Here is a 128,840-nt window from a genome sequence, read left to right on the forward strand (position 1 = left end):
GCCCCCCCCCCCTTGGCTCTTCCTCCTCCCCCGGTTGCTTCCTAGCTGCCCTGCCTTGCAGAGATACAAGGGGGAGGGTGGGGTGGGGGGCTCAGGACGGGGGACTCCCACTCCACCCCAGCCCCCACCCCTCCTTCCGATTTATCGCTTTTCTTTTGCCCGGGAGAGTTTTACATGCCCGCAGTAGCCTGAAAGGTGTGCCGGGCCTGGCGATGAAAGAAGGGGGCAGTGACGTCTCGCCACACTGTCAATCTCCACCACAGGGAAAGGGCGGCTGGTCCTGTCCCACTTTGCAGGGGTGTAAAGAGGGGCTGGCTGGCTTGGCCAAAGAATCAGGGAGTTCCAGACACCCCCCCCCCCAAAAAAAAAACTATGTGCTTCTATTGCTGGTTTTAAAAGACCCCATTTACCTCTTAAATAACAATTGCTTTGCTAGATCCAAACAGGATCCATCTAGCTCTCCCACCCAGTATCCTGTTTCCAACAGTGAACAGTCAGATGCCCTCAGAAACCCATTAGCATGACAAGAAGGCAATAACCACCTCTTCTTGTTTGTCCCCTGCATCTAATATTCCGAGGTTTATTGCCTCTGAACATGGAAGTTCTCTTTTGTGTTCTGTTTATGTCGCAGACTTTTCTTTTTAAAAATAAAACGTGGCTCGTCGCAAAACCGATGGGATGGGCCACCAGCTTCCTTGCCTTTCCGTTTCAGTTGCAGGGGCAGAGTGAGTATGGATTTCGGCCCAGGACCATTCATTTCCGCCAACCCAAACACACAGACAAGGTGCTGCAAGGAACGAGTCCCTGTTGTGTGCGTGCAGATGGGAGTTGTTGACCCAAAGGCCTTATTGGCCCTGCAACAACCCTGTAGATACGTTGGCACGGATTGCAGAAATTTTCCGAATGTTTTTGGCTCATTCGAACGGGGAAAGTGTGCGTTTCTCTGCACATCCCCTCCTCATGGGCTAAAGCATAAAAAGTGTGTTGTTGTTGTTATTTTAAAGGACATTTGAAGATTCACATTAAAAAAAACACAGGTATTTTTCAAACGCAATTTCAAATTTGGAAATTTGCGAACATTTCTCAGTAGAAAAAACTAGAGTGACCATATTTTGGAAACCAAAAAGGAGGACAACATGGCTGCCCCAAGGGGGCGTGCCCACCAACATGTCCAGCCCCCAAAGGGGCGTGTCCACCGACATGCCCAGCCAAACATGGCCTTGGTCAACATTACTTTTACTAAAAAACCCACCACACATACACACACACTGCAAGCAGGCACATGCATCCATTCACTCAAAGCAAGGCTATCAATTGAATGTTTTCTGGACCCCCCCCCCCCGTTTAAATGTCACAAATGAGGCAGCTTGTTTGCACCAAAAAGCCTCATCTGGAATCACCTTAGATAAGAGACACCAACAGGCCATTGCCCTCTTTCCCCCTTCTCCTTCCCAGAGTTCAGCTGCACAAGAATCCATCCAGCAACCCAGCAGAAGCAGAGAGCAGAGGTTATGTGGCAAAGTGCCTGGAGAGCCCATAGGCTGATATTAGTTCAGCAAGTAAGAGCAATGTCACCCTCTAGTGCAAGGATAAAAGACGAGCTGCTCTCATCCACACAGGAAATATGCCCATACAGGAAATGGCATAAAAGACATATGGTCATCATGTCTGGCCACCTCTCTCTCTCTCTCTCTCTCTCTCTCACACACACACACACACACACACACACACACACCTCTGAATGTATCACAAGAGCTAACCTTGCATTTTCTTTTCCTCACACGGAACTACGGTCCGCGCGAGGAAAAACGTAAATGTGTGAAACGGGCGAAGATGCTGGCAGCTGCATACAAAGGCGACCGCTTGGGGCAAACGGGATAGTTTGTAAGCGGCCACTGCTCTTTGCCCGCTTCCTGGCGTTGGGTCCGTCTGACAAGAGAGACAGAGAGGAGGAAACGACAGGTCCTGCCTGGAACCTACTCCCGCCCCCTGCTCACTTGCAACGGTGGCGCCCGGCGGAGCCTCCCACGGGGCCTGGCGGTCCAGCCCAGAGTGGACAAGGTGGGTATCTGGATGTGGGGCCCGGCTAGGTGGAGTTGGAGGCGCTCCGGAGGCGTCCGTGCTGCTGGACGAGGTGCTTCTGCTTCTTCTGGGTGGACTTGACAGCCAGGATGGCCTGGCGGTTGTTGTACTGCACCAGCCGCAGGGTGATCTTGGCATTCCAGCCCTGCTCCTGCGGGCACCGAAAGTCGATCTCCTTGCCCTCGGCCATCATCACCGTGACATCATGGTGGAGACCAAGGAGAGGCCCGGATGTAAGCTTGGCCAGGCCTTAAACCGCGTGTCTCAGGAACGCGCTGTTTAAGGCTTGCGCAAGCTTACATCTGGGTCTCTCCTTGGTCACTGCGGTGACGTCACAGCGGCAACCAAGGAGAGGCCTGAATGTAAGCTTGGGCTAGGCTTAAATCACTTGTTTCCGTGTTTCGGAAACAAGCAGTTTAAGCCCCGCCCACCCCTCCATCTGGGGCTCTCCTTGGTCGACGCAGCAACCAAGGAGAGACCCAGATGGAAGCCTGGAGGGCCTTAAACAGGTGTTGGTTTTTTTGGTTTTTTTTAAGAAGTGGTTTTTCCCAGACAAAACGGGGAAATCACTGATTTCCCTCCAGACACGATTCCCCACCCCCGTCCGGACATGTCTGGTTAAAACCGGACGTGTGGTCACCCTGTTTGCATTTGGGATTGTGAACCGAATACATTTGCGCAATTTGCGGATAAAACCCTGTGAAATTTACATATATCTGAGCAACCCTGTCCAAGGGAAGGCTGCAGCACCCTCTGCTGGGGAAAGCACGAAGCGCAGGCACTTGTACGCACCTCAGCCGGAGTGCCGTTACAGGTAAGGGGTCAGATTAAAGGACAGAGAGAGCGGGGGGGGGGGAAATCTACAGAAATCTGGGAAACCCAAAACAATGGGTGGGTGGAGGGGAGGGGGATGAGCCATGCGAAGTGGGCGTGGCCTTCCGCATCCCTGGAACACTAACATGACATGCAGAGTACGTCCAGTAATATTCACGGTATAACATAACTGCAAAGAAACTGGAGCCCGTTCTCTTTGAAAAGGGACCGAATTCCCTTGGGGCGGGGAGGGAAGACGATGGCTATTTTGTTCAGCCCCTTGGCCGCTTTCTGCTCCACGCTCTCGACACGCGGGGCTGGTTTTGGAGACCGTTTCTTGGCTCCCGAGAGACTGCTGCTGCCGGCTCTAATGCACCACGCCGATGCAGAGTTTTGCTCCATCAGCACCGGGAGGCGGTCCAGGAAAACACTTAGCCCGTTGTCAATGAGGGCTGTTTATGGCTCGGCCTCCCCTGGATGTCTCCAGTTCGAAGGCGAGCCTTTTCATTTGATCAACTGCACCGGGGGAGTGGGAGGGGGAGGGGAGGGGCACACGTCCCTCATCCAGCGCAAATTGGCACGGCCCTCGGAGTCAGAGGCGGCTGCAGGGCGGGCGTCGTGAGTTCCCCACACCGGGGAGAAAACCTGTCCCATCGTTTCTTAAATGGCATTACACAAAAAAAGGTGGATTTGTTTTTGACCCAGCCGCCGTGTGGCCGGAGCGTCGCAGCAGCCGGAGGAGACTGTGCAGATGGCTTGAGGAGTAAAATCTGACCGTTGCGGTGGAACGGCCCGGGGGGATACTGGCCCCTTGCCCCAGGGGACTGCAGAATAATCCGGTGAGGGATTCTCCTCCGCAGTTGGGCTCTGTTTCAAAGCGGCTTCATCCCAGCGGGAAAGAAAAAAGACAGACTGCAAGAGGGGCGTCCGGTCCTCATGGCCTGGATTTAAGAAGGATCCCCCAATCACCTGTGCCGACAACCCCCCTCGCCCAAAAGTCTGTCCGGGTGGAGGACACCCATGGGAAGCCGTCCGGAAGTTCAGAGGCAGCCTGGCAGGTGAGGAAGGGGAGGCAGATAGATCTGACGGATGGACAGGGGCAGGCAGGGTCTTCTCAGCGGTAGGTTGAAATGGGAGCTGTACCCGACTGTGAGTTTCTGCCCCAAGGAGCTTCCAAATTTGGAGAGGGAAACATGGCAAGCAGATGTAGGGAAAGAGACGTCTGGGTTATTTCGATTAGGCTGAGGCAGGGTGTTGCACGGGGCACATCCAACTCACCTGCAGTCTCGGTCCGACCCTCTGGGTCTTCTCAGGTGGCCTCGCCCCCTAACTTTGGTCCCGCCCCTTTCCCTCCTGGCCTGCTTTTCTGCCAGTTTTCCCCCTCCATTCTAAAAGGTTAAAAGGCTTCTCCTAAGACCATACGAACTTTAAAGCTATAATATGCTGATATATTTTATGGGTCAGGCGACTCCAAAGCTGAATTCAGCCTGCCGTTGGAAAGAGTTTCAACACCTAAGGCATTAAGGTGGGCGCATAGGAAGAGAAAAAGACGGCGCACCATACAGGAAGAAGGGGCAGCAAGCGGTTATGGGCGGAGCTATGAGAGCAACGGATGCATTTCTATGGCTGAGTTCGGACGACACGCCAATCAATGGTCGTTTCCCATTCTGTTCCTATTGCCCCTCTGCTCCCCCAGTTGGTTAGCGTGCCGTCCGAACTCAGCCTATATTTTTGGAAGTGGTTTTTATAGTTGCTGTCTCAGCAGCATTGCTTCGTCGTGGGTTGTTTACGCTTGCTTTTAGCGCAGGCTGTCGTGGCTGCCTTCGTATCGGCGGTGAGGCGTGTATGTATAAAAATCTTTTAGCAAGCAAACAAAACACACTTCTGAGTAGGCGAGGGTCATAGAGACGGGCCCTTCTGGCCCAGATCCGGGGTTTGTGAATGTGCGAAAGTTTTACAGTTCGGAGCCTGTGCATTTAACTGATGGATAGAGAGCGGGATGTGGATTGAGCTAGGTGGCCCTGGGTTCGAATTAAGGGCTAGTTTGGATCAGAGTTGGGGAATCTTAAAAAACACACCAATACCTTTAAGATGCAAACTTATGCATGTTTAGATAAGAAAAAGTCCCCGGTTGTAGGACTTTCTTTCCTGTCTAAACATGTGTGGGATTTTTCCCTTAATGTGTTTTATTATGTGTGTGTTTTCGTGAGTTTTATTTTCACTTTTATTATGTGCATCGCTCCTAGAGCTCTGTGTACTGTGCAACTCATAAATCGAATAAATGAAATGCACAAATCTTTAGGTAGAAAAGAAATCAAAGCAACTGAGGGTAAAGTTGATAAAAGTATGGCGGGTGAGGAAATCTTTCATTTAGGGGTTCTCACATTTCCCCCCTTCCCTTGGAGTGGAAGAATGTTTCTTCCCCTCCCCTCACAAACTCCCATAAACTTAGGGAACTCCCTTCCACAGGATAGAAGGTTACCAGCTGAGGAAGATTGAAGGAGATTTAGAACTACACACCCCATCAGCCACAGCCATGGGTTATGGGAGTTGTAGTCCTCAATATCTAGAGGGCCGCCAGGGTTGAGGGAAGAAGGCCGGACGAGGCCTGAGGGCTGCGATCCGACCCGTTACACGGGGGTAAGCCTCATGTAACAGGTGGGCTCTGCCGCGGAGGCGGGCGGGTCTTCCTTGCGAGGAAACCCGCGTCGGCGCTGTTCTCCGCACGTGTATTACTCGCAGTAAGACCCTGGCCCCCAGGCGCGAAGAAAGCCTCCGGGCAGGTACGCGCTGCCTCGGATCGCGGCCCTGCCGGGCGTCCTTAGCAGCCAGCCCCGCCTGCCGGGCCGAGGAAGGCGGATCCTTGCAGCCGGGGAGAGGGCCGCCCCGCCCCGCCCCGCCGCCGCGCCAAGAGCGGAAGCGCCCCGAGGCCGAGCGCGGCCGGAAAGTTTTCAATTTCGGGGGTGGGTTTTTGGGCGCACGGCCGCGGACCCCCCCTCCTCCCCGGCACCGTTTTGGGGCTCGGTTCCCCCCTCCCTAGCCTTGGGAGGCCCCGATCCGAGCCCCCCGGGCCCCCCCGCCCCTCCAGCCAGCCATGGGGGACCCGGAGGAGGGCGAGGCGCCGGCGGCGGACTTCGAGCGGCACTGGCGGCGCGAATTCCCGGGAGGCGCGGCGCCGCCGCCGCCGCCGCTGCGCCTGGACTCGGTGGGAGCCATGGAGCAGGAGCTGGGCCGGTGCCGGCGGACCCTGCAGCGGCTCCAGCGGGCCCTGGCCGAGGAGAAGTTCAAAGTGGTCTACTTGGAGGCGGCGCTGGAGCGGCGGAGAGGAAGCGGCGCGGGGGACGGAGACGGGCAGCGCTCGGGCCCCGGCGCGCCCAGGGCGCCCATGGAGACGCCCGGGGCGCCCGGACCTGCCCCGGCGCCCGAGCGTGTCGCGCCCCCGCCCCGCGGCTCCTCGGGAGGGCTCCGGCTCCTGCCTGCTCCCGGCTCCGGGCTGGCTCCCCCGCCGCCCCCTCGGGGCTGGAGGCGGCCCCGGGTCCCTCGGGACCTCCCCGACGGCTGGAGGTCGCCCGAGCCCGAGCGCCGGCGGCCGGAGTCTCCCGGCTGCAGCAGCGACCCCAACACAGGAGGAGGAGGAGGAGGAGGAGAAAGAAACAGCGACTGGAGTTGCAACAGCTCCGACCACGAGGATGCCTCGTCAGTAGGTAGGTGCCGGGGCAGAACGAGGAGGTGGGGTTCAGCGCTCCCACATCCCCCCCCGTTTCCCAAATGCTGAGAGAAAGAGCTGGGTTCTTGTCTTTTGATTGGCAGCGCTTTGGGGTAGACTGCTCCTAGAGGTGGAGGCTCCATTGAACCGGCGTTATAATCAATTAAGGGCGCAATCCTAGGCATGTTTCGACGGGGTGGGGGGAAATCCCTACAACTCTGGGGGATGCTGGGAATTGCTGGGCGTTGTAGGACTTCTTTTTTTTTTTTTGGTCTTAAAATGCCTGGGATTGCACCTTTAAAGTATTTTCTTAACCCCAGTCCTCAGCCCCCAAATCCCCCTGGAGCAGCTTGCGAACAGTTTGCAAAAGAGGACGGCCCCTGCCCGGCAGGGCTTGATATCAAAAAAGGCACGACATGCAAGGAAAAAGGCACAGGGAGGGTAGAGGGGAAAAACATGATGACGAGATTATGCATAGCCTCGGTCCCTTAAAAAGTCATCCGAGCGAGGAGCTGTCCCCATGCCTCGTGCCAGTGAGTGATGCCTTATGCCGCCACCACTCATGACTGCCAGGCTATTCTCATTCCCTGCTCTTTCAGCTATTTATTTATTTATTACATTTTTATGAAGCCTAATAGCTGAAGCTCTCTGGGCGGTTCACAATTCCGACCCCCCTGAAGTTTTAAAACTGGAGATGCCAGTTGTTTAACCTAGTCCTCTAAACTTCAGTCATCTTTTCCCATGTGTTGTGGGGTGGCCAGTGCTTCCTTTTACCCTGATCTTCCTACCAATTGTTTTATCTTAATAATGTTTTACATTTCTGTACCACCCCGAAGCTGAAACTCTCTGGGCAGTCCGCAGCGGTTAAAACCGTAAAATGCCACTTACGATACAGTAAGCGTCAAATAAAAACAATACCCGAAATGTAACCCAACAGCAAGGCATCGATTTCAAACGCATCTTGCAGATGGGCCGTTCCACTGCCTCAGGCCGCAGATTTTTGGTGTCAGACAGAAGGCATATTTGGTCCATCTGTTCACACAGTAGCCAAGCAGCTGTCAACCAGGGACCCACAAGCAGGACACGGTGCAACAGCACCCTCCCGCCCATGTTCCCCAGCAACTGGTGCACACGGGCTTACTGCCTCGGATCCTGGAGGTCGCACACAGCCATCAGGGCTAGTAGCCACGGATCGCCTTCTCCTCCAGGAATTGATCCAACCCCCTTTTAAAGTCATCCACATTGATGGCCTGAATCTCCTGCCGTTCCACTTCGTGGGTTGACCCTGCAAGTCCAGGAGGAACCACTGGAACCGCTCGGATGATCCTCTTGCTCCCCTCCGTTTTATCCGAGGAAGGTTGGGCTGAGGATCCGTGACTGGCCCAAAGTCGCCCCAGTGAGCTCCACGACCAAAACAGGGACTCGAACCCGCATCTTCCAAATCCCAGTCCAACGCTCTAACCACTACACCACACTGATTGTATTTTTTTTACTGCTGGGCAGAGGAGGTGGTCTCAGGTACCCTAATGGGCCTGGATGCTAAGGGGACTGGATCTGCCTGTGTATCCTGGAGGTTTGGATGAATTGTGTGTGTGTGAGGAGGGGGGGGTAGGAATAGTTTCCTTTGAACTAACCACCCCATAATTTTGCAAATCTCTCTCATGCCTTCCTGGTTAAATGTCTCTTTCCTTATGGCACCCTCCCACAAACTTGTGTGGTCTAGATGTGTTGGATGACAATTCCCATCATTCCCTGGAAGTGATGGGAGTTGTAGTCCAACACATCTGGACCGCACCCAGCCAATGAAGGCTACCTCCTGGCGAGAGGTTATTTTCGCAGGTGACCACCCCAAGAAATGCCTTTTGTCCTGTTTAATGTCGGCCCACAAACGGTTGTTTGCCCTCTCAATTTAGAAGCCCCGCCCCCTTAATCCAGTTTGTGCGTCTTAAGATATTTTGTCCTACAACTCCCATCATCCATCACCATTGGCTATGCTGGCTGGGGCTGATGGGCCTTGTATTTATTTCTCCATTTGTGATATTTATATGCCACGAAATATAATAAAATCCCTAACCTAAATGTAATAAAATCCCTAATAAAATCACATTTAAAATACAATATTAAAAATGCCACCTTAAAACAATTCTGGTTTCGATAAAAGCCCTGCAAGGAGCGGAAAGACGGAGCGGCATGATGAATTCAGTTCCAGACCAAGGAAAGCCTGAGGAACCAAAACATCTGGTAGGCCTCATGTCACCGAACTCTGCTCTATTCTCAGAGGGTTGGGGGAAGATTAGAGCCCCCTCTGCACATGCTCAGAGACACCTTTGGCTCCTGTTTCTTGAGACATTTCCGGCACGCGGCCCTGGGCAATGGAGATGCAGTTTTGACACCCTGGTAAGCCTTTGGACAGAGTTGGGATCCTTTGGCATGAGACGCTCGTGGCTGAGCGAGAGTTCACCTCTCGGGGCTAAATTAACCCTGATAATAAGATGGGCTTCCCAGGCCCTGGGATCGATTCCGTTGGTTCGGCACCGTCTGCTGCATAGCCACTGCTGCTTCGCCTGGGGTCCCGGGGGAGCCTTTGAAGCTGACGGAGCCCAAGAGTTCCTGGAGCAATGGGCGCGCGTCCAGTTTGGACCGGCGAGGTTTCGCCTTAAAAATAAAATAAATTTGAATGGGTGGCCTTGGGCTGGGCGAAGAGTTTTACGACTTTCTTGGTTGCAAGGGGAGCAAAGTCTCCAATAGATCACGCCCGTGCGCCTTCCAAGGTCAGCCTCCAGCTGAGGATTTCTCCACCACCTTGTTAAGATTTCCCGGCTTTTGTTCCCGCAGTTATTTGGCTAATATAACTTCCCCCTGTTTGTGAGGTTCTTTCGTCTGCTGTGACGGTCTCCACATTTGTGGTTTTGTCCTTAACAATTTAATGCTGGGTTTTGTGATTGTTTTGCCTGCTCCCTCACCACCACAGGAGGATAGGATTTGGTTGTGGTTATTTATTTATTTATTTATTTATTATTATTATTATTATTATTATTATTATTATTATTATTATTATTATTTAGTCTACTTTAGGACTGGGATTTCCAAAGTTTAGGTGTATGCAGAAGATGTGTCTGATTCATGGATATGTGTTTGTCTGCTGAGGAGTTTGTAGCATTGAGGGGCTTCGTGTGTGTGTGTGAAGAAACAGCAGCAGCAGCAAATAAAACCTGGCTGTTGCCATGTCAAGGCAGCCCACTCACGGATTCAGCAGCCAGTTGCCAGGTTGACACATGCGTGCACATGACTGGATTTCTCTGCTCTTATTGTCCTGCCTGTGCATGTTAGCAGCGGCCCATTCACACATGCAAGCGGGGATACTAAATAACGGGAAAAGACACATGTGAACCTGCAATTTTAGGGTCGAAACAAACGTTTTTGCCTAGGATCCTCCTAATATTTTTTTAAAAATAAATACATCTTTATTTGTGTGTAGGGCAGGAGATTGGGTGCTTCTACCTTCGGCTAGGGAGAACACATTAGATGAGGGATGACCAAATCTTGGAAGCCATAAAGACTAGCAACTTAATTTTCACGTCGCCTCTTGACCAGTTTTTGAGCTTCTGCAGGTGTCTGGGACGCTGTGGCTTGCGACTGTTGGGCCCTCCGACAGCTCCCATCATCCTGCGCCATTGGCTGTGTTTGGCCGGGGATGATGGGGCCTGGAGGCCAAAAAAGTGGAAGGCTGCAAATGGCCCCGCCGCTCCCAATCCCAGCAGAACTCTGTGTAAACTCAACGGACGGGAGCCCGTCTCCCCCGGAGCTCTGCAGACAACGGTTCCTTTGTGGAGTGAGCGTGTTTACCCAAAGGCCTCTTTCGCGCTGCCCGATTCCCGCTGGTGCTGTCAGCTGTGTGTTTGAGGAGGGCGGTTTCTGCTGAAGCGGTTGACCTGTGTCTTAAATCTTTATGCTTCCGCGTGACTCCTGCCTCCTTTCTGTGTCTCCTTGCCTCCCTCCCTTTCTCTTTTTAATTAGCTGAAAGCCCTCTTGGCAGGGCCGTTTCCTGCTGTAATTCAAAACCCAGATCCGCTGCAGCTTCTGTAGAATCTCCCAGGAGCTCAGCAGCTTCCCTGGCTTTCGTGAGTGGGGTCTCACGTGCGTGGGTGCAAATGCGCCGGCTCCAGGCTGCGCAATAAGCTGTTCCCAAATCCTGGCACCCGTGGCTCTTTACATGTTGGGTGCTGAACGGCACAGCTCCGACGGCCACTTCGATGCAATTTTAAAATCATTTTGGGCTTTAAAGATAAGAACTGGCGCTTTGGGTGGGGTTCCGGAAATGGTGCGGGTGTAAAAATAACACCCCAATGTGCTCTGGACGGTGTTCTAATCCCGTCTCCCTGGGCAGCATTCTTGCTGCAGCATTGGGGCCCAGCTGGAGTTCCCGAACAGTCTTTGAGGGCAGCCCTGAGTGAAACAGGCTGCAGTAGTCCAGCCTGGACGTGACGGCAAGGGTCGTGCAACAGTGGCCAGATTTGCCACACCCGCCCAATCTGCCCTGTGGGGTTAGAGGTGAGGATGACCGGCCCACGATCGCCCAGTGAGCTTCGTGTCTTGAGGCAGGATTTGAACCCGGACCTTTGCTGTTTTCTGTGAAGAAGTGTAAAATGCCTGCTTCCCCGCTCCAGCTGGGCACAGGAGGACTAAATTATGTACATCCTGTTCTGGAGCCTTTCCCGGTATCTGGTGCTCTCTGTATGTCATTCCACATGTGTTGCGCTGTGGCACAGGGGCCATGTTCCAACACATCTGGAGGCTTTGAGAAAAACTGGGAAGCAGCCAAAATAGATCCAGAGAGAAAGAACTATTATCCAGGTACTGGATTCTTCTTTAAGAAGCCCAGCATGTTTCGGCCTGATATTATTTGGGCCTTTGCTCAGGGGCTATAAAAAGAGACAATCCGTTGGTTTGATCATTCTTATACTTTTTCTTCTTCCAGTGGAGGCTGATGGCTCCGAGGTCAGTGGGGTGGCGAATCTGCTCCAAGTTTCAGTCGGAACCAGTCAGAACTCCAAAGGAGTTGGAGAGCTCTGTTAGAGTTCTGACTGGTTCTGGCTGAAACCCAGAGTGGATTCGCTGCCCTGCTGACCTCGGAGAGATTCTTTAAGAGTTCTGACTGGTTCTGAATGAAACCTGGAGTGGATTTATCACCCCACTGACCTCGGAGCCACCAGCCTGCATTGTTTTCTTATTCAGCACTTTTCTCAGTTGCTATAAGAAGGGACAATACATTTAATATTTATTATTCTTATTATAATTCTTATTTTATTTTTGCATTTCTGTCTCGCCTCTTTTGCTTTTGCAAGGCGGCTTACACTGTCCTCCTCTTCCTCTCCATGTCATCCTCACAACGACCCTGTGAGGTAGGTCGGGCTGAGAGGCAGGGACAGGCCTAAGATCACCCCGTGAGCCTCATGGCTGAGTGGGGATTTGAACTCAGATCCCCGGCACCCCGGTACAACTCCCCACGACACCTGTAGAGAAAGATACAAAAGTGCCATAAAATCATACGTTGCGACAGTTGCCTAAGGAATACTTTCAATTCTTAAAGAGCCTTCAGAGAATGCTGCTGCCCTGACTCATACGTTTGCAGATAAAATCATGGTTGATGCATTAGACAGCTTTCAATAGGGTTTATCAGACTCCTACACAGGTGTTAATCATAACTCGAGAGTAATTTTTATAGTATATATTATAGTATTTTTATATTTGATGTTGTTCCCTGCCTCGATCCAGAGGAAGAGGTGGGTAAGAAATAAATATATTATTATTATTTGTTATTAAATGTCAGGGCTGTTCGAGGCGGTTTCATCCAACAGCGTTTGTTGAAAAGAGTTACGTGTTACAAGCCCCCGGTAGCCAAAACAGCATCACCCACGGCAAGCGAGTGGCTTCGATAGGCTTTGCGGAACCTCAAGGTTTGCAGATGTACCCAAAACATTTCGAGGGGGGAAACACACACACATAAGTAAATGGGGGGAAATAAATCCCTCAAACAGCCCCGTGGCTGCAGAATATTGACCAACTGTTGCACAGGGGAAAAACAGAATGGAATATTGCAGAAGTGGGCATGGCTGGCCGGGACCTTGAACAAGAGCGCTCCGCTCTGCAAACGTTTCTTGCAGGTGCTGCTCTTGTTGTCTGTGGGAGTCATTCAAAGCAGCTTGCAAAATAAAAGAAAAACCCCAAAAAAGGCAAGCAATGAAACAATTTAAAATTGTTCCCTAAGGAGGTTCGCTTGGCACCTACATTACATGCTTTTAGACACCAGGTGAAGACCTTTTTATTCTCCCAGCATTTTAGCAGTCTATAAATAAATTTTAACTTGGCGTTTTAAATTTGTAATTCTGCATTGCTGCTGTTTTTATCTGGTTGAGCTTTTATATTGTATTTATATTATGGTTTTATACTGTCGTTTTATACTTTGAATGGTTTTAATTTTTGTGAACTGCCCAGCGAGCTCCAGCTATTGGGCGGTATAGAAATGCAATAAATAAATAAATAAATAAATGATAAAATGCATGCGTGGCGTTGTGCCTGTAATGGTCGATTTGATTCATTTGCGAGGGTCTGAGGCTTTGGGGGCAAGACCCGTCCGTTTAGGGAACGCACGGCCGAACGAGTCAATGTTTGTTCAACCGGAAACGGAGCCCGCTGCGGTCGGTTTACAGAGAGGAGGGATAGAGGTGGTCCGTGGGTGGCTGGCAGTTTTATCTCCCGTGGTGCAGGAGGCGGGCGAGGAAACGGCAAGCCGATAGCTTTGGAGATTTCACCCTGCCAGGAAAGCCGCAGTGACCATTTCCTGAGCCGGTGTTGCTATTTATTCCCGGAATCTGAACTTTCTGTTTTCACCCGCTTGTGATTTTGAGCCTGTAAAAGTGGACTGGGGGTGGGGAAGGGGGCTCCTCGGGTCACACCAAAGATTCTAGGGGGCGAGCGGGGTGGGTTGCACTCCTGCCATGCTTGTGAGTTTTTAGCTGACCCCTGTCGGAGGCAGGAAACTGGGCCAGGTGCACTTTTTTATTCAAATGCTCAAAAGCCATTTATTTATGACCTTAAATTTTGGGCAGTATATTTTTTTCACCACGGGGGGGGGGGGGGCGCATTGATACAATTTGGGGCTGGGGGTGGTGGGGGGGGAAAGATTGCCATCCATGGAAAAAGTTGAACCAGAGCTTGTAAATGTTAAACAAAAGCTGCAAATTTGCTTGTTCCTCTCTACCATGCGGTCTGCTGGCTACCTCTACAGTTCTGCTGACATTTCCGCCATTGCGAAGCCCTGTGCTCCCTGTGCATGATGGGAGTTGTAGTCCATCACATCTGGAGGTTGACTAGTGGGGAAAGAATGTGTAAGTCTAGACAATGTAAGAAAACAAGGCCCTGCTTTAGGCAATGCAGCAGAGTGAATGTTTAGAAGAGGCACTCCCTGCAAGAAGCAAGCTAGTACATCAGGGGAGAGCAGCCTGAAGAAGCATATTTTTTTATATAACTTGCAGGGAGTTGCATGACAGAACGTTAAAAAAAAAAACCGCACACACACTGGTCTGAAGTGTATAGTCTGTGCTGCCACGTTAGAGCTATACCATCCCATTGTGCTGTAGAGCAAGTCTATGTAACTTCAATAATAACTGTTAAGATTTTTTGTAAAAAAACAAACAAACATATTAAGTCCTTGATGATTGCTTGCATTTGTGCTTCTCGACCAGAATACTGGTATCAGGTTTCTTCATTATTGCACAGTGGCATGTGTGTTTGTGTGTGTGTCAGAATCATGTCATCATGTTGTGACTGGAAAAGCACGTGGTTAGACAGAAAAAAAGTCCTACGTTCTTATGCATGTTTGGATAGAAAAATGTCCTACAATCCTATGCATGTTTAGACCAGAAAATGTCCTACAATCCTATGCATGTTTAGATAGGAAAAAACCCCACACGCACACAACTCCCAATATTCCCCAGCAAGTTGTAGGACTTTTTTCTCTCTAAACATGCTTAGCATTGTGCCCTAAACCTCTTGGGGCAAAGAGTTGTGATGTGCTTAAAGATATCCGAAACATTTTCTCCTAGGGATTTTTGGGAAATTTGGAAGAAAACGATTCTCCCTTGAAATTTTCCTCCCCTCCTTCCCTCCCTCCCTCTCCCCACCCCCACCCTTCAGATCTTGAAATGTGCTTACATAAAGAGTTGCGGACACTGGTGGCCCCCTATGAAGAATAATGCCCTCCTCTATCCCCGTAAGGACTGTCTTTAACCCACCCCCCCACCCCCGGAATCAAACTGAAAATTTGGTGAATCCCCCTTTTGCAGCAGTTGCCTTTGGGACTAGCCCGGAGTTGTTCCCAAAGCTGGAAAGAGAACCATAGAGATGTTCTTTCCTCCCTCTCCTGGCATGAGATTGCTGAGGGAGGCAGCTTGGCTCCTGCCAGCAGTGTTGTTTGTTCATGGAGGTACATCCCACCGGAGCACCATTTGCACCCAGGGCGTACCTCCAGGGCCACCTTTTCCGTGAATCTCTGGTAACGTCGCCCCAGGGATGAGCTGGCTGCACCTTTTCTGCCGAAGCAAGCAGCCGCTGTGTCTGTTTTGTGCGTGCCTGCGTGATGCTTGAGCAGTTCAGTAGGAAAAAAAGAGTCACCAGCTGGCAGAAGCTACCTGGCCTTGGCTCCAGGGTGCGAGCTGGGCCCTCCAGGTAAATACGGCCCTTGGTTTTGTAGCCAAAGTGAGCCCTTCTTTAGCATAGACCCACTGAAATGACTGGGATACAAGTTCAATTAAGATTGGGTACAGCCCCATTTTTTCTCTCTCCAACGTGCGCCGGGAAAGCCGGAGCGCACGCTCCCGTGGTGCCGGTTTGCTTTCTGTATCAGCACAAAAAGATAGCAGGCGAGACAGGATTTTAGGTAACCTAGGCATGGTTTTAAAACCAATTAACAGAGCAACAGAGTTCTATCAATGGCTTCTAGTCATGAAGAACCTCCCAGATCAGGAGCACTCTATCTTTGAATAATACTTGCTGAATAGGCACAGAGGGGCGGCGGACAAATTAACCCTCCCTAGGGGTGATTTATTGCCAGGCCCAAATACGTACTCTTGCAGAGATATCACAGGAAAACGCCCCTGTGGATGTTGTATTTGGGACTCCTTGTTTTAATACCTTGCGGCACGTAATTTGGGACTTCCTGTGTTAGAGGTGATAAGGAACAGCCTGCTCTATTTACATCTTGCTCCATTTACATCTTGCTGGATGAACTTCTCTGTGTGCATGAGTTCGTAATTTCAGGAAATGTAGGTTTTTCCATGCGCCGGGATGCATAGGACCTGGACTAAAAAACCCTCTTTTTCGCTCTAGATCTCTTTCCTTCCGGATCTATGTTGAAGCATCTTCTCTGGGCGGATGGCACATACCAGTTGCACATCTTTCAGGAAACCATGGCCTAACGCGCCTCTGACAGATGTCCGTGCGGTTTTCTAGCCACGGCGCCCCTCAGGAGGAAGCGAGAACATGTGCTCCTAGAAAAACCTCACCTGAGCCGTTATGCGCTCAGCAGTTTAAGGGGAAACAATGGTGCAGTTTTATGCCCCGGAATGTGCTGGATTCTGCGATCGGTATGTGTCATGTGAAATAAACAAATTTGCATCATTCTTCTTCTTCTTGCAGGATTCATTCTGCTTTTTAACCCATTTCCCATAATTTATTCTGGTTTTCCTGGCAGGCCAGGTCAGGAGGTGCTCCGAAAGCTGCATTCCCAAACCACAGGAAAACATTGATCAGCCACTTTTCAGAAGGGGCCTCGGACATTTCTCCTCTTCTTCCTCCATGAGGACTAGGAACTTGCTTGTTTCTAGGAGAAAGAAAGGGGAGATGTTTAAGAAATTTGTCTCCTGTCCCCCTGTGGAATCGTAGTCCATAATTTCATATTGTTAGCCACCTTAAGCGCTGTTCCATGGAGAGGTGCGGTACAAATTTGCTTATGGAAATAAAGTAAATCAGTAAAGTAACCTCTCTCTTCCTTGCTTACTCCCTGAACAAGATAGGTCATGTCAACCTACATAAGGCTTTAGCTCTCTGCTGTGACAACATCCTCCTGTTGTCCTAGTGGGAGAGAACTCTAGTATCCAAGGCACTACCCTTACCACAAAGTTTATAGACATGATTGTGCTGCAATTGATGGATCTCATGTATATAGGGGAGGGAGGCTGTGCTCAGGATTATCCCCTTCAAGCTTTGTGGGTTGTTGCCAATGATGTTTTTGTTTTAGGAATATGGAGAACCGCATTACATCTGTGTTGCATCTGCAAGGGCTTTGCTGCTGAGATACAGTCCCTCCCTGGTTGTTTTTGAACCTTCTGGAGGTCTTGGCTCTGGGAAGCACAACATGTCTAGGACTGCAACTCCCATCACGCCCAAAGGCCATGCTGCCTGGGGATGATGGGACTTGCAGTCCAACACCCCTGGCAGGCACAAGGTTAGGGGTAGTTGCTGTAGCTCTGAGGCCAATGCAGGCTTTCAGGTTCCACCACGCTCCTCGTTGGGCTTACAAAACCAATGACGGATGTGCTGCGGGGCGCATGCAAAACCCTCCCGGGATCATTTTGGGGGTCAGGCCAGCTTGCAAGAGGAAAGTCCATAGGTGGGGAAAAGGAATGGCGAGGTTAAAAAAACAAGAGTTCTAAAATTGGCTCAGAGCCAGGCTTAAACACAGGGGGAACCCTTTTGTCCGCTGTGTGACTGGCAGAACTTCAACCGGCGAAGCGCGTCCTCCTTCAGCCGCAGCTTCCGGCCACCTGTCTAAAGCCTTGCACCGATCCCGTTGAACCACAAGGTGGCGCCCGGGAGCGCACGAACTCTGCGCTTGGAGGTGGCAGGCCGAGTAAAATTAGCAACGGCGTAAGCGTTTTTCCCTGAACCCGCCTTGTCCTCGGCGGCCTCAGTTTTGGGATTTGCCTTCGTCCCGTCAATGTTTGCTGTGGGGTTTTGAGAAACTGATGAACGGACGCTTTCTCTGTACATTTCCTCCGTTTATTATTATTGTTATTAGATGGGTTGGTTGCCCATCGATTAGCTGTCTTTCTGTGGTGCGGGGACGTTGGCTCGATTTGAACGTCTTCTTCTCCGCTGTTGCTGCAGCGAGTGAAGCTTCACGCCAGACCCCGAAGCCGGTGTCTGAACGCCACTGCGCACAGCTGAAGTAAGAGCGGCCGGCCTTTGAGCATGCATAGAGGGCATTTTGCAGAATAACCAGCAGCGTGATTAGGACCCTGAGTGGACGGGGGGTAGGGGGCCGCTGGGCATCTGAAGGTCTGGCACAGTCTTATAATGTGTCAGACAGAAGGCAGCGGAGGATGCTGGGAATTGAGGCTGGGGCGTTTTGCATGCAAAGCTAGTCCTGCCCCACTGAGATAGGATTCGAACCCGGAGCCTGCTAAGTGCAGCGTTGGCACTCTGCTACTGAGTTGTGGATGGCCTAGCTCAGGAGTCTTGTTGGACTCCCGACTCCCATCTGCCCCAGCCAGTGCTGTCAGGGATGATGGAAATTGTAGTCCAAGAACAGCTGGAGGGTAACCAGTTTCTCCACCACCCCCATGCATGGCTGGCCTAGCAGGAAGGTCTCCCTGTCGCTCATGTACTGGGACGGAGCGCTGAACTTCAAAAATGCCAACACTCTCCCGAAAGTCTTGCCTTCATGGCAGTATGGTGTAGCGGTTAGTGTCAGCTTGCAGGGTTGTTGTGATGATCAGACGGAGAGGACCACATGAGCCATCTTGTGGGGGTGGGGTTGAGGAAAGCCAGGATATAAATGTAATAGTAAATTGAAAATAAAGCTGGGATTTTGTGGTGCAGTGACACAGCTGTCAGAGGGTGAGGGATTTATTTGAGCACTGGCCGAGACCCCTGTGTGCTTATTTTATTTTATTTATTTATTCACAGCTTTACCCCACCCAACCCAGCGCTCCCCAATCTGCAACTCTGAGCATTCCTGACCATTGGCTATGGGGGCTTATGGGAATTGGAGTCCAAGACCATGGGGGGACCATTGCTTCCTTTTGCTCAAAGGGCACAGAGAGCTGTGGATCTGTGGCTAACTTCCTAAGATCCAAGATCCAAAGCTCATGGGGGTGGGGAGGGAACAGACAAGCAGTGGCCCTCGCACCGAATTGGTTGAACTGATTTTTGGTTTAGCGTCTGATGGCGGTCTGGTGAAGGCCGGTCAAGTCCCATTCAGTAAGCAGCATCACGTCACAGTAGGCCAGGTCAGGTTCACCAGCTATAAGGTGGCTAAGTCAAGGCAGAAGCCCTTATAAGCAGAGTGTAGATGAAAACAGCACCTTGGATAGCTCCTACTGGGTCCTGCTGGCTGGCGCTCTCCTCCTAGGACAACAGGAGGATGTTGTCTTAGCAGGGAGCAAAAGCCTTCTATAAGCTCCACCTCTTCTGGAGGAACTGTTAAAGGGTCCTCACCCCATTTTGCCATATTAATCTGGTGAGATGGAGGCAGGTGATGATGGCAGGGCCATGTCCCGTGAATAAGTCACTGGCTGTTCTACTCCCGAGGAAGCAGCCTCTGCTTCGTCCTTTTCAGGGCCTTCTGCTCCGCACTGGAAGGTCCGAGGGTGGGGCAGGGGTTCATGATCACTCCACTGGAGCAGCTTGGGGTGGAATTTGAGCAAGTTCTGGAGTTTCACATGATTTTTCGTTGGGTAAAATGAGAGAAGTGGCAGAATCTCAGGTGAAACGAGGCCTTCCCCATCCTCTGTAACCTCACCCTTTTAAACGGAGGTGTTGGGGACTTTCCGTAGGCAAAGCTGACTCTCCCTGCCAATTTTTTGGGGGGGAGGATGTTCACGGATTCAGCTCCAACCTGCTGAGTGTTTCGTGAGTGATTCAGGGGTGCAGGTACAGGTGGGAACCGGCCCTCCTTGGATCACCTCTTGAGGACAACTGGGGTGGTGGAGGGCTTCTTCCTAGCGCCTTTCTGCATGCAGTCACTGCTAATTCTGGCGCGCACTCCCCCCTCCCTGTTCCCCCCCACCTTATGCTTGTGACTCATCGCCACCCCTCCCCGGTGACTCACTCGGCACTTGGGTGGGTGCATGAGGGAGCGCGCAGAGAGGCTGCCAGCAGGTGCTCGTGTTGTTTTGCGAGGGGGAGACTCCCTCGGGTGGCTGAGCTTGCCAGCCGACAATGTGGCACACAAAGTGGTCTTTTGCCATTCCCCGATGATCAACCGGCTTTCTCATTCCACATCTTTGTCTATGTTTTCCTTCTCCCCCCCCCCTTGCTCCTTCACTGCTTCTATGAGGGGCTTTGAATGTTAATAACCAGCTCTTTGATTCAGGACCGGACTTGGACCGGCAGCCAGTGAAGCTGGAAAAAGACTGCCATAATGTGGACTTGTTGGCCAGTGCCCTGTTAAGAATCTAGCTGCCCTGTCAAAGGCAGCCCCACATAGAAATACCATTGTGGGCACTGGCCGTAAGTAGGGTCAAGATCCAGGTGACTTTAGTACACCAATGAAGGCTGAGTATATCTAAACCTTTCGTTGCTGAGACAACAGCGTTTACTATGCTACTCCTTCTGAACAGCGCCGTTCCCGTTTGACATTAGTCCCTCTGGACAGCTCCCTTTGCCTTGCTCAGATGCCTGGCATGTACCCAGACCTGGCGTGAACTTGTTATTAAAGATCTCATGCAACACGCTGTCCTCAGCCTCAGTTTCCCTTCTGTTGTGCGGGGGTGACAATACCTCGCAATGCCGTTCTTAGGGTTTTGCAGTGAGTGTGTGTGGAATGCCTCGGAATACTCGGGAGGGGAGTGCAGCGTCCGTATGAATTGGTGGGAACACAAAAGAGGGTCTGGACCCCAGCTCCGAACTCCCTGCTGCTTCTTTGGCCGCTTCTTTGTCCTTCCGCCGGCAGGCGAAGGCGTTTTAATTCAGGCCAGCTGGGCCTCATTTTGGGCACTTCTTGGCGCCTCCCTGACTTCGGGGGCAGGGGGGATCCGCCCAAGAAAAGTCGGGTTTCTTAGCATGCCGGTATTGCGCGAGATGTATATTTATTTGCTGATTTTGCTGACTCTCCGGCATACATAGAAAGGTCGAAGCGACGCACAAGGCAACCCGGTCAAAGATCCGAATGAAACGCTGTGTGTTATTGCTGCGCACTGAAGATGCGACAACCGTCTGGGGGGAAAGTCCGCTTCCAGGAGGCACCGCAAACCCTGAAGGGTCGGTGTCTGCCTAATTTGTAGCGGCAGGGAGTTCCGGAGAGTGGGCGCTGTGACACTGAAGGCCCTCTGCCGAGCCATGAGGGACCGGGCCTCTGAAATGGCTTCGGGCTTCGGCTTGCCTGGATGGCGCTGCGTTGAGGATGAAGGGTGGGAGCCACCCCCCCCCCCCTGCCATGCCAGCACAATGCCTTTGGGGTGAACGGGCCGGCAGGACCCAGCGAAGGCGGCCTCTCCACCTGAACGCTTGGCTGGCGCCTTGACGTATTGGGGTTGATGGCTGCCGTTGTTGTCGTCCACGTTTCCTGTGGCTAAATGTAGAATGGGGAAGAGGTGGGGGTGGGGGGCAGGAGAAGGGGGAAGGGAGGGAGGGAGGGAGGGAGGGAGAAGAACGCTTAACTCCTCCTTTCCTGGGATATGGCTGTGCATGTCTGGGCACGGGATATGGGAAGATGCCCTCTGCCACTTCAGAGCATTTAACTATCCCCACAACCTGTTCCTTTTTTATTATTTTGATTGACTGGAGTTGCTTCCAGGAATCGCTCTGCCATTGAGCTTCCCTGGGGGGCGGGGGAATTAAGCAAGTTTCTAGTCCTCATGTTTCTGAATTAATTGGGACACGGGGAACCGCCCAGGAAGCTTCGATTAGGTGGAGGTAGCAAGAAGCCCTTGGATCCAATGCGTAGGTGGGCTCGCAGGCTCCCTTGTCCAGGAGGTCCTCCGTGTTCAGGGAAAGTAGGCCTCATTCTTAACAGTGGCCGCAGGGGCCCAAACCGCCCTGTTTGCAGGACCTCTGGGTCTTTGAGTGGGTGTTTTCATCGGGGTTCCAGCCCCAATTCCCCATTCGCCCCGTGGACGGAGGCGATCAGGTGCAGTTTGGCGCCAGGCTGTTCTGAGGCTTCCGCAGAGGCTGGCGGGCCCTTGAGTTGGGGCCCTTCGTGCTTGTGAATGCCGTGGCCCCAGGGAAACCGGGCCCCGAAATCGCCCGCAACTCTGGAGGTGGGCTCCCTGGCCCCCGCTTGGAAACCCCGGTGCACCCTTGTTTTGGGAAGCGCTCCCTCGTGCGGCTCAGGGAGGATGCCATGTGTCCCCGGGGGTGCATTGCGTTGGGCAGTGCGCTTGGGGGCACACGGGAAGCGCCTAGCCACTGGATGGGGTGTGTGCGTGTGTGTAAAGCCTGGGCAAGTCGTGGCGACCTCTGGGGTGGCCGACGATGTGGCAAGGGGCGCACTGAACATGTATATGTGTGTGTGCGCATGCCTGTCTCTCCCTCCCCGTCTTTGCCCCAGACACCTGCCGCAGGGCACCGAAGGCTGTGCTCACCCCCCCCTCCTCCTCCACGCACGAACAGGGGGCCGTTTCTGTGTCTCCGCCACGGAGGCGGGGATGTGCTCTGGGTGTGCGGGCGTGTGCGTGGCGGGGGAGGATTCGTGCTCCACCATTGGTGGGCAGCGGCTCATGCTTCCCCGAGCACCCTGTGGAAGTAAGTTTCCTTCCTGCCGCCGCCCTCCCCCCACCCCCCGCCCCCTCCATCCATCCATGCACACCCTGGCAAGCTGGGCTGGCGCGCATCGCGGGCACATCGCCCCTCTCGGCTTTCGCGTGGGGGGAACATTTCCCTCCTCCTCCTCCTCCTCCTTCCTTCTTCTCCTGCCTTCCTCTCTCTCTTCTCCTTCTTCTCTGCTACCTGTACTTTCTCAGCTGCTGGGGTGTTAATAATAATAATAATAATTAGTTATTATTATTATTATTTTGTGCCCAGCTTCCAAATTTGCCTCCTTTCGCCCTCGATTCCTGCCCCCTCTCCGTTTCGCCCTCCACCCTTTCCACCCCTCCAGTCTCTCCCTTGCTGCCGCCTTTGTTTTGAGATGTTCTCCGGCTGGAAGGTTTGACAGGGCTGCGCAGCGGCGTCGGCGTCTTCGGAGGATGGAGCCTCTAAGTCAGCACGGCCTGGCCCGCCTCTCCTGGATCGACACCCTCTATAGCAGTACGTGCTTCCTCCTGGATCTCTCTCTTTCGTGTGTGTGTGTGTGTGTGTGTGTTTGGGTGTGGGGTTTGGGGGTATGCGTTCAACGGGGGGGGGGGATTCGAGGAAGGGAATGCCCCCCCCCCCGGTTGGCCAGCCGACGGCCAGCCTTCCGAGGCAATGCCCAGGCAAGGCTGGCATGCCTGAAGATCAGTTGAAATCGGGGTTCCCCCTGTTCTCGGGGTGCATAGCCATCGCCCCCCTCCTAATCCTTCTTACTGTGTATGTATTTATTATTGGTCAGGCTGGGGGAAAGTGTCGGGCAGCGTGAGGCTCCTCAATCTCCGTTTTGGGCGTCTTATGTAAACCTGGTGAGGTTTGGATGGAGCACCGATGGGGCAGCTGTGTGTCCCCGAGTCCAAGGAGGGTGCATTTTTTTTTCCAGGGGTGGGGATAATCCCCTAAAAGAGAATTATTCCCCCCCCCCAAAAAAAAACACGCTGGGCTTAGGTCTCAGCTAAACACCCCCCTGCCTTAAAGTACTGCTTGGATATTTAATCACCCCACCACCCAGGGACACTTGACACCCCAACTTCCTTGGGGACAAGTTCGCTCATGCTGTGATCTAAGGCGAAGTGTGTGTGTGTGTGTTTCGTTCAGAGCAGCAGGCAGGTGTGAGCTGCTTACACAACCAGGCTGAGGTTATCTCTCCCCCCCCCCCGCTCAATATCTCCTCTGAGCTCCATCCACCCTCTCCCACCTCTCCTCTTTGCTTTTTGGGGTGCCCGTCACCCCCCACCCATGATGCATTTGGTGTTGGAAGCTGTCTGCTAGCCTCGGCTGCCCCCCAATAGACTTGTGGGGCAGAAGGCATGATTGCAAACTGCCGATTTTGTCAGAGGAGTCATGCGGATGGAAAGGGAGGGGGGGTGTCTTTGGAGGCCACCCTGCAATTTAATCCTCAGTCTTCAGACATCTCCTAATAATCTTTTTCCTCTTTTTCTTTTTCTTCTTCCTATTATTATTATGATTATTATTGATAAATGTATATGGCAGTTTCTGAGCGTTCAAAGCATTTCACGGCCGCACTCTCTTTAATACTTGCACAACCAACCTGCAAGGTAGGTTAGACCAACTTTTCCCCGGTCCTGCGCCCTCCAGATGTCTGGGACTATAACTCCCATTGTCCCCAGCCAGCGTGGCTGGGTCTGTGTGACAGGAGTGCCAGCCCAGTGCATCTGCCGGGTCGATGGCCATGCCGTCTGCGGGTTGATGGGAAATGTAGTCTGGCAGATGTGGAACACCAGTGGCCATGCTGGCTGGGGTTGATAGGAGATGTAGTCCATCACACCACATTTGGGAAGGCTGCGGTTGGACTGGAACGGGACAGGTGCAGGTTCAAATCCTGCTCAGCCATTAAGCTCACTTGGTGTCTGTAGGCCAGTGTCTCGGCCTACCTCACAGGGGCGTTGTGGGGATAAAATGGGACGGGAGATAAAGCAGCATCTGCCACTCCAAGTTCCTTTAGAGAAAGGTTAAAGAATAAACAAAATTGTGTGCCGTTTATACTGTTGACAGGGCCTCTGAGCATGTGCAGAATGCTCAAGTGGCCGCAAGTGCTAGGAGTTAGCACAGGAGGATTTCTGGTGGTGCGCCATGCTTTACCTTTTCACTAAACTGGACTGGAACCTGCTTCCTTTCACCCCCTCCCCAGTACAGGTTTACAGGTGAGGAATAAGGGTTTGTTATTAATCAAAATATCAAGGCCTTTGACCATTACATTTTCCTAAAAGCTGTACATAGTTTTAATTACTTGTATTGCTTTTACATTTTCTAGTGGTTTTAGCTCGTTCGTTTTTCGCTGTGCCAATTGTTTATTGTTTTGTAGTCTTTGAATGGATTTTATGAGATCCCAGTGACATAGGGCGGGATACAAATGTTTGAATAAATAAAAAATAAATAAAATAAGTATCAGTCCACCTACCAGCTCTGACGACGCATGATTTCGTAAGTGTGCGAAACTCACCTCTGAGAAGATTTTATCATACATTTTTGGGCTGGTTTTGCCTGCTGCGTTCTTGCGCTGGGAAGTATCCCTTTTCAGGAGTTATGGGAGAGCGCAATCTCCTTTTTGTAATTAAACGGGGCACGTTTTAAAAAGCAGGTTACTCCTCGCCAATTTCTGTGCTCATTAAGTCATTATTTTTTTAATTGCCTGCATGCTTCGTCACTTTTGTAGGTTGCAGCCGGAAATTGCAACCGATTTGATTCCTTAGAACTACAAATCCCAGCGTCTCCCAACCAGCTGTGATGGTAGTTGTAATCCAACCCATTGGAGTGCGGTCATCCTGGGGTTGGAAATGATGGGAGTTGCACTCCGGCGTATCTGGAGAAGGCTGCCTTTGAATTATAGAGTTGGAAGGGTCTCGGGAGGTCATTTAGTCCACCCCGCTTTCTACAATGTAGGATGCAGTTACAGTACTCTGACAGCTGTCAAACCTCTGCTTAAATACCTCCCGTGAAGGGGCTCCTGCAGCTTTAATTCCCGCCAGCCCATGAACCAGATTCCAAACTTTTTATTTGGCTTGATCCAGAACCACTCCAAATATGATAATTCGGTTTGCCAGTGTGCTCCCCAAACTTTCTCATTTTAGGGCTTTTTAGTATAGCGCGATCTCCCAAGAAGGGAGGGGAATCTCCCCTCCACAACCGCAACCATCTTTTGAATTCTTGTCCTAGATTACACCTAGAATTGTTAATTCCACTCCGGAACTTAAACTCTCCCCAAACGGTTTGATTTGGTGAACAGACTGGGATGTGGCAGGTGGACTGTTTTAACTTGGATTGCATTATAGGATGGCTCTGTTCAAACGCCCCACCCCAAATACTGCATCACCAGAAAGGGAAATTTCTGTGTGTGTGCATGCACACGCGCAAAGTATCAGGGCTATAGTCATAGTAATAATCTGCAAGAGAGGCCCTTTCTGTTTGCCCACCTGTGGGAGATGTTAGGTGGGTGATCACACAGCGCAGGGCTTTTTCTGCAGTGGCCCGACACCTCTGGAATAAATTGTAGGTCCGCCAGGGCCCATTATTTCAATCTTTTAAAAAGGCCATGAAAACATACTATTTTACTTTGGCCTTCCACAGCTGTTGCTGTTTTTATTGCTATTTTGCTATTTTCGTTGTGTTTTTATTGCTTTTGAAGACCATGTTGGTTTTTATTACGTGTTTTATTATTATTCGCTGCCTTGGGAGGGCTCCTACCTTGTAAGGCAGTCAAGAAATATTTTTAATAATGATGATGATGATGATGATGATAATAATGAGCAATGGCTAAACCAGAAGGAACATTCGGAGTTCAGTTGCAAGTTTGGCTCTGTGTTTCTTATCCACCAGCGCAAGTAAGGAAAAACTCAAGGTAGCGTTATTTTCATTATCAGTCCTCGGGGGAAAATACACACACCTCCGTACAAATTCACTAGGTGTAACACACTTCTTCTTGAGCCTAAACTCAGATATATTTTCGCCTGGATCCTTATTAAAGAAGGGGAAAAAAAGGTTGGGGGAAACAGTCAATATTCCCAATAACCGTTTCTCAGAACACTCAAGAACGATGTTCCGGAGAAAATGCCCAAAAATGTCCTTGTGAGAAAGCAAGAGGGCATAACATTAAATCTTAATTCTGCAAAAGCATTCCTGCTTTAGTGGAAGGAAAGCAAAACAATCCAAAATACTGATTTTTCTGATTTTTGTGTGTGTGTAAGTGTGTGTGTGTTTTAAACATAAATAAATAATTCCTCTCACCCATTAGGGCATCGTGTGGCCCTCCAGATGTTTTGGACTACAGTTCCCATGGTCCTAAAAAAAAAAGAAAGGTGCTAAAAATGATGGTGAAGTTGATGGTGATATGTGTGGGCTTCTGTTTGCCTTTGGTGTGAACTTCTCCTTTCTAAAGTGAAAACTTTATTTAGACAGTTTTTTTTTAAAAAAAAAGTCCTATATGCCAGGATGGCAGAAAAATCAAACAAAAACGAAGCTTGTAAAATCCTATATCCCCCCCCCCCCGCCCCCAATGTATAAAAATAGCAACCATTAAAAGCCCAGTGAAAAATCTCAGCTGGCATTTTAGACTCTTGGCCATAGTTGCATAACAAATGGCTCTCAGTTTTTGTTTTAAAGTGAAGGTCAGAAAAAATAAAGCCCTACAACTCTTGACAGTTCCAGCCAGTAGTGCTGGAAGATGCGTTATGCATCTTGTAGGAGTTTTTTCCTGTCTAAACATGCATAGGATTGTAGGATGTTTCCTGTCTAAACATGCATAGGATTGTAGGATGTTTTTCTGTCTAAACATGCATAGGATTGTAGGATGTTTTTTCTGTCTAAACATGCATAGGATTGTAGGATGTTTCCTGTCTAAACATGCATAGGATTGTAGGATGTTTTTCTGTCTAAACATGCATAGGATTGTAGGATGTTTTTCTGTCTAAACATGCATAGGATTGCTCCTTTAGTCACTTGTGGCCACTGCATTGTTAGAGTAGAGAAACAGCACAGAGGTAGCCTGTCCCCCGCCCTACACACACATTAATAACTCTTATTGAATATTAATATTTAATAACTCATAACCTTAAATGAATATTATTAACATCTTACGGGAGGGGAAAGTTCCCCCGGGGCCCTCTAGAGGGCAGAAGAATTTTTCCTTGACTCTTTGCCAACTACCCGAAAGACCGAAGAAAATATTTCATAATGTTTTCATATTTCTATTTGGGCTGGGCATCTCCCAGAGAGAGAGAGAAGTTTCAAAAAGACCAATCAATAGTCTGCAAGGACCTGATCATGCATCTTCCAGGTGATTTCCATAGTCCCTACTGACCATAATGTGGAGTCAGCTTGAAAAGGGTCTACAAATGCAGATGTCTACAAATGCAGGGTCTTTATTTAGAGGCTTTTCTAGAAAGAAGGTGGTGGCAGAGGTGTGGAAAAGTCAGCCTCATTACACCTCTCTTTTTATTGTGATCATGTGGACCAGAAACTTAACTCTTAAAAAAGTCTTTGTGTTGTGATCATGAGGACCAGAAACGTAAGTCTTCAAAACAAAGACAATATAAGCAGGGGAGATTCCCCAGGAATGCTGCATCGTAATCAGCAACCAATGGACTAAACATGCGTACACGTATGTGAACATACGTACGTGGCAGAGGGAGAGATTCCTTCTTAGCTGGAGCCGAGTTCCATTTTGCTTCCAGAAAGCTGTGATGTTTTGATGCTGAATATCCCCTGCCCCTCCCCGCAAAGTTCTTTGCAATGACTTGGGCCAATATTGGTCCTACTTGGACCAACGAGATGTTATTGGATAGAGTTAAAGCACCAGGTTTGAGAAGGCTGCAAACTTACCACAGGCCTTTCACATCCCTCGCAGGAGAGTCGTTTGCCAGGAATGTTTACTAACAGATCCTGCATTGAGCAGGGGTTGGGATAGATGACCTTTGGGGATACCTCTGACTTTTCTATGATTTCGCGCTCCGTTTTTCAAGAAGTCTCCAGAGAAGCATGATATTCCTGCGCTCCTAGAGACCCATTGAACATCGGCAGTTTCCTTTGGCCCCGGCCTGTTGCCGTGGAGCTGTGCTTGGCCGCCAGCCCCTGGGAATGTCCTGCTCGGAAGCATTTACGTGCGCTGAGAGCCGTAGCTCGCCAGCGGTCTTGTCCTCCGTGTTTTATTGGAAAGGATTGTTTTATATTCTCTCTCCCCCACCTTTCACCACTGCTTCTCTCCGGAGCTGGGAGTAGCGCCTCCGAAACTGGACTCTGGAGAACTGAAACCTGGTGGCGGTAAAGTTGTCAGAATTGGAGGAGCAGAGTAATGCACAAAAACCCAGGTGTGTGTGTGTGTGTGTGTGTGTGTGTGTGTGTGTGTGTACATACAGTGTGCCCAGGGGTGACAAAGGGCCAACGGCTGGCAGCGACCAGATTTTTTCATCAACCGAGACGCTGACGTCATTTCTTTATTTCTTTGGTACCTTTCTAATCCGCCCAGTAGCTTGTGTTCTCCGGGCGGATTCCCGCCAGTTAAGAAACCAAGCTGCCATTTTAAAACACAGTTTAAAAAACACGCAGTGCGATTTGAAAATTCGCAAACGACTATATGTAAAGCAAAACGATAAACAGGACAGGGATCGATCAAAGAATAACCTTACGACTAGGCCTTGAAAATTGCCTGGGAGAAAAGGCGTTGGTCTGGCACCAAAACAATAACAACGTTGGTGCCAGGCGAACCTCTTTGGGGAGTTTATTCCGGAAGTTGGGTGCCACCGCTGAGAAGGCCCTTTCTCTTGCTTAACTACCACCTGTCTATCTGGCTGGCTGGGGAAAGCTGGAAGTTGTAGGTCTTTTTTTTTTCCTATCTAAACATACATAGGATTGTTCTCTAAGAGTTAAGCTTGCCTAGGATTATGCCCTGAACAGGTAAACTCCCAGAATCCCCCAGAAGTGCCTGCTCTTGCTTGTATTGGTTTCTCCTTGATCTCAGGTGGGAAAAGGGTGTTTGCTACCACCCGCCACCTGATCCTTTTAACTGGAGATGCCAGAGGTCTGAGAGGAAGTGGATCAGGAGCATGTCAAGGCGAGGGTAGGAGTGGAATCAGTTTCCCTCGAAAAATTGGCCTTCCTTTCTTTGAGGGAGCTTCGCCTATCGGACGGGATGGAAACGTAATAAATAAATAAATTTGAAATGGTTTATTTCTCGCTCCCCGGTGAGCCGACTTTGGGAATCGGTGCTCTCAACTCCACAGATGATGGCGAGAGAGAAATGAGGAATGCGGATTAAAAATGTTCTTGACAGGCAAAGTAAATGGCTTTTGGTCTTGGTGTGTATGATGCCAGGCTGAGGCAGTGCCAGGCATGCCCTGGAGGCCCCGAATCCTGCGTTTCTCAGGAGCCGCTCAGGTTAATTTTTGCTAAGCCAGCTGCAGGGTTGTAAATAGCCGCTCCCCTATGGCGAATCGAAGCTGCTTCCAGACGACTGCTGCTTGAGCAGGGAGGCTGATTGAGAAAGGCCATTGACCTAATTTCAGTTTCTCGCTGTGTCGCAAATGTCTAAAACAATGCACAGGTTCGTGGCTTAGTAACTTTGTGTGTGTGTGTATGTCTTTAAAAGACTGGCCTATGGTTTGCCAACACCCATCTCTCTTGGTAATGAGACAAAAAAGCTAGAAACAATTTCGGCACAGGTTCCCCTTTGCCATTTGATCTCGTCTGTGGCTGGCCTTGTTCTTCTTTACTTATACTTTTAAAATTTGCAATTATAACAATAACCGTTCACGCCACCATCTGTCTGTCTATCCGGCCCCTGATTTATCGGGGCACCATTTTAACGGATGAATCCTACCAGTTAACCAGCCCTAGATCCCCAACCCCCAGGATTGCTAATAGTTGGGAAATTGTGGGCCATACTTGGCCCCAATCCGGCAGCTCCTGGCCGCTATTTCGGAAGGTGGGTTCCAGTTTTGGGAGAGTAAAACACCTTCTTGCCTAGTAGGGACGCTCTTGTTGGTGTTTAGCATTCATGTCCTGCTCTGAGCTTTTCTTCTCTCTCTTTCCTAGCCTCGGGCTGCCTTCAGGGAGGGAGGGAGAGTAAAGCCGGATTGACGGCATCCGGGTCAGACTCCATAGCGGAGACGGGTGGGGGGCGGGGAGCTGTTTTGGGGGGGTGAGCAGGAGAAGGGCAAGGCAGACAGCTGGGGGCACGAAGGTTTGTATTCTGGCACTCAGTTGCTGCCTGGGCACAGAAGACACCCATTTTAAAAATATTTGGGTGTCTGTGTTCACTTTCTGAAATCTATTCCCCATGTGCATTTCTCCCCCAAACGATTTACCAGCTGTGTGTCTCTGGCCATGTACAGATTGCCTGTCTGCAGCCAACGGAATCTGAGTGATGCTTTTTTAAAAAACTGGACCTGCGGTAGGGGTTAGCAACTGGTGGTCCATGACCCGAAATCTGTCCCTCTTTTCTCCTGGAGGTATAATTCCTGACTGTCGGCATACTTTATTTAAGCCAGGGAGTGGGCAACTTGCACCCCTACCAATGTTTTGGATTACAAATCCCATTGGGCATATCCAGCATAGTGAAGGAAGATGGGAGTTGAGGGCTAGAGAGTCCTAAGTTGCCCACTCGTGATTTTAGCTCTACAGGCTTAGGCTTGCTTTGGATTGTCTCCTCCTTGGGGCAGGGACTTCCTTATGGCTTTTGTGTACTCCTGCAAAACAATGTGCGTGTCAGAGTGGTTTGTGGATGTATATATACGTCATCAGTCAGGAGATGTGCCATAAAAAGTTGTGGTGCATCGGCATGGCTGACAAGGACTTTGAACTCAGTAGTCAGCCAAGTCAGGCCTTTTTCTGGGATATTATAAGGCAGGTGTCAGCAACATGTGGCATAAACGGCAATGTAAATAAATTTTTACGTCCCAAAAGGTTGTGTTGCTGCTACAGAGTGCTAACCGGGCCAAATTTAGCTTGTTTTGGACTGTTTAGAGCTCTCTTTTGTGCATGTGCATATTAGCTTTAGATTAGGCTTCTGCATTTCTTCGTACTTCTTCAAACGTCTGAGCATGCCGACGTTTCACTCTAGTTCCTCAGTGGCCCTGCGTTGGCTTCCGTAGCTGTTGGCATTCAACACCGGAATCTGCGATTTCTCCCTTTTCCCTTTCTTATTCAAGGTGAGGCACCGCTAGGCGCTTCTTGGCACGGACGTTAGGGGAAGGGTGCGCGCGGGAGGGTGAAACGCCAGCCGACTTAGTCCAGATCCAACGTACAACTTTTCAGCTCTCCTTTTTGTGCTGTCCCCTGAGCGGAAGCAGTTGCCTGGGTTGACGGCTTGAGATGGGGAAGTAGGCGGGAGAGGTGAGTCATTGGCGCGAGAGGGAGGAAAACCCAAACTGCTCTTGTCCTCCGAGAAATGCCTTTTAAGCCACCGTCGTCACGCCAAGGTCCTCTACCTTGTCAGAACTGCGTGACAGGCAGAGATTCAACTGAGGAAGCTTTCCCTGCTTTGCGTTCAAAGGCTTGCTAAAAGCTGCACCTGTTGGAACGCCGACTTAATGGTGCAGGGATAGCACCCTGGAAAAACATTGGCAACCCAAGACCAGAAAATGGCTTGGTTTCTCCCCTAAGGAAACAAAGCCCCTACAGACCCATTTTCATCCACTTGGGGCTGGGTGAAGCGCACCACTTTCTGCATTTTATTTCCATTTCCCCCCCTTTGATCGCTCCAGATCTGGTTTGCAAAAAAATTTAAGATCCTGGCACCTGGGCATCGAGACCAACGCCTCCCCTCTAATCTCTCCCTGCTGTTTGGAAGTCATCTGAAACTTTATCCGAGCAGTGGAAGCCCAAATCTACTCAATTAATAAATAATTATAGCGGCAAACAAAGATAAAAGAAGTGACAAACAGTAAAAACAATTAAAAAACAACCACAGAAAATAAACAAATGCAGCAGCAGCTATTACAAGCCAGGGACGGCTTGCGGAAATGTGGCTAGTAGTGATCGCCTTCTCCTCCATGAATTGACCTAATCCCCTTAGAAATCTGTCCAAGCTGGTGGCTGTCACTTCGTCATGGGCTAGCAAACTCCATAGTTTGCTAGTTTATCTTGGTGTCTTGACAACCTGTAAAGGGCCAGCAACATGGGCCGCTTAGGGCTGATTGATCGAGTTCACAATCTGGCCAATTTCTTTCTTTCTTTTAATATCTATTCATTCTTACATTTATAGCCTGCCTTTTCCTCCTCTTGCAAGGAACCCATGGCGGATTTCATAGTCCTCCTCCTCTCACAACAACCCTGTGAGGTAGGCAAGGCGGAGAGTCGGCGACTGGCCCGAAGTCAGCTGGTGAGGTTTATGGCCCAGTAAGGGCCAGAAACCCAAATCTCTGGAGTCCCAGTCCAACACTCTGGAACCACGCTGTCTCCTCTCCTCCGCTGTGGCTGTCCCTCTCTCAGAGACAGCGCACTGGGGAGACTCCAGCTGAACTAATCTCACCTCTGTCAAAGTTCAGTTATCTGGGCTTGCTGGGAGGAGAGGAAAAGGATGCACCTCCTTCTGCCCCTCTCGGATCTGGTGATGGAGCCAGTGTTGACCCCTGTGGATTGCTGCGCCCCACACCACTCGACACCCCCTCTCGCCGGATCGGGTGACGAGGGTGGGTGGGCGTTTGCGTTGCCCCCCTCCCCGCTGTCAGTGGGTACCTGCGTGGTTCCCAGCTGCAGAAATTGCATGGAGTGGGATGCAGGAGGAGGCGGTTGCCATGGCGACGGCACTAGGCCTCAAGCCAGTAGCAACAGGAGCGATGAGTACGATCGCAGTGGGAAACATAAGGGGCGGGCGGGGTGGTGGTGGAGAGGATGGGTTTTCTTTTGGGGGGGGGGTCCATTATGGAACATCAGAGAGCATTTGTGCAAGCCCCCCCACACACTTTTTTGGGGGTGGGGCAATGATTCCCCTTAGGGCAGGGAGAAGCCCCCTTTGAAGAAATGTAGCACGGGGAACGCTAGGCCCAGATGTGTGCAAGGCCTCAGATGGTCGTTTACACTGAAGCAGACTGTATTCTTCGATGAGTGCATCTCCTCTTAAGCCACTGGTCATTTTTAAAATGTGTTTTTTTTCATTTGGCTAATCATTTTCAAACCCAATGTATATTATTTTTCCCATCCTGCCTCCTCCTCCTCCTCCTCCTCCTCCTGGTGAATAAGGCTCTTGTGAAGTTCACGGGGAGGCAACACAGAGACACGGCTCCCTTTAAAATTCTGCCTTCGTTGCTCAGGTGGTGAAAATATTAGCTGGATCAAAATATTCTACTCCCTTTTTGACATTATGCTGGCAACCCCCCTGCCTCAGTAACCTCTCAATTTCTCCTTTTTCTTCCACCCCCCCCCCCCCACCGCTTTTGATTATTGCTGGGGAAAAGGCCAATAGTTTGGTGTCCTGTGTCACCCTTGTTTTTCCCTCGAGGAAAAAGAATTTGTAATGCAAACTCCCAACCCTCATTTCCCTAGGAGGGCAGGAAAGAGAGCAGAGTTTGACACACTTTACTTTTTTGCATCCTTCACACGTTATATATTTGCATGTGTGCTGGGCTGAAACATACTTTTGAGAGATATACCCGGCTTGTTCCCCAAACTCATACATTATAATCTGGGGGAGATAGAAGAGTTGTGTAGGCGATGCATCCTTTTGCGGGGGTGTTAGCTTAGATTTGTAAAATTATAGAGTTAGAAGGAACTTCAAACGTCAATTGAGTCAGGAAATCCACTGTTGCAGGATCTCAGACTGGTAGCCGCACAAATCCTGCTTTAAAACTTCCTACGAAAGAGTGTCCACCACCATCTGAGGCAGGCTTTTCACTGGCAAACAGCTTGTAATGTCAGGGAGTTCTTCCTAATGTTACATTTCCCCAAGCGCGGGACTGAATGTAGACATTGATGACGTAAAAAGTACCTGGGTGGAAAAGCGGATCATTTCAGATGGCTTAAATAAGTGAGCCAAGCTACTTTCTGCTAGAGGTGGCTGGAGGGGGGTGGGTGAAGGGAGAAAAAGCCAACACCCCAATCCAGAGTTACTACCTAACTTGAATGGAGGGGACGTCTGTACCTCCTCTGCCCGTAAGTGTGGGGATCCTTTAGTGTGTGAATTAGGGCCATGTGTGAATGAGCGGTTGCAGATAAAATGTTGCTGAGCACTTCCTCATATGCTGATTTCAAGCATGAGTGATTTTCAGTGGAATTGGCCCACAGGTTTATTTCTTGATCTTCAAGGGCTGAGCCATCAAAGGTTGTGAAATGCATGTGTGAACCAGCTCTGAAGACATACAACCTAGCTACTCTGCGAAGATCTGTACATGGCATATACATTGTATGGTTCCCTTGTTTTATTACATTTTTGTCCCATCCTTCCTGCCCCCAGCGAGGAGATCAAGGTGGCATAGATAGGGCTTTCCCTAATTTTGTCCTTACGACAATCCTGCGATGTAGGTGAAGGTGAGAAACAGGGTCCGGCTTTGCCACTGGGCAGAGATTTGACTTCGCTGGTTGATGTCCAACCCTCTAACCGCTCCCATCAGCCTTTCCTCCAAGCTGGTGGCTGGGAATGATGGAAATTGTAGTCCAACATGTATGGAGGGCACCAGGTTGGGGAAAAGGCTGCTCTAACTACTCTACCACCTTGTCTTAAACACGTGACTCTTGCTGTTTCTCCTCCTGATGCGTCGCAGTGGTGGGATAAATTATGCCGTTTAAGGTAACCTGGTTCACGCACACCTGAGATTCCAAAATCGGCATGAATCTCCTTGAAGCGTGCACAGGGCCCCGCTCGTACCCCTGCCCCACTTCTAATGTGGGGTGGAGGCACCCTCTCTTCCCCCACGCCCACGGCGCCTCTCTGCAAAGCCGTTCCAGCCATGACCCACGTTTTGGCACGGGCAGCTGGCGCACGCTGTCGAGGGATTCGAGGTGGTGCTCAAGGACGCGTGAATAATTGTGCAAAACTGGGGAAGTGTGTCAAACCGGAGGGGGGGCAGAGAGACAGAGGGGAGGGAGCACACGCTTGACTGGGTGCTCTGTGGGTGGCTGGGCAGCTTTGGGAGATGATGCACTTGCCGGGGAGGGGGTGTTAGAGAGACGGAGGTTTGGCACACGCCCGGCGGTTATCCTCTCTCGCCGCACGCACGACCCGCTGTGTGCTACATTTCTGTCCGAGCCTTTGCAATGTGGGTCACCATAATTTCCCTCCCGGTAAAGTCCCGAGTATGCCTAGCCTCAAGAAGGGAAGATGGGTGAGGCGGAAATGAGAGCACTTTTCGAATCCCTAACAGGGTCCGCAAGTGGTACTCTGTCATCAGGCTTGAGTTTCAGGAAGGCCGACTTCGGTTGGACACCAGGAAAAACATCCCAGCAGTCTGACAATGGATCCAACTGCTTAGGGAGGGGGGTGGGCTCCCCGTCGCTGAAGGTATCCAAGCGGAGACTGGACCGCCGTCTGTCGGGGATACCTGCGCCATGCGGGGAGTTGGTCTTGAGCGCCAACGCGATGAGATTCTGTGGGATGGCTCCTTAATCTCTCTTTTGGCAGCAGGGGACGGGTGGCGGATGATCGGTTTGTGGCTTGTTCCCTTCTTGCAAACCCCTTTACCAGATCTATCTCTGTTCCACCAACATAGGAACAAAGGGAACGGCATTAACCTGGCCTATCTCCCCTAACGTGGCCTACTCCAGGGGTGCTGAGCCTCAGCAACGGGGTCCCGAACCAGTCTCGGGCATTCCCCAGACGGCTCCACATTTCTCCCCTCAATCATTTGGTGGTTGCCCCCCCCCATTTTGGTGGTCTAGGTGCCACGTGGCAAAACATAAAAGAGGGCCACGTTTTTTGTACTCTTCAGTGACGGCTCGGGTTACGGTTCCCCGCATCCGCGCCGCTTCTTCCCAGCAGCCAACCCTTGACAGGGCCTTCCTCTTGATAGATTTCAACTACGGCACGGAGGAGTATGACGCCGAGGGCAACGAGGAGCCCAAAGTCCCGCCCGGCGGCTCGGAGACCATGCCTTACATCGACGAATCGCCCACCATGTCTCCCCAGCTCCGCGCTCGCAGCCCAGAGGGGGGAGACGGCTCTGACGGCATCTCCCCCATGCCTACCGATGGACTGGGTCCTGGGGTAAGTGGCTGTGTTTTTTCGGGTGTGTGTGTGTGTGTTATCCTGAAATAACAAGAATAATAATTTCTTGTTATTTCAGGATAGGAGCAGACATTTGTTCGGTGTACTTCCCAAATTTTGCATTGCCCAAGCTGAAACTCACATTGACCTGGGTTTTGTAGCAAACGACATCCCAAAATAGTATTATCTTAGAAAACAAAGTGTCCCTGCTCAGACAGCACACTAAACCACGATGATTAAGCATATTAAGCTAAACATGACGGCTTAGCGTGTCGTGGGAATCCTTCCTAACCACGGTGGCTACAGAACCATGGTTTCAACACACTCACTGACCATTTGCTGCAAAGAGTTAGCAGCCTAACCAGGGCTTAGTGTAGCGTCTGAACAAACCCCATGTGGGTCAGGCCAAACTGCATTTTAAAAATGCCGGTCTTTGAACACACACACACACTATATATTTAAAAAATCTCAAAAGCTTGAGACGAACTGAATTTAAGATTGAACAAAATGAGAAACTAAGAGAAAGTGAGATTGATAGAGTTTTCTGTCCCCGTTGTTGTTGTGGCAACGTTTATGACTTATTTCCCATTTTATCCTCACCACAACCCTGCGAGATAGGTTAGACCGGGAGAGAAAGACTGGCGTGGGCCACCCAGTGAGTGTAAATTCTGAGTGGGATTTGAACCCAGGCCTTTTCTCTACAAATCTGACATTCTAACCACTAAACCCCACTGGCTCTCTATTACCTATCCTGTGATCTCCTCATAGCAACCCTGCGAGGTAGACCCGTGTTCTTATTCTCCCGAATGTTTGCACGACTGGCAGAGATTTTAAAGGGTTTTGCGCTGAAAATCTTCTTGAGGCCTAACTAGAGATACTGAGCATTGAACCTGGGACTGTCCTACATGTAACGCAAGGACTCTACCACTGTGCTACGGCCTCACCCTTAGCTGCAGTAACAATCGTCCCCTCCCAGTGAGGATTTCCCTTATTCTTTCTTCTCTCTTATAATAACGTAACATTTCTCTAAAGTTCCCATGTAAGCACGCAAACTGATAATTGAATTGTTTTCTTTGTTTACTGTTGAACTAAGGGGGGGGACCCACAAAAACAGAGACTTAAGTGGTATAAAACTTATGAATTTTCCTCCAGTTTAAGGCCACTTTGTTCAATTGGAAGCCATTGTAAATCCAAGGAACTGTGTGTGAGTGAGTTAAAATGTCCTGCGTTTTTGGTAAGAATCACAGGTTTGTGGTTCAGAATCTTGTTTTTGGATCTGTTGTAGTTTCATACAGCATCCCATGTGTTTTTATTTTAACATCCGGTTAAATAAATCACATTAGTGGATGTGCAAGTTACCGGTTGTGTAATGCAATGAGTTTTTGTTCATAACTGTGCTCCTAAACAAAGTGGTTTCTTGGAGATGACTGCAGGTAATGAAATGAGCTGGTTTACATTGGTGTGATCCTGGGTTGCAAATATCTTGTCATGTGGAAATTTGAGCATGGGTGAGAGGCCCAGCTGGGATCGTGGCTGAGTTTAAAACATGGACATGGTTGCTTTTATCTAAAGGTTGTGTCTTGAGGTTGGCACACGCAGAAGAGCGTTCGAAACTTAAAAACGGAAAGCGATCGAGAGGTGAAATTGGCGAGGGAATTGATTCGTGACTGGCTGTGTTACGGGTTGGCACCCATGTCTCGTTACGAGGTGCTATTGGCCAGCGCCTGTGGAGTGTCATCCCCTGGGCTTGCTGGCGGTGTGTGTTTAGACACACAGGGCACAACTTGGGGGAAAGCGTCACGCTGGAATGGCGACGATGCATGTCAGTTTCAGCAGAGCGAGATCCATAAACGATAAAAGGGCTTTAAAAATCTGCTTTCCACGTTGTTCAGTCTGGCTTAGTTTTTCTTCCCCCATCTGGCAGTGTTTCTCCAATCTGTCATGCGGAGAGGTCTTTTTTAGCCTGCCACCTGTGATCCTTAAAAATAATAATAGTAGTAGTAGTAGTAACCTCATCACCTGTTTATGCCTGTTACTATAAAGTCTGTGCCTTAAAAACTCCACATCAGAAGAAATGGATTGCGGCCCACAAAAGCGTAGGCTGTAATAAACTGGTTAATCTTCAAGGTGCCACAGGACTCTTTGTCATTTTTAAACATGTCGACAGACTTGAGTTAGAAGAGAGAAAATGAAAGGATGTGCAAAGATGTTTATTGCTGCACCGAGCCTGTGTTGAGTAAGGGGGGTGGGATTACATGATCTCAGTGACCCTTCCCAACTCTCTGAATTTATGATTCTGCGGTCTCCAGGATGACCAATTTTCCTTGGATCCCTTTAAATAACACACAACTAAACCCTGGAGGTGGTGGCAATTGAAAGTGTGGCTTGTGTTCTCTCCAGCCGAATTAATATGTTTCTCTCCTGGGCTTTACTCTCTTGCAGAGGAGAGGTTTCTTGAGGAAAGCAAGGCGAACGTGATGCATAAGTATTTGTTTACCCTGTTTATTTGCGGGGTGCGGTGGGGGTGAGGACCAAATAATGACACCCACACCCACACCCCACGATCAGGGCTAGTTGCCCTCCCTGGTGGCCATCAGTTGGTCTAGGCACTACTTTTTAATAGCTTCTGGAAGAAAAAATAACTCCCCTCATAGAATCAAAGAATCGTAGAGTTGGAAGGGGCCTCTAAGGCCATCAAGTCCAACCTCCCTGCCCGATGCAGGAATCCACCTTAAAGCATCCCTGACAGATGGCTGTCCAGCTGCCTCTTGAAGGCCTCTAGTGTGGGAGAGCCCACCACCTCCCTAGGTCATGGGTTCCATTGTCGTACTGCTCTAACAGTCAGTGTGTTTTTCCTGCTGTCCAGCCGGAATCTGGCTTCCTGTAACATGAGCCCGTTATTCCGTGTCCTGCACTCTGGGGGATCAAGAAGAGATCCTGGCCCTCCTCTGTGTGACAACCTTACAAGTATTTGAAGAGTGCTATCATGTCTCCCCTCAATCTTCTCTTCTCCAGGCTAAACAGGCCCAGTTCTGTCTGTCTCTCCTCATAGGGCTTTGTTTCCAGACCCCTGATCATCCTCGTTGCCCTCCTCTGAACACGCTCCAGCTTGTCTGTGTCGTTCTTGAAGTGTGGTGCCCAGAATTGGACGCAGGACTCAAGATAAGGCCTGACCAGTGCCAAATAGAGGGGAACCAGTACCTCACGCAATTTGGAAGCTATACTTCTATAAATGCAGCCCAGCTCTCTCCTCCCTGAATCTGATTTACAAATGAACATATCATACAGCGGCTGTTTGGGGTTGGAGACATTGGGGGCACGCGTGAGAGGTTTTTGTTGAAGGGGGGGGCATGGAGAGCACAGCATACACACCCCAGTCCTGATGATAAAAACCCCCACCTTTACCAAGACATAGCTGAAGGGATTTGTGAGTCATAAACCCCTCTGTTGCTCTTTGGACTACTCAAGCTACTGCCCCTGTGCGTTTTTAACGCTTTCCTTCCTGGGTGGAAACCAGTCAACGTGTCAATTCGGCCTCTCCGGTCACTTCCGAACAGCTCTGCTAAATGCGGTGTTCCCCCCCCCCCCCCGCACCCCCATGGCTCTTTCTCTCATTTTGTACTGGCTTCAAGTTTCTAGTCCTCATTGTCCATTTAAAACACAACAATGCTCCACCTTGGTTGTGTCTCTGCCCACGCTCCTTCTTTCTCCCTCTGCTCCCCGCCCCCGCTTCTCCCCCCACCTCCTCCCCCACTCATCCCCCTTTCTCCACCTCCATCCCTTTTCCTTGAGAGCACACTCATGTCAAATGCGGGTTTGCAACACCACGCATGTTTTAAAATTTCTGGATCGGGAACATGGCGTAAATGCAGGAGGGGTTTGCCTGTGGCGGCGGGGGGGGGGGGGAGAGATTGTATTTCTGAGATTTGGGGAGTGCCCCCTTTGGGCTTTGGCCACACCCACCACTGGAACGCGGGCCCCGAGGACTTCTCTGAAATCCGGCCCTTGGCCTGTAACAGGTTAAACACTCCAGGTTTATATTCAAGCAGATTTCTGTTATTGTTAGCGTGGTGTAAAAATGGCACCAGAAGGGATGTGTTGAAGGGGTGTGTGGCTCTTCTGCCTCTCCCCCAGGTAGATTTCTGGATTTCTTGCCCCCTTCCATCTCTCCCACGCAGGAGCAGCTCCCTCGGGATCGGGGCCGGGGGGGGGGTGGAGGGAGGAGGAGGAGAAAGAGCACCAGATGCAAACCTTGTGGTCTTGTGGTTTCTCATTTTCTGTTGTCGAACGGCTGCAAGTGGCCGCAAGTCAGACTCTGACGCCGTTCCTGGGGGCCGTTGGTGCGAATCCCATGTTTTATCTTCCTGCACGACGCCCTCCCCATCTTCTTCTGTGCTAGTTATACACAGATGCTGCTGGGTTTGGCCTCGGAGGTACCGAATATACGTTAAGTGTGTGTGTGTGTGTGTGTGTGTGTGTGTGTGTGTGTGTGTGTGTGTGTGTGTGTTCAGTGCTTTGTTCTTTTGTTTGGGGCTTTGGTAAATGCATATGCAGGCTTCTGAGTTAGGCAGAACTCTTTCTCAGGGCCAGAAGAAGGATTCTGTGTCACCCAAAAGCTTGCCTGTTCTATTTTTGCCTGAACTCTGGAAGAACGGAAGAAGAGTTCTGTGTTGCTCGAAAGCTTGCCTGCTTTTCTGTCAATCTGGGAAAGTATCTCTGCTCGCCTCCTGTGCCAGCATTCCGTACGGCTTTAAAAACTATTTCAGCGTCAAATTCCCAGGTGCCCTGTTGTTTTTCTTTCCACTTTTCCATGTACATGAGGGAGTGCCAGGGGGCGGGGGAGAAGGGGGGTGAGGAGGGGTGTTGCCTGTGCTGTGTGAGTGTGGTGTGCATTTTTGCCAGTTTGTTTTGCCTGGTGTGTGTGTGTGTGTGTGTGTGTGTGTGTGTGAGAGTGTGTGTGTGTGTGTGTGTGTGTGTGTGTGTGTGTGTGTGTGAGAGAGAGAGAGAGAGAGAGAGAGAGAGTAAATGTGTGCATGCAAGTGTGAATGTACGTGTTTGAGAGAGAGAGCAAGAGAGGAGTGTGTGTGTGTGTGTGTGTGTGTGTGTGTGAGAGAGAGAGAGAGAGAGAGAGGTGGGTGGGTGTTCTGCCTGTGAGTACACATTTCTGAGCATCACCACTTTACATTCTATGAAATGAGTATTTTGTGGTGCATGTGGGGGGGGGGCAAACAGGCGATTTAGCATTTCATCCTCTGCCCCCACCTCTGCCTGCACTCAGGTCCTTGGCCTGAGTGACCTGTCTCCGAGCTTCGTCAGTTTCCATTCTGCGAAACGGGTCGGTGCACAAAACTCTGGGTTCAAAAGGGTGTTTGGGGCCCACCACTGCCGTATGCTTTGCATCTTTTGGCCCCTCCAGTTTGCCTCCTGGGAAATGGGTGTTTCTGACTGGCCACAGGTCTGTGGCAGCCATTTTGTGAGAGTGCCCTTGACACTGTCCACAATATAAATGTGCCCACGGACCCCCAGCGGCCTCTGTTTTTTGTAGTTGTTATACCTTCTCCGAGGGAACTCAGGATACCTTTCCACCTGCTGCATCTTCATGGCAACCCTGTAAGTTAGAGAGCACCATGTACATTGATGGTGCTATATAAATAAATAATAATAATAATAATAATAGCAACTGGCTGAAAGACACCGAGTGACCGACATGGCTGTGTGTGTGGATTTGAACCCAGGTCTTCCCGGCCCTAGCCCAGCACTGCACTGCTGCTTTCCCTAACCTGGCTCCAATTGTGTTGGACTACAACTCTCAGCACAGCACGGCCAGCATGGTGGGAACTGAGGTCCAGGACACCTGGAGGGCACCAAGGTGGAGAAGACCCCCCCAGCAGCTCGCCATTTGGACGATGTTACCGTAACGCTTCGTTCCGAAGTGGCCGTTTGAAGTGTTTTCGCGTGGGTTCTTCACATGGGTTCTTCACACGGCCGGGGAAGGCAATGGCAAACCACCCCGCCATAAGGCCTGCCAAGAAAACGTCAGCGAAAGCTGGCGTCCCTCCAAGAGTCAGTAATGACTCAGTGCTTGCACGAGAGGTTCCTTTCTTTCTTCGCAACAGCCCTGCGAGGCGGACCGGCGTCAATAGCCCCCATCTTACAGACGAGTCCAACAAATCTGCCCGCAAGCATGCGTCCCCCTCCCCCCTCCCTTCTCAACCCTGACCCGTTGCCATGCGCAAGGGGTTGTTTCCCCCTGCCCTAGAGGGGGGTGCTTCTGTGGGTCCGACGGCACCGTTCCAGCGCTTCCTCTATGGCTGGGGGGCGGGGGCGAAAACCGGGAGGATCGCGAGTGGATGACGGCGGCCGCATCTGGACGCCCCCCCCAGTGGGATTTCCATGAAGCGCCTCATCTGGACGTACCCTGGTTCCCCCCCCCCCCCCGCGGGTTTGGGCTCCGTCGTCCCCCGTTCCTCCCCCCCCTTCAGCCCTCTGGCAAACGTGGTTCTTCTTTTTGCCCATTTTGCATCTGGCAGCCAATTCCTCTTCCCCTCCCTCCCGCACCACTTCCTCAAAGGAGAGGGCCGCTGGGGGACGGGACACCCCCCCCCGAACACCCACCCACACCCACACCCCCCGCCGCGGTTCCCCCGGTGCCCGGGGCCTTTGCCGGCGCGCCTTCTTCAGAGGTCCGCCCCCCCTCCGAAGGCGGGCCGAGGCTTGGCAGTTTCCTGCCCGCCCCCAGCGGCCAGGGCAGAGGCAGAGCCCGGTGGGTTCCAGAACCGGCGCTCGCTCGGCGGGGACGAGGGAGCAGCCCCGCGTTCGGCCGCCTCTGCCCGCCCCGCCTGCCTCGGGCGCCCGTGCTGGCTCCGCCCGCCCCGGAGCAGGGCGCCCGGCCCGGCCATGGAGCCTTCCCCGGGGCGTGGGCAGTGCCAGGGGGCCGGGCTCCTGCCCGCGCCCTCGGTTTAGGGCCTGCTCCCCGGCGCTGCGGGGCCTCCTGCCAGCCAGGCCATGCGAGAGGAGGACGAAGCCGTCGGCTATCTCGACAAAGTCCTCGAGGAGGAGGAGGAGGCGGAGAGGGCCGGATCGGGGCCCGGCGTGCGCCAGGTGGGCCGGGGAGCGGCTGCGGGAGAGGCGCCTTCGGCGGGGGCGCGTTTGGGACAGGGCCCGGGGCTTGCCGCCTCGCCGGGAAGCCGACCTGGCTGCAGGTGCGGAAGAGGCGAGGGAAGTTTGCGCTGGTTGTCTCTGGGCCCCTGCAGGATGCGGGCCTGTCCCACCCCGCGCCCACCCCCACCCCCGGCTGCAGGGGCGAAAGGGGCGAGGGAAGGTCGTGCCGGTTCTCTCCATCGAGAGAATGACCTGGCCGGAGGGCTGAGCGTTTGCTGGGTGAGGGGTTTCCGCCCCTGCTTTGGGGGGTTGGGGTGAAAGGAGGGTCTGGCTTTTGACTGCCGCACACTCTGGACCCAGAAAAACCCCTAATTAGAAAGGCTGCGCTTCCTTGGTGGGGAAGGGGAATCACTCTGCACATGGGCAGAGGCAGCCTTGCATCTTGGAACGCGCCGCTTTCCTGGGGAACGGGCCAATTCCGGGGCTCGGGCGAGTTTAAAGGCGCTCTCGTCTCCTCCTTGCACCCGCTCTCTCTGTGCAGGTCCGGGGATTTGGGGGCTGCACCCCTGAGTGGGGCTGCCTGGATCTTTGTGCATCTCTCGGGGACTGTGGATGTGTTTTGTGTCTGTTTGTGTGTCAATGTGTGCCTGTGTGTCTTTTGGGGTGTGTGTTTCTGCGTGTTTGTTTCTGTGTGTTGGTGTGTGCCAGTGTGTCTTTCGGGGTTTGTGTGTCTCTCCGTACGCTCCGTGTGTGTGGGTCTTTCTCTGTGTTTCTGCCTCCAGCGAAGCTTCCTCTTCTCTGGGTCTCAGCTTCCCATGTCCGGAATTGAAAGGGTGCCTGCCGGGCGAGGAGGGTGGCCCTCACCGGGGTGCTGGTGCTGGTGGTGATAAGACCGGCTGGGCTGGGGCGGAGGCGGAGGCGGTGTTATTTCTGGGCTGGGTGCCTCTTCCTCTTCCTCTTCCTTGCCGTCTAACACCGACCGGTGCCTCGCAACCCCCCTTTTAACAAATATTTTCCGTCACGGCTTCTTTCCTTCCTCCCCCCGGTAGGATTTGGGGACAGATCCGAATTTTTTTTTCAGTGGGGGGGAACGAGATGCACTCCCTTTGGGCTTCTCCTCTGAGCGCCACACGTTCCAACCCTGCAAAATAAATTCCGTCTAGTTTCAACCCTGCGGAGGCCAGGGCAGCGAGCCCCAGAGCATGGGCCGAGTGCCGTTGTGTTCCTTGCTCGGGAATTGCGGCGTTCTCCTCTGCCCCCTTTGGCCTTAGCGAGTTTAGCTCATGGTTCAGGAAGTCTTGGTGCCTTGGCAGACAAAATAACCACATGACGCGGCCTCCTTTTTCTCGCTCCCAAAATGTGAGGAAAGCTGAGCTCCTTTTGTGTGGGAGAAGGATCCTGGCTTGGCCTTCTCTCCCCCCACCCCCCACCCCGCCGTGGGGGGGAAAGCAAAGAATAAAAATAAACCGGCCAGCTCTGCCCACAGGCTTGCCAGGTCTGGGCCGCTTGCCATGGGGTGGGCATTTCCTGGGATTTACGTGGTTGCCCGGGGGTGGGGCGGGGAGAAGAAGGGGGTTAGATCCGTGGGGTGCCTGGGTGGAAAGTTGACGTGGGACCTTGGAAGGGAAAGTGGGTCGGGCTCCAGCAGGTTCGAAAGAAGACGGGATTGCGTGAGAATTTATGGCAGAGAAAGAAGGAAAGAAAGAAAAGAAAACTTGCATGAAGGCCAAGATGAAGGCCGGAGAGCCCTACGGAGTTTGCCATCTAAATTTAGAAAAGTGTGTGTGTGTGGGGGGGTGGATTTTAAGAGTCAGACTGTTTATTTTTCATATTTATATTGTGCCCTTCCTACAAGGAGGTCAGGGCTGCGGTCATGGGAAGGGAGTCCTTTGGACAACCCTGCGAGGTAGGTGAGGCTGGAAGGAAAGGAGGAGGAGGATTGGAACCCAAGTCTCTGTGCTAGAAGGACATCTTTGGGGGGGGGCATTTGAAGGAACGGAGAGAGAGAAAAGAGGGGGAGGAAGACGTAGGCTTTCTGGGACGGGGCGTCAAGAATGAGGAGCAGCAAAGGGAAAGCGGGCCGGATGTCTTTACAGGATGGGGGCCTTTTGGAGGCTGAGGGATGGCGTCAGCGGGGGTCAAGGGCCCCGTGGGGAGGGATGCGATAGGAAATGAGGGCCAGGAGGCGGCTTTTTAAAGCAAGGGTGTTAAACCTTCTCAGCCCGAGAGCCGGATTCCATTCTAGAGAATCTTCCCCGGGGGGGGGGGGGCTGTGGTCCAGTGGGGGGGACGGGCCAAAAGCTAAAGGGGGTGTGGCCAAAGGAAAAGGGGGTGGGGCCATCAAATAATCGGCAGTCAGGGGAAGCGTGGAGGGCCTGGATTTTGGCCCGTGGGCCTCAGGTTCCACACCCTTGTTTTAAAGGGGCTGGCCGCAGGGCTCTATAAGCCGACAGAGGGATTTGCGGGGAGGGGGGACACAGAACAACAGGAGGTGGGGAATAATTTGGGCGGCAGCATTTGGGAGAGGAGGGAGGCAGAAGAAGTTGAGGTCGTGGATGAGGTATTTTAACTTCTCCTCCCCTCAATTTATTTATTTAATTATTTATAGCATTTATATCCTGCCCTATATCATTAAGATCTCAGAGCGGCGTACAGATAAAAACATACAGTATAAAACAATAAATATGCACAGTTAAAAACAAATTAAACCATGAACCAAGGTAAAACAATATATAATTTAAAAGCAGTAAAAGCAGTTAAAACAATGTGCCAGTGAGTTTAACCCTCAAAGACTTTGTTAAAAAGCCATGTTTTTACTAATTCTCTGCAGCAGCTTCTCCCAACCTGGCAAAGTCCAGCTGCATTTGGTTACAACAACCATCGTCCTCAGCCAGCCACTTCTCAACCATGTTGGCTGGGGATGGTGGGACTTGAAGTCCCACACACCAGGAGGGCGCCAGGTTGAGGGAGGCTGGACCGTCTTGACTATCTAATGTGGAGATAACAGCCGCTGAATATGATAGCAGGTTGTGAGGTTTACCAGGGAAATGGGATATGAAATACTTTGAAAAAAGCACTTTTATTATTGCTGTCTCCACGCATGTTCATTCTGTCCCCCCTTGTAACGTTTTTTGGGGGGGGGGTGCTTAGAGGTTTTTAATGACCAGTCTCGCTGGTTTTAATTAACAGTGCTGTTTTTAGGTGTTTCTTTTTGCTCTGTTTGCAGTTGAGCCTGAGTTGCGAGCGATTAACTTGGGATCCACACCCTTTCCTAACGTTACACCTTCTTCGCCTTTGTAGGGAGACCGGGATGCTGGCAAAGGCGTGGACATGCGTTGGTTGGTGCTCAAAGATTTCCTGATCAGCGAAGAAATGTACATTAACCAGCTGGAAGCACTGTTGCTGGTGAGTAAACCCCGGTACGGGAGAAATAGGGCTGAGGTCAGAGAAAAAACACAAGTCACTGCATTATTGTCCCGTGAAGATGAGACACAGGGGGACCCCGGCGTCTTTGGGTCGGTGGGCACCATTAGAATATTGAGAGAAGGTCGTGGCCACTCTCACAAAATGGCTGCCATAGGGCTGCAGCCAGGGGAGCGTTTGGCCATTCATGAAAGGGCTGCTGCAGCGGGCACACCGCCGGCTACGAAACACTCATTTCCCAGGTGGAGACCTGGTGTGCTCAAAAGAACTTTTAACGTGCCCAAGAACCTAAGTACAAGGCGGACTTGGGAAAGCAACTCTTTTGAATCCAAGTAAAGATGGCAGGGGTGGTGCAGCATGCCAGGCTCCAGTTAAAATGGTTTTTAGAAATAAAATAAAAATTGGGAGTGGCTGGCCGCTTGCGGGGGGGGTGGGTGGGTGGGAGGACAAGAGAAGGGCCCACGGGCACCGTGTTGGAGACCACCGGATATATGTTATATTTTATAGACTGTTTGATCAGTCAACGTTTGGATGATTTTACTGTGCCTGATTGGTTTTTGAACCCGGCTTTGGGATTATTTTATAACGGAAAGTAGGAGACGCAATTTCTACAAGTAAATATTAATTTTATTTATTTATTTATTGTTACATTTATATCCTGTCATTATTCCTCCAAGGAACCTAAGTCGGCATACATAATCCTCCTCTTCCTCTCCATTTTATCCTCACAACAACAACAACCCTGTGAGGTAGTTTAGGCTGAGTGTCTGTGACTGGCCCAAATCACCCAGTGAGCTTCCATGGCCGAGGGGGGACTCGAATCCAGATCTCTCGACTCCCAGTCCAACACTCAAGCCGCTACACCACCCTATTATTATTTATTTAAAATAAACAGTAAATAAATCCCCGGATGGCGGAAAAGAAAAGAGAAGATTGTCGCAGTTAAGGACATAAAAACTGCATTGCCGGTCCGGCATCCTGGTTTTCTGTCCAACCGCACCCACTGGGTCCTCCCAGAAAACTGAAAAACTGGACTCAGAGGGGATCCCTGTCCTCTGTGGTTTGCCGCCCTAAACCTGGTACTTGCAAGTGGACTGCAGTTGAAGAGGGAGGCTCTACTTTTCAAAGTCGAACCGCCTTCAGACCCAAGCTGCCTCCCACCTATCCCTTCTGTCTCCACAGCGGCCCCCAGCTGGGCACCCCTGGGAGATGGACCCATCGCTTGTGTTCCCCAACCTTGCGCCCTCCAGGTGTGTTGGACTGCAATTCCCAGCGTGCCCCAGCCAGCTGGGAGTTGCAGTCCAACATATCTGGTGGACACCAGGCTGCGGACGTCCGCCCATTGCCGTCTCAAGCACCCGACCCTCCCTGCACGTGGAGCTGGCTGTCGTGTTAACTGAACCAGTTGTCTAATTTTTCTTTTCAAGCTCTAAGCTTTCAGGGGTCCTCCAGCTCCACACCTTCAGTAGATCCCCCGCTTTCGGTTCACATCCCTCACAAAAACATCCTCTTCGTAGCCTCATGTTGAAAGCGCCTCTTTTGGGTGCATTTAAAGCGGCCTCTTCCTCTTTTGAGCCTGACGGCCCAGTCAGAACCAGCCAGCCTTGCGCCACAGCTGTGTGGGCCGGCCGGCGGGTGCGTGTCGCTCCTTCCGTATTTCGGGGCGATGGGAAACCGTGGAAATGGGAAATGGCTTTTCCCCCCTTGCAGTGGAGGAAGGGGGGGGGGTACGCGAAACATCTTGACCTCTGTTTTTTCCTTTGGGGATACGTTGGGGATGATTAGAAAAGGAACCGAAAGCAGGGCAGCCAAGGTCATCCTGCCCCTGATACGAATCCACATGGTGCGACCGCACTGGCAAAGCCGTGTGCAAGTTCTGGTTGCAAAAAAGGATATTTTGGAGTGGTGGCGATGGTGGAGGGAAGGGCAGCTGAAGCGATCAAGGGGCAGGAGCGAGGAAAGGGGAAGCCGCATCAGGGGCTGTTGAGCTTAGTGTATAAGGAATTTCAGCATTCCCTGTGCCTGGGGTGGGGGGTGGGGGTGGCGTAGGGCTGCTTCACTCACACACACACACACACGCCTCCTTTTAATTCCTCCGCGCTTACCAGCGCGCAAACTGGAAAGCGCCGGGTTTGAGACGAAATGAAAAGCTCCATCCGCTGCCGGACGGCCAAGTCGTCAGTTCCGGGGCCTTGAGAGAAGACGCGTTCAGGAAGAAACGTTTCTACCCAATCCCCCTCTAACCCAGAGGAGTTGCGTGTTTGAGTGCTTTAGATCCACAATGTTCTGCATGGGGGGCCGGGCGCGGCCAGGCATTTGTGAAACCAACAGGCTGGTTAACAAAACCAGCTCCTGGCTCGGCGGTTGAGCACCTGTTCCGCATGTCGGAGGTTCGATTCCTGCCACCCCCTTTGAAACAGGTTATGGGGGAGCCCCTTCTCTGCTTTGGATGCTGGGGATGACTGTGAATCTTGGGTTAGAGCAAGGGTGTTGAATCTCTTTGGCTCGGGGCCCGCATTCCATTCCAGAGAAGCCCTCGAGGGCTGCATTCCGGCAGTGGGCGGGGCCAAAGGCCAAGGGGCGGGGCTTAACCCCCCTGAATCCCAGCCTATTGTAGCTGCCAGTGACTGTATTAGAGTCATTTCAGCAAAATGGGGCGGGGGGGGGGAACTGCACAAAACCAGGGAAATGATTGGTTGTCGAGGGGAAAGGGGGCGTGACACAGGGGAGGGGCCAACTAGGGAGCCCTGGAGGGGCCAGCCAGCTGAGCATTGTAGTCCAACACATCTGGGGGGCACCAGGTTGGTGAAATGAAACTACTGTCTGTCTCAACGCGAAGCCATTTCCGACATCGGACTAGTGGCTTTTTTAGGCTTCTCTTTGCGAATCCGAGTTATCGAGGGGGCGGGGCTTTGTGGCGGCGCTGTCCTTGACGGCTCCTCCCCTTTATCTCCTCCTCTCTCTCTCTGTGCAGCCTATGAAGCCGCTGAAGGCGACGGCCACCACCTCCCAGCCGGTCCTCACGATCCAGCAGATCGAAACCATCTTCTACAAGATCCAGGACCTCTACGACATGCACAAGGAGTTCTACGACAGCATCTGGCCCCAGGTCCAGAGCTGGGACAGCGGCGTCATCCTCGGCCACCTCTTCCAGAAACTGGTGAGCGTGGCCCGCTCTGCGTCCGCCCCGAGTTTCCTTTCATCTCTTTCCCCGTCTAAGGTTTGCCTCCGCGCGGAAGCGTCTTCAGTGGCCCCGGTTACAGATACAAACGCAAGGGGTCGCCCGGCCCATTTGGAATGTTGAGACGGGGTTGTGGGCACTCTCACAAAATGGCTGCTGTAAGTGGGGAGGGGCTTGGCCTTCCATTAAATGGCTGCCCCAGTCACAAAACTCACCTTTCCCAGAAGGCCTAAACATTGAAGTCAGATCAATTTTTTAATTTTTTTAAACCCGGATATTTTTTAAAACCTTGAACAATAAACTCTAAGAAATGAAATAAAGCAAGCAAGGCCTGCAGGTTACCGCCTTAATCGTGGGATGCGGGGGGAGAGATCCCAAACGTGCAAGCGGAACCGTAGCTTAGCTTGTGGCGTTGCTGCCCCGTGAGACGTTGGTCTTGCCGGGTCGGATATCACCGGGCGCGGACACAGATACAAATCGTGAATTTTTTTGCATCGGGTACTTAACCATGGTTTCGCTTTCCACATGTAACATGTATCTCTGGCTATAAAGAGATTTTAAAAAACCACCTTGTGTTTGCAGGAGTTTGCATCATGACGTGCCCTTGCGAGGAAAAGTGAGCACGTTTGGGGCTTTTACGGTAGAGCAATGGGGCGGCAGGGCAGAATTAAGAAATGCCAGGGCCCTAAGCCGTATGTACCCTAAAAATAAACAGAAAAAGGGTGTATTACATTATAATAGGAGGAGTAATGAAAGCAGCGTTAGAGGGTGCTTGTAATTAAACAGAGTTGGATAATCTTCTCTGAAGATGGGTATGAAAGCACGGATTAAAATAAGTTGATTTGAACTTCTTAAATTGGCTCTAGTTTGCACTTAGAATCCTAGAATAGTAGAGTTGGAAGGGGCCTATAAGGTCATCAAGTCCAACCCCCTGCTCAATGCAGGAATCCACTTATTGACTCCAATACTGAATGTTGCGTTGCCACGCTTTCTCTATATAGGGCAACTCTGCTGTAAGTCACACCACATCTTCAAGTGTATTTAAGCCAAAGCGATTTCATCTTAGTTTTCTCCAACATATTTTGAGGCCCCTTATAACATGAGGCTCTGAGCCGTGGTTTACGTGGATCGTTCTTAAATCCGGCAGTGCAGGCCAGCTACGGCAGGGAAAGGACGTGATAAAACTATACACGGTGTGGAGTGAGTGGTTTTTCTCCCTCTCTCCTCCTCCTATTACTCAGGGTGGCCCAGTAAAACTGGCCCGGGACAGACCAAAAGGAAGACTTTGAACACTGCACTGTTTGTGGAGTTTGCGGCTATGAGGTTTGGGAATGGGGCCGCTTGTTTAGAGGCCCTGAAAGGGGAATTTTGCAAACGTACGGAGGAAGGTGAAATCTGTCCCTGGCTACTAGTCGTGATGGCTGTATATCATCTCTGGTATCGGAGGCAGTATGCTGGGGGTTCGAACCAGAGGGTGTGATTGCGCTCATGCCCTGCTTGCGGACTTTCCCGTTGGGCCACTATGGGCAGGCCTGTGGTTTGATCTGGCGGGGATAGAATTCCCCCCCGCCCCGGCTCATTTCAGTCCTTGGGGAAGTCGTTCTGTGTGAGCTGGAGCCTGACACATTATTTTCTTCCTCTTTCCCCAGCTGCAAAGTTTCGCCTGCGAGGCCAAACCACAAAATAGAGGCCCTCTTTCTTGCGGATGAGATATTTATTAATTAAATGAAACCAGATCAAACAATTATCCGGGTTGGAAAAACACACGTACCCCGCCCTGTTCCTTGTGTGTTCTTCAGCAAGCTCTAAATAGGTTGCCAAAGTTTTGGGAGTGCTGTCGGGGAAGCAGACGGGTTTTTCCAGTCCCGGAGTTACGACCAAACTGCTTTTGCAGTTGTTATACGGAGCTGGAAATCCAGGGTGCATCCCGGGAAGTTGCCGATTTGGGGTTGCCTACAGAATAAAAATTCTCTGCGTCCGCTTGTGCACCCTACGATTCTTCAAGCTGGTTTTCCCAAGCGACTCGCAATTCAACCAGCAGGTTTAGTTAAAAGAAAAGCACACGGCCGAAATATTGAACAAAAGCGTTTTTTTCCAAGATTGCGTCTGTTAAAAGGGAAATCTGTTTTCGTGCGGACGGATTTGCCCCTGCTTGAAGGCATGAAACGGGCGGTTCTCCAGATGTTGTGGGATTGCAATGCCCATCAGCCTTCCCTGTTGGCTATGCTGGTTGGGGCTCATGGGAATTGCAGTCCAATGACATCCAGAAGGCGGCATGTTTCTCACCCCAGCGTAAAATTAGCTCCATGATACCTTATTTTTCAAATATTTCAACACAGTTGTGAGCTTTAACATACCCGGAGTTAGATACATATTTTTATTCTCTTTTGGGGGCAGTTTTTGGCGACACTGTGAACGATCTGCGATGATTGTATTTTAGAAGGGCGCAGCGAAGATGCCCCTGTTTTGTTAACCAGCTCCTCTGTTTTACAAAGGAGGCGAGATCTAAATATTGAAAGCGCCGTCCGTGATCTGTGATGCCCCTGTATGGTTTTCCTCGTGGGGCAAAGGGCAGATGGGCCGGGGCGGTGGTGGAATTAGATCAGTAGGCCTGGGAGGACATTTAGAAATTGGAGCAGGTCACGAACAGAGCGAGTGAAATGGTGGTGCCGGCTCTGGAAATCTGGTCTTTGGCGGCATCATCAAAAGCGCTGGGTGGGTTTAGCTCGAAGAAGTGAAAATTAGGGGGAGACCGGATAGCGGCCTCCAAAGATCGAAAGAGCTACGCGGACCTGCTCTCTCTTGCCCCCAAGGGAAATTGCAGGAACGCAGATTTGGGCTAAACATTAGGTGAAATTTCCTAACCTCGGGCGGTGGTGGGGTTACTCCTCCTCTGGAGGTATTTAAGGCACAGATGGAGCAGCCGTCTGTCAGGAAGGCTGCTTGGAAAAGGGGGTTGGACTGGATGCTCTCTTGAGATCCCTTGCAACTCTGAAAGCCCGCATGGCTGCTTGCAAAAGGGATTAAAAGCGACCTCAAATGGCTCTTTTGGCGCTCAGGATTCCTCCTTGGCCGGTTCCGGAAATGTTTGCTTTTCCTTCGGGTGGATCCGTAGGCTGAAATTCGCCCCCTTTGGGGCAGGTGGCCGGGCGCGTCCAGCGTACATAGGGTTAAAGAGGCCCCGTGGATGACTTTGAACACCCGACAGACTCGCTGTGGGTTTTGTCTCCAAATTGCAGGCCAGTGACAACTTCTGGGTCTCCACCAGCTTCCTCCACCCCCAGCCTGGGGCTTTCCAGTTGTGTGGAAGCCCAGCTGATGGCCGTGCTGGCTGGGGGATGATGGGATTTGTGCTCCAAGTCACCCAGTGAACGCCATGCTGAGGAAAGCTGGCTTAAACAAATGAACTGGATCCCCCTCCCTACCCCCCCCCCCCCCGGCTTTAATGCTTCCTCCTTCCCGCTACAGGCCAGCCAGTTGGGAGTCTACAAGGCTTTTGTGGACAACTACAAAACTGCTCTGGAGACAGCGGAAAAATGCAGCCAAAGCAACAACCAGTTCCACAAAATCTCCGAGGTAAGGACCAATGAGCCGCACGGCTGTGAATCCTGTTCCTCATCCTTCTCTTCCTCTGCTGAGGTCAGAGGCAGGGTACGCGGAATTACCCTGTTTTTTATTTATCTCGCGACAGCCCTGCGAGGCAGGCCAGGGGTAGAGCGATCCACTTGCATGAGGTTCACGGCTGAGTGGCCAAAGTGGCAATGCTGCTAAACCCCATGGCTGTACAGCGTCCGGCCCATGCCCAGCCCTTTTCCGCTTCTGGGGACCGCAATTGGATGGGAATGGATTTGGCTGACCCCTGCCTTTCCGTGCAGTAAACAGAAAGGCTTCTTTCTTCATTTGAAGCATTTCTATCCTTTCCCTCTGCCGAAAAGCCTCCTGGAGCAGTGAATGTGCAATCACAAAAAACAAAGACAGGCCTTGCCTGCAGGCTTATGATTTGAAAAGACACGACACGAAAGGAAAATGGGGCGAGGAGGGAAGAGGAAAAACGACCCACATTACAAATGTGTGCTGCAGTGGTGTATGTGCGCGCGCGGAATGACACGTCCTTTGGCAGGGCTTATGGGCCAGGCTATATACATATGTGTGTCAGCTTCTACTGTAAGCAAGCCTGCATTTTTTTTTAAAAAAAAAAATACTACTACTCCTTGCTGTGGAGCAGAGGGAGAAAGGGAAGCAGAGAGAGAGTTATGCAGAGTGCTAAAACCTCACACACACCCTCCAGACCACGGGGGATGCCCTGCTCCGCTTTCCTCCCATCAGTCGGCTTAATGAATTGATTCCACTCCCCAGGTCCAGGCGCAAGAAGCATCTGGAATTTCAGGTCAAGGATTGGTGCGGGTGGGCGTGGAGGGGACACTGTGCGGGGAGCCAAATCGCGGTAGCCGTTCGTCATGAGCGGCCAGTCGACCCTCCATTTTCAGAGCCGATTTGGCCCCGTGACTCAAGTAGAAGATGCTAAATCGGCTTGTGTTGGTCTCGGGGAGGGCGTGTCTGTCTGGGGGGCTTCTAGACCACGGCTGCAGAACCTAACAGAGCAAGGGCCGAATCCCAGGGGGCCACATTCCAGGATGGCAAAAGGGGCGGGGCCAAAAGGACAAAACGTCCTGGGACGTGGTCGCTGAACGCTCTGACCGCCTTCACTACGACTTAGGAGAGCCATTTCGACCATTGACAAACCTGCACGGAACTGGGAAACAAACCGAAGAACCGGTGGTTTGGGAAGGAAGGGATGGAGCCAGGGAAAAGGGGTGTGGCTTACTGGGGAAACCTGGATTTGGCCTGCCGGTCTGAGGTTTAGCACCCTGGCTTGGCCCTATTAACTAAACAACCCTGCCCTCCGGTTAAATTCTTGGGCCTCGGCCCTTTTTCTCTTGAAATTCTCCCTTCCCCCTAAATCCACAGGTGTGTAGTTGGGCGTGTGCATGTCCTCGGCCCTAGTTTTAGGCCTTTCTCAGCCAGTGGTGATGGGTGTTGTAGTCCGGCGCCCCCTGGAGCACCACAGGTCCCGAACCCCACCATACACACTTTCTGGGGAGCTGGTTTCTTTTAAAAATGTACTCTATTTTCTGGCGTATAAGACTACTTTTTAACCCAGGAAAATCTTCTCAAAAGTTGGGGGTCGTCTTATACTCCCAGTATAAGATGACATTTTAACCCAGGAAAATCTTCTCAAAAGTTGGGGGTCGTCTTATACACCCAGTCGTCTTATACGCTGGAAAATACGGTACTTTTGCTCTGCTTTTATTCTTATTCTCTTTGTCCACCACTCCACAATCCTTGAATGGGGGGTGGTATAGGAATATGGCCAATAAACTAAAAATAAGTCCCCTTGCACTCCGCGGGCCTGACCCGCCCGGCGGGCCGCCCCTTGCCCGCTCGCTAACCTGGCCTCCCCCGGCTCTTTCCCTTTTTGCCAGGAGCTGAAAGTCAAGGGGCCGAAGGATTCGAAGGAGAGCCCGACCTCCGTCACCATGGAAGGTATCGATCCTTTTCTCTTGGTGGGTGTGCGCTCGTGGGGCGGGGGGGCGCCGTGGGGTGGTGCGATCCTTTTGTCTGCCGCTCGCCTGCCCGCCCGCCTGCCGTGACCTTCGCCCAGGAGGAACGGAGCATGGAGCAGAGCCCTTTTGTGTTTCTGGCGGGGAGAGGGGAGGGGGCCATCCCTCTTTCGAATGCTGGCAGCGTCTGACAGCCCCTCACGTGCCCCCTCCCCCTCCTCTGCCTCCCCCCTCCTCTTCCGACCGGCTTTGTCGCTCTCATCACCGGCACCTGCTGGACCGCCAATGAAGCCGGTAGCGATGGCCAAGCCGGGAAGAGGATGCCATGGAGATTTTACTGATCGTCCGTTTTTGCTGTAACTGCACTTACGGTGGGCTTGTGCTTTGATACCCCTGCCTCCTCCCCCCCCCCATTTCTTTTGTTAAAAGCGGGCGGGGGGTGTCGCTCGCTGGGTCTGGGGGCTTCTCGGTTACCCCTCGGTACGGCTCGTAAGCTTCTCATTGTGGGTGCGGTGTATGTGTGGACCCCGTCTTTGTCTTTGCCGGTCCAGCCAAAAAGAAGCCCGGCGGTTTGTTTGCGCGACCCAAACCTCCTCCCCAGCTCCCCCCATCCGGGCTTTCTTCTCCTCCTTCTTTTTTCCGCCAGGCGCTGCAACTTGGTTAATTTCTTTGTTCCTTTGCATCCCAGGTCCCCCCTCTCGTGAAGGATGCTTCGGGTACGGCGGGGGGCGGGGGAGGGACAAATGGGCAACACCTCCAGCAGCGTCAGGGGCCAGTAGGTTAGGGGGAACCCCCCCCCGTGCACCCCACCGGTTTGGCCTTCGCCTCCTGGCAACTTCCCGGCGAAGCCACCCAGTCGGTGCGCTCAGCAGACTCCCCTTCTGTGCAAGGTGTGTGGTGACTTGGGCACTTCGGTCTCCATTACCACCACCCTTCCGCAACCCCCCCTAGATTTATTCATAAACTCGTTAATTGCACGTGGTGATGGGGGCAGGGCGGAAATCCACCGCACCCTTGTCCCCTCAGATGCTTGGGTTATCACCTGGCCATGTCACCATGACGACCAGGTCCCGAGCTTTTGGGGGGTATTCTTTATTGGGGTGCCTAAGCCCCGCTTTCGGCCGTTCTCCGGGTCTCCGTTTAAGGTCTTCTTTATTCTGTCCCTCCCTCTTACCATCGGCGCAACCTTTGGGGGTGCCCACCTCAAAGCAGGTTTGGGGGGACCGTATTATTAAGGGACATCAAATCGTCAATTATTTGGCTTACCTTTTTACCGTCTTGGGGTACTGTTTTTGCCTTGGGTGTCCAAATTTATTGGGGCTGAAGATGTCCCCCCACCCCAGCTCTTGATAACGTCTCTTACCCACACCCTATTTAAATGGGGGGGGGGGTGTTGCGCTCCTCCCATTCCCTAGGGAGACGTTACCGGTGGATCGGGGCTGACGTTTGGAAAACCTGGGTTCGCCTTGTCCCGGCAAATGGCCTCTTTATCACTCCACCTTCACAGTTTGCTCCCCCCCCTCGCTGTTATATTGGGGCTTTTTTTGTGTGGAGAGAGAGAGAGAACTACGAACGCCTGAGATTTCATACACGCCGGTTAGCTGTAGTGCGCCGAGGGGGTGTGGCGTGGATGAATTTCCTCCTTTCAGTCCGCTTCAGAACAAGACTCTGTTTGTTCCCTCTGGATTGGGGAAGTGGTTTTGGAGAGAAGACGGGGAAACGCAGCGTGCCCGTCTGGGCAGGAATCAGAATTCAGCAAAATGCACAACCTTCTTTGGGATAAATGTTCACCCAGCCCTGCTGAATTCTCGCCCCAGGGGGAGGCAGATTTTGCCATACCATTAGAGGGCAACAAATTGTTCATTTCGCTTCTTATTTTTGCCGCACCCATGGGTGCGTGTGCACGCGTGTGTGTTTTCCTCTGCCCCCCAAATACCACGGGCCTTCTCCACCAGATGGGGTTTTTTCACACCCCAAAGGACAGTGTAGCAGGAAAGAAAATCCTCCTTTTTCCTGCCTTTCCCTGGTGCCTTTGGCACACGCCCCTCCTCACGGTGAAAGGAAGACGTCATGTGGAATCCCAGAGAGGTGGCGCCTCCGAGAGAGTCGGAACAATAGTGACTGAACCATGGCCAGCGGGTGACCCCTGGCTCCGCAAAGTAGGGAGGGGATTTTTTTTATTTTATTATTTTTTTACCTTTCAATAATCAAGCAGAAATCTGTGGAAGCCGGGTGTGGGTGTGGGTGTGCGCGCGCGGGTTGCATGTGTATTGAGTGTGTGTCACAGTTTGTGTGTCTATGACATTTGTGCGGTGTGCTTGGAGAATTTTTTGGTGTGTGCGCGTTGTGTATTGTGTTGTATTTTTCGGTGCATGTTGTGTGTTTTGGTGCGTACGTGTGCGTTCTGCATGTGTATGCGTTTTGGTGACTATGTTGTGTGTGTGTCTGTATATGTGTTTTTGTGTTGTGTTGTGCTGTGTGTATGTGCATATTGTGTGTGTTTATCTGTATTGTGTGTTTGTGTTTGTTTTGTGTAGTTAAATGCATGTATTTCAGATTCTGAGTTCAGTTTCAAATGTCTGGTTGGGGGGGTGTTCGAAGACACCCCCCTATCTCTCCCCCCCCATCCCACTTGGATTGGACAAGAGGCCCTCAAAACATGAACGCCAAATGGGGGTGCACAAGAGGCAGGGCGTCAAGATGTCGCTAAAATGCCTAAGAATTTCAGACTGGAGACACAGAGCAGGCAGCAGGGCTCAGTGAACAACTTCTTCTGGGGCCCTGTGTGTGTGTTGAGGCCTCATCCCTTCTTTTTGGGTAGGGGGTCCCCTATGTTTTCCCCCCCCATTCCCTCCATCCCGATGAAAAATGGGAAGACTCATATTCACACCATTGTTATCCTAAAAAGAAGGGGCAAAGGGCAGCTTTTGAGCCCATCTTATAGAGGCGGGGTATGAGATGTGATGGTAGAGGTCCAAAGGTGAAGATAGAGGGGCTCTAATTTTTACAAGAAATTAGGGGGGCATCTTACGCATGTTTAGACGGATAAGCATGTATAGGATTGCAGGACTTATTTCTGTCTAAACATGCATAGGATTGTAGGACTTTTCTGTCTAAACATGCACAGGATTGTAGGACTTTTTTCTGTCTGAACGTGCATAGGCTTGCACCCTAAGTGCTATTGAAATCTGGATTAGCCAGTGTTTAAAACTTGGCAGAGAAAGAAAAATCGATGCCTTTTGTTTCTATATTGGAATACATGCTGTATACATATTAGGGTTAGGGAGGAGCTTGATTTTTGTAAATTGTTTTCAGAATATAAATTATAAAGAGCATCTTTAAAACCAGTCTGAGACTTGTATTGTATCAGTTTCTAACTCTTTCCAGAACCATGATGGGGCTTACGTCTCTCTGAAATGGCCAACTCTGCAGCCATTTTGTGCAGCGCCCAAGAGTTGAGGGGAGTGTACCGGGAGAGGAAAACCAAATGGTTCCCCAAGAACCCTATCCGTGTGCCTCTCACCCGCTGTCTTTCTGTCTCTTCCCCCTTCTAGCGTTGCTGTATAAGCCCATAAATCGGGTGACACGGAGCACTTTTGTGTTACACGTGAGTAGAACTCCATGGCTGACGTGGTTGTGCATGTGTCACGACTTTTGCTGTCAGATGCCTCAGCTCACCCCCCTGCTAAATCCAGACCATCTGTCTTGGGGGGTTGTCTGTGAATGAGAGTATGTGTGCATTTCTTAAACAATAAGCAGGTGTCCTTTTACAATCAAAACCTGTCCATTCAGTCTTTCCCTTTATTTTTATATTTTTTAAAGCATTCTTGATCTGGGAGAGTTCCTACGTTCCAGTTTTTGTTGCTTATAAAGCAGTTAGAATTGCTTGTTGCTATGCAAAAATGGCAAAGTCTAAAGCAGGGGTGGACAACCTGCGGCCCTCGGGCTGATTTCCTGCGGCCCTCGGGCTGATTTCAAAAGTCCTCCACATGCGATCAGTCGCTACTAGTCCTGATGGCTATGTTCCCTTTAAGTATCAGAGGCACTAAGCCTATCTACACGCCAGTTGCTGGGGAACTTGGGCAGGAGGGTGCTGTTGAACCGTGTCCTGCTTGTGGGCATCTCATTGGGGCACTTGGTCGGCCGCCGGGTGAACAGAATGCTGGTCTAGCTTCTAATGTTCTTCTTGTGTTCCTATGGCAAGAGGTATCGGCTCCATCTCTGGCAGTCAGCTGGGCAGGAAGGAAAAGGCAGATAGGGAAGGGGGGGTGGCGGAAGAGAAAAGGAGAGAGCAGCCCCGCCCACTTTTGGCTTGGCTCCACCCACAGCCAGCCTGCAGCCCCCAACAAAAATAAAATAGAAGTAAGGTTGCCCAGTGCTGCTCTCAAGGCCTCCTGCTTCCCTTTTCCTCTAGGACCTGTTGAAGCACACGCCCTCCGACCACCCGGACTACCCGCTGCTCCAGGACGCCCTCCGCATCTCCCAGAACTTCCTTTCCAGCATCAATGAGGACATCGACCCCCGCAGAACGGCAGTCACCACTCCCAAGGGAGAGGTAAGTGAGGGTGAGGTGTATGTGAGCGTGGGGAGAGGAGGCCACTGAGCTCAGCTGGTCCCCGCTGGAAAGACCCTCTTTTGATCACTCAAGATGAGCCCTGTTGGATCGGGCCAAGTTTTTATTTAGCCCAGTCTCTAGTTTCCAACAGTGGACAGCCTCCGAGCAAGAAATGAAAGCAGTAGCCCTTTTCCTCTGTCGTCGGTCCTCAGAGTTCAGGGGTATACTGCCCCCAGGCCGGGAGGTTTCCCTCTAGCTCTCACAGCCTAACAGCTTCTGATATTCCTATTTCAATCAGTAGTTTTTTCGGAATCATCAGAAAGAAGTCATACAACTCCCAACATTTCCAGCACCGCTGGCTGGGGGAATGCTGGGAGTTGTGGGATTTCCCCCCCCCCCCTGTCAAAACATGCATAGGATTGTAGGATTTTCCCTGTCTAACATGCATAGGATTGTAGGACTTTTTTCTGGGTGTTGCACCCTACATCAGCGTAGCTGGGCCAAGCGAGCTGTGTGCGTTTCTGGGGCAGTGTCCTGGGCTGCCTCTCAACCTCCTTGCTTACACACTTCCTCTCTTTCTCTCTCTCTCTCTCTCGCAGACCCGGCAGCTGGTCAAAGACGGCTTCTTGGTGGAACTGGCCGAGGGCTCCCGCAAACTGCGCCACGTGTTCCTCTTCACCGACGTGCTTCTCTGTGCCAAGCTGAAGAAAACAGGAGTGGGGTGAGACAAGGGACTACTTATTTTGTTTGATTTACAAGGGGCTCTGAGGCTGCTCTACAAGAAGGACAAGACACAGTTTAAGATAAGACAAAGCAACTCCTAGCATAATAACAGCAGGCGTGGTAGTGGGATTTGGTGAAATGTTTTTAAACATGTTTAATAAACCTCTTCCATAAATAAATCGGTAGCATAATAATCTTTTGCTAGTCCTCATGGCTGTGAAAACGAGCCGCGCTTGGTGAAATCTCTGCGCTGCTTCATACGTTACATTTTGTCGTTGAGTGTTATTTCCTGAGTATAAACTGCATGCCTACAATTTCATTTAGAAAAGGTGCCCATGTGTATAAATCATGGGTACGGGTGCCCCCAGCATGCACAACAATGCTTGGAGTTGTGGGATTCCCCCCCCCCATCAAAACATGCATAGGATTGTAGGATTTTTTCTGTCTAACTTGCACAGGATTGTAGGACTTTTTCTGGGAGTTACACCCTTAATCGGCAGCACCGAAATAGGCGCCTGTAGGGTGGGTGCGTGGGTTGCCCTGGAATGATGCCCCTGTTTCCTCGCGCAGGAAACACCAGCAATATGACTGCAAGTGGTACCTGCCGCTGGCAGAGCTGGTCTTCCCGTCGCTGGAGGAGTCGGATTCGTGCCCCCATGTCCACGCCATGCCGGACCACGACTTGGAGGACATGAAGATAAAGATTTCCTCGATCAAGAGCGAGGTGCAGAAAGAGGTAAACGTGCAAGGGTTGGGCAGATGCACCTGGCTGGATCGGAGCAAAGGTTCTCCCTTGGCCCAGTATTCTGTTTCCAATGCAGGACAGCCAGATGAGGCCTTTTTGGATTTGTGCCGGTGGTAGCTCGTGCCTCTTATCTGTCTGCATCGTTTCATACTCAGAGGTGCACTACTCCGGCATACTGAGCTAACTTAGTTGCTAACCACTCCGTCCTCTGTGTACGTGTCTAATTCGGCCTTCTCCCTCCAGATGTTTTGGGTGCCCATCTCCCATCATTCCTAGCCAGCACAGCCAATGGCCAGGGATGCTGGGAGTTCTAGTCCAAAACATCCAGAGGGCACCAAGTTGCGGAAACCTGGCTAATCCAATCTGTGCCCATCCTGCTTCCTGTGTCGGGGAGTTCCGCAGCTTAATTCTGTATTTGGTGAAGGTCGAATTTCCATTCGTTTATTCCTCAACCTGTATTCTGGGTTGTCTTTACACGCGAATCAGGTCTGTGAGTGAGACAGCAGCATCTTTAATGCAATCACACTTGACCGATGCAGCGTATGGAGTTTATAGCAGATGGGCTGATAACCGGAATTAGATTTTTAGCAAGCTATTCAAAGCCGATAATCTGTGATTTCATGGAGAATATCTCTCCTAAGGCAAAATCTGGCCTATTAAACTGATTTCATTTATTCATTTGATCGGTTTATAGACCGCTTGGCTATATCTCCAAAGCGAAACGTTCAGTGCTTTGGCATAGTTTTATTTTTGATCTCTGGCAGTTCCAATACGAAACAAATGTCCCGTTTTTTTCTCTGTTAGCTTGTGCCACTTCATAGATATTCCTTTTATGTACAGATATCGGGCTACGTGCCAATCTAACATTCTTCCCTTCGAAATCTTTCAAGTCGTTACCCAATTACTCCTATGATTTATTTATTAATAATACTTATATACCGCCTAATATTACAGAAAAAAATCTCTAAGCGGTTCACATGCGAATATTAAAAATCGCATTTCAATACGCCGTTTAAAACACTTCACTTACAATAACAGTACAAATCACGTTCAAAACACGCAATTGGAAGCAATTTTGAATGATGGTAACCCTGCGGAACAATGCAAGGAGCGGTAAAATGGAGCAGCGTGTGATTAACTGGAATTAATTACCAGCCAGAGAAAGCCTGGGTGAACAAGTGCATTTTCAGGAGGCGTTTGAAGTTCACCACATTTTTCTGCCTCCCAAACTGCATGGGGTGGGGGGAGATTTTCTGGTGGGTTTTTTGCGTTTTTTGCTTAGCGATTCCGGGAAAGTTGTTGCAAAGCAGAGGTTTTGAGCAAGAGCGCAGGAAAATGCCGGAGGGCGGGCGTGCTTGGTTTGTGGGGAGCCCTTTTTGGCCTTTGGGGGGGGGGCGTGAATGCTTTCTTCTCCCATGGATCGACACATATTTGTGTGTGGTTTTCAAAAGATTTTCATGTACGTTTTTCAAGCGGACGGTGCGGACTTCAGCCACAGATTGTGTCCGAATCTGTGCTCGGTTCAGAAGGGGTGAACTGGGTAAATCCTGATCAAAAACGAACTGAAACTAATTTCTCATGCATCCCTAATTTGAAACTGTTAACATCAATGATCACAAAAGCCCCCCCCCGCCCCTGCATTAAGATGACAGTGACACCCATAGGCAAATCAGCTGGTGCATTAAAGAGCTGAGAATAAAGGAAAGTCTTAACCTGACGCCAAGAAGATCGCAGTGTTTGCGGCAGGCAGGCCTCGTTTGGGAGAGCTTCTGTAGTCGGGGCCATCACTGAAAAGGCCTTCTTTCCGGATGCCATCCTCCGAACTTCCCTCGGAAGAGGAATTTGGAAGAGTGCCTCAGAGTTGATCTTAGGGGAGCGGGTAGGTTCATACTGGGAGACGCACTCCATCAGGTATTTCAGTCCTGAGCCGTAGAAAGATTTATAGATTTAAAGGTTTATTTCTCAGTACCTTGATTTGAGCTTGGAAACATATAGGCAGCCGGTGCCAGCATTGGTGAGGATAGGCGAAAAAGAGAGAGAGAATCCCAGAATCCTCTGGTGGTGTCACTACTTGTGTCTAGCTGGTGGACAAATTAATTTCAGCAGCTGCCACGTTTCCTCCTCCTCCTTCTCTCCCTCTCCAGAAGGCCAACAAAGGACAAAGCCGGGCCATGGAACGTTTAAAGAAGAAAATGTTTGACAACGAGTTCTGGCTGCTGCTCAACTCCCCGTCGATCCCCTTCCGGATCCATAACCGCAATGGAAAAGTATGGCTAAATGGCTTCTGGGTAGGGCTGGGGGCGGGGGGCAGGGGGGCAGGAAAGGGAGGCAATGCAGGTTCAGGCAGGGATGGGAAAACGGATATTTGAGGCTGCTCTCAGTGAGCTGACAGGGGTTGCGGAGAGGAGAGGCCGTCAGAAACCGTCTGCCTTCAGGAAGGGATGGGATCACAACAGTCGTTGGGAAAACCCCGTAGTCCCTTGCACCTCCTCTGCTGCTCTCGCTGCCAGGGAAGCAGGAGCTGCTTCGGGTTGGGGGTGGGGGAGGCTTTTGGAGACAGGAGAGGGTGTCGGAGGTGAGGCCGTCCAGCTCACACCCCTCTCCTCCGGGCTGAACGCTCCACTCTTTTTGTTCCTTTCCAGAGCTACCTGTTCCTGTTGTCCTCTGACTACGAGCGCTCAGAGTGGAGGGAGGCCATTCAAAAGCTGCAAAAGAAAGGTAAGGATCTCCGGCAATAACAGCCCCCGGCCTTCTGGGATAGCCTGCTGAGCACCACATCCGGTCTCGTCCAAACGTCCAGTTTGAGAAGGGAAGTAGGGGTCGGCAGCCAGAGGCCCAGGAACCTGCCTCGTGTGGCCCTCTGTCACATCACCCGTTGCCCATGAATGTCAGTCTTTCAATCCCAAAAGAGAAACGGAAGATCAGGGCAGAGGGAAAAACCTACCAATTTTGCACACAAGTTCACAGTATTGTAAGAATAAAATGTATATGCCTGAGAAGTTGGTCCAAAAATGGACTTTTGCCTGTTGTGCAGTTTTAGCCATGTTTTATAAATTATTTTTATACATGTTTTATACCGTTGTATGCATTTTCTGATTACTGTTCCTTGAATGCAAAACTGGCAGGGTTTCCCCACCCCCACCCCCTGATCTGTTATTTGTCTTTGGTTTTGGATTGGTCAGGAAATGGAGTCTTTAAATCCCTTCTTTTGGGGTATTCCGGTTAGTTGCGGGTCCCCCCCCCCCCCCCCCGGACGGCAAAGTCCCAGAGGATTCTAGTTGCTGACACCTACCGGAATCTCTCTCTCTCTGCTGCCCCCTGGTGGCCTTTCTCTGTAGGAGCCTCCAGAGATCTTTGGTCGGCCAAAGATCTCCAGATGCGTCGGACTGCAGCGCCCATCGTTCCGTTGGCCACACTTCCTGGGAATGATGGGAATTGAATCTTCTGTTGAACCCCCTTCTTTTATCTCTTAGATCTCCAGACGTTCGTGCTAAGCTCCGTGGAGCTGCAAGTCCTGACGGGATCCTGCTTCAAGTTACGCACGGTGCACAACATTCCGGTCACCAGCAATAAGGACGGTGAGTGACGTTTTCACCTTCTCCTCTTTTCGGGGGGACCCCGGCCTCGCTGTCTTCCATACAACCATGGGGTGGGGACTGGCCAGTTTTTCTATGGCACTTTCTCCCTGCCCCCACCTCTGAATTAAGACGTGGAAAGATGCTGCGCTCTTATCCCGCCAAAAGGAGCGAATCACCCCGGATCAGCGGCTCGTGCAGAGGTGCGCCAGACGCTTCCGTGGCCAAGTTGGTTTGTCCTTCTGCTGGGGAGGAGGGGAACGGGCTCTGATTTATTAATTTTCCTCTCATCGCCTGTTCTTGCAGGCATCTGGCAATGGAGCGTGTGTGTGGGGGGGAAGCAATTTAGATCTGGCGTTCTGCATGTGGTCTGTGGCTTTTTGGAAACAAAGTCCGCTGCGCTTTTGAATGCAGTCTATTGCTCGTTAGAACAAAGAAATATTTATCTTTGACGTTCGTTGGGGTGGGGGGGTTAGCTCATAGCCGCTTTTCGCTCCCACCATACTGTCTAGGTCTAGAACAGATCTAGAAGAGGTAAAGAACATATTGTCCAGACCTAGAGTTTATGGGCCACCCGAGTGTTTGCGGCTCTTCGGCCACTAGATGGCGCCATGGGTGCAGGGAATGCCCAAGGCATCTCTCTCTCTCTCTCTCTCTCTCTCTCTCTCTGTGTGTGTGTCTTTCTTCTCCTTGCTGTTTTATCGATTGATGAATGAACTAAAAGTAATTTTTAGCCGCTTTCCAGGGCTCACAGAGGGGCCTAGAGGCGAATTCAGAGCCAGCTAGTAGGCATAGCAGCCCCAGTTGCAAGCATAAATACGGCTCTGCTAAGCGGCTTTGCAGACCCAAACCTGTTACAAATTCAACTGAAGACAGCTAAATAGGAACATCGGTAGGAATGTGCATCAATAGGAAAGGAGCTTTACAAAGGTTTGGAGCCACCACCGAGAAGGCCACGTATCTTTGTCCCGCGTGTTATCTCTGAAATTGCTTCTTCCCTGGGTGTTTTCTCCAGAACGAACGTTCATTTGTGAACTTTCAGGGTTGCTGTTTTATTCTGGCAATCTCTAGGCCTTGCCGGTACGCTGTTGCCTTCCGGAGTTTCTCTGTGTTGCTGCTGTTATCCTATCTGTTTTTTCCTCCTTTCGGAGCTAAGTTGTGGCGATGCCTCATTAAAATTGTCGCCTGATTAAAGAGGTCTTAGTGGACTAATTGATTAAACTTGTGGGTGTTTGCTGACGAAAAATAGTCTGTAAAGCGAGAAAGCACACTCCTTTTGTCTTTAGAGGCATCTTAAATGCATCTTAGAAGAGGCTTTCCCTCATAGAGGAGAGAAAAATGGAGGAGTCCCTCTTAAAATACGAGTTGCCACCTGCAGTTTTTAGAAATACTTATATTAAAAAGCTACTGCTTGATTATTTTTGGCAACATTTTAGTCTAATCAAAGTTTTTTTAAAAAATTGATTAAGCATCGCAGCCTACAATATTGAATTGTTGCACTAATGTTGTTCCCGCCTCGATCCAAAGGGAAAGGCGGGTAATAAATAAATATATTATTATTATTATTATTATTATTATTACCAAAGATGCAATTGCATTGTGGTGTAGTGGTTAGAGCATTGGATTAGGATGCAGGAGATCTGGGTTCTAGTCCTTGCTTGGCCATGAAACTCAGTGGGTGACTTTGGGCCAGTCACTGACTCTCAGCCTGACCTACCTCACAGGGTTGTTGTTGTGAGGATAAAAAGGGTCATGTAAAGCACATTGGGTTCCTTGCTGGAGGGGAAAAAAGGCAGAGTATAAATGTAATAAGAATATTTTTTTAATATTCAGTGTTTTTTAATATTTTTAATATTTAATAATATTTTTATATAAATATAAATATATTTAATAATATTTTTAATATTCAGTGTTGAGTAGGAAAGCCCTGTTGAGGTTTCTTCCTGCTGCCTTTAATTAGTAATTTCCTGGCTCTTTCCCCACCCACAACCCCGCCAGGAACCATTGGCCCTTTAATTAAGTGTTTCCTCTCTGCAGCCTGAGCAGAGCCTTGTACAAGGTCTGAGCCTTGTAATTTCGTTTTATTTTCCTGTGAAGACAATACACAAATGCATTTAAAAATAAAAATAGAAAAAAAATGATCTAACAGCATCCTGTCTGGTGGGTCCTTTTTCACAGATGACGAATCTCCAGGAATGTACGGCTTTTTGCACGTTATCGTCCACTCCGCGAAGGGCTTCCAGCAGTCTGCCAGTAAGTGCTACCTCCGTGTGTGCATTTTTCTGTATTTTTTGACACAGCTCCTTTGCACCAACCCGACTGTGCCAACTGCAGGTCGGCTTCTCCCTGCCTTAGACACCCCCCCCCCTAAAATGTCCCGAGATTTTGCTTTCCCCATTGGATAGCAGTCTCAATATCAGAGCCGTCGAACGGCGGGGCGTACGCCGAGCCCGCCTGCAATCCGACTCACCCGGTGTGTGTGGGTGTTTGGCAAGAGGCGAGATTCATATGCTGGACTTCGGTTCCGCTTCGGAGTAGCAGCTTCGTGGTGGGCGGTGCCTGAAGGCAAAAGGGGCGTGGCCCAAAATAAAGGAGGGGGCAATATCGGCGTATTGTAGCTCAGAAGCTCTTTCTGCCGGTAATTTAGCCTTCGGAGGGGCATTTGAGAAAGAAAAAACCCACCACCACCAGGGGGAACGGAGGAGGTGTGTGGACAGTTGAGGACGCGCAGAAGTCCAGTTGCAAGCATGACGCTCCTGACTGAAGTGGCGTTCCGGTCCCAGCGTGAGATGCAGGGAGCGGCCTTGACCCCCCCTCCCCTTCCTCACGCTTCCCTCCGCCCCTGTTCTCAGACCTCTACTGCACCCTGGAAGTCGACTCCTTTGGCTACTTCGTCAGCAAAGCCAAGACCCGCGTCTTCCGAGACACGACGGAGCCCCAGTGGAACGAGGTAAGCCAGACCTCCGGGGGGGGGGGGGGTTGTCGGGGTGGGGTGGGGAGATGGCGGCCAGGACCACAACCCTGGCATTTTCTGCCCGCTCCTGGAACATGAGGAGCATCTGAGCCTACACAGAGTGCCTTTCCCCCTACGCCTCTGAATAAATACAGCTGCGTTGCGATTCTGCCTTATTCCCGGCCAACGTCCTCACAGCTTGTTGCTCCTCTGTCAATCCCGATCCAGCTATTATGGCATTAATGATGACACACACACACACACCCCACTGCCCCTTTGGCTGGAAATAGGGTTGTGTTATTTTTTATTTTTTGTTTGAGGCAGGTAGTAAGCCATGTGAGAGACGCCTCACGTACGTGTGGGTTTCTTTCAGCTTGCACTTGCTTCGAAGTTGGGTTTGGCAGGGAGTGCAGCAATCTGCAATGCCCGTTCAGTCTTCATGAGAAAACCTTTGGCGCCTTTTTAGCCTTCATGTGAAAACCTGCAACGCCTGTGTAGCCTTAGTGGGAAAACCTGCAGCACCTGTTCAGTCCCCAGAGGAGAAAGTGAAATCCATGTGCATGGGCTATGGAGAGCAAATGTTTTCCAAACTTCCTTTGACTCTCTGAAAAACAAACAAACTATTTTCCATCCTTCCGGACTGCTGAATTCCCTTAGCGCCGTCAGTGTTGGCTTCGTTCCATCTGGATTACTCTTGGATTCCATGTTTATTTTGTTTATTCAAGGAGTTAAATCCCCCCTCCAGAACGGAGATGCTCTGAGAGGCTGACAAAAATCTCTTTCAAAACGGCATAAAACCACAGGCCGAGGTGAAGAATTCAAATGCTTATATTGATAAAAAAAGGACCTGTGAAAAGCTGTAACGGGCGAGCAAGAGGAGTGGCAGAGGGACACAGAGATTTCCTGACGAGAAGCATTTCCAAACGATATATTGAACGCCCCTGCAAAGTAGAGGCAGCGTAGTGTAGAAGTTAGAGCGTCGTACTGGGAATCTGGAGATCTGGGTTCAAGTCCCCGCTCAGCCCTGGAAGCTCAGGGGGCAACTTTGGGCCAGTCACTGCCTCTCAGCCCTGGCCTGCCTTGCAGGGTTGTTGTTGTGAGGGTAAAATGGAGAGGAGGAGGAAGGTTGCGTGGGCCACTGTGAGTTCCTGAAGGGGGGGGGGAGAAAATCAGGGGGAAAAGCAGAATCCCCTTTTTCCTACCCAAAAATCCTGGGGAGGGGGGTAATGCAAGGATTTTTATTTTTATTTCAGTACTGCCACCAGACTTTTTTTGGGGTTTTCTCCCCCAAGTCTTCGTGTCTTTTAGTAGCTGGATAACTTAACTTCATGTGACAGGGAGTTCCACACACTGGGCAACGCTATGGTAGGCTCCCCCAAGCTGGAGGTGTCAGACTACAACTCCCATAAACCCCAGCCAGCTCGGCTGGCTGGGGTTTATGGGAGTTGTAGTCTGACACCTCTGGATGGTTGGAGGCAACACGGTACATTGGAAAAAGGCCCTCTTTGGGGGGGGGTGTCAAATAGAGTCCCTAAAGTGGTACAGTCCTACCCGGCCTTGTCTCTTGAACCATTCTATTCTATTCTCACCTCTTCCCACCCAGCAGCCCCCGTATTGAAACACCCCCCTCCCGGCGATCCTGGGTCTTTACTCACTCACCCTCCCCTGGCCTCGTTGTCTCTCCGCAGGAATTTGAGATTGAGCTAGAGGGCTCCCAGTCGCTGCGCATCCTGTGCTACGAGAAATGCTACGACAAGAGCAAGCTGAACAAAGACAACAACGAGATCGTGGACCGGATCGTTGGCAAAGGGCAGGTCCAGGTACGGCGTCGGGGGAGTCGGAGCCGGGCAGAACCGGGCAGGGGAGCCTTTCTGGGGCTATACCGCTTTGGCCGGAGGTTGTGTTTTTGGGAACGCTTCCCCCACATTGCAGCTTCTTGTAGGTAGAAATCTTGTATGTAGAAAGCTAGCATTGCATCGCCTTGTATTTAGAAAGCTAGCACTGTTTGCGGAAAGCTTGTATGTAGGAAACTAGCACTGTATCTCCTTGTATTGAGAAAGCTAGCACTGCAAGTTGTAGCGTAGGTAGAAAGCTAGCATTACGACTACTTGTACCTGTAAAGCTTGCATGTAGAAAGCTAGCACTGCATCTCCTTGAATCTAGAAAGTTAGCACTGCAACTCCTTGTATTGAGAAAGCTAGCGCTGTAGGTTGTTGTGTAGATAGAAAACTAGCATTGCGACTACTTGTACCTGAAAAGCTTGTATGTAGAAAGCTAGCACTGCATCTCCTTGTATTTAGAAAGCTAGCACTGCAACTCCTTGTATCGAGAAAGCTAGCACTGCAGGTTGTTGTGTAGGTAGAAAGCTGGCATTGTGACTACTTGTACCTGAAAAGCTTGTATGTAGAAAGCTAGCACTGCATCTCCTTGTATTTAGAAAGCTAGCACTGCAACTCCTTGTATCGAGAAAGCCAGTACTGCAATTTCTTGTGTATGTAGAAAGCTAGCACTGGAAAACCCTTGCTCACCTCGCCTTCCCCACGGAACTCCACCCGTGGCAGGTAGTTTGAAGCGGCAGAGCCGGAGAAGGTCTGAACGGGTGAGGCCCCCGGTCTCTCAGTTGGAGTTTGCCACACCTGGGCCGTGTGTATGATGGTGGCACCATGAATTATTCAGGAGAAGGGGCGCGAGAGGGCGGCGCGAACGCCATCCCCAGGGAGCGCGTCACCCGCTCCGTAGCGTGAGGCCTGCGTTTCGTTTTGTCTTCTCGGCAGACGCCTTTTCCCCCTTTGCGACACTGAGGACTACTGCCTTGTTTCTCTTCTAAAAGTGAACTCCCCCCCCCCCCCCAGAAAGCTGCCCACCTCAGGACAAGAGCGCTGATGGGGAGATCCCTTCCCTCACTCTTGCTACGATCAAGGACACTTGTCTGGGACACCGTGTTCACGCGATTCGGTCCCAAGCTTCCGCTCGGCGTCTCGCCCGTTCAGCCTGTGTGCTCCCGGGGGCCCCGTGGCTGGCGGTGCCGTGTCCTTTGGGCCCCTCCGGCAGGTTCCCCGTGGGTGGCGTTTTTTTACCCTTCCAACCGGCTGCAGCTCTGTCGGGGCTTTTATCTTTCCTTCATTTTTTGTCCCTGGCCCATCTGGACTTCCGCAGGCTCTGCGGGTGGATATCCAGTTCCCGATCAGAGGCGCGCGTCGTCTTCAGCACGCAGGTCTTGGCGTCCGCACGGAACAGACCTGCCGCCGAAATCTGGCTCGGGGGCGACTTCGAATCGCCCGAGGAAGGGTTTACACTTGGAAAACCAGGGTGTGCTTAGGCTGCTCCCTTCCTCTTCCTGTCGGCCACGCAGAGTTCACCCCTAGTCCGACGCACCAGGCGGGCTCACTCTTCGGTGCAGAGAAATAGGCTCTTGACGCCTTTCAGCCCACACCGCCTCCGGTTTTAGAGAGCCGAGCGGGGGGCGCAGAAGGGCTCTTCACCCGAGGGCCGAATTCCACCTCGGGGACGAAGGGGAAAGGATCCAGGGCCCAAATACCAGCCTATTGTACCTCCGAGCTCTTTCTGCCGGGCCCTGAGCCTTAAGAGATGCATTTTCAACCTTTTAAAAAAGAGAGAAAACTGCCCGAAAGCTCAGAACTCCCCCGCGGTTAGGAGGGAGGCCCTGGGATTTTGACTTCAGCTTCTAGGCCCCGGGAGTAACTACGATGTAACTCACATCTCTGTCTCCTTAGGCTCCTTTTTGGGTTTTTTTTTTTTTTTTAGTGAGCATCTCCGGTCCCTTTCTTCAGCCGACTTCATCCCACTGTTGCTCCAGCAACAGTTGCTAAGACGACGGTTGGGTTTCTGCTCTGATTGGGCAGGGAGGATCCAGTACCTTCGTGTGCATGCTGGCGTACCCGATGCAGAGCGCCAACAGGTTATTTGAGACACCCGCTGCTGCTTTCACGTTCAGGGGAAGGAGGCCATCTTGTTGTCCCGGGGCTCTTGGGTGGGTGGGAATGGTCTCCCTAATCCCCTGCCCCGTTGGCTTTCTCCCCCTAAGCAATTTGTACCTCAATCACATCACCACTGGACTTTTTTCCGTGTGAACAAAGATCCGGTTCAGTTCATTTTATTTATCACATTGATATCCCACCGTTTTTCCTCTTGCAAGGGAACCCAGTGTGGCTTACCTGGGTCTCTTCTTTGCTTTCACCCTCGCAACAGCCCTGCAAGGTAGGCTCAGCTGAGAGGCCGGGACTGGCCTGAAGTGGGACTCGAACCCGCATCTCCCAAGTCCCAGTACAACACTCCAAACCCCAACACTGCACTGGTTAAAAGGATCTATGCAGAGGTGTGTGTGTGTGTGAGAGAGAGAGACAGAGAGAGAGAGAGAGAGAGAGAGAGAGAGAGAGAGAGAGAGAGATTTTCAGCCATCAGGCCACAGGGAAATGAAATGTAGAAAGCGCAGAAAATGCTCGCGGCAGGGGGGATAAGCCAAGGGCCACAAACAGAGGTGGCAGGGGGGCTCCGGCCGGTGGCATTTGGAGGTGCAGGAGGAGGCCATAGAAACATGTCGCCTCTGCCCATGTGCCTGGAAAAGCAAGGGCCACCGGGGCTGGGGTTAGGTCCCGCCCGTTTAACCTCGGGGGCGGCAGGGAAGCCCTGCGGAGACCACAGCTCTTCAGCTGGACTGGCAGCTGCCTCCTAAATGCCACTACCCAGGCGTGTGGGACTACAATTCCCATAATCCCCCAACCAGCATGCCCAGAGGCAGCCTCCGGTGTTCCTGTTCAAATCAGCCCTCCCCTCTGAATCATGTGGACTAGAACCTTAATGAAGGGCCGGGATGCACCCTTCGCATGCGGAAGGGCCAGGTCCAATCCCCGGGATTTCCAGCTCGAAACAGGACCGTGGGGTGGGGTGGGGTGGAGGAGACCCGTTGCTTCCTCCAGCCCTGAGCACCGTCCTCATCAATCCAAACATGCCCCGGAGGTGGCAGAGCCGTTGAACTGAGGTTGCCGTGGGCAAACTCCTGAGCGCTTCTTGGCCTTGCCGGTCCATCCTGAGCTGTGCCATCATCGTCGTCTCGTCCCCATCCCGTGAACCAAACCGCCCTCTGCCCGCCGCCCCCCCAGGTACCTCTGAGCCCCTCCGGCCTGGCTTGGAGACAAGGGTCCTTTTGTCAGGCGGAGAGCGAGAGCGAGCGAGACACTTCTGGCTCCAATTAGGTGAGAGGCGTGTGTGTGTGTGTAGAGGACCCCGAGGTCAGCGGCAGGGTCTCAGCAAGGGTGGGTGAAGCCAGTGTGTCTGTCTCGCCAGGCCGCACGCGAGGTAGAAACTGGAGTATAGAACTGACTTTTAATAGTGTGGTCACTCAGAAGCTTTTTTTTAAAAGCCTAAAACAGCAAACTGGAAAGATGTGCTCTGCAACCCCATGCTTACTTCTGAGGTCTTGCTTCTGTTTACTCAGAAGTAAGTCTCTCTCTGTTCAATGGGGTTTACTCAAAGGGAAGCATGCATCGGAATTTAGTGTGAGTTGGATGTAAATGCAGTTGAAATCAGTGGGATTTACTCTTGAGTAAGGGAACCAGCAGATCTGAGGCTTATGAACTTGACGATGCACAGCTTCGCATGATCAAAGGAATGGAAGATAGATCCTTCACACTTGTGAACTACCAGGAAAATGGGTTTAAGGGGGAGGGGAATAAAAAAATCATAAAAGATCAAGGGATGAACCAATATGATTCAACTTGGCATGCTGAAAGCCCTCCAGAAGAGCTATCACTGTGCTAAGTTTGATCTCTTTAGCTTTAAAACCTACGCAGATGTAAGCATTTTTAAAAATTTCCATTGAAAAAATTCCTTAGAGTCAAGGGATGACCCAGTCTGCTTCAAACTTGGGGTGGCTAAAGCCCTCCATAAGAGCTATCACTGTGCCAATTTTAATCACTTTATCTTTAAAAATGAGGGAGCTGCAGGCAAGGAACATGTATGCTATGTTTTAATGTATTTATTTATTTATTTTTATTTTATTACATTTATATACCGCCCCACAGCTGAAGCTCTCTGGGCGGTTTACAACAATTAAAAATAGTAAACATTAAAAGTATACAAAATTAAAAAAACATAAAAACAGTATAAAAACAACAGTATCCATTTAAAAACAACAGTTCTGGGGTCCATTAAAAACAAACTTAACGTTGTTAAATGCTGTTAAAATGCCTGGGAGAAGAGAAAAGTCTTGACCTGGCGCCGAAAAGATAACAATTTTTTAATGTGTTTTATATTCACTGTTGTTCCCCGCCTCAATCCAAGTGGAGAGGCGGGTAAGAAATATATTATTATTATTATTATTATTATTATTATTATTATTATTAATCATCCACATTCCTTTTAAGGTGAAAATGTACTCCTGGTCATGCCTACTCAGGAGTAAGAACATAGAGTTAAATGGGACCTCCCTCCCTCCCTCCCTCTTCATGGTTGAGTGGAGAACCGCACCGCTCTCCTCCTTGGTTAGTGAGGCCACCCTTAGACACACACGCCCCCCCCCCCCAACGCAGCCACAGCAATACATGGAAGAGAGGAGTGCCCTTATTTCGCAGGGAGGGAAAATAGCCCAGACTTTTCCCATTCCAAAAAGAAGCCAAACATGGAGGGGAAGAGGCGAAATGAGTGCAGGAGGTGGACGACATCGGGTGAGGCATGGCGAGTGTGCAATAAATCGCTGGTGTGATGGAGCGCTCTCTCTCTCGCTCTCTCTCTCTCTCTCTCTCTCTCAGGGCTGTGTCAGAATTTGCACACATTTTATGCCCACGGCAGCTCTTGAAACTTTGGGGTACCATCTCAGGGTGCTTCCAGATGGAGGATTTTACAGCGCCGTCCCCCTGACATCCCTGGACTTTTACAGGGAGAGGGGGTGGGATTTGTTCTTGACTCCAAACTGCCCTGTCTTTTCTTCCCGCAAGCTTTTCCGCCGCTCTCCTCTCTGTGGGGAAAGGCCGGCTCAGGAAACGTTGGCAGAGCTTCGTCGCGCTCACACGCCGTGTCTGATCCGGCGCAGGCAGCGCTGCGTCTTCCCTCCCTGCCCTGTGCCGGTGTGGCAATCCCCCTCTGAGCAGGTCTGTGCCAGACCGGCTGGATTTCGGGAGGAGGGGCAACGCGGCGCTGGAGGAGTTAACCCAGTTGGGAAAGAGAGAGGGAGGGGGGACGGAGCGGGGCGGGACGCAGCGCTGCAGCCCTCGAGGATGCTGAGCGCACAGAAGGAGGAGCGCCTTCTTCCTGCGAGGCTTGGGCAGCGCGTGCACCGCCGCGGGGAACGTCTGAACGCAGCTCCCTCGGAGATGCTCCCCGCTGCATCCCGCTAGCCAAAGGGGGGACCGACCGACCGACCCCTTCTCTGCTGCCTTTCGGGGTCCCCCCGACGGAGGGGAGGGGGGGTCGAGATGACCGAAGTCCTGGTGCAGCCCGACTGTGAGCGGCTGGAGCACTGCTCTTTGGACAGCTTGGAGGAAGCCCCTGAAGGCAAGCGGGCCCCCAACACCGGTGCCAGGCTGTGGGGGAGAGTGCGCAGCAAGCTGCTTCGGCAAAAGGTTGGTGTTTTGGGGGGGTGGGGGGGGCGGTGCCTTCCCTGCACCTCTGTGCTTCCTTGTCACTGTGCGGAGGGCGGAACGCCGGCTACCCGTGCACCTCGCAGCGCCGTGAGCGCGCAGCTACTGTGGCTGCATCTTCTTCTTGGGTTGGCGTGCCCCGCTCCGTGTTTGGAGACGGCGGCGTTGCGCAGCGGGCCGGGAGAGCGTGGCTTTCCCAGGGTGAAACCAAACCCCCAAAGTTCCTTCCTTTTTGTTTACATCTCTCCTCGCCGCCCTGCGGCGCTGCTGCATTTCCCCTCTCCCTCCCTCCCTTCACGGAATGTTTTGGAGGGGTCCGGCTGCTCTGGACAGCCCCCCTCGTAACCCTCCCGCTGTTTCCCCACCCGCTTCACCCCCTGCCTGTGCCCCACTCTGGGCGTCTGGCCCTACAGCAGTTGTAACACACACACCCTGCTGCACAAAACAGCCACAACGCTTCTGTCCTAAGCTCCTCTCGGAATTTGGTTGCGGTCAAAGCAGCGCAGGGGGCATGCAGCTGTTGTGCTTAGTGAGATCTAGCTGCTTGCAGAGTTTGCGGACGAAGAGCCGTTGCGGCATGGGGTGTGTGTGAAGGAGTGCGGAAATACGGTGCCTGGAGAGTTTCAGCACCTGCTAGGAACCAGCAGTAAAGGGGAATCCAGCTCCGGTGGATTCTGAAAGCCAGCCCGCGTTGTTTCTTGGGCCAGGGGACCGTTTGGATGTTCTCTGGGTGCAACAAAGTTGGGCACACCAAAGTTGGGCACTTATCTAAAAAGAGGCCTCTTTTCTCTTGCTTTGTTTCACAGTCCTGCCTGCGTCAGGGCTGACCACAGGCGCTCTGCACATGTTCAGGGGCTGAGAGCCCTCCAATCCCTTCCCAGTTGGCTCGGCTGCCGCTGTGTCGAGTTCAGATTCCCAGCACCTTAGCAGAGAGGAGACCCTGGAGCCGAAAATGTGCGAAGCTTCTGTTTGGTGGCGGTGGTGGTGGTCAGCCTTAGTAAAAGCCGAGGGGGGGGTGTGTCTCTTCTCTGCACCAAACTTTTTCTTCCTTCCAGCTCCGTTTGCTTATTTAATTTGGAGCGCAGCCGCTCGCCTCGCAGGGGTGGGCGTGTTGCAGCCGCTTGTCGTAGCCATGGCACAGATGGAGTCCGTCTCTTCCCTTCCGTGCGTTTTCTCTCTCTCTCTCTCTCTCTCTCTCTCTCTCTCTCTCTCTCGTTCTCTCTTTCTCCTCAGCCTGCTGACATGCAGGGAACATGAGACGGCTTTTTGTGCAAACGTCACCAGAGCTGGCTGGCATGCCAGTTATGTTTTGTCCTTTTGAAGGTGACAACGGGCCGAAAACGCTGCCTCAGGGCTTCCCAAGGACTGACTGCACTGGGCCGGGGACACCCCCAAATCCGCCCCTTAGTTCCCGACCTTGCTGTGATCCTTTAGCCGGCGTTCCTTGACGCCGCGTGTGGGCCTAGGCGAGCGGGCGTTCTGGCGATCTCAAGCCCGTGAACAGGCGAGCTCAACTTTTTGTCGACCAATTGGGTGCCCTAAATGGTGGCCGGTGCCTGCTCGACAGGGTGGCTGAGCACCACCGTGGCCTGCCACAGCTCCCAGGTTCGAGTCCCATCATTCCCGGTGAATGGTCAGGGAGAAGAGACCTCTGCTGCCTGTCGAAACAGGCGATTCTGAGCCAGATGGGCCATTGACTTAAGCGCAATGCAGCTTCCGATGTACCTAATGTGAGAGGGCCTTCTCTGCAGCGGCCCCACGCCTCTGTAATCAGGTGCCACTGGAGGTCCGTCATGCCCCATCATTGCAGGCTTTTAAGATTGCAGGGGAAGCACATTCTGTTGCAGCTTTCCTTGTTGTTTCGGTTGCTGTTTTTCTTGTATTCCTGCTCTTTTCGTTGTGCTCTTAGCGCTCTTAATAGCGTCCCGGTTTTGTGTGTTTTATTCCCGCACGCTGCCTGGGGGTAGGGGTGGGCTTCTGTGTGAAGCCAAAGCTTGCACGTGGCCTGCTGTGGCGATTGAGCTTTATTTGACCTGGTTCGCATGTCATGACAACCCAGAGTATGGGTTGTTGTGAAATCGTGGATTGTTGTGATGTGTGATTGCTCCACTATGGTTTAATGATGGGTGGTTAGCCATGAACAACCCAGAGTTCACAATACAATAACTAACCATAGGTTTGCATCCTGGGTTGCTTGTGGTTAACAGCCTGTAGTTAAACCATAGTGCAGGGTTTGCACAAAATCGCCAACCACAATTCAATGGCAACCTATACTCAACCCATACTCCAGGTTGTCATTACGTGCGAACCAGGTCAGCTGGTTGAGCATGGGTTGTCGCTGACCCATGGGTTGCTGTTTGATGCAAACCCTGCACTATGGATCAATTCTGGGCTGTTAACCACAAACAACCCAGGAAGAGAACGACCGGAAGGCGTGTCTGCTACAGGTTCTCTTGAGAGTCAGAATGAGCTGCCCTCAAAGTGAGCGGAGCTTTCAGGCTGGTGAGTGTGCACCGGGGTCAAGCCTCCCCACTCGGGGAGGAAATAAAATAAAGCAAAACTGAACCTTGGCTCTCGTGGAGTTTGGAAAACTCTGCTGCATCTCCCTTCCTTTTCACTCCTTCCGTTCTTCAGAGGGGCACCGCCCTCCACACCCCCATACCCATTGGGGGGGGGAACAGGGCAAGAGATTTCCTCCCCCCACCTCCACCCGGGGGAGCAGCAATCAAATCGATGGCTTAACAACCTCTATCCTGCTGTTGCTGTGTTGTCTGCCGAGAGAGAACCAGATTGTCCCACTCTCTCCCTGGGTTGGCTCTTGGGCTTTCTGGTCCAGCGAGGGCCGGGCTGCTGTTGCCATGTTAACCGACTGGCAGAGCAGCAAGGGGGATGGAAATCCCCCTGGGGGGGGGCGGCTCAGAGACACACACACCCCCATCCACAGCTGGCTGGGGTGAAGGGCTGCTTGCTTGGAGGGCGTCCACGGGGGATTAATCCGGGCCATCGTGTGCCGTGGAACTGCAGGGCTGCGCAGGGCTGCCCGCTGGGGTGCGCGGTCACCAAGGGCGATCCAGCTGGGCCAAGGTGTCTGTGCCTCGTTGGTACAAGCGCCCCACGAGGTTTTTTGGGGGGGGGGGGCCGCAGCGGTGGCTCAGCATCCTGTGAACGGGCACGCTCGCGGCCTTGAAAGGATATTCCCCGTGTGACCTCACATGTCCGGGAAAGAGCTCGGAAACCTCTCCGGCTGACCACCCCACCCCCGTTCCTTTCTGGAAGCACAGTTGCAGCTTCCCTGGAGCAACAGGTGGCCGCGCTTGCTTGGTCTGGCAGTGTTGGCCCCCGGCCCTCCCGGAGACGCCAAGGAGGCCGCAGCTGCGAGAGCAGCTCCCCTCTCCCTTCTGCCTTGGGCTCCTCTCCGGGGGGGGGGGGATGCAGGCGGCGGCGAGAGCGGGAGGGCGCTTGGGTCCGGCGGCTCTCCTGCTGGCAGCGGCCCTCTCCTGCTTTCGATCGAGGAGGTGGGCTTGACGTATAAACGGCAAATCCTCCCCGGGCCCATATTTAAGATCCCACTCATCCGAACGCTACCTTTGGGATGTTTCCGGAAAGCTCCCAAGCCAGCCGAGATGGGGGTGGGGCCCATTTATTGACCGAGGACTTCGTTTTCCGCTCTTCCTCCGAGGGCAGCACCTGGCGTTCTTCATCGTGGTCTCTGTGCATCACACATATGGGCTCTGCGCAGGGAAACATTGGGGAGTCTTTAAAACACCCCCCTACCATTCCCCCCCTCCCCGCCCCAAATCAGTCCTCTCCTTTCAAAGTCCTTTCTCCACCCCTTTTCCACACCACGGCCAACTTACGGGATTTGCTGCCGGACTCTGTGGCCCTGCCCCTGACTAAAATGGCTTTAAAAGAAGGTTGGGCCGCTGGGAATACCTTTTCAGATGTTACGTGGAACTTCCATGAACAGAGGCAGTCTAGCTCCGAGGCGGTAGACACAGTTGCTGTGCCGGAACCGCCACCTTTGCTCGGGTTCCCCAAGCTTTTGTCCTTACCGCTTCGGGGTCCATGGGCTGAGCTAGCGCTCTTTCACCCCGGCGTCGCGTGGCCGCTCCCAACCGGTGAGGAAGATGAGGTGCTGAGTTCCGGCAAAGCGACCGTTTAAAACCGCCCGTCTTCCCCAGGTGGCTTCTGCAGGGATGTTTTTGTTGCTCTTCTTCTGGTCCTGAATGGCTGCTTCTTTCGGCATCTTTTGCTGGATCTGAGTTCACGGTTGGAGAAGGAGGTCACCCCACCCCCACCCCCTGCCCCAGTGAACTGAAGGTTATTTGGAAGAGGACCAGCTGCACTCAAACCGCCCCCCGCCCCCAGGTCACCTCTGGGACTCAACTGGTTCTGCAGGTTTTTCTGCATTGCTTCAAAAAAACCTAGAGAACCTGTTTGAACACAGGCAGCAAAACGGGAGGAAAGAAGCGTTGTGCTTGTGGTGGGGGGACAAATAGGGAAGCGAAAATCTCCCTCCCCCCCCCCCACTTTCAGTGTCTTGGCCCCTGCTGCAGGCTCAGCATGTGTGGATTTGGGGAAAAAATCTTTCCCTACCCCCTTTCTCAGAGCTTCAGTTCCTTTTTTCCTCTTCTCTCCTCATCCCGTTTCCTGGCTGTCGTGTCTTTTTACCCTATTTCTTCGATTCTAAGACGCACTTTTCCCCCCATATAATCATCTCTAAAAATGGGGTGCATCTTAGAATCGCGGGTGTGTCTTAGGGTTTTTTTCCCTGTTGGTGGTACTGAAATTAGTGTGCATCTTACAATCGATGGCGTCTTACAAGGTAAGTGACTCTGGGAGTCTTTTATTTTTCAGTTGAGAAGCGGCATAAGAATACTTTAAATAAATAAATAATATACATACATTTTAAAACACCGGAAGGACTGCCTTCTCGGGCACAAACCTGCCCAGGTTTTACTGGAGCACCCCCCACCCCCACCCCCGTGAGTCCCTCTGCTTCCTGAGGGTGGAGCGGGCGAGGCACCAGGGCCTTCTTGGCTGTGACTCCCCAGGGAGTCTGACCCGGCGCCAACGGTCTTGCCTTTTTTTCAGTAGCGGCTGCAGACTTCTCTTTAATTGCCCCGTATTTTTTCTTGCTCTGACTTTAGCCTGATGCTTTTATCTGGCTTTGATAGAACCGGGTTTTGCTTTTTCCTTTCACATTGCTGATCTTTACTGAATGTATTTTCGTTTTCATTTTAAACTGACGCTTTATGTTAATATTACCGTAAACTGCTTAGAGAGATTTGATTTGATTTATTACATTTATGGACCGCTCCATAGCCGAAGCTCTCTGGGCGGTTTACAAAAGAGAGCAAGAGAGAGACCTGAAAACAGTATTTCAACAGCTTTAAATAAAGGAGGCCCTGCCTTGCAGGGCTGTCGTGCGGAGCAATCGTGCGAGATTTAGTGAATTGCTTCTTTTGTCCAGCGTTTGAAGAGGAGGTTGAACCATAATAAATGAGGCCAGGTATGATTTATAAGCCGGTTCTGTGCGAAAAGGACGCCTTGCTGGTTGTGTATGAGAAATTAGTTTTTGATCAGGATTTTACCCAGGTCGCACCTTCTGGGCCGAACCCGGACGAAATCCGTGGTTGAAGCATGTGTGCTTCCGATCGTGCAATATGATTTCGATGACACCCCCGCCAAAAATATACGTGCTTGACAGCACGCACACGTTGCAAAACGGGTCTGTTTCAAAACACCGATCACGTAAAAAAAAAAAAAAGTGTACATTTCAAAAAAACAATATGCGCCCGTTTCAAAAATGTGCGCCGCTGATGTGTGCATTTGGAGAAATATCTACGGAAACACCCGCGGATTTTCACGCAGAAGGGGTGGTGGTGAAACAACTCGCGTTCCGGTATGAGCTTTGTGATGGGATTTGGAGAACTTTGCTCACGGTTTGCTGATTCCGAGAGATCTCTCCACCTCGCTCGGCGGCCCCATTGCGGCCCCCTTTGGGCGCGTTTCCCCCTCTCTGTGAGCCAGCCACAAGCCGGGGAGGAAAGCAGTTCCTGACGGACAGGTTTACGGCGCTAACCTGGCTTTAATAAAGCCTTTTTATTCGGGGCTGTGCCCCAAAGCCTTTCCATCTGGTGCTGTGAGGACTTCAAAGCCTGCAGGGCTCGGGGAGGAAACGCAGCCACGGAGTTTGCGGTTGTTTCAAATCAAGTCCAGCGCGACCAGATCGGGTTACAAGAGGGGGGAGGTCGGACCTCTCGTTGCTTCCCTTCTAACAGCCGAGCGGGGCGGGAATCCAACCCAGCCTTGAAAATGATACAGATGTTAGCGGCCCGCTTGCCTGCATGGGCTGCCGTGAAGGCGTTTGTGGCACATCTGCAGCCGGAAGCTTTGGAGAAGCGTAACAGCGCTTCCAGTTTGCAACGCTTTCTTCCTTCTTCCGTGCCTGGTCGCTTGGAGGCAAAAATCCCTCGCCAGAGGTGACTGGCTGTTGGCGGGCCTGTTTTAAGTGGTTTAAAGGCAGCGTGGTGTAGTGTTTAGAGTAGTAGACTTAGGACTGGGTGGACCCAGGTTCAAATCCTCGCCCAGACAGGAAATTCCCTGGATGACGTTGGTTCAATCTACGAGCTGCCACCCTAACCTACCTTGCAGGGTTGTTGAGTCAGACTCAGTGAGGGGACCATTTGCATCATGCTGAGCTCCTTGGAAGGGTGGGCTAAAAATGTGAATAAATACACACGCTATGTGCTAGGTAAGTCGGCAAAATCTTTGTCGAAGGCCAGGTTTCGTTGGTGAACTTTCAAATGAACTGCAATCTTGTCAGGGGATCATAAGGAATGACTGGGGAGGCGGAGGGAATAACCATGTCGTTTTTTTAGCCTGCTAAATTGTAATCCCAACCCCCATCCACCCCGGCCTCCAAAAGGCACCTATCTGAACTGAATAATCAGTCAGTCAGTTCAAAGGCAAAAGATACGTCAACTTGGACATTTCTTTAATCGCTCGACGGCCCTGGCATTTTCCTGTTTTGTTTTACCTAAAGCTGGAGACAAGCTATAATTTTTTAGGCCGGGGGGAGGGGAGGGAGTTGAAAGTGGGTGGGTGGGGGGCTGCACCTCTCTCTCTTGTCGCGCTTCGGAGCGGCTGCCGTGCAGATTTCTTCCTCTGCCACTCCAGAAGGCAGGAATAGAACCAGTGGGCGGAAAGGGCAAGGAAACGGATTTTGGCAAAACATTAGAAGCTTCCTTTAATGGTAAGAGCCGTTTCACAGTAGAACGAAATGCCTAGCGGGAGTTCTCCTTTGCTGGGAGTCTTTCAGCAGAGGCTTGGGTGGCCATCTGCACCAGGGATGCTGTTGTGGCAAGATCCCCGCACCGAGCTGAGGGGTGGACTGGATGACCTCCCAAGACCCTTCCGATCAAAGTAGTTGTGCAGGTTTTCTTGAAATGAAGCAACCTGTGACACCTGTTTAGTCCTAGAGTTGACATTGGGATGTGTGTGTTTGTGCACACGGTGAGCAGCAATTCTTCCTTCAAACGGCCCCCAACTCTCCTGGGGGGGAGGGAACCGATTATCTATCTCCAGGCTCAAATGCAGGGATACCTTTCTTCTTCGTCTTCGTCTCTGTGTGCCATCTGCTACTTTCTTGTCTTCCTCCCCTCTCTGAGACGGGACTCGGATGTGGGAGGAACGTGCCTGGGTGGCGCCTGCTGCCGGCCAGGCTGCTGTGGGGATTGGGGTGCATGTGTGCGTGCGCACGCCTGCTTCTCTCAGCGCTTTGCCACCGCTCATCCCCTCTGAAGTTTCTGCTCAGATCGCTTCTCCCGAGAGAGACCAGGCACCCTGGGGGGAAGACACGGACGCCCTAGAGGAGCCGGCAAAGCATGGGGGTCTCAGTCGGGGAAGCTCACATGGCAGCTGCACGCTGAGCACGCGTGGCACCACCGGCTCCTGAAGACGACCCGGGAAGGGGCAGTTCAGGTTTGAGAATCAGAAAGCCTCGCCTGTCGTCTCTGTGATAGATCAAACATCTCGCTTTTCTGCCCAAGGACACCCAAAACAATGACCTGGTTTGCATGTAACAACAACCCAGAATCCAGGCCATTGTTGAATCATGGCTTGTTGAATCGTGGTTTGTCATTACAAGTGTTCCCGGCACTATGGCTTAAATGTGGGTTAAAGTAGGGGTTGTCGTTGAATCATGCGTTGTTTTTACCTGGGAATGCTGCACTGTGGTTTAAAAATGGGTTGTTAATCACGAACAACCCGACAACAAACCACGGGGTTTCTCCCTCGGTTGTTTGTGGTTAACAACCCAGAATTAAACCATAGTGCAGGGTCTGCAGGTAACGACAAGCCATGATTGAACGATACTTGACTCATTCTCTGAGGTTTTGTTATGTACAAACCAGGTGACTGTACGATTAAAAAAAAATCAGAACGTGTTCAAACTTCTGGATCTGTTCTGTTCTAGACTGTTATTGTTTTTAAAAGGCATCCAACATTGGCAGTGAGTGGGAGAAAACAGCCAGCATAGCCCCAGGCGGGGGGTGGGGGGGAATCTTGAAATTTAAGTGCTTGGGTGAAATAGAAAATGCAACTTATTTATTCTCTATTGTATTTATACTTTAATGCATTTTTACCCTGCTCTGTGGCCAAAAAGGCTCCTGGATTGGCTTACATTTAATCAGTAAAAAAAGACAGTCCCTGCCTCACAGGCTTACAATTTAAAAAGACATGACATGCAAGGAAAACACAGGTAGGGAGGGTAGAGGGGAAAAGCAGCAGGGTTGGTGGAATGGCCCTGCTTCCCGCTCTCATCTCCCTCAGTACAGCCTGCTGGGACGGACTCTGCTTTGTGTCTGGGTGGGCATTCCAGTGGTGGGCGGAGCTGAAGGCAAGAGGGGGCGGAGCCAGAGGCAAAGGGGCTGCGTCAAAATACGATTAAAAAAAAATACGATTAAAAAAAAATCAGAACGTGTTCAAACTTCTGGATCTGTTCTGTTCTAGACTGTTATTGTTTTTAAAAGGCATCCAACATTGGCAGTGAGTGGGAGAAAACAGCCAGCATAGCCCCAGGTGGGTGGGTGGGGGGGAAATCTTGAAATTTAAGTGCTTGGGTGAAATAGAAAATGCAACTTATTTATTCTCTATTGTATTTATACTTTAATGCATTTTTACCCTGCTCTGTGGCCAAAAAGGCTCCTGGATTGGCTTACATTTAATCAGTAAAAAAAGACAGTCCCTGCCTCACAGGCTTACAATTTAAAAAGACATGACATGCAAGGAAAACACGGGTAGGGAGGGTAGAGGGGAAAAGCAGCAAGGTTGGTGGAATGGCCCTGCTTCCCGCTCTCATCTCCCTCAGTACAGCCTGCTGGGACGGACTCTGCGTTGTGTCTGGGTGGGCATTCCAGTGGTGGGCGGAGCTGAAGGCAAGAGGGGGCGGAGCCAGAGGCAAAGGGGCTGCGTCAAAATACAAAAAAAAACCACAACACACACCATCCAATTTTAGCTTAAAGCTCTCACTAAAAGCCTTAGTTAGGAGAGGCATTTCCACAATTAAGAAATGGGGGGGGTGGGGGGGTGGGGGGACACAAAAAACCTGGGAACCCTCTGAACGATCGGTGGATCGTGTCCCCAGGCATGCAGGATTCAGCCCGCGGACCTCCCTCTCCCCGAACCCCTGTGGCATTTGCTCCCAGCTCTGCGTGATGCACCTTTCGGTGGCCACCTAAGAACATACTGTGTGAACGTGGCGAGCCAGCTGCTCCTGCAGAACCAGTCAGGTTGTCGAGATCCATCTCCCGCCCTCTGGTCGGACCGATTAGCCGTGTCCCACAGAGCTTGATCTGCCCTCTGTTCCCTGGGAAAGTCCCCGGGGGCCTCTCCTGGAAAGCGCTCAAAGCGGAGCCGATTCGGGTCCGAGACGGACCCCGCTCCCAGAGCGCGTGACGTGGAGGCCTTCCGGACAGCCGCCCCAGCCGGCTTTCCCAGGAGACGGCAAATAATCCTTGGGGCCGTGTGGAAGACGTGCCCTGTTTTATTTTAGGAATCCGTCTCCAGAAATAGCCCTGATTCATGGGAGGGTGTCTTGGCATATTATGAAACAGATCTGTCTCTCTTTTCTGGACGGGCCTTCGGGCTTGGCTTAGCTTCCCGTGGAGCAAGTGTTGCACCTGCCTGTGAATCCAACCGAGGGCCCACAGTTGCAGCTGAAGGGGTGCTGAGCTGCCCTGGATGGTGGCTGTGGCTTGGCCCCGAAGGGCCCCCCCCCCCGTCTGAACCCCTCGACTGCACGATGCCAGCAGCCAGAAAGCCCTCCGTTCGCAGCACCGGGGCCCAACCTCGGGCTACGTTTCAGTTTGGATGTCACCTAGGATCGTTCCAATGGTTTTACTGTGTTCTCTGTTGCCAGCCTAGACTCAGGGGCCGGGGGGAAGCCAATCAGCGGACCATGAAAGCCTGTAAAAAACAGAATTCTTCTGCCAGGACACATTTTTTGCACATGTCCCCATTTTGCATCACTTAGAATTATTTTTCTTCCCCTATTTGGTCTACTTTCTTTTGCAGTCACAAAGAAATTCAGCCCTCAACCACGATTCAGCCACCCCTCTGGCTTCTGGGACCTTTGCAGGTGTTGCTTCCATGTGCATCTATTTTAGTCCTCAGGACTAGAATCCTACTTTTAAAAAATCTTACTTTAAAAAAAAGAAGAAGAAATAGCTGTGGTTCTCAGCTGAACTCCAAGCTCAGTAGCACATTCTGCCCCCTTTCTTGGGTTCCCGTAGAATTGTGGCACACCGGACACTCTTCGTAAACCTTTGCAGCACGCAGTGTTTGTTTTTGGGGGGGTGGGGGTGGAATTGAAGTCTTGAAATACGTGCAGGTTTGACCTGTCTGGTTGCGTCGGTCCTCTTGCATCGCACACGCACGCAAACACGCTTTGCACCTTTTTGAACCTGTGGGCACACTTGGGAATTTGAGAAACTGCTGTGGGGCGCCACCACAAAATGCCTGATCAATGGATCGCCTGTACCTGTCGCATCTGTGGTTCTGTGTCTTATTCAGCAAAAACATTTGTGTCTGTGGGACACTGCAACGTCTCTTAAATAAAAACTTGTCTAATTCAGCTAATTGCTGGTGGTGCAGTACAGCCAATGCTTCTTTTAAATATACATTTTGGCCATTTCCAGTAGATGCTTCTTTTGGGGAGGAGGTTATTACGCCACTAAATTTTGTGCTGGAACAGCCTTTAATATTCACTAATGTACACGCTGTTTTAAACTGTTTGCCTGCTTCATGGAAATTAACAAACGGTCAGCGGAAATGGATCCGCAGCATCCTTTTGACAGCGAAAAGACTGATCTTGCAACATTGGAAGGATAGGCGCTCACCTCTTCTAATGCAATGGATTGAGGATCTCTCAGCGCTTTCGACATTTGAGCGGGTGGCATTTAGACGCCACCTTCAAAAGGATACTCATTTGGACATCTGGTCCACTGAAGCCTGTGTGGAATTGCTAGAAAGCTGCATTCATTTCATATCTATTTATTGCTGTGGATAATGCAGGATTTCGTTTTTTTATTAAAAACGTTTTACAAGTACCGCTGCTTTACGCTGTCTTATCCAGGGTGGGTCTTTTGGGTCTCATCCTTTCCGGTTCTCTTTTGCAGCTGGATCCCCAGACGGTACAGACCAAGAACTGGCACATGGATGTGATCGAGATGAATGGGGTAAGGAGGAGTGCGTTGCACGCCATCTCCCCGTCCCATGGCGCTGGCCCCCTAGATTCGTTCCTACCTCCTGGCATGCGCTAACTGTCCCCTTCCGGAGCAGCCTCCCAGTCACAGTGTATAATCCCGGCTCTCTCCTTTTCTGCCATCTCCTTTGCAGATCAAAGTGGAGTTTTCGATGAAGTTCACCAGCCGGGACATGAGCCTGAAAAGGACCCCGTCGAAAAAGCAAACGGGAGTCTTTGGTGTCAAAATCAGCGTTGTCACCAAGTACGTTGGGACTGGGTCTGTGGGAGGCCAGCAATGAATATGTGCTGTGGGGGCTGTTCCACTTTGGGAGGACTCACCATGTCGGGGAAACGATTCTTGCAGTGTTGTTTTCTTTATTAGGGGTGATTATACCCTGCTTTTCTCACTCCAGACTGAACCGCTCAAGGGGGCTAACAAATGCATGTGATGTGTGTGTTTTTTTAAAAAAAAGCCATCACAAATGGACACTGGGAAGTGAAAGGGGAGCGGCGGATACAATTTTGAACCAAACCCACAAAAACTGATGATTAATTGGCAAAGGCTAAATAATTTGGCAGAATTATCCGATGTGCAGGTCCAAAACTCTGCCCAAACAAAGGAAGTTTTCAGGCGGTGGTAAAACGCCACCAGGGAAGAAGGGGCTACACGGATCTCCTGAGGCAGGCAGTGCCAAAGGACTCAAATTCAGCTGTGCCTCCAGTGGAGGCAGGAAACATCAAAGGGTCTTGGCGGACAGGCCAGAGTGCTACAGGGGAGGAGAGGGTCCGTTTAAGGTTTGAATGGTGGTAAACCGGCACTTTGAATCGTGCCCAGGAACAGACGGGCAACAGGATTCTCCTGGGTGGCAAGGAAGGTCCTCAGTTCTGTCGGCCCATTTGGGCTCCTAAGCCTCAACCCCCAATGGAGGGCAGGGATTAACCGGGGTTAAGGTCTGGGCCCTAGACCCTGGTTTCGATGCCAAAAGAGGCACGTTTCATTTAACTAGACCCGAGGGTGCCTCTGATCATATACAGAAGGCCTTCCTTATCCCCACCTAAGCATAGCTGAGCCAGCCTGTTGAGAAAGAAAGAGCTGGCGTCTGGTTAGGCTGAGCTGCAACAGCACTTTCTCTCCTTTGTACGGTTTCCACATCAGCGGCTCGGGGCCACTCTTTGAAGGGTAGATCCGACAGGCCTTGCGCTGCGAATGCAAGGAAGAGGCGGGTGGTTTCTGCAAAGCTCTGCCTTCCTTGGGGACCAAGAGTGGTAATTTTGCTCTCTCCCGGTCCGTCTCTCTCTCCCTCTCAATCCTCCCGCTAGGCGCGAGCGATCCAAAGTGCCGTACATCGTGCGCCAGTGCATCGAGGAAGTCGAGAAGCGAGGCATCGATGAAGTGGGCATCTACCGGATCTCGGGGGTGGCCACCGACATCCAGGCCCTGAAAGCTGCCTTTGACTCCAGTGAGTTTTTCGTTCTTGGAAAAGCGTGAGAGCGAGAGAGAGCTCTTGCGTCTTCATCCCTTGCTCATCTCGGAGGGACATGGCTTCACACTTACAAGGAAGGCTTTGTGGGCTCAAAGGCCACCCCAGTACCCTGTCTCCGACAGTGGATGACCAGATGCTTCTGAGATAGCCCCTCTCCTCCTTGTGTTTGCATCTGGTGCTCGGGGGGAGGCCTGCCTCTGAACACGAAGGCGGCATTGGTTATTTCCTGCAATTATTTCTATCCTGGCTCTCAGGATAAAATTCTACCAAGTAAAACACTGCCCATTTATTTAAAAAAACAACACACCCCACGATAATACTATATTAAAAATAAGGGCTCATAAGGATCTGTCCCACAGGGCAGTTGATGGTAGAAAGCTGACAGCTTCATAGCAAATGAAGACTCCTTTAACTTGTCTGGTCCTATTATTATTATTATTATTATTATTATTATTAGCCAGGTCAGCTAGCAGCAATCACCTCATCTTACAGTTTTGAAGCCAGACTGCTGAATGCAAACAAATACGGACCTTGCCAGACCTTGCTCTGATCAAATAGGGCCGTTCTTTGAAGTTGGGGGGGGGGGGGGCGGTCAGAGTTGAATGGCAGCTTTGCCCCAGCTTTGCATAGGGGAAGTCCTGGAGTCGCTCTCCAGTTAAAAGGATCTGGTAGCAAGTCATGGAAAAAGAGAACCGTCTCTGCTGGTGACCTGCCGCCTGGGCCGGAAGAGACGTTACTGGGCAGAGATGGCATTAGCTTGCCTTGGTTCCCAGCCATCGTATTCTTACATCCTATTATTATTAGTATTATTAATTTTAAAACGGCTTGATCTCAACTCTCCCGTAGACAGCAAAGACATCCTGATGATGCTCAGCGACATGGACATCAATGCCATTGCGGGCACCCTGAAGCTGTATTTCCGCGAGCTCCCTGAGCCCCTGCTCACAGACAGGCTCTATCCAGCCTTTATGGAGGGGATCGGTAAGAAACTTTTGAGTATGCGCGTGGTGGCGGAGAGCAGACCAGAGCCACAAGACGGTTCCGTGAAACGGCCCGATGGAATCTACCACCCAACAGGATTCACGGAGGCCTCCGCAAGAGTGAGAGCTCTGTGCCCTGCCAGTATTGCGCGTTTTAAACCCGTCTTTTAATTTTTAAAATCGTTTTACATTGTATTTTTTTCTGCTGGGTTTGTTCTATCAGCTGAACTACTGTTACGGGGCAGCAATGTAAATGCAGTACAGGTGCGCTCTGATCCATGCCTACTCAGAAATTTGCCGCTTCCCAATTTCTGGGTAGGTGTGCATCGCGGTGCACCTGTATTCATATCGCTGCCACATAACAACAGTTCTGTGGGCAGCCGAGGGGACAACCCCAGCGGAAAATGCGTCCCCAAATAGAAGATGTTCTCAGATGGTAAAAAAAACTTTCGGAAAAGAAATTTCCTTCTTCCTTATCTTTCTCCGACTGCGTAGAAGAGAATCCTTCCAAAACTTCTTCTGTCTTAAAATGCTTCAACCCTGTCACCGTCTTAAAATCTGGAGAAGAATTGGAAGGATTCTTTTGGAGACAGGCAAGTGGTTCCTGAAGGAGGTCATTTCTTTTCCGAAATGTGTTGGGCAGAATACAAGTCTTTTCAGGCACCTGAGAACGTTTTGGGACACAGAAGTAAGTCCTTGCAGCTCCCAGCCGGCATGGGGGATGCTGGGAGTTGTAGGACTTATTTCTATGTAGACGTGCTTTGGATTGCCCCGCAAGTAAGTAAATAGAAAGTCCCGGTACAGGCGAGCCAGCTAACAAATCACCTGCCCTCATCTTTGTAGCTCCAAATGTCAGTCGACTTGCACATTTCTAGCCCATTTTTCCACCTCCGAGAGCAGGGGGTTGTCCGGTTTTATTAGAGGGACCCTAGCTCAGTGTTAAAAGCACCTGCTTTGGATGGCATAGGAAAACGGTCCAGGTTCAGCCCACAGCATCTCCGGTTACAATGGACCCCTGCAACAGCCCATTGAGGTAGGCTAAGCGGAGGGCGTGTGATTGGCGCAAGTCAGCCCAGAATCCTCCAAGTGTGGGCTTTGCAGCCTTGTCTACGGTTTGCCAACTCTCTCCACCTCTCCCCTCCAGCTCTTTCGTCTCCAGCCCTCTCTGACCCGTCGGCTAAGGAGAATTGCATGATGCACCTTCTACGTTCCCTCCCCGACCCCAACCTCATCACATTCCTCTTTCTGCTGGAACACTTGAAAAGGTAAGCCTCTCTCCCCCCCCTTGAGAACAGGGGATGCCCTTCCTCGGACAGGACCGGAACGTGGGGACGCGTTAATGAGTATTCCGTTGGTTTTGTTTTATACGTTTTTACCCTGAGTCAGAAAAAAAACAAGCGAACACAGATAGCCGTTCAGGTCCATGAGAAACTATTCAAAATTAGGACCCAGCAAAAGGCCACAAAAATGTGCAAGCTTTCGAGTTCTCCAGCACTCTTAATCAGAAACGGAGACCAGGAAGGTCCCCAGGGCTGCAAGCGAATCGACGAGCTAATGCAAAATGAACAAATGTTGAACTGCCTGGCAGAGCAAAAGTCAGACTTGAGTCCAAACAAAACCAGGGGCGGCAGGATGAAAACCACTGTCTAAATGCGTATCTGAAGCGAGTTCTCAGCCCGGTGTGGGGGCTCTCCAATTCCTGGACGAGGTCTGCCTCTGGTTCTGAGAACAGGTTCTCTACGGCTCGCCAGGGAGCCCTGCTCCCCCCTCAGGGAAACTTTGGGTCACGCAGCAAAGCAAACGGCCTCCATCTGTCCTCCTCCCTTGTGGAGCGGACCAATTGCGTAGCAAGTGCAAGGACTGTTAATTAATCCCATAAGGAAGCGATTACAAACTCCACAGCGGCGTCCCCTGCCTCTCTAGATGCCAAAAGGAGAGAGGGATTAAAGGGGGGGGATGTTGGTTGCTTGGCGGCAGCAGCCCCCACCCCACCCCCTGGCTATTTTCTGAGCTCAAGCCCTCTCCTATCCTCCTCGCTCGGGTCGTGGTCTTCTGCTGAGGACACGGAATCGCTGTAGGAGCTGCGGCTTGGCGGGGTGCCGGGCTGGCCCAAGAACACACCGTGGGGAATTTTGGAATCGGGGCCTGGAATCTTACGTTATTGGCATGTCCCCTCCCCTCTCCCCCAGTTTGTTAAGAACCAAGCTGGGAGGCAGAGAGGTGGGGAGAGGCGGAAAGAAAGGAACAAATCAAGCCGGAGAAAAAGAAGGGGGGTTGGGTGGAGTTTCGTCGATGTGGCCTGAAGGAAAATCTATTTGGCTCCTTGCTCTGCCTCTGCGAAGAGGGCACATCCCGTTCCCACATCTGTTCCTCTGGACAGGGCTCAAGCCATGCACAGCTTGTGCTCTTGGGGGCGGGGAGGGGGAAGCGGCTGCAGCACAGCTGTCTCCTAACATGGCAATATTTGGGTGCCGGTTTCCACAGCGATGGCTGGCCCCGGCCCAAGCGTGGCCAGCAGCAGTTTCCGGGAGAAGGTGTGCTGGGGGGCGGGGAGTTTTGGAGGGTTTCCAGAGCCAGGACTTTGGGCAGGAGGGGGGCAAGACGGGGATTGCGGGAGAAAGGGACGGTGCCACGTCAAGGCGGGGATTTGGAGCTGGGAGGAGGTTTGCGCCGTGATTGCTTTCTGCAGAAGGGAGACAAATGGAGCTGGGGAGAGGCGAGGAATCCCGTCCTTTCCTCTGACTTCGAAGATACGTGCCAAAGCTGTTTGAAACGGTCCCACTCTTCTTTTGCAGAGTCGCCGAGAAGGAGCCCGTCAATAAAATGTCTCTGCACAACCTGGCCACCGTGTTTGGCCCAACGCTGTTGAGGCCGTCTGAGGAGAGCAAAGGACACCTGAGTTTGGCCTCAGACATCTGGTCCCACGACGTCATGGCCCAGGTACGGGGCAGGGAGGAGAAAGCAAAGAGGACACTTGAGGGCGGGAATGGTGCCCAGGTCAAGAAAGCGCCCTCTGCTGGGTAAAGGTTCAAGCATCACCTTGCAGCCGCAAAACAAGAGCGCATTTAGAACTCGGACCCTCCCAGCACAAAGACAGACATTAACGTTTAAAGAGTAGTCACAAGTCCACACACACACCTATTCGATCGCTTTAAGCTGTAGGGAACATTTTAAACTGCTTTAGGGTTTGCATAAGGGTTACAGCTTAGTGTTGAAGCACCTCTTTTGCATAGAAACCGTCTCAGGTTCAGGTGCCGGTATTTCCAGGGCATGGAAAGATTTCCCTCTGAAACCCTCGAGAGAACTCAGTGGACCAGTGTGGTCTGACTCCGTACTAGGCAGCTTCTGATGTACCTGTGTTTTGGTGACACTCTGGCACTGGTCAATCAGGTACACTTGAATGCAATAAACCAGGTCTGTTGCTCTCTCTCTCTCTGTGTGTCTTCACCCAAATTCCCCCTGGGATCTCTAATCACAGAGGCTGGTTTACATACAGAGAGAAAGAGTTGCACGCCTCAGCTGGCCTTTGGGCTACAGCTTTGTCCCTGCCCCTTCCCAGGTCGACACGCCTGACTTCCACAAAGACTCTCGGTAAAAGAAACGTCCCGCTCTCATGCCGATCTCTTTCCTTTGTGGCTTTTGCAGGTCCAAGTGCTCCTCTACTACTTGCAACACGCGCCCATCTCTTTTGCCGAGCTCAAACGCAACGCACTCTACTTCTCCACGGATGTGTAACCTCCCCTGGCCCTGCGGCCGAGCAGCGGCCTGCGTTTTCGAAGCGGAGAGATGCAGCATGGATGCCGGGCGGCTCTGGACGCCAGTCCTGCTGAGGACATTGCACCGTCCTGGGACGTACCGTGCCTGTGCCACTTGGACAGTTTTGTACACTCCCCACCCATGCGACCCCCGGCCTTCCCTGCGACCACTGCACTCTTCCTCCTGCACCGTTGCCACGTCTCTCAAACTTCCCGTCTTCAGGAGTCGCTTTTAACGTACGTTTGTCGGACAGCAGAAAGGGAGCGAGCGACGGATGAGGACTGGACGTGCTGCCTCCACGGCCCATCTGCTTCTTTTCAAAAGGTCGTCATCTTCTGGGTTCAACAGAGCTTTACTACAGCCAAGGCCCTCCTCCTCCTCCTCCTCCTCCTCCTCCTCCTCCTCCTCCTCCTCCAGCCTGCCTTCTCCCAGCCTGCAACGCTTGTCCTCTTCCTTGTGGCTTGCATGTACAGTGCTTGCTTGGATTTTCCTGCTTCAAAAGCCTAAAAGAAGCCAAGGGCTCCGTTCCCCCTCGCCTACGCGCTCTGATTTGCCCTGCCTGGCTGTGCAGATGGCGGATCCGGTGGCTGAAACCTTGCGTTCTGTTTCCGGTGCCAGCCAGACAGCCAGCCTGTCTGAAAGAGCTCAGGACAGTGGGCTGAAGGTGGCATCGTCTGGCTGTTTCGTTTTTTTAAAGTCCAGATTCCTTCCCCCCCCCCCCTTTCTTTCTTGCTCATCTGCTGGAGAGCTTTGTCTTGCAATCCCTGCCTGTTGGCTTTGCAGCTGTGCGTACTGGGGAGGTGAAGCCAGGCTTCGCCTCTTAGTTTCGTACTGTAAAGAAATTTTAAAGGTACCCCGACGGCGGCAGAGTGTCAGAGTAGTGACTTTGTTTGCTAGTCTTTAGCCGTGGCTGGATGCAGAATGTGTGTGAGTTTGTGTGTGAGAGAACAATGACCTTATCTCCAGCTCTGTTGTTCCCTCTGGTTTATTTATGGTTAACTTCTCTTGGGACTCATTCAGTCTTATTTCTTACAAAGGAGAGCAGGTCTTACAGTGGCAATGGACCATCCCCCCCCCCCCAAAAAAGAATATTTAGCTGGGAGAGCAGGAGTTCTGGAGCTCCCCCCCACCCACGCCCTGCCAAAGAGGCAGCTGATGCATTTCCTAGCCCCGTCGTGGGTTCTTTCTGCTAGAGTCCAGCTGGAGGGAGTGGGGGGGGGGGTCCCTTCCACAGGGTGTGTGCGTGGAAAAAGGCAGCTTTGCCACATCTCAACCAGCATTGCTTACAGGGTTCAACTAGGAAGGCTCAGGTAGAATGCAAAAGCGCGATTTCAGCCCTGAGAGGCTCCCGCTTCCTCTGTGCGACGGGTCTGAGCAGCCGTGTGGGAAGAGGCAGGCCGCCCGCTCAGACAGTGGCTTCCCAAACCCTTCTCCCAACCTGCTGAAAATCGGCTGAGACAGTAGAGCTGCTGTTTCTGATGGTTTCCTTTCTTATTTTAAAAGCAATTAGCAGACAGAACCAGAGCTCCACCCCCCGGGCATTGGGAGTCTGCAGCGGCCTTTTGCGGGAGGCACTCTTTCCCACCAGCATTGCCACCTTATCCCTTAGCGAGGCTTTGTGTAGATTTCCGCCCACCCCTGTTGCCAAATAGAAAACCAGCCATGAATTTAAGAGGCAGGAGAGCCCGAACCCTTCGCCCTCGGTCCCCTCTGCCGAAGAAGGTGCTTTGACGCTGAGGCCCCCCCCCCTCAAAAATCTCAAGCGGCTTCCGTCGCATTTCCTGCACGGTCAGCGGAGGTGAGGTGACATGGCACAGTTCAGGGACCAGAAATACTTCACATGCCTGGGCACTGGATTGAGTAGCCGGCCAGAGTTGTGTGCGTGTTTATTGACCCTTCCGCACAAAAATCCTTTGTGGATCTGCATCTACCTGTGTGTCTATTGCCGATAGAGACCCCCGGTTCTGAGTGTCTTAACGGTGCAACCCTGGGCATGTTTAGACAGAAAAAAGTCCTTAAGCTCTCAGCGTTCCCCAGCCTGGGCGAAAGCTAGGAGCTGCAGGACTTTCTTCTGTCTAAACACGCCCAGGATTGCACCCTTGTTCTCATACCAACGTAGACAACACCCCCCCCCCGAAAAAAACAACTGCACTTGCTCTTTATTTTTATTTCCTTGCCCTGCCCCCAACAGCAGGGCAGGGGACAACGGGACCTTCAGCTAAACTAGAAACTGCTGACTGATATTTGACTTGTTTATGGATATATATTATATATTTGGTTGTGTTCCGTTGCAGGTTTTTTTTTTCTCTCTCCCTGTAGATGACAAAACTTTAAAATGGATGTAAAAAAATAAATAAAAATGAACGAAGACAACGTTAATAAAATGCAAAGCCGAAACATTTGCACAAATTACTCCAGCGGTGTCGTTGTTTGTGTCCAGATCCGAGGGTCGAAGTCTGTGTTGGAGTAACTGGACAGGCTCATGTGTAGACAGGATTCCACAGTACAGGAATAGTACGGGGGGGGCATAGATGGGTCGTAGAGCATGGACTGGGCCACTAAGGGGGGGGGAGCGCTTCGAAGCTTAATTATTCTTATTGGAAACTGCAAGAATTCTCCTAGGTGACAAGAGCCGTTGCCATAGGAATGCCAAGGCCGGCGGGCGCCTGGGGTGCTTCCGCCCGCCTGCTGGGTGTTGCTTCACAAATCTGCTTCCAAGCCTGTTTTTCTTCCCAGTCTGTAATTCATCCCAGAGCAGGGAACCTAAATACCGACCCAGTTAATAGCAGCTTCTGGTGGCGCTGATCACGACAGCAGCCCCCCTGCTTTCCACGCAGAAGGGTTCAATCCCCAGCGGGGGACAGAGACAGCTCTTCCCTGAAACTCCGGGGAACAGCTGCAAGTCAGAGCAGGCAATACTGGGCTAGGTTGACCTGGTAGGAGGCAGGTCCCTATGAGCCTGCATATGAATATGTTGGTCGACTTCTCTGCTCAGGCTGCACCAAGGTAGCGCAATGCTAACCCCAGATGTGGCAAAGGCCACCAACTCCCGGCAGCTTTGAAAAGGGGATTAGGCAATCAGTGGCTACTGGTCCCGATGGCTATATATTGCCACCAGGATCAAAGCCAGCAGGTATAACAGTGGGAAATCGCTGTTACACTCATGCCCCGCTTGTGGGGCTTTGCACTGGGGAATCTGGGTGGCCGCCGTGTGAACAAAATGCTAGACTAGACCACCCTTTGGGCTCGTCTTATGTTCTCTTAGCTACTTTCAAAAGGAGGAAGTAGAATTGAGGTGAGAAAACGGGGCCCTAAACATTAACAAGTTTTAGCATCCACTTTAGGATTGTGCCTTTAAGCAGTAAAATAAAAAAAAGGACTGCAGCTCCCAGCATGCCCCAGCCAGGGCATGCTGGGAGTTGTAGGTCTTTTTTCTGACTATACACCGTTAAGCTATTACTGGCTTCTAGTTTGTACCCACTACCTGGGGGAAATCCAGCTTCTCGCTCTTCACTTTCTCTAATAGCCCACTTGGGATTTAATACACAACAGACGCACGTATTATACGACTAATGTAAAACCAAACTCCTATGCTAGACTTCCCCAACCTCGCGCCCTCCAACTGTGCTGGGCTGCAATTCCTATCGTGCCCAGCTGTGCCAGCTAGGAATGATAGGGCTTGCAGTCCAACACATCTGGAGGCACCCAGGTGGAGAGATCTGCCCTATGCAAACCGCCTCAGAACATACTCCAGAAACATTCTTTGTAGCATTGACTATCAGCCATACGCAGGTCTGTCGGCAATGGATTTGACTAAGCCGTCTCCGTCAAACTTAAGAAAATCACCCACAAAGCGCTAGCCCCGTGACCTTTGCTGCGCCTGTAGAAGATTGTTCCCGTTTTATTAGTATCAAAACACTTTACAGTGCCTGGAAAAAGTTGTATTTCTGTTTCTCCTGAATCCCAAACTGCAGTAGCAAAGCTACAAGTCCCTCTGTGTGCTGCCGTAACGTTGCAGCAGGTAGAAATCGCCACAGCAAATGCAGCAGGAGGAATGGAGGGCGTCTGTCGTAGTCCTCAGTTACTCCTCTCCCAACAATGTTGGACCAGCGCTTGGCTTGAATTACTCACTTGACTCTGCCCACGGGTTGGATGCCTGCCCATCTCCTTCTAGGACACAGGTCCCGATGCTTTCCGTCTTTCTCCCACGGCTGGCGGTCCAGGAAAAAGGGGCGCTAACTGCGCCTGCTGCAGAGTTTGCGCTAGGAAGTCCTTCCTCACCGCCGGCTGGGGTGGCTACCGTAAGTAATAGTCAATCACCGCAGAGAAAGTGGCAAAGCCCCCACACCCGAGGACACCTGCTTTTAGGCCAGCTGCAAGGCAAAAGGAGACAGCTGTTAGCACAAGGGTGGGTGGGGGGTCAAGCTCCCGTCCTTTAGTCCTTACTGTTGGCTGGAAAGCAAAGGTCACCCAAGCTAGCAGGCTTGTTCCTGGCTCCCGTGCAAAGGGTGTCCCTCCTTCTCATTATTCTGAGGCTTTGAAGGACACATCGGAGGCTGACCGAAACAAGCTCCTAGCTAGAAAAGGGAGCACTTAGCAGAGAAGGCAAGGACCTTTGATGGAGAGGCAGGAGCGGGACCAGGAGGCTACAGCTGTGTTTCCCCCGAAAGAAGTTTAAACCCATCAGGCCCAGCATAACAAGCTTAGAAGCTGTTCAGAGAGTCATTTAATGCTCTTAGGGAAGATCAGCACGCGGGATTTAGGCACTTTAACTTCCCTGCTGGCCCAATACTCTTGTTTTATACAAGTTTTAGATTTTCTTCAGCCAACCAGGCAAGTATCACATCCTCCTCCTCCTCCTCCTCACCCCAATACTGGGACTCAAGGTGGCTTTACAAATTAAAACATGTACAGTTGAAACAGATAAGAGGTACCTTATTTCTTCAATTGTAAGACGCCATCGATTGTAAAACGCACACAAATTTCAGTACCACCAACAGAAAAAAAACACCTAAGACACACCCGTGATTCTAAGACGCACCCCATTTTTAGAGATGTTTATATGGGGGGGAAAGTGTGTCTTAGAATCGAAGAAATAGGGTATACAAAAATCAAAAATATAATTAAACATGCTACAATATTAAAACCTTTAAAAACATGTAAAATATGAATATCTTTTTAAAAAATCCAATATACAAACCATGCATGAACAGAGGTCCAGATTACCCACCAAAGGCCAACCGGAACAAAAAAAGTTTTAGCCTGCCTCCAGAAGCACACCAGGGAGGGAGCCAGTCTAGCTTCCCTGGGAAGAGAGTTCCAGAGCCCCGGGGCAGCCACTGAGAAGGCCCTCTCCTGCTTTCCCACCAGGCAGCACTAGCTACATCCTAACCACTAAGCTCTGAGACCTCAGCAGTGGTTTTCCATCCATGTTCCAGGGGGATGCTGAGCTTCCAAGGGGAAGGATCAGCAACAGGAGGGAAACACTCCTCAAAGAGAGCTTGCCTGATACTACCCAGGCAAGGGCTGGCTGCAGCGTGCAACCCAGCTGCATCCTGGGACATGCCCCAGAATCCTCCGCAAAGCACAAAAGTCCTGTGGCAAACGGAGGGAGGGGCCACAGCTCAGCGGGTACAGCACACACTTTGCAGGCAGAAGGTCCCCCCCACACACACACCGGCAAGCCCCTTCTCTGCCTAAGACCCCAGAGAGGCACTGCTAGGGAGAGGAGGCAATACTGGGATAGACGTACAAGGGTTCGCTCTGGTGGATAAGCAGCTTCCTACACCCAGGGGGATTCCTTGGCAGACAGGTCAGCGTGCAAAGTGCTCCCTGAAGTGACATGCCCGGAAAGCCGCCAGACTAATCTCTACAGCGGTGGCCAAAATTGTGGATGCTTTTTAAAATGTTAATGTTTTGCAACTTTGCATGCTTATAGAAAATGTTCTGTTTCACGAAATTCAAAGGTTTATATATCAATTGAAAGACCTGATTCACGTGATGCAACAATCCTGCTACTTTTCCTGGGTGTCCAATCAACTCTTTTCTTTGGTGCCATTGCACTATGTATGATGTACGTACAAACACTTTTAAACTGAGAAATACTTCAAATATTCACACCATCTCCAATGGCGCTTCAGTTACAGAGCAAACAGCAAAACTGACTTTCCCCAACTTGAAACATGATGTATCGCAGCTACTGCCATGTGATTGGTCCCCAGAACAAGGACTGTGATTGGCCAGCAGGGTTTGCAATTCCAATCCGCTTCTTCACTCAATCACACCTGTGTTTGTTTTTAGACTAAAGTGCACATAACGTTTTTTTGTACTGCAGGTATTTGAATTCTGTTTTTTTGTATTGAATTCAGCATTAAATTCTCTTTCAATTGATATATACACATTTGAATTTCATGAAACAGAGCATTTTCTATAAGCATGCGAAGTTGCAAAACATTAAAATTTCAAAAAAAGTGTCTACAATTTTGGCCACCACTGTATTTCTTCGTTTCATAAATGTGCTTCCCCCATACGGTGCTCAAGGTGGCTAACAAGAGTAAAATACGAGGCGATAATCAAAACATAGAAGCAAGTGAATAAAACATCTATAAAAGAGGCGGACAACTTGAGCAAACTGCAGCGTTGGCCAAAGTCCTGCCTGACTAAAAATTCATTTGCCTGCTGGTAGAAGGCCATCCATGTTGGCTGGGGATGATGGGAGCTGCAGTCCCAACACAACTGGAGGGCACCAGGTTGGGGAAGGTTGTATAAGGCCACAAGGAGAGTTGAGCCCGCCGACTGCTCCCCGGCGACGCTACTCACCTCTAAAGCCAATGGCTCCTCCTGTGATGCACCCGCTCATAACACTGTTTTTCCAGTCGGATTTGCCTCGGTACTGCGAATGTGAGAAACATCATCAGGACCAGCCGTGCAAAGAGGACAAACAGAATTCTAGAAGTGGCGCTGTTATCCTAACATGCTCACGTTTCAGAGGGAGAAATAAATTTGGTGGCCTGAGCGGGCTCTGGAGGGACGGGAAAGGCATTTTTGAGTTTGAAATCGTTTTCATCATTTCATAGGATGTTTTCGTTGCTGTATTTGTTTTGTGAGTCGCCCAAAAAACCTGTCAGGGGGCAGGTGCACATATTTAGTTAATATGGGCGCAATTCTACACGTTTAGCCGGGCGGGGGGGGGGGGGAATGACTGGCTGGGGAATGCCGGGAATTGTTTTCTGTCTAAGCATGCATAGGACTGCGCCATAAATGGATAAAATTCTGGAGTGTTGCTACTTCTAAAGGGGATGGCCACTGAAGCTGCAAGCTCAGAGTATTGGGAGGATTGGGGCAGCTGCTGGTTATCAACACCCTTCACGCAACATATCCGGCCCAAGCAAAGTTGCTAAACGATGGGAGCCCTAACTCTTCGTGGAGGGTCCAGAAGGATTTCAAATGGGAGTTGGAGCATTCCTCCTTTTTTAGCACTCGTTTAACTGGGAAACCTTGGCATTTATGTATCTAGGCATTATTACCCCTAAAAATGTGAGGGGCATGAAGGTCAATGTGCCCAGAATCGAGGCAGATTTAGCCCATGAATCGACACAGGAAACCAGCCGATGAAAATAAACAAAAGCCACTTACGGACTCCACCAGGCATTCGGTACAGGAAAACATGGCGCCCACGATGGCGAAGTTCTTGGCATAGGACATCCCTCTTTGCCCCATGTCTTTCAAGACCTCTTTGGCTGTCGGGGTGCGGTACGGATCCTTGGGGTCGAAGCCCACGTTGGTGTCGATGCCGGCTGTGAACACGCCGAAGGCACCCCCCAGCACAAATCCTGTCAAGAAAGGGGGGGGGAGGGGAGCCAGCAAGGTGAATATAACTGTGACCAGACTCAAATTTCCTTCTGGAAACTTTGTGAACCGCACAGAGAGCTCCGGCTATTGGGCGGTATAGAAATGTAATAAATAAATAAATAAATAAATAAACAAACTTTTATTTCTCAAGCGTTTTCCCATCTTCCGGACCGCCGGCTATTTCAATTGCTTCTTCTGAGAAACCCACCCTCAGTGTTTTCTTTCTGATATGCCAGGCTGCAGCTTGGAGGTAAAAGGAAAGGTGTTGAGCCCTCTGAAGTGCTACACAACACTTATATAGCACTTTATTACTATGATTAAGCTTCAAGTGCTCTACAGTGCTATGCAATGCTTTTATATTGCAGTTTTTCTAGCACTCAAGGCCTGATAATAGTAACAACGTATTTTCTAGCTTCTCCCTGCAGAGGTTCTGAGTGACAGCAAGTCTAAACCCCACCAGGTAGTGATCTGTCCATGACAACGGAACTATAGAGAGTTCCTCCACTCTCAGATCCCTGTCACCCCATCCAGCACAGAAAACAAGGTCCAAAGGGTGCCCAGCAGCATGGGTGGGTCCATATTTGGGACAGACCTATGGTTGTCATGGCGGACATGAAATCCTGAGCCGCTCCTGACAGGGCATCCTCAGCATGGATATTGAAATCCCCCAGAACAACAAGCCGTGGGGACTCCAACACCAAATCCGAGACTACCCCAGCTAGCTCAGGAAGGGAGACTGTTGAACAGCGGGGTGGACGGTACACCAACGGAATCCCTATTCCGTCCTGGGCACTCACCTTCAGATACACACATTTGAACCCTGCAGACTGTGGGACAGGGCACCTGGTCAGGGGGATGGAATCCTGATAGACCATGACAGAATCATAGAATAGTAGAGTTGGAAGGGGCCTATAAGGCCACCGAGTCCAACCCCCTGCCACTCTACCTCCCCGCCCCCCCCAGGCCTTGCCTGATGCTGGACAGAGAACTCTGGTGGGCAAAGCTGAGAGAGATGAACTCCCCCAGCCTTGTCCAACCAGGTCTCTGTGATACAGGCCAGGCCGGCATGCTCATGCAGGAACAAGTCCTGGATAGCCGTCGTTTTCCCATTCACCGACCTGGCGTTCACCAGCAGCAATTTCAACCCAGGAGGCCATCCAGGTTATCTGAATTGGGGGGAAGTTCGGGGACAGCCAAGGCCCTGTTGTTGCACCCTCTCTTATTACAGTGCAACTCTCTCCCCACCCCCACCCCACCCCCATATCTCCCTCTGCCCTGTATAACTCTGATGGCTGCTCCTGGACTCCCATCACCTCCTCTGCTCCCAGGAAAGCATATATTCATGACAGGCCGGCAGAACCCTCACATGATATTAAATGGAGGCAGTCCAGCAGGCCAAAAGTGGGGGGAGGGGGAGAAAAGCAAGCAAGCAAGCAAGTACAGAGGGACAGGCCCTCGCCCTCGTGTACTTCCCCCAAAGGGGCAACCTCCGTTGGTGTCGCCCCCAAAGGAGCCTGCCTCTTAAACTCCCAATCCCAAAATGATGTTGCAGCTGGGGGTGAGATGGGGGCCTGAGTCTGCTAGGAGGCAGTTGGAAGGTTCCGCAGATGAGGCAAACCCCCCACAAGGCAGGGCAACAGCAGCCACTGATCAGCCCCTTGCTTTGCAGCGCTTCCTCCTCTCCTGGCTGGATCAGATGGACACGATCCCAGGTAGCAGGAGCCTGTTCAGACAACACCCTAAGCCATGGTTAGACCGCAAACCCTTTTGCAGCAAATGAGCCTTTTTAAACTGTGCTTATGTAGCCACCATGGTTAGGAAAGGTTCACACGACACGCTAAGACATGGTTTACATGACACGCTAAGCCATCATGTTTAGCTCAAAGTACTTAACTACCATGTCTTAGTGTGTCATCTGAACAGGGTCCATATGTAGCAGTGATAATAACAAGGGCGCGTTCAGAAGATGCCTTAAAACCATGACTTAACCATGGTGGTTAAGCCAGAAAGTCGGACCGCATTCAGAAGACGCCTTAAACCACGACTTAACCATGGTGAATAAAGCAAAAAGCCTTATTCACCATGATTGGTTAAAGCCATGGCTTAAGGCGTCTTCTGAATGCAGCCCAGCTTTCTGGCTTAACCGCCATGGTTAAAGCCATGGTTTAAGGCGTCTTCTGAACACGGCCTGGCTTTCTGGCTTAACCACCATGGTTAAAGCCATGGTTTAAGGCGTCTTCTGAATGCAGCCCGGCTTTCTGGCTTAACCGCCATGGTTAAAGCCATGGTTTAAGGCATCTTCTGAATGCAGCCCAGCTTTCTGGCTTAACCGCCATGGTTAAAGCCATGGTTTAAGGCGTCTTCTGAATGCAGCCCGGCTTTCTGGCTTAACCACCATGGTTAAAGCCATGGTTTAAGGCGTCTTCTGAATGCAGCCCGGCTTTCTGGCTTAACCGCCATGGTTAAAGCCATGGTTTAAGGCATCTTCTGAACGCAGCCCAGCTTTCTGGCTTAACCGCCATGGTTAAAGCCATGGTTTAAGGCGTCTTCTGAATGCAGCCCGGCTTTCTGGCTTAACCACCATGGTTAAAGCCATGGTTTAAGGCGTCTTTTGAACGCGGCCCGGCTTTCTGGCTTAACCGCCATGGTTAAAGCCATGGTTTAAGGCGTCTTTTGAACGCAGCCCGGCTTTCTGGCTTAACCGCCATGGTTAAAGCCATGGTTTAAGGCGTCTTCTGAACGCGGCCCGGCTTTCTGGCTTAACCACCTTGGTTAAAGCCATGGTTTAAGGCGTCTTCTGAACGCGGCCCGGCTTTCTGGGTTAACCACCTTGGTTAAAGCCATGGTTTAAGGCGTCTTCTGAACGCGGCCTGGCTTTCTGGCTTAACCACCATGGTTAAAGCCATGGTTTAAGGCGTCTTCTGAACGCGGCCCGGCTTTCTGGCTTAACCACCTTGGTTAAAGCCATGGTTTAAGGCGTCTTCTGAATCCTTTTCCCAACTATTAACTTAGCCTTACAGCGCAATCCTATACATGTCTACTCAGAAGTAAATCCCACTGAGTTCAATTGGGTTTTCTTCCAGTGAAACAAATATAGGGATTGCAGGATTTCAGCACAATCCTGAATGTGTCTACTCAGAATTAAGCCCCATTGAGTTCAATAGCATTTACTCCCCAGTACGTTTGTACAGGACGGCATCCTAAATGTTGTCGTGCTTTTATAAGGATGTATCATTTTATAATTTGTTCTAAACTGCTTCGGGGTTTATTATACCTTTTGAAAAAAAATGGAATGCGGTATATAAACATTGTAAAGCCTATAAATAAAACATCCACAACAGATAGATGATCATGAACAAAAGACAAATTCTTTTCATTTTCCTCCCCTCACACCCTGTGGGGTAACTTCAAAATAAATTAAATTCGTTTCTTTTTTCGCTCTCCCACCCTCGTGACCACCCCACAAAGAAGGCCTGTGAGGTAATTTCAAAAGGAATTAAATTCATTTCTTTCGCGCGCCCCTCTCTCTTTCACCCTCACGACAACCCAGCAAGGTAGGCCGGTGTTAGTCTTGTGAGGTAACTTTAAAATGATTTAAATTCATTTCTTTTTCTCTCCCACCCTCACGACAACCCTGCAAGGTAGGCCGCTGCTAGGTGTGTGAGGTAACTTTAAAACGAATTAAATCCGGGTTTGTTTGTTTTTTCCTTACCTCCGATGCAGGCCAGGGCCGCCTTGAAGCCACAGCTCTCCATGGCCCGCTCGACCATCTTCTGCTCGGGGCTCTTTGCCGGCGCCGGGAAGCCTCCGAGGGCGGCCGGGTCGAAGGCCTGCGCCTGCCTCGGCCCGCGCTTCTCGCCCACCAAGTGCTCCAGCAGGAGGCTGTACTGAAGTACCGGGGCCGGGCCGGGTACTTGCCCGGCTTCGTCGGGCCTACTCGGGCCTGAGGAAGAAGCCGCCGCCATGATTTTCCTCGTCCCTTCAGAAAATGAAAACTACAACTCCCAGCATGCTTTTCGCCGCAGCGTCCGGCTCGCCCAATAGGATTTCTTCCGTCGAGGCTCACGGGAAATGAAGTCTGACTAGCCGGTTCCACTCTGCACTGCGCAAGCGCGCCCTACACTCAATCGCATCGCTCGCCGCCAGCTAAACAACAATTCCCGTCATTCCCTTCCTAGTTCGACCAATAGAATTCCTGCAGCCGAGAATCGCGGGAAATGAAGTCGGCCTTCCAGCCAATCACGCCGCTCCCTTCCGGCAAAACGACAACTCCCGGCATGCACTCGCGAGCTCGTTGGCTGAGACGGGCACGCTGGGGCAGGGCGGGGGTTGTAGTGTTTGGATGGCGTAGCAGTCTTTGACCTGCGGGAGGGGGCCCCCTGCTGGAGCGCGTAGGAGCCGTTGCAGAGGGGAGAGCATCTTTGCGAAGGACAGGTAAGGTGGCTGCAGGTGAGACAGGCCTGGACCTCCAGGCCTCTCTTGGGGCTGCAAGGACACAAGAGACACCCTGGTTGGGGGTGGGCTGCCCAATTAATGTCATGATTAATATTATTAATAATAAATAATAATAATTGCAATGCACCATTATGGGAAAACTGCGAAGGTTATTATTGTGGCAGCTGTTATTATTTAAATAAGTCAATCTATTCATTTATTTATTACATTTTCTATACCGTCCAATAGCTGAAGCTCTTTCAATCAGGTGGGCAAAAGGCCAAATCCCTGGGGTCCCAATCTGGCCACGCCCTTTCCTCTGGCTCCACCCACTTTCCTCTAACCCCCCAATCATTGGGGAGTTTCTTGGCTTTGGTGCCATTTTGTTCCCTCCGTTCTCAAAGGATGAAATGCTAAAGCTTAGTTACTGGAGGTAAGAGCTATAACCTAAAATAGATTGGTGTGTTTTTTTAATGTTGGCCAAGCCCATTTTGCCTTAGGCACCACCCACCACTGGGATGCAGCCCCTGAGGGCTTCCCTGGAATGGAATTCGGCCCCCGGACTCGAAGAGATTTGGCTTCCCTGCTCTAAGTACAGGTATGATAGCCAGCAGGACAGGTAGGGCTGGACTCACACACACACACACACCGTGTAATGACCAGCCAGAGAGTGCGGCAGGTGAAGTGGGACCTGAGGGTAACAGAAACAAAGTCCATTTTATTCCTGTAGTCATGATGTGTTGCTATGATTTGAGTGAGTTTAAAATGCCGAATTGCACATGCCGACCTGCCAATCGAAACAGACCCTTGCAGTGTGCGCAAACGGGAAATGTGAAGGAAGGGCCAGGCTTTTGGTCACTGAAAATAATAATTGTTGTGGTCCATTCCAGAGGGAGTAGCAGTGTTAAATTCTGCTGCGTAACTACTCCCACCATATTTATTTCCATTTCTTATACTTTTACTTTGTTGCCCCGTTTTTATCCTCACAAGAACCCTGACGGGTAGGTTAGGAGGAGAAATGGCAGCTGACTCAAGGCTGCTCTGTGGGAAATGGGTACTGGGTCTCCCCAGCTGCCCAGAGGAAACTGACAAGTAGGACATGGTGCAACAGCACCTTCCCACCCATGTTCCCCAGCAACTGGTGTACATAGGTTTATTGCATCTGAAAGCCATCAGGGCTAATAGGCATTGATATTTACTTTTGATAGCACTTTTATCCCGCCCTTTAGCCAAAAAAGGCTCTCAAGGCAGCTTACAAAATATTTCTTAAGACAATCTTAAGAGAAGATAGCCCTTGTCCTGCATGAATTTATCCAACCCCCTTTGAAAGCCATCCAAATCGGTGGCCATCACTACATCTTGTGGTAGCCAATTCCATAGTTTGAATCTGTGTTTGTGAAGAAGTCTTTCCTTTAAATCTGTCCTGAATCTCCCACCAATCCGCTTCATGGGATGAGAGAGGCGGAAAAATGTCTCCTTATCCACTTTCTCCATTTTGTACACCTCTATCATGTCTCCCCTTTCTTGCCTTTTCTTCTAAGCTAAACAGTTCTCTCTGTTCCAATTGAAATTGGCCTTCGATTCAGAACCATGAGGACTAGAAACTATACTTGTAGGGCAAGGACTCAGAAGTTCCCAGGTTCGATCCCAGCTTTAAAAGGGGATAGGTATTTGGAGTGCCCCTTCTCTGCTTGAGACCCTGGCCTCGATGGATCCGCCACCAAATGTTTCGCTGAGCTCCGCACATAATTTGGGCAGGCACATCGTCGTGGTCGCTGTTTTGCCAAACACATTGCGTTTTGACTTCTGGGCAGAAGAGAAAGGTGTGCAGGGAGGTGAGCGTTGGCATTCTGTCAGTGCACTTGGCTGCCCTGTCAGCAAACCTTTTTTCTCGTCGTGAGTGCGGCGTCTTCCTACCCACTCTGCACTGAAGAATCGTAGTTCTTTCCTCCCTTTAAATATCCTGTCTCCATGGCGACAGCTGGAACAGGGCCCCTATGTAAGCGTGAGGGTAGCCAAGGCAGAGATAATCCGTGTTCAGTTTTTACTGAAGGGTGCGCAAGATGCTTCTGAAAGAGGTCTGTTCGTCGGCCTGGCGAGCTGGCGAGAAGGAGGAGTTTCTCTCTGTGGCTGGGGGGCATTGCTGTACTGTGATTTCAATGGAGGCTGGAGAGGGATGTTATGGTCACTGCTTTGCATACAGAAGGTGTCAGGTTCAGTTCCCAGCATCTCCAGCTGAAAGGGTCTCAGGAAACTGGTGAAGGGAAAATCTTTCTCTTTCTGAGACCCTGATCAGGTAGACCCTGATAAACTGGCAGAGCCAATGGTAGGGTAAGGCTGTTTCCTATGTTCTGTGTGTACTTGGAACCTAGATGGGAAATTCAGCTCCCATTCCCAGTCACCATGGCTCCCAAACTCCCGTTCTCAGTCACCATGGCTCCAAAGCTCCCATTTCCAGTCACCATGGCTCCTGAGTTCCCATTCCCAGTCACCATGGCTCCCGAGCTCCCATTCCCAGTCACCAGGCTCCCCCCCCATTTCCAGTCACCATGGTTTCCGAGCTGCTGAGCTCCCGTTCCAGTCACCATGGCTCCTGAGTTCCCATTCCCAGTCACCATGGTTCCCGAGCTGCTGAGCTCCCATTCCTAATCATCATGGCTCCCGAGCTCCCATTCCCAGTCACTAGGCTCCCCCCCCCATTCCCAGTCACCATGGCTCCCGAGCTGCCGAGCTCCCGTTCCAGTCACTATGGCTCCTGAGTTCCCATTCCCAGTCACCATGGTTCCCGAGCTGCCGAGCTCCCGTTCCCAATCATCATGGCTCCCGAGCTCCCATTCCCAGTCACCAGGCTCCCCCCCCATTCCCATTCACCATGGCTCCCGAGCTGCCGTTCCAGTCACCATGGCTCCTGAGTTCCCATTCCCAGTCACCATGGCTCCTGAGCTGCCGTTCCCAGTCCTCATGGCTCCCGAGCTCCCATTCCCAGTCACCAGGCTCCCCCCCCATTCCCAGTCACCATGGCTCCCGAGCTGCCGAGCTCCCGGTCCAGTCACCATGGCTCCTGAGTGTCCATTCCCAGTTACCATGGCTCCCGAGCTGCCGAGCTCCCGTTCCCAATCATCATGGCTCCCGAGCTCCCATTCCCAGTCACCAGGCTCCCCCCCCCATTCCCAGTCACCATGGCTCCCAAGCTGCCGAGCTCCCTTTCCCAGTCACCATGGCTCCCAAGCTTCTTTAACGCTACCCCAAGCATCACCATGAGCCATTTCAATCTCTAGTTCTCATTCCTGTGCAACGTTTCCCCCCAGCCCCAGCTCCACCTTGGCTATTCCTCTTTTCTCTGCCTGCCTTTGGCCTCTTCCGTGCGCCTCTACCTCCAGTTCCTGCTTCCTAGCCCATGGCTTTCTCTGTCTCCTGGGCCCCTTTCCTGCTCAGCTTACAAGCCCATGTAATAAATAAATAAATAAATAAATAAATAAATAAATAAAAGTGTGTGTCGCTCCCTTTCCCTGCCTCCCACTACTAAACGTCAGACTGATCGGAGCAGTTTTGCAAGGCTTCAGGGTCATGAGGAATTCACAACGTCCTAAGATCATGTTCTGGTCCTGTGGGCATTGCATCCAGCACGGCCTGCCGTGCCTCCCCTGTAATTTCAGTGCGCCTGGTCCATGTGCATCCAGCAAGCGCATCTGTAGCCACTGGTCCCATGGCAGATTTTTGCCCAGCCTGAATTTCTGGTCACTTATGTTTTTCTAACATCTGATAGCAGAAGCAGAATTGTTTCTCCCTCCAGGTCAAGTAGGAGGCACGCTTTGATTTTGTGCGAAAAGCAGTATATTTATGTCTGTGTGTGCGTGTTGACCAGCCATTCGGTTTGTTAAGGAGGTAACAAATGATCCAGGAATAGTGGTTGATATTTTACCCTAAGAAAAGCCTTGCTGCATCAGTCCAAGGGTTCATTTAGTCCAGGGTTGTGTTCGCACTGCGGGCCACCCAGCTGCCCCAGTGGGGAAAACCCCACAAGCAGGACATAGTGCAACAGCACCCTCCAGCCCAGGTTCCCCAGCAACTTGTGCGTACAGGCTTACTGCCTCAGATACTGGAGGGAACACACAGCCATCAGGGCTAGTAGCCATTGATCGCCTTCTCCTCCAGAAATGTATCCACCCCCCGTTTAAAGCCGCCCGAATTGGTGCCCTTCATTACATCTTGCGGAAGTGAGTTCCATAGTTTATCTATGTGCTGTGTGAAGAAGTCCTTTTCTGTGTCCTGAGTCTCCCAACACTCAGGCTAACCTACCTCGCAGGGTTGTTGTGAGGATAAAAAAGGAGGACCGTGTACTGCTCCTTGGAGGCAGAAATGGTGGGATATTAATGTCATACAACAACTTTCGCTGTACACCACCTGGCACCTTTTCTCCCGGATTTTAGGCAGTCTCGTTTCCAGCCCTGCCTGGAGTCATGTCGGTGATTGAACGCCGGGAATATCTGCCTGCAAAGCGGGGACTCCACCTTTGAACTACAATCCTTCTAAAAATAAAGTGACATTCTAGTCCTCATGGTGCTGAATAAAGGGCCGGTTTAAATAGGGCTGGCTCCGCGCTGACCACAGTGACAGGTGATATGGCCGCAGTGTTTTAGCCATGGTGCTTTCCTTGCGTGTTTTACATCGCTTTGGCGGAGCTGGGCATGAAAATATTCCCTTTAGTGGCATGGCGCTGTGCACCCTGTAATAAACGGTCTTCCATCTCCACCAACTCTGAAACGCTCCCACTCACCTCTCAATTATTGAAGTACCTGACGCGTTCCTGTTGCCCGCTCACACAGAAAGTTTTTCTCCCTCCTCTCCCTCGGGATCTGTTTGCATTCTCTGGATGCCCTTGGATCAATGCTCAATTGGATCAATTTCCCCTCCACCCCCCCATGTACGGATTTGTTCCATTTCGTGTCATTCTTGCTCCACCCACGCAGCGTATGCCGGCTGCGTCGGACTTCCCAAAATCTAGAGGCATCAGCAAATCAGCCAGTGAGCCGAGCGTGTGTGTGTGTGTGTGTGTGTGTGTGTGTGTGTGTGCGTGCGAAGGGGGATACAGGCTGACGACTCAGCTGTTTTATTTTAACCGGACCGTTGTGCATCATATGCCCAAAGGCTGCCTTCTGTCCCCGGCAGGATCCGCTTCTGAGTTTTCCAGTTCTTCCTCCGTTTCCCTGGTCTTCAGGCGGCGTGGGTTGGTGGCACTTGACTGGTGTTCAGCCACGGTGACGTCAGGAACGGGAGCATGTGGTGCGTTTGGGGCTGGCGGGGTTGCAGGCCAGAACTTCAAGAGGACTAGTGACTTAGGAGTGCTTACAGGCTAGGCTTTTATTTCTGAGCTTTTATGGCTGGTGTGTGTGTGTGTGTGTGTGTAACATTGGTGCCTTCCACTGGTAACCGTTTTGTGTTGTCCCAACATATCTTCTGCCTCCCCCCCCCCCCTTCCTCATTAAGGAAAAAATAATACACAATATTTTCTGGCTGCTAATGGTAAGATTACCCACCCCCACCCACCCTGGCCTGGAAGCCGAAGTCACCATGCTGGGCTCGCCATCCCATAATGTGAAATGGTAGGTGTAGAGGATGTCAGGGTCCACCTGACAGCCCTGCAAGGTAGGCTCCTGGACTAAACGTCCTGAACTCCCAAGCCACCCACCTCCCTAGCCCTGTCCACAACCGGGACGAGCCAGATGTTCAGGGAATAACACACAGACACACATTTAGGGACCAGAGCGAATGTATTGCCATCACTAAAAACTGACGCGTGGGGCCTTGGTCGGTAAAAAGCCTTTAAAAGGGAAAGTGGAGAAGGGAAAAGGGAGTGTGGTAGAAAGGTGAGGAAAAGTTCTATTTATTATTTATTCATTTTATTTTATTTTATTACATTTATGTACCGCCCCACAGCCGAAGCTCTCTGGGCGGTTTACAACAATTAAAAATGGTAAACATTAAAAGTATACAAAATTTAAAAACCACCAAAAACATAAAAAACAGTATAAAAACAACAGTATCCATTTAAAAACAATTCTGGGGTTGTTTAAAAACAAACTTAACGTTGTTAAATGCTGTTAAAATGCCTGGGAGAAGAGAAAAGTCTTGACTTGGCGCCGAAAAGATAACAATGTTGGCGCCAGGCGAGCCTCATCGGGGAGATCATTCCACAGTCGGGGGGCCACCACTGAAAAGGCCCTCTCCCTTGTTGCCATCCTCCGAGCTTCTAGCAACTAGCCATTACCCCAATAAACAATCAAACGTCCCCACACCCAGCCGCAGCTGGCTTTCTCCAAGATACCCACACACTTTAAAACATAAAAAAACCCTCTAACTCGAAGCAACCCCCTCCTGGTTGCCTCGGACCTGATCTTGACACGCACCACCATGGAAGATGGAGGGTCTTCTTCATGGGGCTTTTTATCTCTTCTTTAGCCCCCAAGCCCCATGACCCTTGTTAACCAACTGGTGCCCTTCCCGGGCTTCTGACGACCCCTCCCCACAGGGATGGGACCCACCTTCCTTTCCCACAGCTGAAACGAGTTGGCTTCTCAACCACCCTGATAACCTCCAGGCGCTGTGGTGGGAGTTGCCCAGGCTCTAGGCAAAAGCCACCAGCTCTCTTCCTCCCACCTGAGCCTGGCACAGCAGATTTTGAGCACAATAGAGCATACATGGAAAGCAGACATCAAAATCACCTGGCAGCAACTCAGAGGTTTGCACCCCTGTCCTTCACAGTGGGTGATTAAGGACGGTGAAAGGGAAGTCCTTCTTCACACAGGCCCTGTTCAGAAGACACCTTAAACCGGCCTTTTCGTTAAAAGAAGCAGCAGCAGCAGCTTTAACCACTGTGGTTTAAGGTGTCTTCTGAACAGGGCCACAGAGTTAAAAATATGGAATTCACAGAGGTGGTGACGGCTCCATTAAATGGCCTTTATATTTGTGGTCTGCTGATAGCTACTCGATCCAGAGGGAGAGTGGGTAATAAATTATTATTGTTGTTGTTGTTGTTGTTGGGGTTTTTTGCCCTGCGCGGCCTTTTCAGTGTTAGCCCCTGCCTCTGAAATTCTCTTCCATCAGAAATTTTGCTGTTCCTTGAATTTATTTGTGCAGGCTTTGGAGGTACAGGCGAGCGTTCTCTTTGTATTTCTGACTGCTTGGTTGGTTGGTTTGATGGTTTTATTGCCTCCTATGGTTTTATTGTCTTCTATTATGTATTTGTGATTTTAGAGTCTGGATTTTAACGTTGTTTAGGCGGTGCACAGTGTTTTATAGAGGTCGTTGGCTGCCCTGGGCTCTTCGTGAGGAATGGGCGGGTTACAAATCAAATCAATCAATCAATAAAATGATGGTGCGTGGGCAGGTTCACTGGCAGGACACCCACAAAGTGCCAGTTTTTGAGGAGCAACAGTTGTTGAAGAGCACAAGTTTGGGTCCAACATCGCGATGCATCTCCTCCCCCAGGCTTGTAATCAGCTGCTCCCCTGGTCGCCTATGATCAGTAAGAACCGCCTTCCAAGGGACCAGTCAGTGAAATGTTGTTGTTGTTTTAATATATATGCCTGGGTTCTTTTTCTCTCTTTTAGGCCCCCAAATGACCAAGACTGGTGTGAAGTGGGGGAAGGAAATGTGTTGTGCAGCTTGTTTCAAAGGGTGTCTTATCACAATAATCCCGGGACGGGCTGCTGCACCTCAGGAGGAATTTGGAATGGGAACTTGCATCCCGGACAAAACGTGGTGCAGGCAGGTGTCTGTCAGGGACGGTTTTCGGGCTGGGCTGGTGTGGCCACAGCCGCTTTGCTTCACCTCCCTGCAGCTAACAGCAGGGCCTTGCGCCCCGTCGTCTGGGCCTCTGCGTAATTACAAACCCTGTCTGTGGCCGAGCCGTTGCGGTTTTCTTTCCTTTTCAAGTCGCTCTTCCCCTCGTGATTAAAAATGTTTTGAGGAACCAGGTCGGGCGAGGGCCTCTTTTCGGCTGCCCTCTTGGAGAAGCAATTCCGTTGCTGTCCGGTTTCTGTTCCCAGGAGCCGACGGAGTCGTGCCCTCAGAGCTGCCCGGGTCCCTCCACGCTTTCGTGCTGAGAATCCGGCGATCCGTAGGAAACAAAAGCAGGTTTGTCTCTTTAACCCAGTGTTGATTACACTGGCCTCTGGGTCTCGGCCCCATAATTGCTCACTGACTCTTTTTAACTGGGGATATCAGGGATTGGGACCCTCTGTAGGACAAGCAGGGGACCCTGCCACTGAGCGATTATATTTCCTTTTAAAAACAAAGTAAGACTAGGGTGACCCTATGAAAAGGAGGACAGGGCTCCTGTATCTTTAACAGTTGTATTGAAAAGGGAATTTCAGCAGGTGTCATTTGTATATATGGGGAACCTGGTGAAATTTTCTCTTCATCACAACAGTTATAGCTGCAGGTGCCCTGCCCTCTTTTAAATCTGGTCACTCTAGTATAATTCCTGCACCTTTAACTGTTGTGATATAGAGGGAATTTCACCAGGTTCTCCATATATACAAATGACACCTGCTGAAATCCCCTTTACTATGCAACTGTTAAAGATACAGGAGCCTTGTCCTCCTTTTCATATGGTCACCCTAAGTAAGACGCTAGTCCTTATGGTTCTGAAGAGAGGGCTGGTTTAAGCAATAAAAACAACGCAAGCAATAAATGCAACAATGAAAATATCAAAATATGAGACTGTTAAAACATTAACTGTTATGCATGTTTAGACAGGAAAAAACTCCTACAACTCCCGGCATTCCCCCACCAGCATGGCTAGAAGTTGCAGGAATTTTTTCTGTCTAAACAGGTGCATGTTTGTAGGGTTTTTCTATCTAAACTAGCATCCGATTGTAGGGTGTTTTTCTGTGTAAACATGCATAGGATTGTAGGACCGTTTTCTTTCTAAGCGTGCCTAGGTTTGCGTCCTAAAAATATTAAAGAACCAGCAGTAAAGTTAATAACCAGGGCAACAGATTAGAGATTAAATAACCTGTTCTTGCATCTGACTGTATCAAGTGAAGGCAGCCGGTGGATCTCTCTGGGAAAGGCATTCTGCAAACACGGGCCGCTACAGAGAAGGCCCTGTTGCACCATTGTGGGCAGCGGCACCCCGAGGGGAAGGCGCTCGGTGCGTGCTCAGAGGCACCTCCTGTTTGTTCCATTAAAAAGGGATGGGAGTATCGTTTACAAGACCAACGTTTCCTGCAATGTTTTTATTTTATGGGGGGGTGGGGGCTTGTATTGTGGCGGTGTTGGAAATGCATGTGTACACGGACCCCCCCACGCGCGTGCAAACGAAGAGGAACCGTCTTCAGCGCCGGTTCCGTTTTCACATCTATTTGTTTCCTGAGGACTTCTCTTTTTCTCCCCTCTCCCCTGTCTCATTTTTCCTCCCTCTGCTCTCTTCCTCTTTGGGCAGCTGAAAACGGTCTACAGCCAAAAGTGCAGTCCTTGGAAACGGAGCCAGGAAAGCCAAATGCTGCTTGGAGGCAGCTTTTAGCGGATCTTTGCAAACTGGGTGGGTTTCCCCTCCCCCCCCACCCCCGCCCCTTTTGGCTTTCCCAGTCGGGAATACAGTAGAAGTCATTTTCCGAATTCCCTTTCTAGTATGTCGTGGTTTAATTTGACGCTCTTCATATCTCTCCAACTAGCCTGTGACAAGACAGAGAAAAGGAGAGAAAAAAAGGCTTAATCTAATATTATTTCTAGGTGGAACTCTTAAACTTGCGTTCTTTGGGGCCTTAGCACATTTACACCAGACGCGCCAGGTTATGTAAACTTTTAAGAACGAACCCAGTTTTTGCACTGTGGAAAATCTGAACGCCACGAACGGTATGCGTTTCCCAAATTGCATCCGCTTACAGTGTTCCCTTTCTGCTTGTTGTGGGGAGGAGCCGGAATCGACCCCGTGCCAAGTCTTTCTGACTACTGGCAATGTTATTCAGGAAGCCTTCTGGCTTCTCAGATCGCGCCAGGAAACGCCCGCCTGCTTTCAAGCATCACCCAGCAGCCATAAGGACTAGGGACTTGAGAGGTCAAGGTGAGGAAATAAAAATCGTGGCCTGATCCAGTCACTGTGCAGAGTACCAGTCCAGAAAAGAAAATGAAGGAGGTGAGGCACATGCATCCATAAGGACTAGGAACTTGAGAGGTCTTTTTTTAAAACATAATAATACAGAAACAAAGCTGACATTCTGGGGAAACTTAGTTCTGTGCGTGGTGCCACATTTTGAACATAGGCCCACCTCCCCTCCTTAATTTTCTTTTCTCGCCCAGCGCTCTGCACAGCAGTTGGAGCAGGCTGTCATTTTTATTTCCCAGCATGCCCTCGTCCTGAGGAATGGTGGGAGATTTAAAGGGTGCCCTCTGCTGGCAGCCGCCCCCAAGGGCACTCCCTTGCTGCTCACCCACAGAGGAGGTGGTTTCATTTTGCCCGTGGCCCCCTCAAACTGGGAGCCGACCCAGTTCGAAGCCCTGGCAACAGCCCTGCCCCACTCCACACGCCAAAAAAATAAAGAGAGGGGGAGATTGGATCGGATTGTGCAAAAGCCGCTGCGGATCTCTGCGTAGCGTATCGGGTTTCCAAGCTGGCCTGCGCTCTTGGCAAGGATGGGGCCGGGCGGTGCCTCGTGGTGCGCGGGCCCAGGGGCCGCTGGGTACGTGGCCTGGGCGGGTTCGGCCGGGGCTGTTTATAGACGCCGGCCGCATAATTGCACACAGCTGCCTGGAGGCTGAACCTGTCCACTTGCTGCCTAGTTAGCACAGAGCTGACCGACTTTATCCTCTGAGAAAGGGAGAGAGAAAACTGGCTGTTTTTAAGGACACGTGAGACAGGAAGGTGTGTGTGGGATAGGTCCTTTGGAGTTGGGGGTCTTTTTAGCTTAGGAATGGGGGGAAATAAAAGACAACCAAGGAGGGGGCGCACATTCAAGGCGTGTAAAACTGCTAACGGTGCGGCGAGAGGACAAATAAAGTCCCTTCTTTCATAGCCGGTGGCGTCGTGCAGCCAGGGTTCGCAGGGGTGCAGCCCCGGGATTTTTTCCTTAGCAGGGACGCTGATGTCATCTGTTCTTCCCTGAGCTGCAATCGTCACAGTCACTTTGTGGGGGAGTTGGGTTCGCTCTGCAGTATTATAGCTAGCCCTGTCGTAAGATCAAATATTCTGGGGTGGATTGGACCCAAACAGGCGGCTTTATTTCACTTTACAAAAGGGCCTGCTCCAGGCAGAGGTGAAAACGGCTAAAATCAGTTTGTCGACGGGGATCACCTGCATTTTTGGCTTCTCCTTCACAGTTTTTGACTGCACCGCTGCTCAGAACACCGAACGTGCAGCTGGCCCAGTGCAGTCGGACGGCAGTCGGTTCTGTGCCGGCTGAGGGAAGTATTTCTGCTCGATACACCTGATTCACCGGTGGAACTCGCTGCTGCAGGACATGGCGAGCGAACGGCTTCTTTTTTCTTTTCTCCTTTGAAAGTAACGGGCAAAATTTGTGGCGGACAGGTCTCCCTGAAGACTTCTTAGCTTTTATAAGTGGAACATCAAGGTTTGGTGCAGTCTATCCCTGAATACTGGAAGAAACGCTGCAAACAAACGGTGGTAGAAGATCCTTCCCTTCTTGGCCAGGTGCTCAGGTATCTTGGGCATGCTGGCTGGCTGTGAAGGCAGGCAGCACGGTGTGGCGGAGAGAGCATCCGGTGACCTCTCAGCGACAAGCTGTGCACGCTAACGAAAGAGAGCAGTTTTGGGAGCCTTTCTGCAATCACGTGGCACCACATTGGACCTCTGGTATCGCCTGACGTACTGGAAGATGCTGTGGTCTGTTATGTGCCTGGAAGCATCTGGCCAGCCACCGCTGGAGACACGATACTGGGTAGATGGATTTGCCATGGCCTGATTCAGCGGAGCTCTCTTGAAGTTCTAATCAAATATTTTCCTTTTCGTGGTTCCGAAAGCGGGATGAGGGACCCTCTGGATTTTGTTACACTCCACAGCTCAGCCAGGACTAACCAGTGATCAGGGATGATGGGAGTTGGAGTCTGATGACATCTGGCAAGCCAGAGGACTCCCACCCCATCTCTCTCTTACTGAACTCACTTTTTTAATCTGAGGCTGTGAAGAAGAGGGAGGCAGGCCGGACTGCAAAATCCCCACAGACTCTGCTCTATCGATGAAGGCTAGAGTCCTGCACCCTTCCCTGGGCGTGATCCCCATTGAACACAGTGCAGCTTACCCATGAGTAGACCTGCACAGGATTGCACCACACGTCGCTTTTCCGTTTGCAAAACTCGGACGCATCTTACCACCCATAAAAACAGAGCTCAGAATGTGCACGTCTGTATATCGAGTAAAAGGCAGCTAGGCTAGCAACAGAGCAATTTCCAAATATAATTAGACCTCAACATTTCGGCTCCCGCCTTCACCAGTAGTTGCGATGCTAAAAGGAAGCCAAGGCTCGCCAGGAAATGAAAATTCGGCTCGGATTCCGCTACTCCTTGAGGACTAGCGGGCTGCATGATCGTTTCTGCCCCGGCAGCAGTCTTTCCCCCGCTGGTGCCCCCCCGGCCCACCCCCCCTGAAGCGGAGGTGCACCTTGCTCTGCTTTGGGCTTTATCCCTTTCTAGTCTTCCTCATAGGAAAGCTGTGCTCCCTGAATCTGGGCTTTCTCCCTCCCCAGGTTGCTATAAACAGAGACTGGAGGATCTAGATGTGTGCGGAAGGTACCTGTCCATCCATCCATCCATCCATCCATCCTGCTTTGCCCAATTCCCTCCTCCCAAATATCTCTGGTCCAGGTGGGCTCCCTGATTGGCTGACTCCCTTCCCACGGCCAGCGGAGCATCAGCCTTGCGCCTGTGTGCGTGCACGCTCGTGTGTGTGTGTGTGTGTGTGTGTACACACCAAATGCCAAAAGGCGGAGGGAAGCAGCCCTCTCACGCTTCCGTATGTGAATCATTTCTCAAGCAGCCACTCTCTCTCCCTCCCTCCCTCTCTCTCTGCCGCTCGTTGCGATGTGGTTTTCCTCCAGAGGTCTGCCTTCTCCGCCTGCTTCCCAGATGCCGGGGCAGCGTGGCAGGAGCTCCTGTTGATGCGCAGCGCAAGACCGCACGCCAAGTGAGTCGTTTTTAAAATAAACTTCTCTATTAGGGGACACGACTGGCCTCTGGTCGGACGCTTCTGCGGATGGTGGTGTGTTCCGGCAGGTAGGGGGTTCAATTTCCTCTGTAGAAGGGATTGCTTGGCTTTCCTGATTTCTCCCCCCCCCCCCCCAAAAAAAACCCCAGAGCCCTTCCTGCGTCCTTGATTGCAGAAGACACCGCCGTGGCAAGGCAGGGAGCTTGCCTCCAGAACCGTGCAGAAATTGGCCCACGGCAAAGATATAGTATTTCACCTGGTAGCAGGGCACCTCAGCAAATAGGTGTTAGCTGGATTTGTGGATTTGCTGTGGATTCCCCCCCTCCACCCCTCCTCTGCAGGGTTTCCTTAGCGACAGAGAAGGGCTGAGAATCTCCCTTTCTCTCTCTCTCTCTCTTGCCCGTACCCATCTTGGCTTTTAAGGGCATCTCTGGAGCCCCGTCGGATCGGACCTGAGGGTTAAGGCTCCGTCTCCGGTGGTGCCAGCCAGGTGTTTCTGAGGAGCGGCAGAGCACGGAGGCAGCCTCTGCTCACCGGAGGATGGCTTGTTGTCCTTGAGCATCTGGTGTGCCAGAGGTACACTTCTGTGCAGCGCGGAGGCTCCATTTTTCCCTTTCCCTTTCCCTTTGCTTCGCCGTTTTTCATCCTGCGGGTGGCCGAGAGGGTTTTCCCCGGCAGTGCTGCGCGCCGGGATCGCCTGAGATGAGGATGGCAAAATGTGTGTGTGTGTGTGTGTGTGTGTGTGTAGCTGAGAGGCACAGCAGCGGCTTTTCCCTACAGAAGCTTCCTTGTGCAATGTTCAATTCTCCAGGTTTAAAAAAAAAGCGGGGGGGGGGGAACAGGTAGCAGGTAATGAGTTAGAACAGTCCAGCGTTCCTCAACCTGGTGCCTCCGCAGTGGGGAAGATGGGAGTCATAGTCTGATGCATCCAGAAGGCGCTGAGGTTGGGGAACACTGAACCAGACAGTGCTAGATACATGGTCTGTTCCCCATTGCTCAGGGGCAAAGTGCCAGCTTTACGTGCCCAAAGGTCCCAGGTTCGAATTCTGGTGTCCCCGGTGAGGGCTTTCCTGCGCATGAGAGAGCCCGCTGCCCGTTCGAGGCAGAACAGCACCGGCCCGATAGAAGAAGGCTGCTTCTTGCATCCCCTATGGCAGCAGGCGGCTCTGTGGTGTTTTTTCTAAAAAAAAAAAAACGCTTTTGATGCTCACCTGCAGTACAAAAGACAGCCGAGAGAGAAAAGGGGGTGTCACGCTGCCTCCCCAATTTGCAACACTTTATGGGGAAGGCCGCAGCTTGCTCAACGGCCTCTCTCATGCTCCGTCCTTGGGCCATGTTAAGAGTTTCATTGTTGCTGCAGGATTCGGAGATTGGGTCTGTCTATGGCTCACTAAATGGAGCAGCTGTGGAAGGACACAGTGTACCCACAAACGATCAGCCACCAGAGACAAACTAGGCATGGGGACATTGACTTCCTATCCTGCCTTTTTGCGCTCCCAGGAGGTCTTCTGCCGTGAGAAACAGGAAGCCGGGTTACAGGCGCCTGTTGGCCTGATCCAGTTCAACTCATTTTGGTGCTCCTACGTAACCGAAGCGCCGGAAGGAGATCAATCTTTTCCCCCTCCCTACTCATCGGGCATTTTTATCTGTGTGTTTTTTTTCCCTTTCCAGCATTCTTAGATTTTTGGATGCTTCGTTAGGCTGATTTTTCTTACTGGTAGTGGTGCGCTAAGTTCATGTCTTTGTTGTCATTGGGTTTCGAAACCGGCGCCACTTTACTGTTCTTGCAGTGGTTTTTATTGTTGGGTTTCGTACTGGGAGAAGACGCTTTTTAAGCAAAGGAGTGCAGCAGTATTAAAATTAAAGCTATGCATCACCATTACCATGCATTTTTCCTCCTCCCTCCCGATCCCTTTCCTCGTGTCTCGTGTCATTTTAGATTCTCTCTCTGCTGGATTTTGCCGTGACGTTCTAATTATCGTTTCTTGGAAGTTGCTCTCGAAGCGGGATAAAAATGCTTTCAACGCATGAATGAAATAAAGAAATAAAGAATAAAAAATTGAAACGAGAGCTTCATTATTTCTTTGAAGCATTTTTACTCTGCTCTTCAGCCGGAAATGACCCCCAAAACAGCTCCCAGATCCACAAAAGAACAAAGATTATTCCTGCACTCAGGTTTGGAGCCTGGATGGCACAGCACAAAAGGAAATAGGTATTGGGAGGGAAGAGGAAAGCGAGCAATGCTGAGAAGGAAAGGTTTAAGACAAGGTTGGGCTGCAACTCCCATCTGTCCTAACCATTGGCCATGCTGGCTGGGACAGATAGGCTCTGTAATCCAGAATGTCTGGAGGGCACTAGGTCGCCTATTCCCAGTGTAAATAGTTGGGGCTACCAACAGGGGCCAAAAAAAGATTTGGAGGAGGGAAAATCCGGCCGAGGAAGAACCAAGCATTGAGCTGCCAAGAACTGGGTGGTGAATTTGGATCAAAATCTCCCCCTTTTCCCTCGCTGCCCCTTTGAGATTGCTTAAGCCACAACCAGGTATTTTATTTTATTTACATCAGGCAGGTGGGTCTAGGAGCAGCCATTTTATTTTCCCACAATGCCCGCCACGGTACGTTGGAAAGTAAAATGGCAGCTCTGTTGGTGTGGCACCACTGTTGCCAGGTAAGTCCACCAGGCGGGGGCGCTACTGAGGGCCCCTCCCATCTGAAGCTGGCCATCTGTGACCCCAGCCCAGCCCAGAACTGGCAACTTTTCATACCCATTTAGCTCCCAGGTTGACCGTCCCCACACTATTTCTTTATGTATTTAAAGTATTATTTTATAGCCTGCTCCTCATCCATTAAAAGCCTTACATGTGAGCAGTAAAACGAGATGGTCCCTGCCCCACAGGCTTACAATCTAAAAAGACACGACACACAAGGAAAAAGCGATGAGGAGGGAAGAGGAAAAAAATCAAGTATTTCAGCAGGGCTTCCCCTTCTCTTCTCCCTCCGTACAGTCTGCTGGAATGCAATTGGTAGTGACAATTGAAAGAGGACAATGTTCTTCGGCAAGGCACTCTTGACTTCCATCTGTCATTCTGTCTGGCTGCTGTATCCTTCATGCTGTGTTTTCTGCCCCTATTGCCTCTGAACTCTCTTTCCCCATAGATCCCTGACATTCTGGGTCCTTGTCTCCATTACCTTTCACATCCTTAGTCTGCCCCACACTGGATGAAATTTTAATCCAAGCCAAACTGACCATTTACTCGTGTTCCCTCCTCTCGGGAGCTGGACTGCAAACCTTCTCCTTTCTGGCAGCTTCGGTTCCGTGTTCCCTGAGTGGTTGGGATGTTCTGCAGTATCACAGCGGTGCAGCCAATCAGGGTTGGGAGGCTTCACCACCACAAGCTGAATACAGTATTGACGGTTCTTTCTGTCTCTCTCAAAACTCTAGGGATCATTCAGCATGATTGATTGGAAGTAGGTTTAAGGCTGACAAAAAAGTGTTTACGCATGAACCACAGAGCTGGGGTGGCGGAACAATACTACTGTATTTAGACTCACAAGGCCTGGGTTCAAATCCCACATTCAGCCTTGGAGTCTACTGGGTGGCCATGGGCTGATTGTCTAATCCTAGCCTAACCTTCCTCACACAGTTGTTGTAAGGAAAAAAAGCTGTGTAGAAACACAACACTGAACAGAAGATGAGAGTGACAATCTCATCATTTCCCCCTTCCCCTCCCCTCCCCATCGCCCTTTCCTTATCTGTCGTGCCTTCTTGTTTTACTGATTGCATGTAAGCAGCATTCAGATCCCGCATCCAGCTGTGGGTGGCCGTGGGCTGTGCGAGGTGGATGGAGAAGTCTTTTGGAGAAAGGTTCAGATGAAGAACTGCCACAAGAAAAATAATCGCCCGAGATTTTTGTGAGGACCACGAAGGCCGCCAGCCCCCACCTGGCCCCTTTGACTCGGGAGCCTAGCAGCCCTCCAAATATCGGCGGAGTGCAGTTCCTATCAGCTGTAGGGTGGCGCATGATGGGATTTGCAGTCCAGCAGCATTGAACGGACCCCTTGTTCCCCCATCTGTTCTTTAACTGGATATGCTCTGGATCGGATCGGCGACTGTTTGCGTGCGAAGCTGAGCCCGCTGTCTCTGATGCACGTGAAGCGGGACAGACGGGGCGTGCGCTGGCCTGCGGATCTCTGCGTACAAGAGCCGCCCTCTCTTATTTGGGAGCGAAATGGAAGGAGCTGCACTCACAGCTTCCCCAAGATCTCAGGCCCGTGTTCTCTGCAGCCTGGACACCGGGAAGCATTTCAGCGGATGGTGGGCCCTCCTGGGAGCAGGGCTCCTGACCTCTGCCCAACCATGCCCTACTGCTGCTTGGCCTAACCGGACCCTGGGCAGCTTCTGATGCCCCCATTTCTTCCGGCGAGCCTCTCTCTCTCCAATTCTGTGTCTACACCCACCTTCCCCAGCGGCCCCGCTCACTGGTGCTGATGGGAATTGTAGTCTGAGCCCTCTGGATTGGTTGGGCACAACTGACAGGGAGTTACGTGTGCACATTCCTATCTATTCTTCATCTCTTGGTTTTCCTCCGGGGAGCTCAAGGCTACTTCTGTTAGTTCCTTCAGAGCGGTGGCCGTTCCAGAAGGCTGAACACGGGCAGAGGAGCGCGCAAAGCAGGGCTGTTCCACCATCCCTTCCGAATGACGAGTTTGTTTTATTTTTCTCCTCTTCCTTCCCCATGCCTCCTTTCTTGTGTGTTGTCTCTTTCCCCTCCTCTTCCCTCCCCATCCCTCCTTCCTTGTGTGCTGTTTTGTAAAATGTATGTATTTATTTTTCTTCTTCCCTCCCCATCTCTTTTTCCTTGCGTGCCGTGTCCTTTTTCAAATTCCAAGCCCTGCGGGGCAGAGACTGTCTTGCTTTCCCGATTATAGGCAAGCCACTCCGGAAACCTCGATGGCCGAAGAGCAGGCTAAACATACACTCAATCAAGAAATAAAATGAATTGGTCAGGTGGTTGGGTGGATCCGCTTGTGTGTAGTTGTGCTTTCCTCCATCCGCCCTTGTGGCTCTGAGCAAATGTGTGCAAAACCCCAACGGTGGCCCTTCCTGGCTCTTCCAAACCCAAGTAGAGGGCAGAACGCTGCCTTAAGATTTGTGGCTTTCCATTTTTGAGCCACAAATGGCTTCCCTCCCTCCTTCCCTCTTTCTGTCTCACGAAACCGTTTTTCCGCTGGGCGTCCCCGGTGCTGATTGCTTATCGATTCTTTGTCAAATGCCTGTCGCATCCTAGCTTGTTAACTAGTTTTCAAACAGGGCATTGCTGTAGGCAAGAGGCGGCGCTGTTTTGACTTCCCTCTGCCCGGTCTGCTCCGTGTACGTCTGGGGTCTTTTGGGGGGCAACGCTCGCTCCAAGTCGACGAACCGTTTGAGAAGCGTTCCCTGGAATTGAGTGAAAAATATAAAAGCAGGAGGCCAGAAGGAGCTCTGTTGGGTCAGGCTAAAAGCCCTGCATACCAGCTTTCTTGCAACCTGGTGCCTTTGGACTACAAATCCCACCATCCCAGCCATTTGTCCTGTAGCTGGGGCTGACGGGAATTGTAGTCTGAAGCATCTGGCAGGCCCCAGGTTGTGGCAGGCCGCTATGTACTCATGGCAACCTCGTGCTCTTGCGTGCAGAGCTTTATGTTGTCAAATCGGCATCGAGGTCTCGCAGGGCCGGCCCTGTCATTGGGCAGGGTGAGGTGGCCGCCTCAGGCAGCAGATGCTGGGGGTGGTGAGGTTTTGGAGAAGAGGATCTCTAAGCCTCAGTCCGTATCCCCAGATTTGGGGGAGCTGCAACGTTTGCAGAAGTCCCCAAAATAATATTTTGTAAAAGCTCTGTGTTGGTGCTGATAGGGGGACCCAAAACAACATGGTGAAAATGAAGCATATTCAATGGCCGTAGAACGTAATGGAGTTTCCTGGGAGAGGAAGTGGCTGGCGGGAAGCCTGAACAGGAGCGCTCAACACAGATCTACTGATAGTTCTCTGAGTGGTTTGCAGTAGATCAGCAAAGGTTTCCGACTCACAATAATTTAAAAACAGCAAGCAAAATGGCACCTTAAAAACCTCCCTCTCTCATGGTTGGCCTGTGCTAATTGCTTTTCTCTTAGCCTCAGTGTTTCTCTCCTGTAAAATGGGAGCAAAATTTGGTTGCCTCTGTTTAGTGCATATGGGGTTCTCGTAAAAACAGCAACAGGACAGTAGAGCTCCACAAGTAGATGCCCAGCCCTGATTGTAAACGTTCTCCATTTGGGCACCACAACCAAGAAGGCCCTGTCTCTGCTGAACCTCAGGGACTAGCAACTTGGTCCTGCTTCCTCGGGGTTACAGTCACGGCAAAGGCGCTTGCTGGTCTCTCCTATGTTGGAGGCCCAGCAGATAGGAAGTGTGAGCAGCAGAGGAGGCCCAGCCGCGCAAGGCGAAAGGGGGGTTTGGTTCTTAATTCACACGCTCGTCCGGCTCTCCAAGGCCACGATCTGTGCTGCGGTCCTTCACTTTGGCAGCCGTTGCCCAGGGCTGTCCGTTCCTTCTGCTTCGCCCGCTTGGCTGTGAGGGATCAAGATGAGTAAGACGAACAGGGGCCTGCCAGGGCTACACGTTTTGTGTGGCTTCAAACGGGTGGTGAGAATTTATTTCAGCCTCTCTTATCTTGGCCGTGCCGCTGTTTTTCTGCTTCCTACACGCCCCGATGGGGAAGCCATGACACAAAAAGCCACAACAGCATGCTGTTCCTTTTATGTATCTGTCTTTTTGCTCAGGCTAAGAAAAGCCGGCTTTTGATTCTGCAGGGGCAGAAAGGCACCTTGGATCTTTTCCTTTTGCCCAGGGTCTCCAAAGCTTCTGGTAGCCAAAACAGCCTTTCCTCGTTTTAGGAGGAAGAATAGGAGAAGGAGGCCCCCAGCATGAGTCACTGATCAAGCTGTGCCTCTTGATCAGAGAGGGTTGAGTCTGACACAGAGATGCGACAGGCAGCCTCCTCCGAGGGTGGGTCCGTTCTCCTGCGCTTTGTGAGTGACTAGATTCCACCCATCGCACAGAGAAAGGGCAGAACGATCCATGCCCGTCAGAGTCTGTTTGGAAGGAGGGGAAGCTAGAACCGTATGTCAAGCAGGGGTGCAACAGGGAGCCCCCTCTCAAGGCAAATGACTCTGCTGGGCCTTTGCTTCAGGAGCGATTGAAGCACGTGCAGGGGTGCTGCCTGCAACCTTTTGGCCTGACCTACCTCACAGGGTTGTTGTGAGCATTAAAGAAGGGGGGAAGGCTCATGTGTGCTTCCTTCCCTGGCTCTGCCCCCTGAGCCCCACAGGGAAAGAGGTAAGAGCTCTCCCCTCCATAGCACAGGGGACAGAAGCGGCAGGGCCAGATCAGGAAGTCGCGTGGGCCGTTTATGGCCCGGGAGGGGCAGAGGTTCCCCATGCCTGCTTTAGAGGAAACATTCGAAGCATCTTAAATAAGATTCGATAAACATTTCCAGAGTTCTCATGCTTTTAAGGCCATCAGAAGGGCCCCGCTGGATCGCACCAAAGTCTTTTCTAGCCTAGCATCTTTATTTCTGGGATAGACCGTCTCTTCTTCTAGAGGTTCTGTTTAGCCACCTTGAGAGTAACCATTACAGCTAGTGCTCAGTGCTTTGCGAAAGCCTTGCCGCAAAGGTTTTGGGTTTTTGTTTTGCTGGGTTAGCGCTCTCGGCGGCTGTCCAGAAACCTGTTTGGCCTCTTCTACCCCAGCGCAGGTCTCCCACCCGGTCTCAAACCATTCTTGCACTTTCTGGTGACATGCCTCTCGCACGCCAGCCTGGACCCCAGGCGTCCCCAGATCCAGCGTGCTGCCGGAGGAGGGCACAGCAGGAAAAGGAAAGCTGCTTCCTAATTCTCTTCCACCCACTCCTCTGCTTTCAAAATGCCGCTGTTCTTTGGCATCCGGTGCAAAAGCCGCATCAGGAAAGCAGAAACTGCTGCTTCAGTATCGTGAGGTTTCAGTATCGTGGTTTGGGGGAGATGGGGCGGAAACCCTCTCCTGACAGGGCGAAAGCGTGCCTGTGTGCGTTGGAGACAGCATGTTAGATGTGACGGACGAGAAACGGCTCTCCCACGTGGTTGAGGGCAGTGCAGTGCAGTGCAAAAGCCCATGGCAGGAAAAGGCGAAATTTGCATCTGTAGGCACCTCTACTCAGAAGTAAGCCCTGCCAGGTTCAGCGGGGCTCATTCCCAGGTAAGTGCGTGCCGCCTGACCTGACACCTTCCAGATGTTTTGGTCTGCAACGCCCGCCATTCCCAGGGGATGCGGCCAACGGCCACGCAAAAGGCCCTGCCTGGCATTCTCACCAACCTAACCTCTTTTGATGATTATGGGATGGAAGCACCAACAGGCATCTGGTTCAAAAGCTCTTCTCCTGCCTGGCTGCTCTCTCTCTCTCTCTCTCTCTCTCTCTCTCTCTCTCTCTCTCTCCCCACCCCATCTCTGTTTTCCCCAACTCCCCCCCTCGGTTGTCCTTGGACCCCCCAACCCTGAATGGTGTTCCTTGACGTCTAAAATCATTAGAACTGGAAAGTTTGCTGAACACTGGAATTACAGGAGGGGCTACATGGGGCACGTCCCCCGGTTATTATTATTATTATTATTTATTTATATAGCACCATCGATGTACATGGTGCTGCACAGACCACACCGTAAATAGCAAGACCCTGCCGCATAGGCTTACAATCTAATAAAGTTGTAGCAAACAATAAGGAGGGAAAGAGAATGCAAACAGGCACAGGGAAGTGTCCTGCCCCCTTCACTTTTTAATATTTTTTTTGTTATAATGCTGCAATGGGGAGGATTGTGATTTGGCCAAAACTGGGGAGAGTCCGAGGGTAGAGCTTGTGGGATTCAGTGCTCCTTCATTATTCAACTTCTTCAGCACTCCTTTGGTGTTCATGCGCTCATTTGCATTTTGCTTATTTATTCATGCCATTTTATCCTGCCGATCAGCCAAAAAAGACTCTCCAGGCAGCTTATAGAGATATTTCTTAAGATGATTACTGTCTGCAAGTGTACAATGGGGGGGGGGAAATCAAATTTATTTATTTATTTATTTATTACATTTTTATACCGCCCAATAGCCGAAGCTCTCTGGGCGGTTTCAAAAATTAAAACCATAAAGAGCATAAAAACAACCAACAATTTAAAAACACGAATACAAAATACAATACAAAATGCACAACCAGGATTAAAACTACACAGCAAAAATTGATATAGGTTAAAATATGGAATTAAAACAGCAAAGTTTAAATTTAAGTTAAATTAAGTGTTAAAATACTGAGAAAATAAAAAGGTCTTTAGCTGGCGACGAAAGGAGTACACTGTAGGCGCCAAGCGAACCTCTCTGGGGAGCTCATTCCACAGCCGGGGTCCCACAGCAGAGAAAGCCCTCCTCCTAGTAGCCACCTGCC

At 51.2% G+C, this 128,840-nt stretch overlaps 2 protein-coding genes across 6 annotated transcripts; one reads left to right on the forward strand and one right to left on the reverse strand.

Annotated features, from left to right (window-relative positions):
• Positions 1-3,893: 3,893 nt before the first annotated feature.
• Positions 3,894-94,299, forward strand: ABR (ABR activator of RhoGEF and GTPase). Of its 5 annotated transcripts, none has more exons than XM_063146450.1 (23): positions 3,894-3,953; positions 36,346-36,539; positions 46,941-47,045; positions 50,038-50,223; positions 53,713-53,820; positions 55,728-55,788; positions 59,360-59,412; positions 60,220-60,360; positions 60,960-61,081; positions 61,654-61,819; positions 63,973-64,095; positions 64,471-64,546; positions 65,302-65,406; positions 67,582-67,656; positions 68,256-68,353; positions 70,045-70,176; positions 87,633-87,692; positions 87,853-87,962; positions 89,021-89,160; positions 90,031-90,165; positions 91,309-91,429; positions 92,960-93,104; positions 93,810-94,299. In XM_063146450.1, exons 2-23 carry the CDS (start codon positions 36,423-36,425, stop codon positions 93,897-93,899), a joined length of 2,469 nt encoding a protein of 822 aa, XP_063002520.1. In that variant the 5' UTR covers positions 3,894-3,953; positions 36,346-36,422; the 3' UTR covers positions 93,900-94,299. The 5 variants fall into 5 exon arrangements, with proteins under 5 accessions (XP_063002520.1, XP_063002519.1, XP_063002517.1 ...); XM_063146449.1 differs by lacking the exon at positions 3,894-3,953 and adding an exon at positions 6,466-6,599; XM_063146447.1 differs by lacking the exon at positions 3,894-3,953 and adding an exon at positions 22,773-22,849.
• Positions 94,300-97,805: 3,506 nt separating this feature from the next.
• On the reverse strand, positions 97,806-105,764 carry TIMM22 (translocase of inner mitochondrial membrane 22). The gene is made up of 4 exons (XM_063146623.1): positions 105,484-105,764; positions 101,556-101,752; positions 100,740-100,812; positions 97,806-98,293 (listed from the first exon to the last, which is right to left on the reverse strand). Exons 1-4 carry the CDS (start codon positions 105,734-105,736, stop codon positions 98,217-98,219), a joined length of 600 nt encoding a protein of 199 aa, XP_063002693.1. The 5' UTR covers positions 105,737-105,764; the 3' UTR covers positions 97,806-98,216.
• Positions 105,765-128,840: the final 23,076 nt, after the last annotated feature.

The sequence above is a fragment of the Elgaria multicarinata genome, chromosome 22 (genome assembly GCF_023053635.1).
Source record: "Elgaria multicarinata webbii isolate HBS135686 ecotype San Diego chromosome 22, rElgMul1.1.pri, whole genome shotgun sequence".
NCBI lineage: Eukaryota > Metazoa > Chordata > Lepidosauria > Squamata > Anguidae > Elgaria > Elgaria multicarinata.

Coding starts and splice junctions, on each gene's coding strand:
- TIMM22 (XM_063146623.1), bottom strand. CDS start 105,736: ATGGCGGCGGCTTCTTCCTCAGGCCCGAGTAGGCCCGACGAAGCCGGG. Junction 101,753..105,483: donor GGCCCTGGCCTGCATCGGAG/GTAAGGAAAAAA, acceptor CTTTCTTGACAG/GATTTGTGCTGGGGGGTGCC. Junction 100,813..101,555: donor CCGAATGCCTGGTGGAGTCC/GTAAGTGGCTTT, acceptor TCACATTCGCAG/TACCGAGGCAAATCCGACTG.
- ABR (XM_063146447.1), top strand. CDS start 22,789: ATGGAGCCTCTAAGTCAGCACGGCCTGGCCCGCCTCTCCTGGATCGAC. Junction 53,821..55,727: donor AGTTCCACAAAATCTCCGAG/GTAAGGACCAAT, acceptor CCTTTTTGCCAG/GAGCTGAAAGTCAAGGGGCC. Junction 70,177..87,632: donor TTGGCAAAGGGCAGGTCCAG/GTACGGCGTCGG, acceptor TCTCTTTTGCAG/CTGGATCCCCAGACGGTACA.